This window comes from Symphalangus syndactylus, chromosome 19 (genome assembly GCF_028878055.3).
Source record: "Symphalangus syndactylus isolate Jambi chromosome 19, NHGRI_mSymSyn1-v2.1_pri, whole genome shotgun sequence".
Lineage (NCBI taxonomy): Eukaryota > Metazoa > Chordata > Mammalia > Primates > Hylobatidae > Symphalangus > Symphalangus syndactylus.
Genome location: NC_072434.2, coordinates 56,133,947 through 56,278,125, shown reverse-complemented (window position 1 = coordinate 56,278,125; position 144,179 = coordinate 56,133,947). Strand labels below are relative to the sequence as shown.

The following is a 144,179-nucleotide window of genomic DNA, read 5'->3' as shown; positions in this document are numbered from 1 at the left end:
AGCACATTCAATACTACCCCTCATTTTGAAAACAAAGAAAATGAGGCCCAGGGAGAAGAAGTGAGTGACTTGCCCGGGTCAGTGACAGAGCCTGGAATATAGCCCCTGACTCCCAGGCCAGTGCTCATCTCATCTCCTGACACTGCACTTCCCCAGGACTCTCTCCCCAAACTCTGCATGTCCTTGGCTGCAAACAGGCTGAGTTTCTCACTAACAGCTCAATTATACTGGAGTGAGCACTCCCCTCCAGGAAGCCAGTTTACGGGACATTAAAATCTCTTACTAATGACCTATACTCCTCACATCCAAACTGGAGCCTGGCCATGTACTCCAAGCAACTCCTTGCAGGAGTCACAAAGCTTTTGGCTGGGGAATAACCAAAGCCAAGTATTTCCAGAGGCAGGAAAACCCCTAGGGTCCCATTCCTCAGCAGCTCCTCAGCCCACAAGGAGGTTGTTCTAATGTCAATGGAAGATACTTTCTTTTTTCTCTGAAACCTTCAGAGATGATAACCTGGTGAGCCTGGGGCCACTATCACCTCCTCATCACCCCACCCCATATTTATTCTACAGATGAAAAACTTTAGGATGGGAAATGTCTCTGTTCAAACCCCTTGTTGAACCAATAGGGAAACTGAGGCCAGCAAGAAGACTGGGCCATGCTCCAAGGCACACAGTAGGGCCAGCAATCGTCAGAGGCAGGGCTGGAACCCAGATCTGTCCACTCTGAATTCTAATCATTTCTACCACCCCTCACAGGGCCCTCCCAGCACCTTGTTTGTCTAGAGTACATAGTTCTTTTAAAAGTGTTTTGTATAATTCTTAAAATCCTGAAGAGTTGTAGACAGGCTTTGTAGAAATACAGAAAAACAGTTTGGGGAATAATTTGTCTCTTTCTTCCCTGCTTAATTTTTTGATCTCAGGATGACAAGGCCAGTGACCAATCTGTCCTCTTTCTTTCCCCCTGGGAGCTCAAAGGAGGTAAATCTAGGGCATATCAGTGAGTTCGGTGAACTGATGTTTGTGAAGTGCTTCAGCTGACACAGTGTTTTCATGTGACATTTTCAACAGCCCTGTGAGGTAAACACATGCCTGTTGCAAGGGAGGCCATGTGGCCTGCCGCGTGGCCACTAGACATTGGAGTGAGGTCAACCTGCAGCTGGATCCCAGCCTCAACACACACAAGCTGTGTGAGCTCAAAGTTACTCATCTTCTCTACTTTCCTCATTTATAAAATGGGCATTATACACACCTTGCAGAGACATTAGGCAGACTGAATAAGAGGTGAGGCATCTGGGACTTTGCAGCACTCAGTAAATGTTAGCAGACATTATCTCTGTACTGTCCTCTACCAGGGAGTGCATTACAAAAATAGTAGTTAACTCCTGGGGTTTGTTATCCCAATACAGGCAGAAAGTATAAATTAGCATCAGAAAGGCTGTGATAGACTCCAGATAACAAAGCCATAGTGGGAGCTAGTATGCTCAGGACTGGCTCGGTACTCTGGTTAATCTAATCAGAGTGAAGCCAGGTCTTGTGTGGAAGCTAAAGGGAAGATGCAGTATTTTTTTCCTCTAGATATAAACCTGGAGAATGCAGGCCTGGAGCTGCTGGCCCATCCTGGTGCTATGTGGAAACTGAGACTGAAGCCAACATGGAAGAAAGGAGTCCTGAGAGAGGAAGAGATCATGTGAGATCCCTCCAGCCAGTCCCAGCCCAGGATCTTGAAACTGTATGAACTGACACATTCTTTTGCAGAGCAGGGGTGTGCCTTGTCTATCACTTGCTTGTGAAAGAGTTCCACTCGCTTCAAGGGTTGGTGAAGGAGCCAAAGAGATACTAGCCTGCTGGTTGATGAGGGTTGGTGAGCAGTGAGAATGAGGTGCACAGGACTTTTCAGAAGGGCTGTGGAAATGTTCTATTTCTTCAACTGGATAGTGGGCATACCAAATTTCTTTTTTTTTTTTTTTTTTTTTTTTTTTTTTTGAGACGGAGTCTCACTCTGTCGCCCAGGCTGGAGTGCAGTGGTGCCATCTCACCTCACTGCAAGCTCCGCCTCCCGGGTTCACGCCATTCGAAACCAGCCTCAGCACCCTCCCCGAGTAGCTGGGACTACAGGCACCCACCACCACGCCCAGCTAATTTTTTGTATTTTTAGTAGAGACAGGGTTTCACCGTGTTAGCCAGGATGGTCTCGATCTCCTGACCTCGTGATCTGCCCGCCTCAGCCTCCCAAAGTACTGGGATTACAGGTGTGAGCTACTGCACCCGGCCTTAAGGCATACCACATTTCTTATGCTATTCTTCATGCTTTGAATGTATAACACATATATATGTAATTACATAAATATGTAATTCTACCTAAGAAGTATAGCTTGGAACAACTTTTCTAGAGACAATTTGGCAATACCTATCCATTTAAAATGCACAAATCTTTTAGCCTTAAAATTCCTCTTCTTATCCTAAGAGAATATTAAATTGTGCACAAAGATTTCTATACCACAGTATTTATAATTTCCAAATAAATTTTGAGTTTTGTCAATAAAGAATTGAGTAAATTTTGATAAATCCTTGCAATGGACTATTATGAATATTATGTTATTAAAAAGAATACGGTAGTTTTTTATGCATTGACAGTGGAAAATATCTATATTACAAATTTAATTTAAGAGGGATGGAGGACTGTGTATCATTTAGAGATTGTATCCAAGTACTGCAGTGACATAAAATCACAGAGGATTATTCTCCAGTGATAAGGAAGGCCTGAGGAAGGGCAATCAGGGCCAGCATGGCTATTCCATTAAGTTATCATGATTCATGTGCCTTTCCCTGGGTGTCCAGTGTGTGGTTCCCTCCTCAGGGTCACTTCATGGCTTAAGACGATTGCTTCAGGCTGGGTGCAGTGGCTCAGCCTATAATCCCAGCATTTTGGGAGGCCGAGGTGGGCAGATCACCTAAGTTCGGGAGTTCGAGACCAGCCTGACCAACATGGAGAAACCCCATCTCTACTAAAAACACAAAATTAGTCGGGTGTGGTGGTGCATGCCTGTAATCACAGCTAGTCGGGAGGCTGAGGCAGGAGAATCACTTGAACCTGGGGGGCGTAGGTTGCAGTGAGCCGAGATTGCGCTACTGTACTCCAGCTTGGATAAGAGCAAAACTCCATCAGAAAAAAAGAAAAAGATGAGTGCTTCACATCTGTTCTGTAGTCCAGAAGAAAGAGGGCAGAAAAAAGCATAAAAAGACACACCTCTCATCCAAGTCAATGACTCTTAAGCTACCTCTATGGTGCCCCACGAGATGTCTTCTGTTCTGTCAATGGCCAGAAATTCACCACATGGACACATCTAGCTGGAGGGGAGGCTAGGACATGTTGTCTTTATTTTAGGCGGCAATGTATTCAGCTAAAAGTCAAGACCGCACTAAGTGTGTGTGTGTGTGTGTGTCGAATACAATGCAACATATATGCTTATATGAGTATAGAATAAAATCTAAAAGCATATACACATAAAAGATGGTTATATCTAGGAAGTCAAATTAGAGGGTATTCTTTCACTTTCTACTTCATAGCACAGTGAGTTCATAAATTATTTTTGGCCAGGCACAGTAGCTTATGCCTGTAATCCCAGCACTCTGGGAGGCTGAGGCAGGGGGATCACTTGAGGTGAGGAGTTCGAGACCAGCCTGGCCAATATAGTGAAACCCCGTCTCTATGAAAAATACAAAAATTGGCCAAGGGTGTCTGTACACCTGTAATCCCAGCTCCTCAGGAGGCTGAGGCAGGGGAATCACTTGAACCCAGGAGGCAGAAGTTGCAGTAAGCTGAGATTGCGCTACTGCACTCCAGTCTGGACTACAGAGCAAGACTCTGACTAAAAAAAAAAAAAAATTCAACCAACTTTTATTATTTTTAGAACCAGGAAAAAAAAGTAAAGCTATCTCAATTTTGAAGAAAAAAGAGATTATGGTGTTAAAAAAAAAAAAAAAAAAAAAACCAAAAGTCCTATAATGTAAGCCAGAGTGCATTATGTAATTAGCAATAATATTTTATGCCAGGGTTTGAGTATATAAATACAGAATCATTCAATTATTAAATATGCTTCAAGTCTTCAGAGTGTGGTAGACATTAAATAAGGAAAAGACCAAATGCAACCAACATGAAAACCTCTTTTCTAATCTAAAGAAATTAGAGTCCATTGGCAATACTCTTATCATGATTCACTGAGGACTTTTTTTAATAAACATGTGGTCTCTCCATGAAGATTCATTCAATGACATTAATTGAGTATCCATCTGGCCAAGTAATTTATTAGGCCCTTTCTATATTTTCTCATTTAACTCTGGAAAAAAAAAAAACGCTATTGGGCAGATACTATCGCCCCATATTATAGATGAGGAAACCAAGGTTCAGAGTGGAGAAATTAGTCACTCAGCCAAGTTCAGCTCGACCCTAGATGTATCTGACTTCAAAGCCCACAGGGGATGCTTTTCAACTGAATCAGCCCCAGCCCCTCCTCTGGAAGCCAAGGCTGATAAATGATAAATAATCCTCACCCGAGTTTCCATGTCTCATACCTTAGGAGCCTCAGAGTCTGAGTCTTTCTAAAATTAGGTCAATCGCTTCCTTCCTTACCTCGAGCCAGTTTTAAATTTAGGCTCTCGTATCCATCTTCCCTGCTCTGCACTCCATGTTTCCTCTGCACTCCACGGTCCATCAGATCCCGTAGTATTTTTCCTATTGCCTTTTAAACTTCCTTTGGGTGTCTGATTTGTTACTCATTTTGGACCCACTATACTGGGAACGTGTTCATGGTTCTCCATCCCTGTCAGCTCTGACGCAAGTCAGGAAAAGCCTCCCAGGTTTTAGTCATCCCTGCTCTGGGATGTCATGCAGCCCCTAGAAGGTGACCTCTAGTTAATTTCCTGGAGGCAGCAGGTATGATGGAGTGAGGCTGGGCTTTGGACTCAAACAGATTTGGATTTGAATCTTAGCTGTGTCATATTTCTGAGTCTTAGTGTCCTTGTTTCTAAAATGCAGGTGAGAATACATCTTTTCCAGGCCAAACATGAGCACTATTGAGATAATCTAAATATATTTATAACCCGGAACCTGAGAATTATTTAATAACTTTTAATCGCTTTTATTATTTAGCTTCTTTCTGGTTTTCTTGACTGGAAAAGCCCCAAATGTTTACCTTGTGGCTAGTGAACATTCACGTCAATTATAATCATGCCTACAACTACCTAGCATGATAGTTAAACGCACAAGCTCTTAGCATAGACTGCCTGAGTTGGAATCTCAGCTCCACCACTTAGTAACCATGTGATTTTAGGCTTTTACTTAAACCCTCCAAACTTGTTTTGTCAACTGCAAAAGGAGTTTTATGATGCGCCGACCTCATGGGTGAGCAATCGGAATAATGCCTTGCCCATTATAATCACTCCATTGGTGTGAGCTATTATTATGACTGCTACCATGCATTGAGCTCTTTTAAATGCCAGGCCCTATGTTAAATTCTCATGCATTCTCCCATTTTCACAATGGGTTATATTATTCCCACCTTTGAGCAGGGGAAACTGATTCACAGTGGGAAGGTGACTCGCCTCAAATCCCACAGCTAATAGGAGGAAGAGGCTGGACTCATGTCAGGCTGTGTCAACACCAGAGCCCCTTTTTCACTCCACCATTAGGTTATCTCTCCCGACTTCCAGCTCATTCTCCGAGGAGCCCCCTTGGCTCCTTCACAACTTCCTATCCTGATATCCAGGGACATTTCCACATTAATCTTGGTTTCCTTTGCTATTTTTGTTGTTACCTTGCCCATGCTGTATCACAAGGGTTGATTAGTCAGAAATTGTGTGTCAGTGGTTATGACCCTAAAGGAAACATTCCAGAACTCCCACCAACCCTTTCCTGATCTCAGCTCATGAATAATAGACTCTTTATCAGCGGGCAGAATACAACTTATTGTTGGAGTATAAAGGAACAGCGACCAGGTTAGAAGGCCTCTGTACAAGATGTGTGCCTCAAGGACCTGCTGAGTAAGCTGGTGAACACGTGGCTTTTGGAAAACAGGATGATGCCAGCCCAAATTGCTGACAGGTCAGTCCCGCTTGCTGTGAACTGAGTCTTCTAGGAGCAGGGATGCATTGCCCCAGAGAGAGTCATGCATTCGCCTAACAACGAGTAAAAATGAAAATTGTAGCAGCTACCATCTGAGTGCTTCCCATGTGCTAAGGAGGCACTACATACACCTCCAGGTGTCAGCCCTCACTACTCCCTGTCTTGCTCTTTATGAGCCAGGAATCCCAAACAACCCAGAGCCCTCTACAGGCTCCATGCCTTGCCTCCGTGCCTTTGTCCATTCATTCCTCCATTCAACAGACATATTTACTGTGTGTCACTTATGGGTTGAATTGTGTCCCTCCAGCATTCATAAGCTGGAGTCTTAACACCTGATATCTCAGAGTGTGATCTTATTTGGAAATACAGCCATTGCAGGTGTAATAAAATGTAATATGCTGGGCCCCTAATTCCATATGAATTGTGACTTTATAAGAAGGGAATATTTGAACATAGACACACACTCACAGGTGGAATGTCAATGTGAAGATGAAGGCAGAGAGTGGAGTAATGTGACTATAAGCCAAGGAACACTGAAGGAACCACTAGAAGCTAGGAGGGAGGCAAGGAACAGAGTCTCCCTCATGGCCCCTAGAAGAAACCAGCCCTGCCCACACCTTGATCTTGGACTTCTAGTTTCCAGAACCGTGACAGTTAATATTGAGTGTCAACTTGATGGAACTGAAGGATGCAAAGTATTGTTCCTGGGTGTGTCTGTTAGGGTGATGCCAAAGGAGATTAACATTTGAGTCAGTGGACTGGGAGAGGCAGACCCACCCTCAGTCTGGGTGGGCACCATCTAATCAGCTACCAGCAAGGCTAAAATAAAGCAGGCAGAAGAATGTGGAATGGGCAGACTCGCTGAGTCTCCCAGGCTTCATCTTTCTCCCATGCTGAATGCTTTCTGCCCTTGAACATCAGACTCCAAGTTCTTCAGCTTTTAGACTCTTGGACCTACACCAGTGGTTTGCCAGGGGCTCTTGGACCTTTGGCCACAGACTGAAGACTGCACAGTAGGCTTCCCTACTTTGAAGTTTTGGGACTCGGACTGGCTTCTTTGCTCCTCAGCTTGCAGATGGCCTGTTGTGGGACTTCAACTTGTGATCTTGTGAGTCAATTCTCCTTAATGAACTCCCTTTCGCATATACATCTATCCTATTAGTTCTGTCCCACTAGAGAACCCTGACTAATACAAGAACTATGAAACAACAAATTTCTGCTGTTTAAGCCACACAGTCTATAGCACCTTATTACGTCAGCCCTAACAAACCAATACACTGTCAGATCCTAAGTGACAGGGATATCGCACTAAACAAGACAGATAAGGTCCCTGTCCACATAGAGCTTACGTTTCAACAGGGAAGACAGACTATAAGTACACAAAGTGTATATAGTATGATTTCAGTGATAAAAAGGACACTAAAGCAAAGTAAAAGGATGGAGTGTGACAAGGGTGCAAAGAGAAAATGCCTATAAGGAGATGACATTTTGAGCAGAGGCCTGAAAGAAGTCAGAGGCAAGCCATGTGAAGTTATGGAAGAAGAACATTCTATGCCAGCCCTTTTCCTGAACAGTGGTTCACCTTTCCTATGTCCTGCCAAGCCCCACACCTGGCCGACTCATCCTTCAGGTCTCAGCTCAGTAGCTACCAAAAAAAAAAAAAAAGAAAAAGAAAGAATGAATAAGACCTACTATTTGATAGCACAATAGGGTGACTATAGTCAATAATAACTTAATTATACACTTTTAAATAACTTAAGAGTGTAATTGGATTGTTTGTAACTCAAAGGATAAATGCTTGAGGGGATGGATACCCCATTCTCCATGGTGTTCTTATTTCACATTGCATGTGTGTATCAGAACATCTAGTATACCCCATAAATATACACACCTCCTACATACCCACAAAAATTTTAAATTATAATTAAAAAGTCTCAGCTCAGGTGCCATCTCCTGTAAGGAGCCTTTGACGACATCCCCCAGGCCCCCAGGCTAATCTAAATGCTACTCTCCCTTGGGATCTCCCATACCTCCAATGGAGGTGTTTCCCTGAATTCTCATGTTCTTTTATAACTTTTTGGTTGGTTTTGTATCTCCGTGCCTGGATTGTGCTTTCCTAGAGGACAGGATCATGTCTTAATTTTGTATCCCCAGAACTCAGCATAGAAACAAGGGTAAAGAACAAGGTTCAACACAAATCTATGGGTGGATGGATAGATAGATAGATAGATAGATAGATAGATAGATAGACAGACAGACAGATAGATAAGACTGACAGATGGACAGATGGATGGAAGAAGAGGCAGGTGGAATTATGTTATTTATTACTCACTACAGCCTTATAGGATAGTTACTATTAGACTCATGGTACAGATGAGGAGATCTAGGTCCCCATGAAGATGGGTCCTGGTTAATTACAAACTGCCCAAGTTCTAGGCCTCTAGGCACAGTTCAACTGCCAAAAACTGGTGAAGCAGATGTCTGGGTAAAGTCACCAGTTAGGTGCAAGTTCCTTGGAAGTACATAGCTTTTTACAGGTTAAACCTTGACATTTCCATTTGATCGTCACAACAGCCTACAATGTATACACACAGGATAATTGTCCTCATTTGAAAAATCAGAAAATCTAGATTTAGAGAGGCAAAATGAATTTCCCAGGGTCTCAAAGCAGTCACATAGAGCAAGAACTCCTGACCTACTGCTTTTTCCATTCATGGTGGTGCCTTCTCAACTAACTGACCCCTAGAACTGTGTCTTAGATGCTCAGGACCGAGAGGACCTTCAACTCCATCTAGTCTGACCTCCACAGACCAGGAAGAGGTGTCTCAGGATTTCAATAGCTCCAAAGAAATACCAGAGATGCTGTTCTGCCCCAAAACACCAGAAAACACCTGCCCTTTAAAACAAAATAAAGAGGCAAAAAGAGAAAGAAAAGGAAACCAATATCTAGACATAGCCCTAAAATCCATTTTTCCCTGATAGCTGCACTTTATTCTTCAAAGCCCCTTTTCCTTTAAGAACATAAGCTCTTCTGGAGGATTGAGTTGGAGGAGGACAGAGTGATGATAAATCTACCAACAACCCCAGCCCCTTCTATCAGTCGTTTAATGAGAAACACGTGGAAGTGGAGGGGAATGAAGGCATCAATGGGCAGAGTTGAAGACGTTCCTCCGCCTTCTGGTGTAGAGGGGGATTTGTTGTGTAACCCAAACATCCCAGCATTCCTAGCGGCAAGAGGCAGAGAGCAGGAGGCCCAGCACAGCCGGCCTGCAAAGTTACCAAAGGCTCCTCTCAGTCTGACAGTCCCTGTGACTTCGATCCTGGCTGTCCTCATTGCTTAATAGTCTATGGTCCGCTGTAGCTTTTGTGCCCACTTCAAGGGTATGGACTCAACCCCCAGAGGACAAGGTCAGATCCAGGAGCTGCAGTCAGCCCCATTCCCTGTGTGAAAAATATCTTTCAAGCTTACAAAGCATTTTGGGGTATAATATCTCAAAACTGGTTTAAACCACACTGATTCTCACCTGTCATTCAGCTAGAAAAAAACCTCACTATCTTTATTCTACCTCTGTGTCATTCCTACATTCAAATGATGAGCAAAGGCAGCTGACTCTACTTGAGAAATGTCTTCCCAGTATCACTCGCCAATATCACACCCTGTAATCTCCCTGGAGCACCTGCCCTAGTTCAGGCCTATCCTTGCTCTCTGGGCCTTCTAATTGCAGCCAGCCCTGCTCCCCTTGCCAACCTTCCTTACGTGTTATCTTGATCTTCCTGCAACAATTAACCTGGTCAAATCAGTCCCTGCTCAAATTGTTGGATCACTATTTCCAGTGGGATACATCCAAACTCTTTATCAGGGAACACGAGGCCCTACATCATTCAATCTCCTCTCCTCATCCCCAGCCACTTATGTGTTTCATTTTTCTCTCCTGCAGCTCTGACTTGCTTGTAATTAAAAGCAAGTCAGAGCTGCAGGAGAGAAACAATTTATCACCCCCATTCATTGCCTCATGTTATTCCCTTTCCCTGGAATGCCTCCCTTTCCTCACCATCTCACCCTCCCTGTTGCCCTGCCAAACTTCTACTCATCCTTTGAGGATCAGCACAGGCATCACCTCCTAGGGAAAGCTTTGCTCGACCTCTGTCACCCCACCCCACCCACCATGGTTGGTGTAGGTGTCTTTTCCCATGGTCCTCTTATTGCTGCACTGTGCACCGAGAGTGACAGCCACCTGTTCATGTGCATTTGTTCCCATTTGACTGTGAGCTCCTCAAGGGTCAAGACTCTGTTTCACTCATCTCTATATCACCTGCTGCTAGCCACAGCCCTGGCAAAAGAAAGAATTAAATAAATATTGAATAAGCGAGTGAATAAATGGTTGATAGACTTGGTGTAACGTATGAGGCAAAGTGTAGAGTCTAGGATAACTCGAGGTTTGAGGATACAGTGAATAGCTGGATATATGAGTGCTTTTCCTTCTTTCTTTCTTCTTCTTCTTCTTCTTTTTTTTTTTTTTTTTTTTTTTGAGATGGAGTCCCGCTTTGTTGCCCAGGCTGGAGTACAATGGCATGATCTCACTCTCTGCAACCTCCGTCTTCCGGGTTCCACTGATTCTCCTGCCTCGGCCTCCTGAGTAGCTGGGATTGCAGGCACCTGCCACCACGCTAAGCTAATTTATTTGTATTTTTATTTTTAGTAGAGACGAGGTTTCACCATGTTGGCCAGAGTGGTCTCAAACTCCTGACCGCAGGTGATCCACCCGCTTCGGCCTCCCAATGTGCTGGGATTACAGGCATGAGCCACCGTGCCCAGCCATGAATACTTTCCATAAGCATGGGAAGTAGAGAATGCATGAACGTTTAGGGAGCAGATGGCCACTACTATCAGGTAGAGATGTCCACTAGCTGGATCCATGTACACATCTGGAGTTCAGGATAGAGCTCACCTGGATGAGATATGTTATTTGGGGTATCGCTGCAGTGGAAAAATTCCTAAAGAGGAGTCTAGAGTGAGAAAAACCATGGCGGGAACCCTGAGGAACACCGGTATTAAAGAGTGGGCAGAGAAAGACAATCTCGTACAAACAACAGAGGGGGAGCACGGAGAGAGGTAGGAGCTGCTCCATTGAGGGGAGTGCACTCCAAACCAAGGGAGGAGTGCATTCCAAGAAGTGACCAGTGTTTCCAAATGCAGCAGTCATGGCCACCCTTCTTCAGTGATGGGCAAGACCTCATCCTCTCACACTGTGGGTTCCAGCCTGTCTGCATGGTTTAGGGTTCCCTGAACAGGCCACACCATTCACCCTCCCATACCTTTGCTTAGTCATTCCCTCTGACAGTAAGTTCCACACCCACACACCCCCAAACTGCCATCATCCATCAAATACCATTTGAGCTTTTCCTCTAGGAAATCCTTCCTAACCTGCCCCTGCCCAGTGGTGAGTTGACCACCCCCTCCTCTAGACCTCCACTTTTCTATGAACTTGGCTCTTACGCATCACCTGTAATAATAGAGCTTTGTTTTCATGCCTATTTTCTCCACAAATTTGAGTTCTCTGGGGGCACAGCTTACCTTATTTGTCTAGACAATGCCAAGACCAGACACAGGGTCTGCCATAAAGTCAGAAGTCTATATATTTTACTGAGAGAGAAAGAAAGAATAAAAGACTCTGCATATCAACCTCGCTCAGAGAACAAATCAATAGAAGTGTGCAACTGAAAATCGGATTAATTGCCCATCTCCTCTGTTGGTTTTTGGTTGACTGAGGTTCCTTGGAAATGCCTGGGTTAATATTATACAAGATGCGTTAAGTGGCTTTTGCCCTGGCCTCTATGAGTTCCTGAATGTAGTTGCAAATGAACTCATCTGGGTGGGAGGGAGCACCTTTGGGGGTTATATAGAAACATCCGCTTGTGTTGAAGCTGCCAAACTGCCTTTCCCTTGCCCCCACTGCAGCAAGCATGTCTCATAAATGTTAAATAATCATAATGACCATGCTCAAGGGGGTGTCAGTGGTCATAAAAGCTAGTTTTTATGGACGCTTCCCTGCGTCTCCTGGTGGGTGGTTAGAAATTGAGCAGGACTGATGGCCAGAGGTCTCCATACAGGCTGCATCTGAGAGACCTATAAGCTTGGGTGGCAAGAAGGAGCTCCAATCACAGGCTAGGACACTCAACTATTGATTGATAGAGGAAGGCCACCCACACCGTGCCTTCTGGAATCCATTGGTGAGTCACCGGCCAAGGGATTATGTGTTCAATATGGGCCATTGGGCCTGATACCAAGGCATTTCCTGCTTACAGCTTAGGGGAGATGTCCTTAATGAGGGTGATGACCTGTAGGTCCAAGAAATAACCAGATGAGAGGGAAACCCTAGTCTTATTTACACCTCATGGGATGTGGCTTCCTAGGCCTTTTCTGTTTGATTCTATATTTTCCAGGACCTCACTTTATATTCATTCCATCACTTATCTGTTGTGTCTATTAATTCCCAGGCCATTAATTAAGCACCTGGACAGGATGCCAGAAGTAAAAAGATAGATAAGACCTGGTTAACATCTTTATTGGGTCAACGTCAGAGAGATAAAAAACCAATTCCTTTGTGATATTTAAGTATATACAGCCATAGAGGTATGTACCAAAGGAAGAAAGAGCTATCATGGAGGTAATATTTGAACTGAGTTTTGAAGGATCAATAGAATTTCACCAGGAAGGTACAAAGGAGGAAGGAGGATGCCCAGGTACCCAGTGGGTGGAGGAGGCACTTTACACAATTAGACACATAGAGTGAGAGGAGTGCTAAAATGAGGGTCAACAGCAGGGCCTCCACCTTACCCAACTCCAGGGGAGCACCAGTCACATGGGAGTGTATGGAGTCATGCAGGGCATAACCTGGTGGCCAGGTACCCCAAGTGGCCCTAGTCAGGAGACCTGGGTTTGATTCCTGGCTCTGATATTAACTAGCTGTATGACCTTGGATGATGCTTTTCACATTTCTCAGTCTGTTTTTTTTTTCTTTTTTTTTTTTTTTTTTTTTTGTTTTTTGGAGACAGAGTTTCGCTCCTCTTGCCCATGCTGGAGTGCAATGGCAGTCTCTTTAAGTGTGGAATAAAGAGGCTGGACTGGATGGTTTCCAAATATCCTCTCCTCTCTAGTGTCCTCTATGAGTCTATGCGTCCAGACTGAGATAAAATGGGACTTGGAGTTAAAGCTTGTCATTTCAGGAATGAATTAGACATTGTCTTTGGAAATGAAACCTTAATCTTCCCCTGACTCTTAATCTCTGTACAGTTTTTATAAAAGTTAGTTAAACATTGGCACATGGACTATTAACACTAAAAGGGAAACTAAAGATCATTTAACCCAAGTGGTTCATTTTTGAGAAGATGAGACTGAGGCCAGACAGTAAATGATTCACCCAAAAGCATATGGCAAGTTGGGTCAAGACTCAGGTCAAGACAGAAGTGTTCTTTGCCTCAAGCCAAGTAGTTCCCAAGTTTGACCTCAACTCTCTCCAAGATATTATAACCTCTTTCACCCAAGTTTTGGGTTTGTTGAAAAAAAAAAAAAAAAGTAGGAGGCAAAACCAGCATCATATTAAGAAGTGTAATGTTGCTAGGAAAGCTGCCAGTAGATCTTCTCCCACACCTCCTGGCCATCCTGTTTCTACTTTGCTGGCTCCCAAACAGCAGACCATGCTGTTGACCTGCAGATCTAGGACAATAGCACACCTCCACCTGATAGTTCTTTGACACATGAGAAATCCAAGCTCTTGTCCTAACATAAGTAAATGAATTCCACGAATATATTTAAATCATTTTAGACATAGGTCAGAATATTCCAAGCACTATCCACCCCAGGTACCCAAACGAGGAACCCATGTGTCATTCTAGCTCTTCCCCTTCTCTTTCCCTTACTCTCATTCCAGTTCCAAAACATATCCCTATCTCTATCCCCACTGACCTACTTCAGGGCCACACACTTTCTCACCTGAGCTCTTACATTAGTCACTTAATTAATCTCCCTCTTCTCACCCAGACCCCTTCTGCCACCATGAGGATTCTGACTCTCCCTCTGCTTAAAGGCAAATCAGGTGTACCCCACACCTATCAGATAAATCCCAAATTCTTCAGCCTGGCATGCCATGCCTTTTGTGACTTTTCCCTGCCCGCTTATCATCACTCATCTTTCAGCCATTCCTGCTCTGCCTTCATCCTCCACAAAAATACACTATTATTATTTATGGTTCCACAAATATATTATGTTCTCTCAAGTCTCCCTACCTTTGCTGGGGCTATTTTCCCTGCCAGAATTGCTTCCCCCATCCTCAAATCCATCTGATTTGTATCACTCTGCTTGGGCTGCCAAAACAAAATACCACAAACTGAGTAGTTTAAACAACAGAAATGGATTCCTTCACAGTTCTGGAGGCTAGAAGTTCATGATCATGGTGCCAGCAAATTCAGTTCCTGCTAAGGGCTCTCTTCCTGGCTAGCAGACAGCCACCTCCTCCCTATGTCCTCACAGGGACTTCCTTCTTTGTGCAAGTGTCTTTGGTGTCTCTTCCTTTTAAGAGCACTATTAAATTAGGATTATAATTAAAGTTAAATGTGACCTCATTTAACCTTAACTATCTCTGTAACAGCCTTATCTCCAGAAGCAGTCACATTAAGAGTTAGGGTTTCAACATATGAAGTAGGGCAAGGGAATAATTAAGCCTGTAACACTTCTATTATAGCTTTTATGTATTAAGATTATTTGTTTTCAGCCAGGCTCGGTGGCTCATGCTTGTAATCCCAGCACTTTGGGAGGCCGAGGCAGGCGGATCACCTGAGATCAGGAGTTGGAGACCAGACTGGCCAGCATGACGAAACCACGTCTCTACTAAAAATACAAAAATTAGCCAGGCACAGTGGTGGGCACCTGTAATCCCAGCTGCTCAGGAGGCTGAGGCACGAGAATCACTTGAACCTGGGAAGTGGAGGCTGCAGTGAGCCGAGATCGTGCCATTGCACTCCAGCCTGGGTGACAAAGCAAGACTCCATCTCACAAAAAAAAAAAAAGAAAAGAAAAAAGATTATTTGTTTTCACATCTGTCTCTTCCACTGGCTTCTGAGGGAACCTGGAATGCCTTTGAATCTGTAGCTCAGTGAGGGTCCATCTAGATTTTTTGAGACCCAACCTCCCTGCCCCAGGCTTACAAAATGCGAGGCTCTCATTGGGAAAAAGATTAACAATTAGGTATAAAGTGAATTTAGGAAGGTCCCATGCAAGTGAAGCGCCCTGGACTTCAAGCCTTAGAGCTTCATACTTCATCTGTCTCTGGGCTCAGTAAAGATGTATCACAATAAAAAGCCTCAACAGCCTCAATATGTACTAGAAAGACTGGATTTAAATCCAATTTCTCATCTCCCTTTGGGCAGGTAAGTTCATTATCTGCACATTGGTATTTCTGCATATGTAAAAATGAATTTATAATACCTGCCGTGTTAAGGTTGTTTTGCACTGAACATGTATGTAGGTAACCTGAAAATATACCAAATATTTGTTTACTTGTTTATTGTCTGTGTTCCCCACCACAGTCTAAACCCCATGAAAAAAGAGACTTTGCCTTGGTCATTGCTGAATGCCTCTTGTCTAGAATAATGTCTAGAAATTGTTGGGGGTTCAATGAATGTTTATTGATTGAAACAATATAGTACCTCCTCATATCTGAAACAATGGTGCCTGGTATCCATTGATAGGTTAAGTTCTCCCAATTCTAACTCTTACTATTATTAATAAATCTTAGTTAAATGAATAATAAGGAGAAAGAAAATACAAATATCAGAAGAGATAAAAACCACTCATAGACTCTGGAGAGCAAAGTAAATCAAAATTTCGTATGATGCTAAATGTTTTCAAACCTAGAATTAAAAAAAAAAAAATCTTTAAAAAAAAAGAAAGATGGGAGGCCGAGGCGGGCAGATCATGAGGTCAGGAGATCGAGACCACCTTGGCTAACACGGTGAAACCCCGTCTCTACTAAAAAATACAAAAAATTGGCCCGGCGTGGTGGCGGGCACCTGTAGTCCCAGCTATGCAAGAGGCTGAGGCAGGAGAATGGCATGAACCTGGGGGACAGAGCTTGCAGTGAGCTGAGATCGCGCCACTGCACTCCAGCCTGGGTGACAGAGCGAGACTCCATCTCAAAAAAAAAGAAAGAAAGAAAGGAAGGAAGGAAGGGAGGGAGGGAGGGAAGGAAGGGAGGGAGGGAGGGAGGGAGGGAGGGAAGGGAGGGAGGGAGGGAGGGAAGGGAGGGAGGGAGGGAAGGAAGGAAGGAAGGAAGGAAGGAAGGAAGGAAGGAAGGAAGGAAGGGAAGGAAAAAAGAAAGAGAAAGAAAGAAAGAAAGAAAGAAAGAAAGAAAGAAAGAAAGAAAGAAAGAAAGAAAGAAAGAAAAGCAAACAAAGGAACAATGCACACATATACACACAAGGAACACCAAAAATCCTTCAGGCAGTAAGTTGAGTAAAAGATAGGAAAGCCCCAGAAATTTGACATCGCTTCACTGGTGACCAAGACAGCATATTTATTCATTGTTCAGCAGCTCCCTTCTTAATTCTCCAGGGAGTGGAAAGTGTTGCTGGGTTCTGGACGAAAGCCTCTCCCATCAGCTGTTTAAGAGCATTGCTGTCATCAGACAACCTCAAATCATGTCAAGCCCCAGTCTCTGCCAGCACCGAGCTGAAAAGCCAATCCTCCAACTTAGCTCTGAACTCTTCACCCCAATCAATTAAGAGCGATCCCATCAAAACCCCAAATAAGTTTGCTTGGCCTGACCTTGACGATTCTAGTTAAAGAGACATCGCTCCTCCTGGAAGAATCTATCATTTTTAAATGGCTCACATGATGGCTGAGGAATTCAGGGAGAGTTAGACGGAATCCCAGCACCCGAGAGCTGAGAGGGACCTTGGCACTCAGAATCCATTTTTCACTACAGAAGAGGAAACTGAGGCTCAGAGACAGCGACTACATTTCTTGAGGTCATATAACTTGGCGATTATTGTTGTTAAAAGGTATTCCTTACACCAGTCAGAATGGTTATGATTAAAAAGTCAAAAAACAACAGATGTTGGTGTGGATGTGGAAAAAAGGGAATGCTTATACACTGTTGGTGGGGAAGAAATTAGTAAACTAGTATAACATCTAGGAAAAACAGTATGGAGATTTCTCAAAGAACTAAAAATAAAACTACCATTTGACCCAACAACCCCACTACTGGGTATCTACCCAGTACTTGTACCTGTACTTGTATGTTTATTGCAGCATTATTCTCAACAGCAAAGTCATGGAATCAACCTAGGTGTCCATCAGCAGCTGAACTGATAAAGAAAACATGGCTGGGTGCAGTGGCTCACACCTATAATCCCAGCACTTTGAGAGGCTGATGTGGGTGGATCACTTGAGGCCAGGAGTTTGAGACCAGCCTGGCCAACATGGTGAAATCCCATCTCTACTAAAAATATAAAAATTAACCAGGCCTGGTAGTGCACACCTGTAATCCCAGCTACTCGGGAGGCTGAGGCAGGAGAATCACTTGAACTCGGGTGGTGGAGGCTGTAGTGAGCTAGCTGAGTTCATGCCACTGCACTCTACCCTGGGTGACAGAGCAAGACTCTGTCTCAAAAATATATGTATATGGTACATATACACCATGGAATACTACACCACCAATTAAAAAGAATGAAATTATGTCTTTTGCAGCAACATGGATGGAGCTAGAGGCAATTATCTTAAAAGAAATAACTCAGAAATAGAAAACCAAATACTGCATGTTTTCACTTACAAGTGGGAGCTAAAGAATCGGTACACATGAACATCTAGAGAGGAATAACAGAACTAAGGGCTCCAAAAGGGGGAAGCGTCAGAGGGAGAGAGGGTTGAAAAATTACCTGTTGGGTACAATGTTCACTGTTTGGGTGACAGCTACACTAAAAGTCCAAACCCTACCACTACACAATATATCCATATAACAAACCTGCACATGTATCCCTGAATCTATAAAATAAAACTTTTTTTTAAAAAAAAAGGATTATTTAGCTTTCTATTCAGTTCATTAATCATCACACTTGACCATGCCAGTGACTGACTCATGATTCAAGAAGAGCTTGCTTCCACTTCCCAGACCTTGTTCCACTTTCTCATTCTGCTTCCTATGCACTGTGTGAACTTGCACAAGTGACTTCACCTCCTGAACCTCAATTTCATCCTTCAAAAGATGCGATAATAACATTTATTTCACATGTGTGTTATCAAGAGGAAATGAAACAGCATTTAATTAAAACTGTTACTTTTAATGCTTAATAATTGTTAGTTTCCCAGCTTTTTCCTTTCTTCCTTCCTCTCTCTTTCTATTCCTTCTTTTCTTTTTCCTTGCTTCCACACTTTCTTCCTCTGTTCTTAACAAGTACTGTAACGAATATAAAGAAGTTTAACAGAGGACCCTTGCTCAAAGGAAGTTAATCTCCAGGTGGCTTCAGTTTCCTCATCTATAAAATGTGAAGGTGGGAATGGATAACTTCTCCATATATGTCATCCCCTGACCAATTTCTCTGCAGTAACATGTGTACATACGTAGTCAGCAGAGATTACCAAGCACCTCTTCTCAGCCAGATCCTGAGCTAAGCTACACAGATAGACAGATTTACATTCCCTGTCCTCCACAAGCTCACAGAAAAATTGTAACTGAAGACAAGGGGGGAAAACCTACAATAGGCATGCAATTTATATAACTATTTTAAAGAGTTCAGAAGTCAAGTAGAGAAAGGGGGAAATAGCCACGTCAGAGTCTAGTGATGAGATAATCAGAGGGGGAAACACACAAAGTACTGTAGCTCTTGTCTGATTAAAAAATACACACAAGTGTTAAAAGGAAGTAAAAGTTCACCACTCAGGGCAAATTATTTACAGGCACCAAATATTCTGAAGGAAATCGAAGGCATACCAACTACTAAATGTTTTCAGTCTTCTAGGTTCTATGGTTTACACCTCTATGTACTCAGTTCCATACCAGGCCCCTTCACTGATATTATTCCATGAATGAAAGAAAAGGAGAGAGGAAAGAAGGAGAAGAGAGGTGTGGGGTGGGGACAGGGAGGATGGAGAGGAGGGAAGAAGGAGGGACAGGAGGAGTGAAGGAAGGGAAGAAGGGAAGTGAAGAGAAGGTAGAAAAAGAAATGGAAGAAACCTGCAAGATGGATATTAGCTTCCTTTTAAATGTGAGAAAACTAAAGCCAACAGATGAAATGCCTCATACAGGCCACACGGATAAGAAGAAGCAGAACCAGGATTCAAAGCCAGCTATGTCTGATTTCAAAGCTTGTGCTCCTTTCACAATATCCTAATCACCAGGGCAGAGTCCAGTGTATCCCCCAAATGATGGTATAATTGTAAAGTATAGTCCAAAAAGCAGTAGCTAGGACCTCATGAGAATGGGAATAAAAGAAACAGAAATAAGAGCCCTTCCAGGTGCCCAAAGAATTCCACCACTCCTGTGATTAGCTACAGAAGATTCACCTCTCCCTTTGCTATTTATTGACTGAGTTAACCCTAGGCAAGTCACTGCACCTCTCTGGACCCCCAGTTATCTGCAAAATAGGTCTGTAATATCTTCACCATTTGATGAAAGAGACTGCATTCACTAACCTCTTGAGATCCCCTTCAGCTTTAAGCCCTTGATTCTACTCACATCACAGAATTTCATGCCTGGAAAGGACTACAGGAATAAGTGTTTCTCAAGCTTGAGAAGTAGACAGACCTTGGAGGAGAGATTTCTATTTGCCCCCTTTATCTCTTCTCTTATTTTACATAGTGATAGAATTTTTAGTTGGTCGCAAGACTTTGCAGCCAAAGAGATTTCTTGGAGCTAGGTGTAGCCATATGACCAAATTATAGGATGTGAAAAGAAGTGATTTGGGCAACTTCTATCCTTGAAAGAAAACAGTAGGCTCTCCCTCTTTCTTCCTTCCTGCTGGATGGAATGCAGACTTGATGGCAGGAGCTGGAGCTGCAGTCTTGGATCACAAGGTGGAAGTCAAGTGTTGAGCACTACAGAGCAACATGAGGGCAAGAGCAGGGGTCTTGATGATTGTGGAGCCATCGTTCTAGCTCTGGATCACCTACCTCGACTTTTAATTTGAGAGAGAAATAAATTCCTATCTTGTTTACGCCATTGTCTCCTAACAAATTCATTCCTTTTAAAGAAAAAAAACTCTCTAATTTCCCAATTCGGGAAACACACCACACGGAAAGTTATATGCTAATACTCCAGATGTTTTCACATCTGGTGCTGCTAGAGCCATAAATACAAATTCAAATGGGACTGCTGAAACCCCATGTCTATAAATGGAAATCGAGGGGAAGTGTCCGCTAAATAATTCCGATTGTTTTATCTTGAATGAGAAGAGGTTTGGGTAATCATTTCAACGTAAACACAAATTTATACAAATTACTGCAGAACTTTTAAATTGCCCTCACCCCTACCCTGAGCCTGGAGGCCCAAGGAACTCAATTAGAGAGAAAAAAACTGATCTAATCCAATCATTTTAAAAGAAATTTCTCAGTGACTCCAGGGCAATATCTGGAGACAGAAGTCCTGAGAGCAGGAGGCAGGACAAGGTGGAGGCGGAAGAAGGAGAACGTTGGGTCCCTATCCTTGCCTCAACCACAGCACCACTGCTTTAATCTAGTTTATATACTAGGGTTTTATAGGAGAGTTCAAAAGGCTCTGTTGTTAAAGTTCAAATATGTCCAACCTGCTGGTTAATAGAGGAAGGAGCTAGAGTCCAGAAAGGGGAAGTGGTTTGCCCGAAGTTTCACAGTAAGGGGGAGGCCAAGTTCCCCATGCCTAGAAACCAGCCTTTCACCTGAATCAGACCTACTGATCAAGCCAGACCCAGTGCCTAACCTGGAAACAACCCGACAAGGCTTCTTGAAGTCCCTCAACACACTTTTACCCCATAGGGAGAGCTTCCCTTTTACTCACAATTTTTCAATGACTGTCTTATCTCCATCTGTATTTCACTCAGAAGAGAAAGAGCCTTTAGCCACTGCAGGTACCACACCCTGAGGATGCACTGGTAAATTCCTAAACAGGCCAGGGAAGTCAGGGGCCAGCCAGCCATCTCAGCTGACCCAGACAGTTCCTGTAGCATCATGACCAAAGATATCTTCTTCCCAGAAGGAAGGGTCAGGTAGGTGCCTGGTGTCAAAAACAGGCTTCCAAATTCTTAGGCATTAGTGTTGGTCACTCAGATTAAAGTTAAAAGTGATTATTCATAAGAGTAATCCAGATGTTCCCAGTTCTCAGAGGGCTTTTACACGCATTGTCTAATTTGGGGACTCATACAATGTTAGAAGGAACACTGGGCAGAAATTAATATGCCCTTGTATAGCTGGAGGCCCATCAGGATCTCACCAGAATGCGAAACTTTCAAGGGCAGAAGATTTTGTCTATTTTGTTCACTGTTATTTCCCTAGTGTTTACAACACTCAACTTGGAATGATGTTCAATACCTATTTGTTTAATGAATGAGTAATAAATGGCCCTTGCCAATCTTCCTAATCTCATCTCTCTTCACTTTTCCCATATGCCACTGACTGTGATCACACTGAACTGCATCCAGGTGCCCAAATGTGAGAAACTCCTCCCCAAGCCTGCAGTTTTTGCATGTGTTTTTTTCCTCAGCCTGAAGTGGGCTCCTCCAACTTAGCCTCTATTGGACCTTTATGTCTCAATCTTGACATTCTGGGCTACAGATGCCTCACCAGGCAAGAGCAACCAGCCTAGGGGACAACTAAGGGTGAAAAATCTCCGCTTGTGCTCTGCTTGCCAAGCTGGGCATCCTGCCATGGAACTACAGTCACCCACAAAAAGGGGTGCCTTTTCAAATTTTCACAAAGGCTCCAACAGAGCAAACTGTAGTCCTGTTGACAAGTTCCTCTGGGGGTTTTTGTTCACATCCCAGAATAGTTTGGAGTCCACTCACGATCTCTGGACTTGTCTGTTTCCCTCTCAAGGCGGTGAGTTCTTCCACGGCAGGGGCTGTCTGGTTAGAAGTTCTCAGGTATCAGTACCATGCCAGGCCCACAGGAGGGGTTCAAGAAATGTTTATGGAATGACAGAGTAAATGAGTGAATGATGAGTGAGGCCTAGAGAGGTGAACTGACTTTTCCATAGTCAAACAGCCAGTAAATGGCACAGCTGGCTTGAGCCCCCTAAACCTCCTGAAATCTAGTCTAGAGCTTTCTTCCATAGTGGAAATCTTCCTTCCAAATATTCCTTCTGGAAGTCAAGTCCTCAGAGACACCTTAACTAGTGGTGAAGACAAGTCAGACGAACTTAATTAATTTTGAACACTCTCATGCATCGTATTTGCCGGGTCAGTGAGGGCATACAGAAATATTTAGGGAGACTCATTTTTCTACCTCAATTCTTATTTCTGTTTGCTCGGCACTCTTCACCCAGAATTAAGACATGCTGGGCCGGGAGCGGTGGCTCACACCTGTAATCCCAGCACTTTGGGAGGCCGAGGAGGGTGGATCATGAGGTCAGGAGTTCGAGACCAGCATGGCCAACATGGTGAAACCCTGTCTTTACTAAAAATACAAAAATTAGCTGGGCATGGTAGGGGGCACCTGTAATCCCAGCTACTTGGGACGCTGAGGCAGGAGAATTGTTTGAACCCGGGAGGCCGAGGTTGAAGTGTGCCAAGATCGGGCCATTGCACTCCAGCCTGGGTGACAATGCAAGACTACGTCTCAAAAAAAAAAAAAACAAAACAAAACACAACCACAGCAACAAAAAAGACATGCTAACTAAGTTCAAGCAGGTCCCATGCCTCCAATGCAGGCTGTCCTGACCCAGCTTTGCCCCTTCAGTTCTTATGCTGCAAACCTAAAAAGCTGCTACACCAAGTGGCTTCTCTAAAAGACCCCAAGAGCCGAAAGCGACTCACATTTTGGTCTCTTGGGGATAATGTGATCCAGATTCCCTTATGCAATGCTGGACACAGAAAAGCAAAGAGTATAGAAAATCACTACATTGGCAGCAGGGAGGCCGGGGTTCTGATCCCTGCCCAGCTATTCACACAGTGAGTCATTTACACAGGTAATTTCTCATCCAAGAGGCGAAGGAGATTTGAACATGCAACTGGACCAGGACTAGGGCTATCTGTAAAAGATTTGAAAGATACCAAGAGAAGGGGAGCTTTGATTGCTTCTCCATCCAAGGTGGGGGCTGAGCTAGACACAGTAGAAAGAACTCAGGTATAGTCTCCAATGCTAGGCCCACCACTTTCTCACTGTGTTCTTGGGCAAGTCACTGGACATCTCCGAGTCTCCGTTTCCTCATCTGAATACAGGGGTCAAAATTTCTACATTGAAATGGTTTTTCCTCACTTGCCTGTTTTATGATCTTAAAATTGTTAACTGCCTTCTCTGGGCCTCCCTTCTTTCCTTACCTACTTATCAGCGCTGTGCAGGGTAGGAAAGGGCATGGGTTCTGGGGCATGATTTGCAGTGTGATCTTGAGTCAGTTGCTTCTCTGTGTCTCAGTTTTCTCCTTTGTAAAACAGTGGCTACCTCATGAATTTGTTACAAGGACTAAAAGAGAGGAAAGTATATCAAGTACTTGGCCCATTGGTAAGTGCTACACAAGTGTGAACTCGCTTACATTGTATGTGTGACTACTAAGTTAAGAAATACCACAGATTAAAGGGTAGAGCACCTGGGTTCCAGTTCCAGTTTTGTCACTCGCTTGCTTTGTGATCTCAAATAATTACTTACCCTCTCTGGGTCTCCTTTTATGTCTTCAGTAAAATGAAAGAGTGGGAGCTTCCTCAGGGCCTTCTAGTTCTTGCATTCTGTGTACCAGAATTGCGTACAGAGATTCTGGTACAGAATCCGTCTTTGAACCTGCTGCTCCCTGGACCTGATATGTCTAGCAGTGCTTGTGGAAAACCTACTCCCTTCTCATCCTCTGGCCAGGTTAAGTTTAACTTCCTATGGGAATATTTCCCTGAGTGACTCAAAAACAAGCAAACAAACAAGCAGGCTGGGCGCGGTGGCTCACGACTGTAATCTCAGCACTTTGGGAGGCCGAGGGGGGCGGATCACCTGAGGTCAGGAGTTCAAGACCAGCTTGCCAACATTGTGAAACCCTGTCTATACTAAAAATACAAAAATTAGCTGGCTGTGGTGGCACACGCCTGTAATCCCAGCTACTTGGGAGGCTGAGGTAGGAAAATCACTTGAACCTGTAAGGTGGAGGTTGCAGTGAACCGAGATCTTGCCACTGCACTCCAGCCTAGAAGACAGAGCAAGACTTCATCTCAAAACAATCAAACAGGCTTGGTGCAGGTGGCTCACATCTGTAATCCTAGCACTTTGGGAGGCAGGTGGATCGCCTGAGGTCAGGAGTTCAAGACCAGCCTGGACAACATGGTGAAACCCCATCTCTACTAAAAATATAAAAATTAGCCAGGCATGGTGGCACGTGCCTGTAATCCTAGCTACTCAAGAGGTTGAGGCAGGAGAATCATCTGAACCCGGGAGGCGGAGGTTGCAGTGAGCCAAGATCGCACCACTGCACTCCAGCCTGAGCGAGACTCCTTCTCAAAAACAAACACACTCCATTGGCTTCTTCCTGTGCTTCGAGCATTTACCTGGATACCACTCTTCTGAATATGACTTATCATTATTAGTTTCCCTCATTCTCTCCCTGCCTACCAAGCTGGGTACCCCTCGAGGGCCTGGTCGGCCTGGAGTAACAAAGTGCCTGGGCTTTGAAGGCAGATCCTAGCCTCAAGAAAGCTCTGTCCCATACTATCTGGATGATGTTCTAACTCTCAACTGCCTCATCTATAAAATGGAGACAGTAATATCTACAACACAGGGTCGTGAGGAAGAAGTGCCCAAATATCCACTGCTGGCAGAGGACACTTAGATGCAGTCACGTGAAAGGGCTGGACGTCACCTTTCTCTTTGGAAATGTCCCCAGGGTGTGGCACAAAGGAAGCAAGAAATACAATGTTAGTGGACTGCATGTTCTGGGGTGAGCAGCTTGGAAACCCCCAACTCCCCATCCGCCAGGCCACAAGGAGTTAATGTTCAACACCCTTCTGACCCGGTTCCTTTCCAAACCAGGCCTGCAGAAGCCGAGGGCTGCTCACATTGGGCCCATGCCTGCCCCACCTTCCCACCGGGGAGGTCTTCTGCGCCCAGCGCTCCTCCAGCTTCTTTTGCTCTCCCCAGAAGAATTTAAAATGCCAAACAAAACCCTTTTGCTGTGATCTCATCCCAAACAAACGCACGGCTCCCAGACAAATGCACAGCTACAAAAGCAGCCTGTATTTGCATTCTAAACCATCCCGGCCTGGGACGAAAAGCAGAAAATGAAGTCAAAGCGGCTGGCAGAACAATGAGCCCCTCCCGGCAGCCGCCGCCCCAGCCGCCCCCACCTCACAGGCTGAATCCCAGGACGCGGGGCGTCTGGAGCAGCCCCCGCCGCAGAGGAACGGCCGAATGCACCCACCTCCGGGGCCCTCCGAGCCTCGTCGGGCTCGGTGGACAGTGTTAGGTAACATGGGGTACCTTAAAATGGTGCCGTACCTTAAGATGGGGCCGGTTCGGGGTTCTTCTCCCCTCCTTGACTGGGCACTGTCTGAACCCGCCAAAGGAGGGCCAATCAGGAAGAAGCATCTCCCGCCTTTCCTTGGGCCCACCCCAGCCCAATCCACGTAGGCCCAAGGGATATAAAACCCAGCACACCAGCAGCCCTCTCTCTCTTCCCTTCCTTCTCCTTGCGTGGTGCCGCTCGATACCTCCAATAAAGATCTCTTGACTGTGACCGGTGTAGTTTGGTCTCCGCCTGGCCCCTTTCATTGGTGCCGTGACTCGGATCGGGACTCCCCACCCCCCTCGGTGGGACCCCGATCCCTTTCGGGCTCAGTCCAGACCCCGGCTGGTATTCTCTCATCCTCCTGTTCGCCAAGCTGTTCGCCCAACACTGGCCTCGTCTCAGTAAGTCTTCCCTTCCGGGGTCTACCTCTCTAGGCAGGCAAGAGACCCCACGAAGCGCCTCGCCTCAAGCCCCTAAGGCCACTGTAGACCCCAAATAGCAAACTGGCCCACATATCCCCTAGACAACCAAAGCAAATGGCCCACTTATGGGTCTCTCGATCCTAACATTCTCCAGAATCTCTACAATTATTGCGAGCGAACAGGAAAATGGGTAGAGATCCCATATATCCACGGCTTCTTTCTCCTATGGGACAGACCTAACCTTTGTCTCCCTTGCAAACCGCAGCAGCTCCTTGCCGGTCTTAAACTGCCAACCTCTCCCTCTGCCCCTGACTTCAACCCAGCCAACGAACACCCCCCCCATACCACCACCCTCCGCCGCACCCTCTGGCCGCCACCAAACCAGAAGTCGCCCAACCTCCCGCTGCCCCCCCACGCCCTCAACCGCCTATCCCGTCAGCCCCAGCCTTTAGCCCCCCCACCACTCGCTCAAAGTCACACCCCCCCTCCTTGCCCCCCTTAGAAAGGTGGCAGGAGCTGAAGGTATTGTCCAAGTCCACGTCCCCTTTTCTATGGCTGACTTATCACAAATAGAAAAACGCCTAGGCTCCTACACTTCCAATTCTGCTTTATATATCAAAGAATTCCAATACCTCATCCAAGCTTATAGCCTTACCTTCCGTGACATCTATATGATTCTCTCTAACACCCTCCTCCCCGAGGAACATAGGCAAGTCTAGGAACAAGCTCGAACTTATGCAGATGAGGTTCATCAAACAACCCCAGCCCTACCACTAGGAGCGCAGGCAGTACCTGAGCATGAGCCCAATTGGGATTGTAACACCCAAAATGGAATATCAGCCAGAGACCATTTCGCTACTTGCATCATAGCCAGTCTACGGAGGGCAGCTCAAAAGGCAGTTAACTTTGAAAAACTTCATGAAGTCATACAGGATAAAAATGAAAACCCGTCCACTTTTCTAGACCGCCTTACACAGGCACTCCAACAATACACCAACATAGATCCCGAAACCCCAGACGGTAGGCAACTCCTCATGTCCCATTTTTTTGCTCAGAGTTTTCCTGATAGCAAAGGTAAACTAAAAAAACTGGACAAAGGCCCCCTCACCCCTCAAACCGAGATCTTAGCGATGGCATTTAAGATGTATCACAATCGAGATGAGAAGGCAAAGAGGCAAAAGTACCAGTTACTGGCACAAGCCCTTCAAGCCTCCCCTCAATCACACGGCCATAAGTTGTCATCTGCCCATCCATCCCAACATCAGCCCCCAGGGCCCTGTTTCAAATGCGGAAAGGAAGGGCACTGGGTCCGAGAGTGCCCAAATCCCAGGCCCCCCAACTGGCCATGTCCTAAATGCCACCAATCTGGCCACTGGGGCGTAGACTGCCCCGGCTCCCGAAGGGGGGCCGGGCCGGCCACCATCCCACCTCCTGATCTTCTAGGATTGGCCATTCAAGACTGACGGGGCCTTGGGACTTCCTTCCCGACACAAATCATCACCACACAGGAGCCCAGGGTCTCTTTAACAGTGGATGGATGTCCCATCACCTTTCTCCTAGACACCAGAGCTACTTTCTCGGTTTTAGGGGAATTTTGGGGCACCACTTCCCTCTTTGGATCTCCCATAGTCGGGGTCGAAGGCCAAACCATACGTCCAAGAGCCACTCCTCCCCTCTCCTGCACTTTCTCCGGCCACATCTTTTCCCATCAATTCCTAGTCATGCCACAATGCCCACTCCCTTTGTTAAGAAGAGACATTCTCTCTAAATTTAAAACCTCCATCACCTTCAACCCAATCACCCTCCCACAATCCACCTCATTCATTGCCTTGGTGGCGAGTTCCATAGATCAAACTCCTGCTCCTACTCTGCCTTCGCTCCCAGCCAGCATCAACTCCACAGTGTGGGACACCACCACCCCCTCATTAGCACTCTGTCCTCCCGTACAAATATTCCTTAAGAACCCACACCATTTACCCAGCCAACCCCAATATCCTCTCCCTGTCTCCAGCCTGAAAGGATTACAACCAATTATTTTAGACCTCTTAAGAAAAGGGTTCCTCAGGCCAACCCATTCTCCATTTAACACCCCTAAAAAAACCCAATAGTACGTTCCGCCTCGTCCAAGACCTCAGCTCTTATCCTCTATTCCTCCTAGTGCCACACATTTCTCAGTCATAGATCTTAAAGATGCCTTTTTCACCATTCCCCTCTCCCCTCAGTCACAAGACCTGTTCGCCTTCACTTGGACTGACCCAGACACTAAACAGTCACAACAGCTCACGTGGACAGTGCTTCCCCAAGGGTTCAGAGATAGCCCCCATATCATTGGTCAAACTCTTGCCTCAGACCTACAAAAATTACACTTTCCCCAGTCCACCCTCCTACAATACATTAATGACCTCCTCCTATGCAGTCCCTCTCTAACTGTCTCACAAACTGACACCACCTCTCTTTTCAACTTCCTTGCTGACCGAGGCTACCGAGTATCCCCCCAAAAGGTCCAGCTCTCCCTCACTCAAGTCACCTATCTAGGAGTCCTCCTTGCCCATGACTCAAAGGCCATCACCCTAGACCTAAAGTGCTTCATTAGAAGTCTTCCCATCCCAAAAACCAAACAAGAGATATTCTCCTTCTTAGGACTAGCAGGCTACTTTAGAACTTGGATCCCCAACTACTCTTTCAGAATGGCTTGGCTCTTGGAGTCCTAGGTCAGATGCATGGACCCACCTTTGTGGCAGTTGCATACCTATCCAAACAATTCTGAGAGCGAACTCGGCCCACAGGGAACTGAGTTTTCTCCTTTCCCTCCTCACTCGTCCGGCCTGGGTTTCCTCCCTTCTCTCACTCAAAAAATCCTGGTACCAGGTAACCCACGGCCCTCGGCCTTACAGAGGCCCATCAGTTCTTTCATTTCGGTGACGACCGGCTAGAAGGTTCTGACTCACAACACGGCCATCGGCTAATAGGGGACACCCTGTTCAGCCAGCCACCGTATACATATACTCCTTCCTCTCTCACCATGGGAGGCTCTGCATCCCTGCCGGACGACTAGACCCCATCGTGCGAGGGTGGGCCCCCTGCCTTTGGGCCCTGGCTGCAGCCTACCTACTACTTCAAGAGTCAAAGAAATTAACGTTTAGGGCAGCTGTTGTCATTACCTCCCCCCATCAACTCAAGGAGCTCCTGACCTACAAAAGTCTACAAACCCTTCCCCCTTGCCACGTACTGTCTCTCCTAGTTTCCTTCCTGCACGATTCTGCTGTAACTTTCCAAACGTGCACCCCTCAATCCCGCCACCCTCCTGCCTGTCTCTCCTTAAACACGAACCCACAAACCCCTCTAAAGCCAGGCACGCCCGTACCCCACAACCCTCTCAAAGTTCACATTTCTAAAACGCCTTCCCTTCCTCCTATTCCTAAGGCGTAAGCTGCCACCCTCATGCCTGCTCCGAGCCTGCTCTTCTGGCTCTCTGCCTCTTACATCTTCTTCTACGGACCCTCCTCCGCCAACAGGCCCCCTTCACAACCCTACTACCTGTTCACCCTCAAAGAAACCTACAATGCTAACCAGAGGTCACACACCAATGTAATCAGTTACAACCGATGCTACATGGATGCATCCTCAGTAAAACTTCCCCTCCCTAAACTCACCATAATAAATAGCGGTTAGGACCCTTATTTCCACATGTTCCACTTTGCCATTTGCTTTCCACACCAACAATCCCGCAGTGCCTGTAAAACTGAATGGCCCCAAAACTATGGGTGTCCCTGGACCAGCTGTGTTATGAGTTAAATCACCAAAAAAACCAGACAGACAGACCCCATTCATATATTATGTCACCAAAAAATGCCTCATCTCGAGCAATTCACATCACCGACCCAGATTACTACTATTAAACACCTCTCAGGTCCCTACTTCCGATTGTTTCTTCACAAACATCAACAAACCCCCTCTTGCTGTGGTTCCACTATCTAGCTCCATAAACACAAGCAGCTCCTCCCCACGACCACCGGCTTTGTAATCTCCCACGTCCCCCTCCTTGCCAACCTCAGACAACACCTACCACCCCCCATCGAATCTCTCTAACAACCTCTCTCATAGGTACAGGACTAGGAGCCACCTCTTTAAGATACAGCGTATCCCAATTTTCAGATTTCCAAACCCAGATGCAGACGGCCATTGAGGAAACGGCTCAGTCTCTAGCCGCCCTCCAACGACAAATCACATCTCTAGCTGGTGTCACCCTTCAAAACCGCTGCACCATCGACCTACTCACAGCCGAAAAAGGCGGTACTTGCATCTTCTTACAGGAGAACTGTTGTTATTACATTAATGAGTCCCAAGTAATCAAAACTAGCATTAAAACCTACATCAGATAAAACGTAAACTAATGAATGCTAGCACTACTCCCTCCCTTTAGGAAACCCTCAAAACCCCCCTCTTAGCTTGGCTCCTTCCCTTTTTAGGCCCCCTAATGGGTATCCTCACTTTCTGCGCACTACTCCCCTGCCTCATTAAGTTTCTCTTCCATATCTAACCAAACATTTAACCAGCTTCTCCTCAGAAACTACCAACTTTTAGCCACCAGCAAGATGGGACAGATTCCACAGACGGGCTCACAACCTGCTAACCCAAGCCAGTCATGATAACCGCCAACCAATTCCACAAATTTCTCAATGATCTCCACGCCGACAGCTGGCTCATTGCCAACCCATCCCTGCCCCTCAACTGGCTCACGGCACTGGAGGATCTATACCTACAAGGAACATTATTCCATGCACAACCCTGACAGTTCTCCCTGTGCCCCCTCCCCACAGCGCCCCCACTCAGCAGGAAGCAGCCAGATGAACAACGACGCCCATTTTCCCCCATTTAAGAAAACAAAAAGAGAGGAATGTTAGGTAACATGGGGTACCTTAAAATGGTGCCGTACCTTAAGATGGGGCCGGTTCCGGGTTCTTCTCCCCTCCTTGACCGGGCACTGTCTGAACCCGCCAAAGGAGGGCCAATCAGAAAGAAGCATCTCCCGCCTTCCCTTGGGCCCGCCCCTAGCCCAATCCACGTAGGCCCAAGGGATATAAAACCCAGCACACCAGCAGCCCTCTCTCTCTTCTCTTCCTTCTCCTTGCGTGGTGCCGCTCGATACCTCCAATAAAGATCTCTTGACCGCGACCTGTGTAGTTTGGTCTCCGCCCGGCCCCTTTCAGACAGGCCCCGCCCGAGCGCACGAGCTTCCTATCTCTGCTTTCTCTCCTCCAGGGTGAAAGGACTGCCCCGCCCCGCAGACCCGGCGGAGACCAGGCGGGAGGGCCCCAGGCCAAAACTAGGAGGAAACTGACCGAGTGGGCTGTGGCAGCCGGGAAAGAAACTACGTGCGCTGATGTCCTCAGAAACGCAGGGAGATTTCCACCCACGGAAACCATTTGGGGGCTGCTAAAGAAGGGGGTCAGGGGTCAGAAAGGGCTCTTGGAGGGGAGGGGAAATATATATGAAATTTAAAATATGTGTATATATTTTTATATATCCATGCATATCTGTGTGTATACATACATATGTGTATATACATATTTTATATGTGTAGTATATATGAGACCAGGTTAAGTTTAACTTCCTCTGGGAATATGTGTGTATATATGCAGACAATATATAACATATAATAACATAACATATGTAATATATAATTTCAGTGTATATGCATATATGCTGAAATCTACAAAATAAAAGCCAACACTCCAGCCGCAGCATTCAACAGCCCATAGGGACATAACAATCCGTTGATCCTACCCGCCTTTTCACTGCCCCCACCCATCCCTATGCCATCGGTTTCTCTGCTTCCTCGGCATAAAGTCCGTGCTCCGTCATTTTAATTATTCGGTCTAAACTCCCTTGCCACTCGAACCCATAAGTGTATGCACCTGCTAAACCCCAAGCGGGTTAAATTCAACTCTTGTCCACCCTCACCTGCGTCTGCTGGGCAAGGCACACCACCTTGCTGACTATTCCCAATAAATTCTTTACGCTAACCCCAAATGGGTGGTTAATGCTGACTTACATCCCTACTACATTTTCCCAGTGGATTCTCTTCCACTATTCTAAACAAATATTTTACATTTTCTCTTTTCTCAGCTCCCCGCTCTGCTTCCCCATCCTTCCTCACTGCTGCTAACCTTGTTGCTATTTTATTGAGGAAACAGAGGCAATCAGGCCAGAACTTCTGCAAGCTTTCCCCAGGCACCCACCTAATTTGTAGCGTGACATGCCCAGTGGCCATCCTGTTCTGCCCTCCGACCTGTGATTTCACATGAAAGCAGTCTTGCCCTGCCATAGGCCAAACCTCCACCTGCATTCAATGCCCAAGCCCTTCACAGCTCTGAAAACGCTCCCAGAGCTCTTTTCTTCTGCACCATCACTTTTCCTTTGTCTGGATCATTCTCCTTAGCGTACAGACACTAACATTTCTACCATCTTAAAAACAAAAGCAAACCAAAAACAAGAGTCTCTTTTGGCTCCCTATCTTCCTCCAGCTACTTAACCCATTTCTCAGCTTCCATTTACAGGCCAGCTCTTCAAAAATTGTCTGTGCTAAGGGGCTTCAAACTTGTATGGTTCACCTGCCTGCAGAAGAGAATTTTGAAAAATTGTGTACTCTGGCTGGGCGCGGTGGCTCACGCCTGTAATCCCAGCACTATGGGAGGCCAAGAAGGGCGGATCACGAGGTCAGGAGTTCGAGGCTAACCTGGCCAACATGGTGAAACCCCATCTCTACTAAAAATACAAAAATAATCTGGGCGTGGTGGCAGGCACCTGTAATCCCAGCTACTTGGGAGGCCGAGGCTAGGAGAATAGCTTGGACCCGGGAGGCGAAGGCTGCAGTGAGCCAAGATTGCGTCACTGCATTCCTGCCTGGGTGACAGAGCAAGACTCTGCCTTGCAGGGGAAAAAGAAAATAAAAAAGAAAAATTGTGTACTCTAACACACATTTGTAAGTTGTATCTAAAACTGCTCAATATAAATTTACATATAAGATCCAGGTGCAGCTAAATAATCAGCCACACACTCTGAATTTCATTATTTTTATTATTATTATTATTGTTATTATTATTATTATTAAGCTTAGTAAAATACCCACAACGTAAAAATTTACCATCTTAACCATTTTTAAGTGTACAGTTGGGTAGTGTTAAGCATAGTCACATTGTTGTGCAACCAATCTCTGGGATTTTTTATCTTGCAAAATTCAAACCCTGATCCCATTAAACAACAACTTTCCATTCCCTCTTTTCCCCAGCCCTTGGCAGCAACCATTCTACTTTCTGTTTATATGAGTTTGACTGTTCTGGATATCTCATATAAGGAAAATCATGTAGTATTTGTCTTTGGTGACCGGCTTACTTTACTAAACATAATGTCGTCAAAGTTCATCCATGGAGTAACATGTGTCAAAATGTATATCCTTTTTGTGGCTGAATGATACTCCATTACATGTATACACCAAGTCTGAATTTTATTTCACTCTGAAATGAGGTTGTTTATTCAACAAATATTTACTGAGTACCTACTATGTTTGTGTATATACATCTCTGGATGGACAATGTGAACCAGAAAGATAAAAAGCTCAAAATCTAGCAAAGATTTAAAAGACTCACTCTCCTGTCCCATCTTTTAATTCATCACTCGAGCCTGTGGATCAGAATATCAAGTTTGCACCTTAATCCCAAATCCCAGTGTTCCAATTTAGAACCCAAGACTATCTAGTTCCAGACTCCATGAATACAAACACATCTTGAGATCCTTCCCCATCCCAACTCACTCTCTCCTAAGGGCTCCCTTATAAGGGCTGCATATGTGGCTGTATCTCTCATGAGATGTAAAGCTCTTTGCAAATAAGAAACAACTGTGACTTTGTTCTATATCATCAGTCTTTAACAAGGTGCTTGGCACCTAGAAATGCTCAATTTCTCAATGTTTACTCCTAAAGCTGGTCTTATTTGTTTAAAATTATTCAAATAATTCAAAATTCAAATTTAAAAGAATCCCAAAATTATTTCTTGCTTACTATGTGTCAGGCCTTGTTCCAGGAGTCAGAACTAAAACAAAAAACAAAACAAGCTTGATCCATACTCTTATCACACATTCTAGTTGGGAGTTAGAAGAACCAATAATAAGTAAAAATAATAAGAGAAATATCAGAAAGAGAAATGATTAGAATAGGGTGCTAGAGTCATAGGGGCTTGGGTTCATCCTGCTTTATACAGGGAAGATCAGGAAAGTCTTCTCCGCAGAAGTGTTCGTTGAGCAGAGATATGAATGACAAGAAGGAATGACGGAGGGGCAGGTCACAGGGAAGAGCATGCTAGGCAGAAGACACAGAGCGTGCAGAGGGCCTGCGGCAGGAAGATCATATCAAGGCAGGTAAAAGTTATTGTTTTCTTAGTTTAGAGGTGTGGCAACCAAGTCTAGCAGACAGACAGTGATTTGTTCACCTCTCACAGAAGGGGTAGCTAGGTTGGGAATTGAGTATAATCAGAAAGTAGTTATCATAGTTAAGGGGATAGCAGATATTTAACAAAGCAGTTCAATCCTCTGAGCTATAGAAAAGAAATAGCCTGTCTGAACTTGATCCAAACTAAACCCATTCTTCTCATTTTACATGCCCCCCACGCTGGGCCGTCTGTTTCATTCACCTCTCAAGGCTTATCTCCCCCTACCATCTCTGAGTTGTTGACTCCTAAAAGCCTATCTCCGATCCCAGATGTCTACTGTGAGCTGGAAGTTCCAGCTCCAAGCTGGAATGCAAGATTATTCTCTTTTGTACATTGCTGTGTGTCCAAACTCAACTCTGAATTTGTATTTGTCTGGCATATAGTAGATGCTCAATAAATATATTTGAATAAATACATGAATAATGAACTTCAGACCTATTTATCCAACTCTTTACCAGATTTGTCCACCTTAAGATCCCACAAACACCTCAAGTTCAACATATCCAAAACAGTAATGATCTCTACCACTTTCTCCTCCAAATTACCCTTTCCCTGTTTTCCGTCTCTCTCTGAGATCAGTACAAACTCCACCAAGTCTAGGAGAGAAACAAGACAGAAACATGGGCAACATGTTTGATTTGTTCTTTTTCCACCTGTATCCAATAGTCTTCTCAATTCTAACTCTTTATATTTCTAGAATCCATATCTAGTTCTCCATACCTTCTGGGTATGCCTTGGCTAAAAATCTCATCGCTTCTCCCCTGAATTATTACAATAGTCATTTAATTGTTCATTCCTTTCTGTCTCTCCTATGTAAACCATTTTTCAAGTATTCTGTATAATACCTACCAGGGTGATCACTTTAAAAAATATTTTATTAATTTGTAAAAGCTACACATTAATTCTAATATGGAAAATGCAGAAAATTTTGAAAAAATAATAGAAACCACCAATAATCTCACTATACAGAAGTAACTACAGGTTTAAAAAATTTTTTGTACTGCTACTTCTAATAGTTTGGCTATGCATATAGATATTTCTTTTTCTTTCTTTCTCTCTTTTAAACCCAAACTGGGTCATTGTATTGAAGCTTTGAAATTTTTGTTGACATTTTATTATGAATGCTTTTCTATACCCTTAAATATTGTTGAATACATTTGAACTCTTTAAAATATTACATCAATTGACTATACCATAATTCATTTAATCATTTCCCAATTATTTAACACGTAGATCGTTTACGATTTCGTTATTATAAAACGTTTCAATTCTTGTACATAATTTTTTTTCTTAATCTCTGATCATTTCCTTATAAATTCCTAGACATAAAATTATTAGATCAAAGGTTCTTGGTAAGTTTGCCAAGTTGCCTCAAAGTAACTTTTAAAAAATGCAAATCTAAACATGTTATTCTCTTTTTAAAATCTCTAAATATAGATTTCAGAAAATAATTCAGACTTCTTAGGCAGATATCCTGCGTGATTTGTCCTCTATTTACTCTGACTTCAGCTTCTACCACTTCTGCACATGAGCCCTTTACCTCAACCACCTCCAACTGCATAACATGACCTTTGGACGATGTTGTGTTCTTTGTCTAGAACACCATGCTTCATTTTCTTCATCTAGCCAATCTCTACTTGTTGCTTCAAAATTTAACATTAAGCACCATCTATATCAAATATATAATAAAATATCTTCCATTATAATACTTGCAGTGAGTTAATTTCTATGCTAAAAAGTTCACTTTATTTAATCATCACCACCATTCTGCATAGGTATTATGTCCAATGTCCAACTGAAGAAATGGATGCTCAGTTAGTGAGTGGCTTATGTAGTTAAGTGGTAGAGAGGAGATTTAAAATCAAGTTTATCTCACTCTAAGCCCGTGCACTTTATCAGTGCAGTTTGCTTCCTCTCTGATCTTCCTGTATTTTAGATTCATCTTATCTGGGTTTTTCATAGCATCCTAGGCTTACCTTTGTTTTTCTTTTTGTCCATCGGTCAATCTTGCTGGTTAGACTGCAAATTTCTTAAGAGAAGGAACTATGCCTAATTCTTAATGTAGGACCCAGTGAACTTTTATTGAATGAATGATGAATGAATAAACAAACACTGATTGTACTCTTATAACTCTGACCTTGGTTTTCCTTAATTTCCTTTGCCGTCACTGATGATGACTTCATGAGCTTGTCTTCTTGGAGGATCAGCACTCATTTCCTCTGATGTCTTGATTCATGTTGGGGTCTTCCAACTGAGCAGACATAACATCATGGTCATGAAACTCCTCTGCTAATACAGGTGGACCCCAGACAGCATCCCATGAATCAAACTGAAAGAGAGAGTACCAGCAGTAAGTTTCTGTTTGCCCACACATGCCAGAGAATGAGAGGAAAAACCCCACAAAAGTAGAATGCAGAGACTTAATGGATTAGAAAGAGACCCCTGTGTGCAGCAGGAACTGGCCTCAAAGGATTAAAGAGAAAATGAAAAGTGAAAACTGGGCACACAAATTTTAATTGGATTTGAAGAGATCAGATCTATGGGAACCATTGTCCACCAAGGCTGTCCATTTGTGTCAAAACTCACTCCACCCTGTCCTCCCAACACCCTGAACCCAAAAGCAGTGTGGTGTTTACATAGATACAAATAATTCTGGACCCCCTACCTCCATAACAGACACCTTCCATAGCAAGAGTTTCTGAATGAAAGCTGCTTGGACCACATATTCCATGGTTTGGCCACTAAAGTGGCAATTATCCTTTATTTCCCTTCTCCACTTTCACCACAAACATTGCATGCAGCATCTCCACAAATGCCACCTAATAGTTTGTGTCACCCACTCAGGAGAAGCAGAGTGAACATACACATACACATGTATACTTAGACACACACACACACAGACACACGAAGTTGTGTGGATTTCCAATCATAATATATTTACAAGTGCGTATACGTATTTGCACATATAATAACATAACACACACATACACTTCTGCATATAAGCTAAAGGGGAGACTCTTCAGTCACCTATTCAATCAAAAAGTATTTAACAAGAACCTACTCTGCGCCAGCTACTATGTTCTAGCCTAAGGAAAAAACGAAGGATAAGACATTGTCATTGACCAGAAATAAAGCCTCACACTTACAGCCATCTGATCAACAAAGTTGACAAAAATAAGCAATGGAGAAAAGACTCCTTATTCAACAAATGGTGCTGGGATAGCTGGTTAGCCATATGTAGAAGATTGAAACTGGACCCCTACCTTTCACCACACTGAAGATGCATTAAAGACTTAAATGTAAGAACCCAAACTATAAGAATTGTGGAAGAAAATCTAGGAAGCGCCTTCTGGACATTGGCCTTGGGAAAGAACTGATGACTAAGTCTTCAAAAGCAATCATAACAAAAACAAAAATTGACAAGTGGGACCTAATTAAACTATAGAATTGCTGCACAACAAAAAGAAATGATCAACAGAGTAAACAGACAATCCACAGAATAGGAGAAAATATTCACCAATTATGCATCTGACAAAGGCCTAATATCCAGAATCTATAAGGAACTTAAACAACTCAACAAACAAAAAAACAAATAACCCCATTAAAAAATGGACAAAAGACATAAACAGACACTTCTCAAAAGAAGACACACAAGTGACCAACAAATATATGAGAAAACGTTCAACATCACTAATCATCAGAGAAATGTAAGTCAAAACCACAATGAGATAACCATCTCGTACCAGTCAGAATGGCTATTACTAAAAAGTAAAAAAAAAATAATAATAACAGATGTTGGCAATGCTGTGGAGAAAAGGGAACACTTATACACTGTGGGTAGGAATGTAAATTAGTTCAGCCACTGTGGAAAGCAGTCTGGAGGTTTTTCGAAGAACTTAAAACAGAACTACTATTCAACCCAGCCATCCCAATACTAAGTATATATCCAAAAGAAAACAAATCTTTCTACCAAAAAGACACATGTGTTCACATGTTCATTTTCTTTGCTATTCACAATAGCAAAGACATGGAATGAACCCAGATGCCCATCAATGGTGAACTGGATAAAGAAAATGTGATACATATACACCATGTAATAGTATGCAGCCATTAAAAAAATGGAATCATGTTCTTTGCAGCAATGTGAATGCAGCTGGAGGTCATTATCCTAAGTTACTAATGCACGAACAGAAAACTAAATACCATATCTTCTCACTTATATGTGGGAGCTAAACATTAAGTACTTGTGAACATAAGGATGGCAACAGTAGACACTGAGGACAACTAGAGCAGGCAGGGTCAGAAGAGGGCAAGATTTGAAAAACAAACTATTGGGTACTCTGCTTATACCTGAGCAATGGGATCATTTGCACCCCAGACCTCAGCATCATGCAATATACCCAGGTAGCAAACCTTCACGGGTACCCCCTGAATTTAAAATAAAAGTTAGGAGGCCGGGCGTGATGGCTCATTCCTGTAATCACAGCACTTTGGGAGGCTGAGGTGGGCGGATCACGAGGTCAGGAGTTCGAGACCAGCCTGGCCAACATGGTGAAACCCGTCTCTACTAAAAATACAAAAATTAGCTGGGCATGGTGGCACGCACCTGTAATCCCAGCTACTCAGGAGGCTGAGGCAGGAGAATCGCTTAAACCCGGGAGGCAGAGGTTGCAGTGAGCCGAGATCACGCCACTGCACTCCAACCTGGGCGATGAAGCGAGACTCCGAGACTCCCTCTCAAAATAAATAAATAAATAAATAAATAAATAAGTAAAAGTTGGGGGGAAAAAAAGACTTTGTCATTGCCCTCAAGTTCACAGTCAATAGATGAGATAGATAGATAGATAGCAAGATAGATAGGTAGATACATAGATAGTCAATTACAGAGCAAGAAAGAAGTAGAAGGCCAGCAAAGCCATCCAATCTAACCTCAGGGCTCAGTTTTCCTGGTGAAGATGGAGGTGGATCTGATCCTTGAAGAGGACTAGGAAGAAGTAAATACAGATGCCAAAGCAAAGTGGTATGAGTTTGGGAAAACTGCAAGTAGTTCAGAATGGCTGGATTTTAGGGGACAAAAGGAAAGGAGGATGTTTTGAAAGAAATAGTGGTAGAGAGATAGGCAAGTTCTAAATCATGAAAGGAATCTCATGCTGAAATTCCAAATCTTTTTATTTGAGACAGTCTTGCTGTGTTGTCCAGGATGGAGTACCATGACACAATCTCCACTCACTGCAACCACTGCCTCCGGGGTCCAAGCGATTCTCCTGCCTCAGCCTCCTGAGTAGCTGGGATTACAGGCATGTGCCATACATGGCTAATTGTTGTACTTTTAGGACAAATGGGGTTTTACCATATTGGCCAGACTGGTCTTGAACTCCTGACCTCTGGTGATCCTTCTGCCTCTGCCTCCCAAAGTGCTGGGATCATAGGCATGAGCCACAGCGCCTGACCTGAAATTCCAAATCTAATAACATGGCAGACTTAGCTAACCCAGAACTACCTTCTCCAGGAAAAAAAAAAAAAAAAAACATAGAAAAACGACTTTCTCTTCCCATTAATATATGACCAGATTCAAAGAAGTTTCATACATCAGAAAGAAAAGAGGAGTATAAAAGCAAAGTAAGGCCAAGTGCAGTGACTCATGCCTTGGGGGCAGATCACTTGAGGCTGAGAGTTCCAGACCAGCCTGTCCAACATGGTAAAACCCCATTTCTACTAAAAATACAAAAATCAGCCAGTCATGGTGGAACGTACCTGTAATCCCAGCTACTCAGGAGGCTGAGGCACAAGAATCCATGAACCTGGTAGGCAGAGGTTGCAGTGAGCCCAGGGCACACCACTGCACTCCAGCCTGGGCAACAGATCAAGATTCTTTCTCAAAACAACAACAACAACAACAACAACAGCAACAACAACAACCTAAGTAATACCTTCAGGCTGAAGTTGAAGTTAGAGAAGTAGAGGCCAAATCATTCAGTGTTATGTATCTATCTAAGCAGTTTGAAATATTTTTTGTAAGTTTTCTGTAAAGAGTTTTGAAAGAGAATGGCATGATTAGATTTGCCTACCCCAGGGCCAAAGAAAACCCCTGTGTCTCCTTCCTCACAGGAACAAACACAAAACTGCTTTCTAGAGATCGGGCCATATGAGACTGGCAGAGAAAACACAAGCCCTGCTATAGAAAAGCTCACAATAAAAAATTATAAACCATACAAGTGCAACCTATTTAGTGTTGAAAATGAAAATTAAAACCCAAAAAGATTTTTCTTATTCATCCTTATCAGACTGGTAATATTTAAAAGTATAACAATAACTTTGTCATACTTTCAAATAGTTGAGAATGGAAGTCAATTGTCAATCTCAGATGCTGCTGCTAAAAGTATAAATTTGATAAAACTGTTTTGAAGAGCACTTTGGCAGTATTTATTAAAGTCGAGATGTATATACTTTACCATGCAGTGATTGCATTGCTAAATCCATTGAAACTAAAACTCTCTCTTACTTGGATAAGGAGAAAACATAGGGTCTCTGTTACTTCATTGTTTGTAACAGTGAAAAACTGGAAACAAATGTCCATCAATATTATAATGAATAAGTTATGGTTTATTCATATATAATGACACCACAGAGTGGCTAAAATAAACCACACCAGGTCTGTGTGCCATCACGTATACAGTGCAAAATACGACATGGAATGATCAGAATATATCGTAAAAATACATACTACTTTAATAATATTTACATGTATATGCATTTAAAACTCACAACTGGTTCTTTATATGGCAGGTGGATGCATACATATTTTGGAGCAAGTAAAAAAACCTGAATTTAAAAGACACATACCAAAATTCAGGATAATGGTTACCTTGGGGAGGGACTGTGTGGAATGGAGTGACTGGGCTTAAATGATATCTCCACGGTTTATTTCCTAACAACAACATTTGATCCAGAAAAATAGGGCCCGGTGCTAATTTGTTATAGCTGAGTGCTAGGCACAGGGGTCTCATGTTATTCTCTGTATTATAGTATATTTTCAAAATAAAACAAAATTTACAAATAAGAATAAATTCCATGTAAGCATTTTATTCCCTAAGCAAGTGAGTGACATGGTTTAGATTTGTGCTTTGGAAAGCTCCCCCAACCTCTGAGTGGAAGAGGTCTTAGCAGAGGGTAAATGGAGGCAGGAAGACCCGGTAAGAAGGCTGTTTGCAATAGGCTAAGAAAGAGTTAATGAGGTCTGGCACAGGTTAGTGGTCAGGGATGGATTTGAAAGCTATTTAAGAGGTAATATTGCCAATATACTACCAGTCTCCTTTTTCTTTTGGTGTTTAAAAATTTTGTTTATACAAGCTTCCCTCATTTCTCCTTTTCAATGAAGTATGACCTACAAATAGACAAGTGCATAAATCATAAGTATGCAGCTTAACACATTTTCACACAGTGACCACCACCCAGATCGAGTCTTCTCCCAGTCAATGTACAGCCTCAAAGGTAACCACAAATCAGAGTTCTATCACCATAAATTAGTTTTGCCTGTTTTAAACTTTATAAAAATGAGCCCATATCGCACGTATTGTTTTGTGCCTGGTTTCATTCATTCAATATTCTTTTTGTGCAATTCACTCATATTGTTGTATGTCTAAGAGTTTGTTGGTTTTTATTGCTAAATAGTATTCTTCAAGTGAATATTTAATTCCATTATTTAATTGGCGCTCAGTTGCGAATGGGGACTTGGGTTTGTTCCAGTTTGGGACAGTGTTGTCATGAGCACTCATGTACATGTCTTGTTGCGCACACATATTTCCTTCTGTTGGATATGTATCTTAGGAGTGAAATTTCTGGAGGATAGGGTATGTGTATTATTGACTTTAGTAGACACTGGAAAGGTTTTCCGAAGTGATAGTACAAGTGTACATGCCCCGCAGCAGTGAATGAAAGTTCCAGTTGTTTCACATCCACACCAACACTTGGTACTACTTGCTGTTTTTTTGTTTTCTGTTTTTTGACTTTAGACAAGAATATCATAGATATGCAATGATATTTCATTATAATTTTAATTTGCATTTTCCCATGACTAAAAAGTTGAGCATGCTTTTATATGTTTATCTCCCACTTGTATATCCTGTTATGAAGTTTTAAAAATAGGTTGTCTCTCTTTTTATTATTTACACAGTTTGGGAATCAAAAGAATACCACCAGCCGGGCGCGGTGGCTCACGCTTGTAATCCCAGCACTTTGGGAGGCCGAGGTGGGCGGATCACGAGGTCAGGAGATCCAGACCACGGTGAAACCCCGTCTCTACTAAAAAAGTACAAAAAAATTAGCCGGGCGTGGTGGCGGGCGCCTGTAGTCCCAGCTACTCGGAGAGGCTGAGGCAAGAGAATGGCGTGAACCCGGGAGGCGGAGCTTGCAGTGAGCCGAGATTGCGCCACTGCACTCCAGCCTGGGCGACAGAGCGAGACTCCGTCTCAAAAAAAAACAAAAGAATACCACCAAAGCCTCCCTGATACTAATATTTACCTCTGATAATTCACTCATTTGTTATCTTCTTTTAGAAGACGTGGAGAGGCTGAGGTGGGTGGATCATCTGAGGTCAGGAGTTCGAGACCAGCCTGGCCAACATGGTGAACTCCTGTCTGTATTAAAATACAAAAAATTAGCTGGGCGTGGTGGCGCTTGCCTGTAATCCCAGCTACTAGGGAGGCTGAGGCAGGAGAATTGCTTGAACCTGGGAGGTGGAAGTGGCAGTGAGATGCGATTGCACCACTGTACTCCAGCTGGGGCTACACAGCAAGAATCTGTCTCAAAAAAATAAAAAAGCGGCAGGCCCGGATCAGCGGCACCCCACTCTACTGGTGCCAATTTACTGTGTTAGCCCATTTTCATGCTGCTGATAAAGACCTACCTGAGACGGGATAATTTACAAAAGAAAGAGGTTTATGTGACTTACAGTTCCAAATGTCTGGGGAGGCCTCACAATCGTGGCAAAAGGTGAAATGAACATCTCACACGGCAGCAGACAAGAGAAGAGGGCTTGTACAAGGAAACTCCCCTTTTTAAAACCATCTGATCTCGTGAGACGTATTCACTATCACGAGAACAGTGCAGGAAAGACCCGCCCCTATAATGCAATCACTTCCCACCGGCTTCCTCCCACAACACGTGGGAATTCAAGATGAGATTTCAGTGGGGACACAGCCAAACCATATCAGAGGGGTTTATGTAAAAACAAACACACCTGACATTTCTTGTCAGAGTCAGATGTTCTAGAAGGGATGCTTACACAGTGTAGGGAGCAGATCCAGGTCTCTTTTTTTTTTTTTTTTGAGACAGTATCTTGCTCTGTCGCCCAGGCTGGAGTGCAGTGGTGCGATCTCGGCTCACTGCAAGCTCCGCCTCCCAGGTTCAAGCAATTCTCCTGCCTCAGCCTCCCGAGTAGCTGGGACTACAGGTGCCTGCCACCAGGCCCGGCTAATTTTTTGTATTTTTAGTAGAGACGGGGTTTCACCGTGTTAGCCAGGATGGTCTCGATCTCCTGACCTCGTGTTCCGCCCTCCTGGGCCTCCCAAAGTGCTGGGATTACAGGCGTGAGCCACCGCGCCCGGCCAGATCCAGGTCTTTCTGATTCCTTCCATGTCACAGCACTTCATAAAGGCCCCTCCTCCCCATCACACTACTGGGATTATTTACTCATTATTTACTAGACCTACATTCTAGGCTCTCGGCTCCTGAAAGGCCGGGCTCTTTTCATTCATTTTGTTGAGTCAGTGCCATAACCAGACTTTAGCCCTAGGTGGGTCTCAGGGAAGCCCTCCTCAATAGCAGGTCCTCCTGCTGAGAGCTGTCATAGCTCCTCCTGCATTCTTTCTTCAGAACACCCATCCCGGTTCTTAATTACATATTTGTAACTTGACTGTTTGTATTCCCCTTTAGACTATAAGCTCCTTGAAGCTGGCATCCCATTTTATCTACTGTTTTACTTCTGGTGTTTACCAGTGCCTGGTACACAGGAAGTGATTAATAAATATTAGTCAATGGATAATTGAAGTCATTTAGATCAGAATCGCAGATCTATCCCATATTAGATGTGTGAACTAAAACAAGATTCTTAACAGCTTCAGTTTCTCACTCAGTAAAATGAGACTGTTCATAGCTACATTTTTTATTTTGTATTTTTTTATTGATATATCATAGTTGTACAAACATTTGGAGTACATGTGATACTTTGATACATGCATGTGATATACAATGATCAAATCAGGGTACTGGGAATATCCATCATCTAAAACAATTATCTTTTCTTTATGTTGGGAGCATTGCAATTCTTCTCTTCTAGTTATTTTGAAATATACAATAAATTATTGTTAACTATAATTTCTCTAATATACTATCCAATATTAGAACTTACTCCTTTTATCAATTGTATTTTTTTACCTATCCACCAACTTCTCTTCATTTTCCCCCAATCCTATCTACTTTAACAGCTGTTTTTGAAGATTTCAATGAAGCAGACTGCATGAAAGTACCTGCGTCAGGATTTTGCACATAAACTTCTTTGGAAATACTTTGGAATCAACGAATGAATGTACGAATTTATTCTAACTGGCAGGAATCTTATGCAGATTTCTAGCTGTTAAAGTTTTTTGTTTTTTTCCTTCTATCTCTACCTCAGAGAAAATTTAAGTCCTCATTAATTCCTAAGGACAGGGTCAATGTTTTGCAATTCTCTATGTCCCTGCGGCCTGTTTAATTGGATAGTTACCAAGAATCGTGTGACTTTTTGACCCGGATGATGATTAATTGGTTGAAAATTGCCGGGAACTATTCAGTGCCAGGCAGACATGCAGGATTTGCAGAGGATAAGACTTGCTTCTGCCCCTGAGAATCTGATAGTCTTGATACAGACCTTTATGCATGCAATTTTGGTACATTAAGCTGAGAGGTTACTGATGTCTGCACTCAGCATGCTCCGAGCCAAGCCCCGGAGGAGTGTGGCTTGGGGGAAGCACACCTGAACAGAGTCTGCAGGTTTAATGAACAAAGAGTGGGAGTATTTCTCAAACTTTATTGTGCATATGAATCACCTAGGGATCTTACCCAAAGGAAGATTCTGATTCTGTAGGTTGGGGTGGGGCAGGGGTCTCCTAGGTCTATATTTCTACCAAGCTCCCCATGTTGTTAGTCCGTGAACCACTTTTAAAGAAGCAAGTGAAGGCTCACAGAATGCCACGAGCAAAGAGGTATAAAAACCGATCTTGTAAATCTCATCTTTAATGAGCAATAATAACCCAAGGCTCTGAGAGGTTAAGAAACGTGTCCAAAGTCACATCACATAGCCAGTAAGTGTCAGAGCCAAGACTGCAACCTGGGTCTGAGTCCCCAGGTCCTTGTTTCCTTCTCCACATCATGCTGCTCTTCACAATACCATGCAGCTCCATTGTTTCCTTAAGTCCACATGAAATGGGGCTACTTCTCAAGTTTGGTTTGTCAAGTACTGTTGGAAGGTAAAACGGAAAGACTGGGGTACTAGGATCAGGAGGCTTGGGCTCTGGTCTCACCAGTCCCTCCACTCCCTGGGTGCCCTCCCTCTCCTACCCCCACCAACAGGAGTTGTTCTGCCCCTCTGGACATTGGATCTTCGGATTTGAAGTGAAACTTTGGCCTCTGGCCTTAAGGATCTTCCTAGCTACATTTTGGGGCTCAAAGGGACATCACCACTTACAGAAAAATGCTGTGAAATTGCTGAACTGTTCCAGGGGCTGGAGGGGGCTGCATTGTCTAGCAGCAAAGAGCAGGCTGACCTTGGTGGCAAGAAACGAGACACGAGCCACTTGGGTCTATTTCCAGGACTTGAAGCCAAATGGAGCATCCCTGGCTGGATTTTTCTTTTCTTTTTTTTTTAGACAGTCTCACTCCACTGTCCAGGCTGGAGTGCAGTGGTACAACCTCGGCTCACTGCAACCTCTGCCTCCTGGGTTCAAGTGATTCTCTTGCCTCAGCCTCCAGAGTAGCTGGGATTACAGGCATGTGCCACCACGACCAGCTAATCTTTTGTATTTTTGGTAGACGAGATTTCACCATGTTGGCCAGGCTGGTCTTGAACTCCTGCCCTCAAGTGATCTGCCTGCCTCAGCCTCCCAAAGTGCTGGGATTACAGGCGTGAGTGAGCCATCATGCCTGGTCCGTGGCTGGATTTTGAGGTTGCTTGGGATTGATGACTTCTTTTTTCCATCTATTTCTCTCTCTTTTTTTTTTTTGAGACAGTCTCACTCTGTCACCCAGGCTGGAGTGCAGTGGCGCGATCTCGGCTCACTGCAAGCTCCGCCTCCCAGGTTCAGGCCATTCTCCTGCCTCAGCCTCCCAAGTAGCTGGGACTACAGGCGCCTGCCACCACGCCTGGCTAATTTTTTTGTTATTTTTAGTAGAGATGGGGTTTCACCGTGTTAGCCAGGATGATCTCAATCTCCTGACCTCGTGGTCCGCCCGCCTCGGCCTCCCAAAGTGCTGGGATTACAGGAGTGAGACACCACGCCTGGCTTCTCTCCCTTTTTAAATAGGAATGTCTATAACTGTTATTCTATGCCTGTCCCACCACTGAATTTAGGGAGCAGAAAACTTGTTTCTTAAGTTTCACAGGTTCATAGAAAGCAATGTATTCCAGGGTGGATTAAACTTGGAGCCTCCTTTTTACCTAATTTGAATGGGTTAGTTTAGATGATGAGATTTGGGGTGTTTAAGTTCTTAAGATTTAGGATTTTGACTTGATACTGCCATATCCTAGGTCTTTAGGGGATGTGGGGATAGGGTGATCTGTTTTGCATGTGGGATGGATGTGAATCTTTTGAGGGCCAGAGGGTGAACTCTGGTACTCTGAATAATGGTCCCTGAAATATGGCCATGTCTTAGATCCCTGGCATCTGTGAATATATGTTCCAGGCAAAGAGGAATTACAGCAGCAGATTGAATTAAGTTTGCCAGTGAACTGACTTTAATAGAGGTGATTATCCTAGATGATGAGCAGGCCTGTGTAATCACCAAGGCGGGCCCTTACATGTGAAAGGGGTGGCAGAAGAGGAGAACCAAAGAGATGGCAGGGTGAGGACTCGACCCAATGTTGCTTCTTCCATGTGAACATGAAGAGGGCCACAAGCCAGGGAAAGTGAGTGGCCTCTAAAGATGAAAAAGGCAAGGAAACAGCTTCTTGCCTGGAGCCGCCAAGATTGTAAGACAATACATCTATGTTGTTTTACGTTTGTGGTAATTCGTTACAGCCGCCATAGCAAATTAATATAAGACCTGTCCTACAATTTAATGCTCTAGGATCTTAGACTAATCATTTCATCTTTGCATTCTTTAGTATTCCTTCTTTCCCAAAATAACTGCTGTGAAGATCAGACAGAACAAACAGGCAGAAATCCCTGGCACACAGGTGCTGGATAAATGTGAATTTCTAGCTTCCCCTTTTCTTCCAGGTTGGAGAAACACAAGGAAGGGAAGCAGGAGCCATAGGCCATTCTCAGCCTTCCTTTGATGCGGGCTGTGTACAGGATTCCCTCAGTAAGCTCCCCCAGCATACCTTATCTAGAGTGAAGGCTGCTTATCTGCCCTTGGGGTTCCTACAGCTCCTACCTCTCTGATGGAGAAATCCTCTTTAGAATACAAAAGCTCTTTAGAAGAGCCTGAGATGAGGGTAGAGCCAGGGCCTCATTCTGCAAACAGGCTTTCAGAGATGAAAGAGCAGGGAAGACGTCAGTATCTATCCTATGACCACCACATTTCCCACTGAAAAAAATCAGGAGTTGGTGCCCCGAGATGAGGCAAGCCCACTCAAAGAAGGAAGCCCGCGATGCTTCCTTCTCCTACCCACACACCTGAGACAAACATCTCTCAAACACTCCAGGCTTGCAAGTCCTTAATTAGTTGTGTTACGAGCTTTTATTTAAAAAGCACATTTAATACAAGTATAGTTTCGCAGATACAAGTTTTCACTTTGTATGCTACAAAAGTCTTTGAATATTATTCTCTTTACAAAATGGAACCTTACAAAAATACTGACAATTTAATGTTTTTATACAGTTGTCTCTAGTTGCAGTTATTTTTTTCATTATAAAACAATGTCTACCACAGAACTATGATATTTTAGCTGATATTTAAAAAAATTAACTCAATGCTTTTTTAAGCAGCTAATGTAAATAACACAGGTCGAGACACGGTTTATAATCATAGTGGATATAGCTAAAATTGTTTCAGAAATAATATCTTACATAGTTAACTTTTAATGTTTTATACATTATTTATATAATATTTATATATAAAAATCATAGCTTGCTATAAGTTGAAATGAAAGGACGGATTCTGTAGTAAGGATGTGCATGTGGTTGATCCATATGGTTACATTTAACCCTTTGAAAGGTCTGCATCCAAGATCTAAACGCATTTCTTCCTTCCTCCTTTCCTCAAAGGTTCAGTAGAAGGGGTCCCTGTCTATCACCTAGAGTGGGACCCTTGCATGGAAGGACACCTATGGATAGAGGATGAGGAAAACTCTCTACCGAGATTTAACCCATATGTTCTGCCCAGCAGAACCTACCAAGAACTGCCCTAGGGGTCAACCCCAAGACAATAGTGCTTTACACAGCAAGAGCAACTCCTCCAAAGACCCTCAGCTCTGTCATCCTGAAGGGTAACCTCTCAGGCATGATACTGCCTGCTTCTCTGGCTCCTTCTAATTTGCAACGGCTAAAAGGTTGGTTCAATTTTCATTCTGCCCCCTTCACCCTACCATCTGTTGTACAGAAGGCTGCTTTCCATCAGCTGGTGGCAGACCATGCCTTGCTCATCCCTGGGCCCTCACAGAAAATCCTGGTGCGCACACAGCAAGGATTTCAAGGGAGAAGACAGTAACCGAAGTCGAACTGTTTCTAAGAGTGTGCAAGTGCCCGGTGATTGACGTGCACAACATCAGCATCCTGCAATTGACATTTCAACATCACAGGATGACGCGTCAAAAGAAGAAAAGTGAGGGCCTGTGCCCTCGATTTCTTCTGAAATTGTGCTATTTGTGAAATTCACTCGTCCACAAAGAGTCTGCTAACCACTAATGTGAGGAACTATGGTTGTTGGCCTATGGGCAGGGAGGTGATAAGGCCTTAGGACTGGGAATCTGGATTCCGGATCTGTTCACTTGACTGAGCAAACTTGCTCTTTCCTTCTATTTAAAACACAAAACAAAACTTCCTGAACTAAAGTCACAGTACAGAATAGAATGGGATGGACAGAAAGACTCAAGAGGGCAGCTCCGCAATGGCTATTTTCTTGATTCAGTGCTATTTCTGGCATCGTGTGCTACAATGTGAATTTTTGCTTTTGTCACAGGCCTGGGATTCCTCAGGTCACAAAAGGTGACCAGCAGCCTCTACTCAAATCATTTTAGTGTTTGTTCCTGAACAAGCCGTGTTCACTAGAACATGAACACTTAAACCAATTGCACATCCAGGACTCTGGCACTTGGTGTTAGTTTGCTGTTGTTTCCACATAGGCGAACACTACCTATTTTGGAAGGCCACAAAGTAAAACATTTTTTTTTTCCTTTTTAAAAATCAGTCGGGCAAAAGTTTTTCCCTACATTCTACTGTCTGATGAGATTGGAGAGCAGCAAGAACTTGCTGTCAGCAGTCATTTTACAAAAACAGCTCAGGAGGTGGGCGGCACCTACACCATGTTGTGGTGATTGTTCCTGTCAATAATGTCCACAGGTGAAAGGATTTCCTTCCGGATAGCAGGGGCAGGCAGGGAGAGCGTCGTCTTAGTCTTGAAGAGGTCAGACACGAAGAAAACCTAGAAGCACAAATCAGAGATTGAAGTCAGTAACTGACATCGGGGGTCTGGGTACAGAGGGAAAAGGAAGGTCAGAGGAGCGCAGACTTCAGGAAAAGGGGCCCCAAATTATAACTCTTTGAATAGGGAAGGACAACAGAGATCATATCGTCAAGGCTTATAGTACAGATAGGGAAACTGAGACCCGGGAAAAGGCAGTGACATGTCCCAGGTTGCACAACACTGGTTCAGTAGAATACACTTCTAAGGACTCTCAGTCCAGTGCCCATATCTGCAACCCATACTTCCTTATTTCTCAAGGCAAACGAATAGCAATGAAAGATAAGTTCCTAAACAAAGGAAGCAGGTCATAATTAGTTATAGTCATTAATTGACACTACTTTCCCTTTCCTCACAAAGGAATCCAGGGTGTAACAGAAAAAGATCAGCCAACATGAACTCCTATCAGCAAGAGCTGAAGTCAGGCAGTGGTGACTACTTTTTCCTGAAAACTTAGTGATATCAACCATTTGATGGGGGTCAAGGAACCAGGTTCTCATTGCTGAGAAAGTTGGCAACTAACGTGGAGGAACGGTTAATGACAAATCTCCTATCACTTATTCCCAGCGTCCTTTTTCCTCCTGGGGATGTGACCTCACTGAGTCTGAACAATACTTGAGAAACATTTATTGAATGCCACTTGCAAAGGTGTGAGGATGGCACAGGCATAGTTCCTGCCTCAATGAGCTTATGATGAAAGATTCAAGGGCTTGATGAGCTACTGGAGTAAGAAAAATTTATGCTTTGTATTAGATGGCAAAATAAACACACAGACATCCATTTGAGCCCTTTAGCAACAGGAGTTTTTACTAAGTAACCATAAGTGGCAGCTATCAGTCATGTAATTTAATAGGAAACACTTGGCTGGGTTTCAAAATAGTGACTAAAACACTATCAAAGTTCCTATATCCAACAGCTTTCTGCATTGATGAGTCTTTGTCCTGCAGATGGTAACGTGCTCACTACTAATGACAGCACTGTGGCTTCACTCTGGCCACACTATAGGCAAGAAAATGAAGTTCCTAATAAGATTTTACCAAAACTAAGGCTCTAGCGATCCAGGGCCTGGCCACAGTAGGGACTTGAATTATTTGTTAAATTCATTTTCACAATGTCCCTTCTGTAGCAACACAGCAATCAAGAAAGTGCTATAAAAATCACAGCAAGAAATTGGTGATGCTGGTTACCTCAAGAGAAGGGAACTGGGTGGCTAGAAGGCAAAGGTGAAACAGACGTTTACTGGTCACTGTAAAACCTGTTGTACCTTTTGAATTTTGTACCCATTATGTATATTACCAACCAAAACATATAATAAGTATTATTTTGTTGTTAAAAAAAATAAAGCTAGGCTATTTCTATGCTACTACAAGAAAATGAAATATTAGCCAAGAAGTATAACATCTTAATACATTCACAGTTTGAGTGCTATTGGATGTACCGCTTTGCAAGAGAAAATATTAAGTCTTTTCTCCCTTTCTTTTGTCAGGAGGTTTGAACAGTGAAAACCACGGTACCAAAAGATTTGTCTCCTAGTCAGAGTCAAACTTGAGGATCAGGAAAGAAAAGATCTGTGCACAACCTGCCAGTAGGCTCTAGGCTCCCCTGCCAGAAAATTCTTTGTAGTTGGTTTGGGAAACTGTTTTCAAGTGTCCCCAGTATAAGGAAACAGACTCAATTAGAGTTCAATGTGAAGATAATTAAACTTTTCAACTCTTCTCCACCCCAGCCCCAGCCCCACATTTTCCCTTATCTCCCCCAGTGGCCTTACTTCTTTTTGTACTAAAATGATGTTATCATCTGAGAGGTGCAGACAACAATGTCCTCATCTGTAGCTCAAAATTATCCTCCCCTTTATCCTTCACTTTGTCTCAAAGGAAAAGGTTTTGATCAATGCCTCCCCATCACTACTTTTTTTTTTTTTTTAAAACAGAGTCTCACTCTGTCACCCAGGCTGGAGTGCAGTGGCACGATCTCAGCTCACTGCAACCTCTGCCACCCAGGTTCAAGCGATTCTCCTGCCTCAGCCTCCTGAGTAGCTGGGATTACAGGCACGTGCCACTATGCCTGGCTAATTTTTATATTTTTAGTAGAGACGGGGTTTCACCATGCTGACCAGGCTGGTCTCGAACTCCGGACCTTGTGATCCGCCTGCCTCAGCCTTCCAAAGAACTGGGATTACAGGCGTGAGCCACCATGCCTGGCCCATCACTACTTTTAACTTCAATTAGTCCAGCTTAGCAGCTAGATTCATGAAAATAAGTCGTACAGGCCTAATTTCTTAGAGCTTTCTCCCAGAATCCATCCCATTTGCCAAGGGCAAATATAGCTGGGGACAGCTCCCCTGTCCCCCTCGAACACCTTCCCCTTCAAGATCTTGAACAATCTACCACCTCAATCTACTGGCTTATCTCCCAATCTAATTTTCTGAGCTCATAGTCACTACATCTTAGGGTTTCCATTTCCTAACTGCAGGTTAGGAATCATATGAAGACTAAAAGCAATAATAATTTGAAAAGATCTAAATGGGTGACTGTTACATAGTTCAATAGAAGGCGTTCCGTTCTCTAATGATCTGGATACCAAAGTAATTACTGGACCCAGAGAAAGCCATACTCTCCCATGTGTCCAAAACTATGCTTATCGACCTTCCTTCCTAGATGGGAGGCTTCTTGAAGATGGAATCTTATCCCTAATCACCCTGAATCACCCAAAGCACTTAGCTTTGAGCCCTGTACACAACGAGGGCTTAATAAATATTTGTCATTGAATTTCAGAAATTCTCTCTACTTACTAGAAAGCAAGCACTCTGGCCTTGGACTTTATTGACAATACAACTCCTACAGCCTTGAGGGGGAACCACATACTCGAATACTGCCTGCACGGAGCCAAGCGGTGATGTGAAAAGTTGAGTCAGGTCCAGCAGAATCCCACTTTAAGCTGTATTTCACTTTCAGCATAACTTGAGGTTACACAAACACTTTTTTTTGGGATCATGAAACATCATACTGTCAAGACTGAAACAAAGTTCAGTCTTCCTAATAGGTGAACAGCAGAACACAAAAAGATCTAGTAAAAGTAAAAGCTTCTTGGCTTGGAGAAGTTCCATTTCCTACAGAAGATGATCTCCACCCAGAAAGAAAACCCAGGGGCCCAGGCTGGGAAGGGTCTATACAAATTAAGCAGCTGTCTTAGGTCTATGGGATAAACCCACTCCCAGCCCACAATCCTACTCCACAGATCTCTGCTGTGCGAAAGGACACATTGGGCAATAAATACACTTCCAGCAAACAGGAAGAACTATATCCTAAGCACCAAGAAGAGATCTAAGTTACAATGTGCAGAACATTCTGTTTCTCCAATTCTTTGAATTTTATAAATTACTCTTTTTTTGGAAAATGAATGAATGCAATCAATACTTATTGGATTCCTGCTATGTGTTAAACTCCAAAAATATGAAGATGAATATACATAAGACAGTCTTTTACCCTCCAGGAGTTTATAGGCCAATGAGTTAGAGAAGATGGACCACAATACAGCATATTAAGGATTATGATGAAGGGAAGCAAGGGTGTTGAGGAAGCACAGAGAATGTGGCATTTAACCCAGACTGAAGGGGAGTGGGAAGCAGGCCTTAGAAGGCTTCTCTTAAAGGTTGTCTATTTGATCTTAGCTTTGAAGGATAAGGAGGAGTTAACCAGGCAGTGAATGCTAGGATGTTATAGGCAAAGGGAGTAGTATGTGCAAAGGCATAGGAGAAAGAGAGTACAGCACATCCGGGAGCTGCAGGAAGCTCAGTACATCCAAGGCGGAGCAGTCAAAGAGGCTGGAGAGGAGAGGACTAGATATTGAAAAGCCTCTTGGGAATGTTAAAAGTTCAGATCTCATTCTTTTGGCTCTAGGAATCATTGTCAAGGTGAAAGCGGGGAAGCAACACGTTGGAAAGACCTGCATTAAGATCATGTTGGAGGTCAGGTGCAGTGGCTCACGCCTAAAATCCCAGCACTTTGGGAGGCCGAGGCAGGTGGATCATCTGAGGTCAGGAGTTCGAGACCAGCCTGGCCAACATGGTGAAACCCCCTCTCTACAAAAGTACAAAAATTAGGTGGGCATGATGGTGGGTGCCTATAATCCCAGCTACTCAGGAGGCTGAGGCGGAAGAATCACTTGAACCTGGGAGGCGGAGGTTTCAGTGAGCCAAGATGGTGCCATTGCACTCCAGCCTGGGCAAGACAGCGAGACTGTATCTCAGACAAAAAAAAAAAAAAAAAGAAAAAAATCATGTTGGTAACTAAAATGGAGATGGAGTCAAAAAGCATGCAGTGAGCCTGGAGGCAGGGATTATAGAGTCTAGGAGAGGATGAGTCCTGAAGAACACCTATACAGTAAAGACAAAGAAGAAGAGATGGATTTTGAAATGTTGAGGACAGGACTGCAGCTGATAGAGGTGATATGTTTGGGGTGGGTATGTGTGCGAGGGAGGCAATGTTTTTCTTTCTAGTTCTGTTTTCAACTCTAGAAATCTTTGCACTTATTCCCATAAAAACTCTTAAAATTTCGGTAACTAGGCTAGGAAAGAAATATGTATATAACTCTGCTTTCCTCTGCCTGTGACATTGTCTTGGGGGAGTGATTGCCCCCCACTCCAGTGGCATGTAGTACTGTATAGTGTTGTACCACCATCACTTTTATCTAATTCCAAGACATTTCATTACCCCAAAATAAAACTCCATAAACTTTAAGCAGTCATGTCCCATTCCCTTCTCTCCCCAGCTCCTGGTAACCATCAATCTGCTTTCTGTTTCTATGGATTTATCTATGGGGAAGTGATTCTGATCTCCTCCTGAGTCAAAAGGAGTAAACTGTTCTGTGATCCTAGGGTGGAATATGATCTAATTTACCCAAGCACTGTGGACAATGTAGCCCCTTCCTTCAAGAGCAAGAGTACACACAAACAAGACAACTCTAAACTGGAAGAACCCCATTCACTGTGATGAAGAGACTAAAAAAAAAAAAAAAACTAGAAAAAGAAAAAAAGAGAGGGGGGACAAAAAAGAGTGGTTGAGACCATGAATGAACATGTGAAATCTGACACATTCTAGCTGGATGTAGAGGCAATATGCTGATGGGAGTTTTCTATAGGACAAACAGAATCTGCTCTCAAAGTTCTTACAATTTCTAGGGCTATCTTTGGCCAAGAGTTGGCACACTCAAAGAGGAAGATGCTTCCAGTGTCTTACTGCCAGCATTCACACTCCGGAAATGTCAACCTCCCAGGGAGCACACACAGTCCAGCTCTGCTGGGGTGCTGCCTGCCTAGAGGTCACCAAGAACCAAGTACACCAGAAATAAGAAGTCTGGTAGGTAGCCAGGTTCCTCCTTTCATGGCTAGGAATGGCTGAACCAGCAAATTTTAAGGTTCATTTTGTTAACTTTGTTAAGGGCAGATTATGACAATAAAATTATCCTTTAAATGTTCCTAGAGCCCCTGAGTGTAAGTGAACTCCTTGAAAATAGGAATCCCATCCTTACATAACACATTGAGCTAAAATGCTAGCAAAGGGTAGATAACTACAAAAGCAAAAGAATTTTAGAATATTAGAACCTCAAGAAAACTGAGCATCATCTATTCTGGTATTTCTTAAAGTGTTGTCCTCAAACCATCTGTTTCAGAATCACCTGGGAGCTTCCTGAAATAGCAGATTCCTGGGCCCATCTAAAACCTACTGAGAATCTGGAATCTGCATTTTATCAAACACTACAGTTATTTGTTATGTTGTTGTTTGGAATCTGCATTTAAGAGTACAGTTAAAAGAGCCATTAGTGGACAATCTGTGGAGATGAACAGATGGGCTAAAATCCTAGATCTGCCACTGCATGGCTGTGTGTCTTAGACAATCTACACTGGGCACAACATTACCTTTCTTGAACCACCCTTCTCTTCTCTCTTTAGTACCCATATTGAACTTTTAATAACCTTCCATATTAGCGTTAGGCCATAGGCTTTGATACGTGACGCTTTAAATGCTGTGTCATATTTCCCCTTCTAGACTGAGCTACTCAAGGGCATGGACTGTGTTGAGTCATCCCTGTTCTCAGAATTCAAAAATCGTAGCTCTTAATAGAGCTCCACCGTGTGAGCGTAAAGACCATGACTGTTGCTCCTTTTGCATGCATTCCCATGTGCTTTGGCCCTAGGATTTCCTTTTAGCTTTCTGGTCTACCACACTGAACAATCTCATGGATTAAGGAAGGAATAACTCTCTTTGGAGGAGAAAGCCTTGGGACCTGGCTCACCCTCATGCCCTAAGTACAGTAAGTGCTATCTAAAGAAAAGCCATCTTTGGCAGCCTTGTTTTTTAACTAGATGGGATTATCTAACCGCAATCATTATTTTTTGACCTCAGTAAAGGGCTTTCAGCGGCTTTGGGCACTAGGAATTTGTGAGCATTTCTGTTGAGTGACTTCCTAGTATATCTGTGAGGGAAAATGATGAGGTGGAAAAGAGTGTGACACTGGAAATCAGACAGCAGAATATAGTCCCAAAATTTCTACTGGTGTGTGATCCAAACTGTCACACTTGTCTTGAATTTATACAAGATTAAAAGGTTTTATAGTTGTAGATGATGGGTCTGCCCTGTATTTGTGTGCAAATGTTATTTTTAAAATCCACCAGCTGGGCGCGGCGGCTCACACCTGTAATCCCAGAACTTCAGGAGGCCAAGGTGGGCAGATCACTTGAGGTGGGGAGTTCGAGACCAGCCTGACCAACACGGAGAAACCCCGTCTCTACTAAAAATACAAAAATTAGCTGGGCGTGATTGCATGCGCCTGTAATCCCAGCTACTTGGGAGGCTGAGGCAGGAGAATCACTTGAACCTGGGAGATGGAGGTTGTGGTGAGCTGAGATTGTGCCACTGCACTCCAGCCTGGGCAACAAGAGTGAAACTCCATCTCAAAAAATAAATAAAAATAAAAAAAATTCCACCTACCTGTGGTTCCTGTAAGGCTTACATGGAATATATGTGAAAACACTTTGTAGCTATGAAGAACTACTCATTCATTCATTTATTTTGAGACAGAGTCTCGCTCTGTCGCTCAGGCTGGAGTGCAGTGCATGATCTCCACTCACTGCAGCCTCCACCTCCCCAGTCCAAGCATTCTTGTGCCTCAGCCTCTGAGTAGCTGGGATTATAGGTGTGCACCACCACACCTGGCCAATTTTTGTATTTTTTTAGTAGAGACAGGATGTTGGCCGGCCTGGTCTTGAACTTCTGAAGTCAAGTGATCCGCCCACCTTGGCCTCCTAAAGCGCTGGGATTACAGGTGTAAGCCACTATGCATCCAGCCTTATGAAGGACTATTCAAATCATCACTGCTATTGAGGAATGTGAAGGAAATTAGTCCCACAAAACGAACAAAGAGCATTTAGAGGAGCAAAGAAAGTTGAAAGCAATTTTGAGGAGCATGCTGCTGTGTGCCTATGGTCTCAGCTAGTCAGGAAGTTGAAGTGGGAGGACGGCTTGAGCCCAAGAGTTTAAGGCCAGCCTGGGCAACAGAGCAAGACCCGCCCCTGCCCTTTAAAGAAAGTTGTGGGCAATACTGATGGAGAATAGGAACCTTCCAGGAAAATATTCATAGGCTATTAGGGAGGGTGTCTGGTAAGGAGTACCCAGGGGACTGATAGCTCTGTCTATGGGGTGCTAAATGCAGTAGGAGCTGGAACTTGGGAACACAGTACCCAAAGATGACCAAGGCTCAACAAAGTCAGGGGACCCCATTCCTAGAAACCATCCAATTTTGAAGCTGAAAGGGAGAAGGAGGCTACTATTCACTGAGGTCACCTCTCCCCATTATCCCACAAGTTTCGTTGTTCTGCATTTCTAGGGTCACAAAACATATCATGTTCTCACCCATCTCCATGTCTTTGTGCTATTCCTTCTGAATGGAATTCCCTTCCTTATCTTTTGTATCTTACAGCAAATGACTATTCATTTTTAAAGAATTACCTACTCTAAAAATTCTTTCTAGTCTTCCAACACCCTCAAGAAGAATTAATCACCCCTTCTCTTGTGACCCCACTGTCCTCAGTAGCGTATCCCATCCCAGCAGCTGTGCCCTTCTATCATACTTGTCTGTTTACATGTCTATTCCTACTAGATAATTCTCAAGCCATTAGCAAGCTACAAAATCAACTAACTAGGTGGTCACCACCAGCATTTTTGAAGGTTAATAGAAAATATTAGAATTTCTCACACAGTAAAGGCAAGTCTTATTTTGTGAAATATTTGTTTTAGTTATGTGTGGGTGCCTCTATTGGGTTATGATATAAAGTGTATTTCTTATTATAGATGGTGGTCAAGTCTTGGAAAGCTACTGCACTAGTTAAGCTCTTTAAGGACCAACTCCTTTTAGCTCTGAATCTTTAAACAAAGCATAGTACTTAATGACAATTCACAATCAATATGTTGCATGTGCCAAGCATGATGCATCTTTAATTCTCTGAATCCTCAATCCAGAAATCATGTTAGGTATTATCATCTCAACCTCACAGGATTGGAAAAGGTGGCTGACAGGTGAAGTGACTTGCCCTGACAGCCTACCTAGCAAGTGGCAGGAATATAACTTCCCTCTCTGAGCCTCTGCTTCATCAGCTCATCCATCTTAGCAGGGGAACAAGAAAGTTTTAGAAGTACAGTTGATTCTTGAATAACATGAGCTTGAACTGCATGGGTCCACTTATACACAAATTTTCTTCTGCTTCTGCCAACCCTGAGACAGCAAGACCAACCCCTCCTCTTCTTCCTCGTGAGCCTACTCAACATGGAAACAACCAGCATGAAGACTTTTATGGTGATCACTTCCACCTAATGTATAGTAAATATATTTCCTCTTCCTTATAATTTTCTTGATAACATTTTCTTTTCTCTAGCTTACTTTATTGTAAGAATACTGTATATAATACATAAAACATACAAAATATGTGTTAATTGACTGTTTATGTTATCAGTAAGGCTTCCAGTCAACAGTAGGCTGTTAGTAGTTTTAAGTTTTGAGGGAATCAAAAGTTCTATTTGGACTTTTTATTGTGCTGGAGGTCAGAACCTCTAGTCCCCATGTTGTTCAAGGTCAACTGTATTTTGAACAGTTGTAGAGCACTACAAAGATACTGTCATTATCTATTAGCGGCCAAAGTTTATTTCTTTGCTTCCTTCTCTCTCCTACATCCACGTTTCTGCCTGCCTAAGAGTGGGGGCCAGCAGTGGCAAGATCACATTACCTCAAGGTCGCATTACTGGGCAAAGAGCTCGACTTTTGCAGGGCCAGAAGAGGTTTGGGAGCTCATTTCATCCACTGCCCTGTGCCCAGGCAGCACTGGAGTAAATCAGAAGGGAATAGATGGGACTCTCTCCTGTTAGAGAAGGAAGAGGCCTTGCAAATTCATGGCCAAGCATGCTTAGAATTTACTGTTTAGCCCTTTAGATGGAATCAAGAAACTGGGGATTTGGTTCCTACTCTGCTACTATGTGTCCTTGGGTGTGTCCTGGCCTCTCCCTGCACTGCAGTTTCCTTTTGCAGGTGTTGTCATCACTGAACTCTTCTTCACACCGGCATTCTTGCTGGTGTCTTTTCCCAAGGTCACCTCACTGGGGCAGAGACAAAGAATGCCCTCGCCCTTCCCTACATCTGGAGGAAGATAGCAGCACACAAAAGAGCAACGGCAAGCGGAGCCACACCCCCGGGAAGAGGAAAACCAGGAAAGACTCTGCTGTGTATTTATGAAATCCATGAGCAGCTGCTTCCTCTGCTGAACCCACAGCAATGGCAGCCGGGCCCTCCCCTGACCCCTCCCAGGGGCCCCTAATTTGCCATCTGTTGGAGGGTCAGGGAGGAGGTGACCAGATATGCAAGTTGTCACCAGACAGGAAATGAACTGATGTCTGTTCCTTCGTCCTAGTCCCTGGGTGAGTCCAACTGTAAAGTTCACATCTTTGGTAGGGGTGACTTAGTGAGTGTGTAGGCAGGAGGGGGCTGGGAGAGTCAATATGAGCCTGTGTTGTTTTTTTTTTATTCATCTGTCTGTTTATGTGTGTCTGCGGTTCTGAGTATGATTGGGTCTGCCCATGCACCTCATGGTCTATCTGGGCTGTGGCTCTCTCCTTTGTCCTGTGTATCTCTGTCCAGATCTCTGAAGGTGTGCAGGTAGGCCTATCTGACCCTAAGTGCTTGTGTCTTTGTGTTGAGTTCATGTCACTGTATAGGTTTTCTGTCTGTGCTGGCTTCCATTGTCTTCCCTTTCTGGAAAGCATTCAATTAGTAAGCAATGGAGGAGGAAACCAGACTTCCATTTGACATGTGATTTTTGTCTAGACAAGGCTGCCTGCTGTGACAGGATCTACCCTCAACAGACCCAGGTAAAAGTTCTCGGCTGTCATGCCTGTTGCCCAAGGCTCTGCAGTTATGGAACCAGCATTCTAGGGTTAATGCACTGTACCTCAGTCAGTTACTACAAAGTCAGTTGTGCCATAGAATGTCTGTGCACAAAGGTCATGGAGCTATAAGGCCTCCAGCTTCAATTCACAGGTGAGGAAACTAGGCCCAGAAGGGAAGTGTCTGGCCTGAAGCCACAAGCTAATTCATCATTCACCATTTACCCAACGCTGATGAAGCACCTATTGTGTCAGCTACTGTACTATGCACGGAGAATAAATAATCAGAAGGTTAAGCCATGGATTCTGCTATTAAGGCACCCACAATCTAGCTGAAGAGACAGACATATGAGCAGGCCGTGAGTAGATGAGGCCTAAAGCCATGGCTGGAAGAAAGTGCAAAAGGCCACGGGGGACTGGAAGGAAGTGAGACAATACTGTCTCTAGGACTGGGGAAGTTGTGGAAAGCTGAACAATGTCCCCCAAAGACGCCCACATCCTAAGTCCCAGAAGCAATGAATGATGCTACATGATAAAATGAGATTAAGTTAAGATCTTGAGAAGGAGAGATCATCCTGGGTTATCAAGGTGGTCTCAGCATCTGTAAAAGAGGGAGGCAAAAGGACAAAAGTAACAGAAGAAGGTTTGACAATGGATGCAAAGGCCAGAGAAAGTGTATGTGTGTGTGAGAGAGAGAGGGAGAAGTGAAGATTCTATGCGCTAGCTTTGAAAGTGGAGAATGGGGCCATGAGCCAACGAACTCAAGTAGCTCCAGAAAGCTAGAAAAAGCAAGAAAACAGATCTCCCCTTAGATCCTCTAGATGGAATGTGTTCCACCTTGATTTTAGCTCAGTGAGACCCTTTTCCAACTCCTAACTTCCAGAACCGTACGAAAATAAACTTGCATTCTTTTAAGCCACTAAATTTGTGGTAATTGGTTACAGCAGCAAGAGGCAACTAATACAGAAGTTTTCATCAGAGATGAGGTGGAACTGGAACTGTGTTCCATCAAAGGGGACAGCTATCTAATATAGAAACTCAGGTGTTGGAAAATATTGAAATGTTTGACATGCCAGGAGGTGAAGGGGTGGAGAGATGAGAGGAGGGCTGCCAAAGCCTGGGTCTTGGAGTGCCAGCTCTGTGTCAGGCTGTCTGGGGTCAACTCCAGCTTTGCTACCTTCTCTCTGAGTGCTTGGGCTCTCAGCAAATGTCAGTGAAGATTACATCTCAATTAACAGGGAGTCCGTAGAGGCTTGGCTCAGGAGGTTATCTGGCAGACTGGAAAATGGATTCTGTGTTTCTTGGCACCTCAAGTGGTGGCCTTTGTGCCATACGTGCTGCTTTTTTATCGATCCTCTTAACCTCAGGTGATGTCTCTGTGTTTCAAAAACCATTCAATACAGCCATAGTCGTGAGTAAGAAGAGAACTTGGTCCTTCCTGGGATTCCCTGGGACAGTGGCCCTGATTCGTGGGTAAAAGTTCTGTCATGTGGCACAATCAGAGCAGAGGCCACAGACTCCTGCCTGGCACGTGACAGCTACATTGCATAACCCTGATAAAGCTGCAAGACCCATGAGGCAGATGCCCGTCATTCTCCTCACAGTTCCCTCTCCCGGGCACCTGGTGTCTTCATCACATGGTCTCCGGTTCCCCACACCTCCTCACAGATCTACCCATCTCTGCTCAATCCAGGGTCCTGAGCTTTGCTTCTGTCTCCCTCATAATCAAACCCAGGACAACAGAATCCTGGGAGCTTATGACTGGAAAAGACACTACCTTCTTTCCTCCCAGCTGAACATTTCCACACTTTTATTCTGAGTAGCCACAGCTTCCAGGCACTTCCCTGTCCTGGCCTCTCAGATGGCTTCAATGAAATGAATCTCTCAGTGCTGCGATTCCAAGCCATTCTGGACCATGAGGTCCCACTGAGCACAAGGCTGGGTGTCAGGCATTTGGAGAAAAATGATAAGTAAGATTGAGTTCCTGTTCTTGCATGTTCACAGGTGAGTGAGTGAAAGGCAGGGAAAGAGATTTATCACCCCTTTCCAAACCATCTTTACATTGTAAATCAGGCTTTCAAACTCAAAGCAATAATTGGATCCACCCAAAGGGTTAAGAAGGACTCTGTGACACAATTAAACGATACTCTTTAAGCAGCTAATTATGGAGCTTCTGTTTCGGGTTAACTGCAGGGCCTTCAGCTTCAGGGACCCCCTCTCCTTGCAGAGTGCAGAGGGCATAGCTTTGAGTCCATGAGAATCGTGGTGCAGCTGTCTATTAGCTCTCTAACCCTGGATGACTTAAGTTACCTCTCTGAGCCTAGTTACTTCTGTAAAATGGCTGTAGTAGAATGGCTTAATGTGGCTAAAAGAAGACAGTGGGCAGCTGGGCACAGTGGCACACACCTGTAAACCCAGCACTTTGGGAGGCTGAGGCGGGCAGATCACCTGAGGTCAGGAGTTCAAGACCAGCCTGGCCAACACGGTGAAACCCCATCTCTACAAAAATACAAAAATTAGCCAGGCATGATGGTGGGTGCCTGTAATCCCAGCTACTTGGGAGGCTGAGGCGGAAGAACCTAGGAGGCAGAGGTTGCAGTGAGCCGAGATCGTGCCATTACACTCCAGCCTGGGTGACAGAGCGAGACTCTCAAAAAAAAAAGGAAGACAATGGGTAAAGTATCAGAATGATACTACCAGCAGAGAGTAGGTGCTTTGTAAACGCTAGGATCAAATTCCTATACTGTGCTACAGTCAGCGAGAGCCAAACAGGACACAAGTCAGAACCCTCATTTCACTTCTTGGAAATAAGCCATAGTCCTCCCGAACACTCTGTCTAATTGCTTATAGCCCATGTTTTAGGATATAAAAGAGAGGAAGGCTAGTAAGGATCCCTCAACCTTTTAATTTTTTTAATTGGGGGTGCAGGGGACTCCAATTAGGGCAGTGGCGCCAAGAAGGAACCACAACAGCAGACCCCTGCGGGCTGTCCTCCTGCTGAGAGCAAAGCTCAGAAGGGCACAGTCAGCAAAGGGTTACCCTTCAGTGCAAACACCCATCCCCCACTGTCACCTCACATTAAAAGGCCAGGCACCAGAGAACAAGCGGGTCAGTGACAGCTGCTCTCATTAACGGTTTGCTCCCCCAGTTTCTCTCCCTTCTGGTCTTTACTTAGAAAAAAGAAAAATAAAGCAAGGGAGAAAGCCATTAAAACAGCCAGTCCAGTAGGCTGGGATTCCCATATCAAAGGCTGCAAGCAGTTCACACACTGCTTTCTTTGTGGCGCCCACTCTGATTGCTGCAACTCCTTCTGCCTCTTCTTGACCCCTGCACATGGAGTCAGGTGCTTCCCTGCCTGCTGAAACCCCCTATACATGGAATTATGACAGCCCCCATGGCACTGAGCTCCTGTGCTTGGCCTGGCTGTGAGAGGAGCAAGAATGGAATTTCCTTGGGAGGGCTGAGCCTTATTTATTCCTATACCTTCAAGAAATACTCCCTACAGTGTTCTCAAGAAAGGTTTTTTTTTTTGAGACGGAGTCTCGCTCTGTTGCCCAGGCTGGAGTGCAGTGGCGCAATCTCGGCTCACTGCAAGCTCCGCCTCCCGGGTTCACGCCATTCTCCTGCCTCAGCTTCTCCGAGTAGCTGGGACTACAGGCGCCCGCCACCACGCCCGGCTAATTGTTTGTATTTTTAGTAGAGACGGGGTTTTACCGTGGTCTCGATCTCCTGACCTCGTGATCCGCCCGCCTCGGCCTCCCAAAGTGCTGGGATTACCAGCGTGAGCCACCGCGCCCGGCCTCAAGAAAGGTTAGATCAACTCATTGATTGTGGCTTTTTGCTTGTTAGGCACACAACATTTGCTTATTCTGAGCTAGAATCCCCAAGAGGCCTTGATAAGACAGGAAGAGTAACATATATGTTACACATGGTCCCTGCCCCCAAGAACGTACAGCCTAAAGGAAGACACCCATCGACAATTTCAATCCAGAGTGTTAAGTGCTATTACAGAGGAGCTGGGGAGAGGCTGCATAGGGAGACATGAGCCTGCAACCAGGCTCAGAAACCAGGAAAGGATAAGAAGCTGGTTTAGATCTCTCTATTGTTCATAATTCTTACTGTGAATGAGCAAGGATAATACTAACAACAATACAACCTACATGTGTGGTGCTTCAATATCCAGCCGTTATTGTATTCTGGGATTCCTGCTGGGCTGGGGTGAGCTCCCCTCAGTAGGGCCCAGGAAGTCACAATTTCAAAGTAAGTGCTCAGTCATGTTTGCTGAATAAGCCCCTCAAAGCTCTTAGCAGGCAGGAAAAGCAGCGCCTACAGATGGAGGCTCAGAGAAGTGCAATGCCTTCTCCCACCTTCACCGGGAGTCAGAGATGAAGTATGTGAAAAGGTAACCCGTTCATTTGGGGCAAATCAGTATGTGGTCCATCCCCAGTTATCCCTAGGAAGTCTGTGACTCAATGTGCAAGGCCCTCAGGCTGAGAGAGGGCTCAGCCTTCAGATAACCTCCTCTTCTCCAATGAACTCTGAGTTTAGGGTCTGTCTGAGTCACTCCCAAGGTCACAGAGGGAAAAGGAGGCATTTTCCAAGAAGCCAAGAAGTCCCATTGCGTACTGTGTCCACCAAAAAGCATGTGAGCACTCGAGTCAGGAGACTTAGATCTTGCTACTAGGTCAACAGACTTAGCATGACACTAAGCATGACCTGCTGACACATGACCTTGGGTAAGTTTCTTCCCTAAATTTCCTCATCTGTAACATGAGCAAGTTGGACAATATCTCAGCTCCCTTCCAATTGCAAAATTCTACAAGCCCAAACCCTCTGTATTTACAGAGAAGATTTACAGACCCTATCAGATCAAAACTCACAGGCTGGGAAGAAGCAGGAATTATTCTCATTTTATTGAAGGAGTCCTAAGGCCTAAGGCCAGGTGACTCTTCAGACACCAAGCAGAGAACAGGAACAAGGGCTCTCTAGCTTTAGTCACTGAGCTGGAAACATTTAATAAGCAACAGTCCAGGGCTCCACTTGCATACTGAGGACAAGATGCTACTTACTATGCAGCAGGCCACCAAGGCTCCTTGAGCAAATCCTGCCAGCACATCACTGGGATGGTGCTTGTGGTCTGATACGCGGGACAGTCCCGTGTAGAAGGCCATCATGATCAAGGTGAACTGCAGGAGGGGCCGGAGCAGGCGGGCTCCTCGCCAAGTGAAGCGGGCCTGCAGGTATAGCTGGAGAAAGGAGACAAAAGGAACAGACATTAGGTGACTCCCTACTCACATGCACTATAACCTACTCACATACTCACATAACTATAACTATAAGGTGACACACACTACATTTCTACGAACAGGGACCATCTGGACCTTGGGTGGCATGTTGTAGATAGAGCAATTTGAACATGACCTCAAGCCAGTTATTTAAATGCTGAGCCTGGCTAGGCGTGGTGGCTCACGCCTGTAATCCCAGCACTTTGTGGGGCTGAGGTGGGCAGATCACCTGAGGTCAGGAGTTTGAGACTAGTCTGGCCAACATAGTGAAACCTCATCTGTAATGAAAATACAAAAATTATCCAGGTGTGGTTGCGTGTGCCTATAGTCCCAGCTACTCAGGAGGCTGAGGCAGGAAAATCACTTGAACCCAGGAGGAGGAGGCTGCAGTGAGCCGAGATCGCACCACTGCACTTCGGTCTGGGCAACAGAGTGAAACTCTGCCTCAAAAAAATAAATAAATAAGTAAGTAAATAAATAAACAAATGCTGAGTCTTGGTTCTCACACTAAAAAATAGGAAAAATAGAGTTTAGGGAGATAAACCAGGGAAAGCTGAGCAATGTAATATATGTAAATGGCCTTAGCACACTGCCGCATAGTAGGAACGTAATAAATGATAGTTTCCTTTTATCTTCCTCTTGACTGAAACTAATAATTAAAGAGCAGTAACCAGGGCTTGTAAAGGTTTCTTTTTTTACAATTGATGACAACTTACTTAACACATTTGTGTATTTCCCTGGGGATTATGACTATATAATCCCTACACTACCTGGTGTCAGCATGGAAACTAAATATGCAATGATAAGAGGAAGTTATTATATCCCCAATGAGATGCTTCTGCTTCAGAAGAAAGCAACTCTATCAAGGACACATTTCTAAGTCACCACTTGGAACTATGGATATTGAATGAGAATATAAGGAAACAATAAACCAACGAGACAATGCCAGGGAATTTTCAAAAAGAAGTTGACAGACACTAGACAGGGTGGAGTAGAAGAGTAACCTGAAGAAAAATGGAAGATTAAAAAGAAAACCACCTCTAGCTGAAGCAAAGTAGTTGAAATGACGTCAACTGGGCATTGTCCCCTCAGAGTTATCTTGCTGCAGTTTCCGTTCTAACCTCTGGGCACAACCTATTCCCAGGTTCCTGTGGGAACTTGGGAAAGGAGGGGGAAGAGGCAAGTGGACAAGAGGAACTTCCGACTACAAATCAAAGCATTTGGAGAGGCAAGAGAAGGGAAGAGAGTGGAGGGGAGGAGGCTGACGGCCTAAAGATAGACCTGCGGTAGTGCGGAAGACATGAGTTTGTCCTTCCTGGGACAGATGGACACCTTCCTTCGGTGGCAAGAAAAGAGCAAGCCAGTGGCCAGTCTTGATGAGACAGAAGAGTGGAAGATCCCAGAATCATTCTTAGCCATAAGTGTCTAGGACTGAATCCTCAACTACGTGGAATGCTATTTCAAATAAGCAGACATGGAAGACAGCAGACTACTTTATAATCATTTTGAAATTATATAAATGTATTATTGGAAAAACTTCAGAGGAAAAAATAAGAATACTGACAAAAAAGATCGCACTGAGGCTGTTGCCTGCTAAACAAGGGATAAAAACAATGGTTTTCTCATATATATAAATAATAACCAGTTAAAAATGTAAAAGAAGATAGCATAGAGCCTTTATGGAATAAAGGAGGTAAAGGACAATTCGAAGAGACAGAGAGTGAGAATTTTACTTAGAACACTCAACTTCTAAATTCAGAAGTGAAGTTGATATGTAAATACTATTAGATTGCCATGGACATCCTAAAAAGATCTGGAGAAAAAATTATTCTAAAGATAATCTAAAAGACCAAATCTGTGGTACTAGGTAAAATAAATAAATAAATACGTTAAATTAAATTTTAAAAAAAGAAGCTAGGCACTATGAAAAGTGCTAAAGACAAAGAAAAATGAGGATTTATAAATTCTGACATATAGAGCAGACAGTTGAGGGATACAAGAAAATAAATAAGCGTACTAATGTGTTTTATAGGATCTATGAAAGAAGTTAGAGGCTGGGGTCAATTACTATTTGGAAGGGATACTTGGCCTGAATCCTAAAGGTGAATGAGTATTTGCTGGGTTTAAGGGGGCAGGAGTGGGGGATATATATTCCAGGCAGAGGGGTGGCTCAGAGGCCTGCCATAGAAGTTCCCCAAAACTTCAAATAGTTCAGTATAGCTGGAGAAGAGGGTGTTGGGGAAGGAGGGTGAGCAGTGGTGAGAAATAGGTCTGCAGGGACAAGGAGGGCCTAGTTCACGAAGGGCTTTCAGTGTCAGACTAAGCAACCCAGACCTTATTTTGGAGGCCGGTCTTTCCCAAACCATATTCCACTGAATGTTAAGGGTTTCTTCAAAAAAGATAGGTGAATGTTCTATACTAAATCCTTATTTTTGTCAATTATCATGCTTATAAGATTACTAAAGGCTCCAAGAAGTCCTGCAGGAAAGAATACTTATTTGAGCTTTAATCACTGTTTCCAGAGAACATCTACCTATTTGAGTCACAGTTGGAAAATCATACTGTAAGCAATGGTGAAAAATTAAATGATTTCATGCAAAGCACTGAGTACCACACTCTTAGTGCTTTTCAAGAGCTCTAGGCAAGACTGGGTCACTATGGGCAATACCAAAGTCAGTGAATTGGAGCTATAGGCCAAAGACTACTCCCTTAATGACCTACCAGTGGATGAAAAGATGCTTCCTTTTGGAAATGGGGATGAAGATGGTGTTAGTCTAGCTCCAACTCAACACAAGTCTTCAGGACAATGGCATATTCAAGGAACAAGGAATCAGCCACTTGCAGTGTACTCACTATGTTTGGCCTTCCCTCAGCCATTCTTGGCAGTGGACAAGGGTGGGGTGCATAACAGACAGAGCACAGATTTTAATCAGGAAAACCTCCCTGAGCCTCCATTTTCTCACATATAAAATAAGTGTAGCAACCACTCTCTTAGAGGCTGTGGTCCAGGTTGGTTGATAATGTAGATCAAGAGGATGGCATGAAATACTACTCAATAAATAGGTGATTTTATTCTTTAATCACATTTCTTAATTTGGAGCGGCAAGATTTTCTAACTTCCCTTGCTGAAAAATCTGTAGGTCCTCGGAAAATGATTGTTACGAGTCCTTCAACCATTGCCCCTGCCCCTGCATGCAGGCTTAGATCACAGGCCTTGGAAACCAAGGGTGGGGCAGAGGAAGGGCCTGTTTCCCAACCGGACAAAGCCCACATCTCCCCTTCCCCTGATTCAGATACTTAAGGTTGGAGCTTAATACAAGAAAAAAATAAATACACCAGAAGAATTTGAGAAGAGAGGAAGAGACCAGTCATCAGAATAGCTCCAGAAAGGAAGGGAGTGCTTATGAATGAGAAAGGAGTAGGGAGTCAAGGGAAAAGAACGCCTTTGGGAAGCAGTCAGTCAGACATCATAGTAAGCAGATGAGAGCTTGTTCCCTGATATCCATCAGTAACTAACACATTTATGGAGGAAGGCCTCAAGGTCAGCACTGATCCTGGTGTCTGCAGCAGGGGATTTTGGGGAAAGCAGTGCAATAGTAAAGTGTATTTTGGGGTACAATAGCCCTGATTCCAGTCCTGGCTCTGTCACTTACTAAGTGGGTGGTCAGTTTACTTCTATAAGCCTCAGTCTCCTTATCTGTAAAATAGGTAGAACAGTAGTATCTCCTTCTCTGGGTTGCCAGGATCAAAGGAGATGACATGAAAAGGAGCCTGTCCGGCACAGGACAGGCACTCAGGATACTTTTCAGAAATCCAGGTTACCTTTCTGCCCTGGTGAATGACATTTACTCAATGACCCTGGCAATTTCACCAAAACAAGTAAGTTCTGGTGAAAATTAAAGAAGAGTCGAGAATGAGATTGCACAATGACTTTCCATCCAGTGGCTACATCTGATATGAGAAATAAGCTGGTAGCAACAGGCTTTGAGATTGATGAAAGTATACAACAACCTTCTCCATCCCACTCCAATTTCACTGCTGCTAAATGGATTGGATTTTGCCAGTGTAGAACCCAGTTCACACGAGCCACTGCAGGCCACAGGTTTGGGCCTCACTAGGATCAGTGAGTACATTCTGGAGCCTGGGGACAAGTAACTCTGGAGGCTCCATTTATTTCCACTCCACAGGAGACAGGTACAAGTTATTCAAGAAAGGAAGTCAAACCCTGCTGATAGATGATGTCATCCCCCTATTCTGGACCAAAACACACTTTCCCAGATCAGAATACCCATAGGGGCTTTAGTAAAGTCCTAGGTGCCCTGAAAGGGTAAGTAGAGCTGGACAAAACCTGAAAGCCTAATCATCTTGACCTCTTCTAGTCTACTGCTGACATTCTGGCTTATCTGCATTCACTTCCCCATCTGCATGAAGGCCTCTGGGCTAGAGAATCAGCCCTCTGAAACTACTTCCCAAGCACCACAATGACACTGCAGAAAGAGATTTGCAGCCACAGCAACTAGATCGGAACCTTTTCTCTGCTACATACAGCTTGTATATAATCTTAAAGGCCTTTTCTTGTATTAAGATTTCGCTTTCCATTGCTAAAAAAAAAATGCTGATTGTGGATATGAGAAAAAGAAAGGTGTATGTCTGTTTCCCATATCCCAAAATGATGTATGTAAGGCCCTGGCATGTAGAACTCACTCTGTCAGTGGAGTTCTCTTCTCCTTCCTTGTCCTACCTTCAGAACTGGGGTCTTGTGGAATTCCAACAAAACCTCCTTAGAAAGGTCCGACTGAACTTGAGGCTGTTCCTCTGGTCTGAACCAGCAGAGTCAGATGAGTGAGTGAGTCACATTCGTTCTTGCTAAGTCATTTGTGTTTCATTACATGATTTGCATACTGGTGGAACAGGTCTGTACTGTCCTCTCACTTCATTTCCATTGCTCTTGGGACAGCTCTGCTAAGAGTGAAAAGGAGGCTTTTGTCCTTCCTTAGGTCCCTGCCTACCCTCTTCCTGGAAGCCAGTCCAGACCACTGACACCCAGTGAGAAACTTTCTCCCTTCTCTAATTTCCTCTATGGCTTTCACTGGGCTCTGGTTCATGTGCCTGGTGGGTAGCTTGCAAACATATTGTAGAATCTCTCTGGAATGTTCTTTACTTTCAGGACAAAAGAATTTTCGACTGACTTTTCCTTTAGAAGAAAATCCAATCTTATCTTCTGTCCCTATCAGAGGGAAGAAAGAAAACTACCATTTTGCTGAGCACTGGTGTAGCCCCTGGGCCAGGTGCTTTAAATTACATTACCTGCAATTGTCACAATAATCCTGTTAGGTGGATACCACTGTGCCCATTCTACAGATGAAGAAATCAAGGCTAAAAGAGGCCACACAGTACTTGCTCAAGGTAACCAAGAGACATGATGTACATTGAGTATATTTGTCTCTTTCTGAGTCTGTGCTCTAAGCACAGAACCACCTGGCTTCCTTAGGGAATTACTGCTTCACATAAAGTCTTAGTCTTTTTATACTGGACCTCTGTCTTTGGAGAAAAGAGGCAGTTGGAGGGCACTACACCAAAGGACAACCTCCAGGGGACATTTGGAACTTCTGACTCCTCTAATTCACCTGCACACACTTCCATCAACCTCCACATTTGAAACACAAGTATACAGCTTTTGTAAGAGTTACAGTGGAATAATCTCTGACCTGATCTGAAGCTGAAGGGAGTCTAAGAGCTGACTCATTATACCTCATAGCAGAGGTGAGGGCCACTTCCATCCCCTCAGTCCACCCCTAAGCAGAGAATGCATCCATTGACCACTATTTACTTCTCTGGTTTTCCACACAAAATTATGAGCTCTTTTGGTGTCCTCAGGCACTCACACAGGGTCTGTCACAGAATAGGTACTCAGAAACAGATGGATGTGTGGTGGGGTGAGTGAATGATAAAGGGAGAAAAAAGAGGAAAAACATCTGGTACAGTGATTTATTCCCCTTGGAAACAACAATCTTGCTCCCCGAAGGAGTTTCTACAGCCACTCCCAGGATCTGTGGGTACACCTCGTGGGCATACCAGACCCCAGGCTCCAGGGCGCCATACATGCTGAACAAAACCTCAATGACTAACAAGCACAGCCCAGAGAAAGGGCTGTCAGAGCACAGCCACTTCCGTTTCCTTGGCACCCAACAAACCCTCTGACACACAAACAGTTCTCATGGGACAGCACTGTAAAGGGTCAATAGGGAGAGAGCTCAGCAAAGAGGCAGCAAAGACTTTCCCTACATTACACAGGCCCTTAGCAATCTATCAAGTCCGTGATGAGGAGACAAAAAATGTTCTGATTGGAATGGAAAGACAGATGGCCCGAGAGAGTCAGAAGACCTGAAATTCATTCATTCATTCATTCATTCATCAAATATTTATTGCACACTTACTAGGTAACAGGCATTGTTTTGGGAAGTGGGATATAGTAGTGAACGAAGAGACCAAAAAATCTCTCCCCCGGGGAATTTACAATCTTTTTAAATCATTTTATATATATATAGACAGGGTCTCACTATGTTGCCCAGGCTGATCCTGAACTCCTGGGCTCAAGCAATTCTCTTGCCTTGGCCTCCCAAAGTGCTGTGATTCCAGGCATGAACCACTGCACCCAGCCAGAATTTGTAATTTAGTTAGAAGAAACAAACAAGCAAGTAAGTATGTAGTATGTCAGATGGTGAGACGTAAGGCTGCAAAGGTGCATAGGGAGAACAGTATCAGAGGAGGTGGTTGTCATTTTAAACAGGGTAGTCAGGAAAGGCTTCTAAAAAAGGTGAGGGGGCAAGGTGTAGATTTTGGGGTGGGGTGTGGGGAGAACAGCAGCTAAGGAAAGGCCTTGACACAAAGTGGCTGCTTAATGCACCTGCAAAATGAGGAGCTGGGACTGATCCCAAAGGTATTTTCCACTCTCAAGCGTGCCCTCCATTCCCTGGTTCCTAGTAGCCATCCAAGCTGTACTGAACTGAATACCTGCAGTTCTCCAAATCACCTCCTCCTTTTCACCTTCACACATGTAGTTCTTCCAGTCTCCTCTATCTTCATGTGACGAACTACCTCTACTGCCACTCTCTGCTCCAGGTTAGCCTAGAGGTCATAATTCTGAGAGTCTATAATATAACCCACATATCCCCTTGCCCCTGAGGGACAATATATCAGACTATTATCATTGTGTACTGTTTCTCTAGACTAAATTATGCAAGGGCTGTAACCATCTCCCCATTCCCACTGCTAGCCTGGTGCTTGGTGCATCATAGTCCCTCACTAAGCATATACCAAATGCTGAATGTTGGATGCACAGGTGAGTTCCTTAAGGGCAGGGCTCAGCACAACAGAGCAGACACCAGGTGTGCTGCATGAATTGGTGTCTGCCCTGGTGTTGACATTTTATCCAGATAGCATGTCATCCTCAGTCTCTGACCATGGAGGTGCAGGGTCAATCCAGACGTGGTCCTCTGGGGTTCAGGCCAGAGCTCAGAGGTATAAAGCATAAAGTATGCTTATATATGCTGTGGGTTTGTGTTTTGTTTTTTTTTTTTAATTAGAACTTGTATTAATCTCTAACAAGCCTTAACCTCACCCTTAAGCTTCTGTGTGCAGGATAATTTGGTGTTTGGGACATGGTTTTTCCAAGCTCATCATTTGGCAAAATTTATTCATTGACCTAACATGAAGTGCCCTTAAAGTTATGGAGGCTCTAGAAGTGGCTGCTGCTGAAAGGCCTGGAGTGGAGCTGGCTGGTGCTTCCAGTCTGCCGTTCTCTGAACTCGATGGTAATGTAGGCATAAGTTTGTCTTGATGGCTCCCCATCTTCCTTTTTAGCACTTGGGGCAGTTCAAACTTTTTTCAAATAGAGCCATAGTGATCGAGAGATAAATAGACAGGCCATCTCATCCCACTCTTTCATCTGACAGTTGGGGAAAGTGGGGTCCAGAGAGGAAAAGTGGCAACAACTCTGCAAAATAGACATGATCACTTCCACTTTACAGATGAGTATGCTGAGGCTCTAAAGCTATGTAACCCACTCATGGCTTCAGAGCTGGTCATGGATACAGCCAGATTTGATTCCACATATGCTTGATTCTAAAGACAAAACTGTCAATGCTGAACCTGGTTGACCCAAATGTGATTCTCCCCAACACCCCAGGGAAGCTGTGAATCACAGGCTGCATGAACAAAAAAACAGCACTGGGTGCACCGGGGAGGCCAGTCTATTTGCCCAACTCCAGAACTTCCTGAAGCCCAACATAAAAGCCCTGGGGGAGGGTCTAAGGGCTTCTCGGACTGACTGCAGAGTTTCCCACCTCCTCTGGTGGGCCGAAATGGTGTCCTTCCAATTTTCTTTAGAAAGTTTTGCAAATCAGCCGAGACTAGTGACTCACGCCTGTAATCCCAACAATTTGGGAGGCTGAGGTGGGTGGATCACCTGAGGTCAGGAGTTCAAGACCAGCCTGGCCAACATGGTGAAACCCTGTCTTTATTAAAAATACAAAAATTTGCTAGGTGTGGTGCCACGTGCCTGTAATACCAGCTACTTGGGAGTCTAAGGCAGGAGAATTGCTTGAATCTGGGAGGCGGAGGTTGTAGTGAGCCGAGATTACACCACTGCACTCCAGCCTGGGCAACAGAGCGAGACTCCATCTCAAAAAAAAAAAAAAAAAAAAAAAAAGAAAGTTTTGCAAATCGGCCTAGCACGGAGGCTCACATCTGTAGTCCCAGCACTTTGGGAGGCCAAGGTGGTTGGATTGCTTGAGCCCGGGAGTTCAAAACCAGCCTGGCCAACATGGCAAAGCCTCGTCTCTGCAAAAAAATACAAAAGTTAGCTGGGTGTGGTGGCATGTGCCTGTGGTCCCAGCTACTCAGGTGGCTGAGGTGGAAGGATCACCTGAGTCCAGGAGGTAGAGGTTGCAGTGAGCCAAGACGGTGCCACTGTGCTCCATCCTGGGTGACAGAATGAGACTTTGTCCCCCCCCAAAAAAAAAAAAAAAAGGAGAAGAAGAAGAAGAACAAAGAAAGTTTTGCAGATCAGATGTTACAAGAGCTGGGATTTCTCTGTAATATCACATAAACACATGTCCTGGCAAAGAGTGCTGTCCTCACTTTTTGACCCTTATCTTCACAGATTGTTTTAGGGCAAGATAACCTTAGAGCTAAAAATAGAGCTGTGTATATATACGTTGTATATGTGAGTTGTGAGTGTTGAATGTGTGTTTGTACAAGAGTTCTGAAGAGTATATGTGCACAGTGGGGTGGGAGGTGGGGGATATAATAATATGCTGAGGAGAGGATGGATTAAGGAGGCTGTCCTTCTTCTTTTATTTTTTTAAAGAGACAGGGTCTCCCTATGCTGTCCAGACTTGTCTTGAACTGCTGGCCTCAAGGGATCCTCTTATCTGGGCCTCTTAAAGTGCTGAGATTACAGGTATAAGCCACCATGCCCAGCCAAAGGAGGCTCTCCTCCCTCCCTCTCTCTTCCTTTCCTCTCTCCCTTTTCTCCTCCTTCCCTCTTTCTCTTCCTTCCTTCCAGCAATATGGAAGCACTACAACTTTTTCCTCCCTCTGAGGGATGCAAATAAACCTTCAATCAAAATATACCTCTCACCCATCATCCCCACAGAGATCTCTAGCTGGTAAGGAGGTAAATGGAGTTGGGGACGGGAGGAAGGGGACATCTCAACCATCAAAGCAAAAGGAGACAGGTCTCCTTCAGGCAAAATTTAAGTTAGGGTTAAGAGGTAATATTCCTTGAGTTCAACCTGAAGAGGTCTGGTTTTTGTTTGTTTTGAGTTTTGTAGCACAGTACAATGAAAAGAACATACAACAATGCTAGAGTCTGGCCTGCAAATACCTTTTCTGCCTCTTACTGATGGTAGAACTTTTGTTACTGAACTTCTTAGATTCAAATTGGATAGGATAATCAAAATGCACCTCATCAGGTCACTGAGAAGCAAATGTCACAGAGTAAGTAGATATGGTGCCTGGCACACAGAAGGCATCCAAAGTGTGTCAGCATCTTCACCTGCTGCGCAGCTGTGAAGGCTACAGTGCACAGTGCTGGCTTCAAAACAATCCAGTATTTTTCTTTTGGAATAAAATGAAGGGATATGAAAAAAATGAACACATACCCAGTTCCTCTAAGCACTTTTATAAAACACCGAAATTACATTTTTAAAATTGTTTCCAGCCCTGGGTAAAATACACACAGGGAGCAGGAACCTAAATATCTTTGCTAAATTTTCCTTTCTAAGAGCAAAACAAAAACAAAAAGATGAAGAATGGAGGGAAGTGCTGCTATTCATGAACACATAAAATCCATGTTTAATGTTGTCATAGGTTGGGGCTCATCTTTCAGCTCTGCATCCTCGGTAATGGGAAGCCAATGTTGGCTTAGTTTAGAGGCCTCTAAACTTAGAAAGGATTGGGGGGAAAAATAAATAAATAAAACAAACTTTCTGCTGTTTTTCCCAATTCCTAATTATGCTTTTTCAATAAGTTGAAATCAAAATGTTCTTTTTTCAAACAGCTTGTGCTCCTCTGAGCTACATCTGACCTCTCAGCACCTTCTCGCTCTGAATTCTATCAAAGCGGCTGAAAGCAGGAAGTGCCTTGGCACACACGGTCCTCATTCAAGGGGAAAGGAAAGGCAGGGAAACCGACATATAACTGACAAAGAAAAACAGACCAGCCCTCTGTCTGTCCAGCAGCTGGAGGCAAGCAGGACACTTCACCTGCATTGCCCAACCATCTCCAGGAAATCAGAGCAGACACGGCCATGAGAAGAGCAACATGGGAATCAAATCATGGTTCCACTACTGGTTGAAGGAACTCAAACATGTTGCTTATCCTCTCTGGGCCTTGGTCTGTGGATTTGAGAAATGGGGCATGGATTTTATACTTCACAGCGTTGTTATGAAGTCATGTGTCCTCATGGAGCAGAAGTATTTTGCAAAACTCAAAATTATTCTAAATACTTAGGTAATGATAATCCTTAAAGCCCTTCCATCCATAGAATACGGAGGACTGACATGGTGAACGTTGCAAAAAAATTTATCAGAAGGCTTGGGCTTGAGCAACAGTCCTGCTGTTTATGTACATTTTGGCAGTTCACTTTAATTCTCTGAGCCTTACTTAGCAATCTTTTCCCGCCATAGATTTTCAGAAAACAGGGCTTGTACCCTAAAATGTTATATTTAGGCTGGTGCAAGAGTAATTGGTTTTTGCCATTTAAGTAATGTAGTCCAGGGGTTTTTGTAATGGCAAAAACCTCAATTACTCTTGCACCAACCTAATACAAGTGTCTTTACCACTTTAAAATTCCAAAATGTGTCCACAATGCTTATCAAGCAGCTATGGCAAATACTATTTTTATTTGAAAAACGCGGGGAAAAAACTAGAAAGTAGAATAACTTCTGCTAAGGCAGTGGCAGCGCTCAGAATTAAACCTAACTTTTCTAGCTAACCTCTTTTTCATGGATTTCACAGTGATGTCGTGCCCCTAAACTATTTTGAGTGCTATCATATCAGAAGGGATCAAAGCTAGAACTGAGCACTGCTCAAATCAAAGGGTGGGTACTTACCACCAAATACAGCATAGTGTACATGGAGAAGGAGGCATGGCCAGAGAAGAAGGACTTCCTGCAAGAGCAAGAGAGGGCCATGAAAGGGCCATATTCACATCCCTGATACACACTTGTCTGTCTGTCTTCCCTCCCTAGACTGTAACCTTGAGAGCAGGCACTATGCCCTGTTCATTTTTGCATTCTTGGTAGTGCTCTGGACCCATGCCTGGAACATAGCAGGCACCCATGAATTCATGAATAAACAAAAGAATGAATGAATGAATGTACTTACCAATGCTATATCGGAAGTATTGATTTACATATCTGTCTCGAACATCTGACTGCGACTTCCTCAAGAATAGGAACTATGCCTTATTCACCCATCTAAACCAGGGCCCAGCTAGTAAGTGCTCACTGAACTGCACTGTATCAAAGGGGTCCAGGCTCTGGCCATGGGGAGGTGGTGTCTCACCTGGCTTCCTGGACTTTGCTGTCATCACCTCTGCATCTGTAGTTCTGAATGTAGCCTTCAGAGCAGTTGATCTGGCTGAAATCAGGGTTGCAGACACTCAAGAAGTGAGGACGCAGGCGCCCTATGGACACTTTGGCAATGTCTGTGAAAGACTGGCTGATGGCACAGCCAAAGAGGAAGCAGCCCACTTGCTTATAGAGTGCTGCCACGTAGGGGTTCTGAATCGTCGACCGCGACTTCTTCAGGTAATAGATCCGGTAGAATTCTCCCGTGATGATCTAAAAGGAATCCAATAGGGGAATTAGGCAGTATCAAGATTCATCATCAACATTGATGCCGTAAAGGATATTCAACAACACAGCAGAATATTCAGCATTTGCAAAGGAGTGTCCTAATTTTCTATTTATGAAATATACAGACACAAATATGCACAGAAGAAAAGATCAAAGCGCTAATATAGTTGGGTGTTTTAAGCCCCTTTGTAACAACAAAAATATACAACCAAATATATTTATATGTATATATGTATGTGTGTGTGTGTGTGTGTGTGTGTATATGTATTTTTAAGGGAGAGACAAGAACTTAACTATAGAAAAGAAATGCTAAATGAAGAATCAAGGACAAAGTAAAGGGTAGCTATGATGTCACAGGGTCTGAGCAAATCTCGAGATTCTGAGATTTGGAGTAAAGGATCACCAACAATGACCTGACTCTAGTAAGGACCTCAGCCTTGTGCTGACATTGGTCATGGTGAGAGTTTCTGTGTGAAGAGGTGGACACACCACGGTTAAGTCCTGGGGAATTCAGACTCTGCCACCAATCTGGTATCCTTCAGCAATAATCTACATCCTCCAAGCTTCGGCCTCCCACTCCATAAAAGGAGGCTGCTCACCTTTGCAGTTGTTGGTTCAAATAGGATAACATGAATGGGAAATGACCTGGATCATAGAAAGTGATGCTTTTACTTTTTAGAAGCAGAGTGTGATGAATAGAATACTAGTCTAACACCTAAGAAACTTGTAGTACGATGCCCTTCAGTGTTTGTGAATTTCCTCCAGTCAGCCTGTGCTGTCTTCTCTGAGCCTGAAGATCCTTCTCAAATCCTTCTTGATTTTCATCCTGTATCTACGATATGATGCTTAGAGGAGATTTATCACTACTGAAAACAATCTACCAATTACTGATTACCTATTATATACCAGACATTGCTTTTATATTCTTTATGTCATGAAATCCTGATGCTCAAGATAGATATAGTGACATCATTTACATTAAGGATAGGGGACAGCTGATGTTCTGTAAGGTAAATGCCTATGATGTGCACAACCACACACCCTGCTGCCTTTGTCTTAACTCCACGGCCCAGCCATGGCCACTTCCTGCTTGTAACCACAGCCCAGAGACAGTGATGGTCAACTCATCACTCACCACAAAAGTCCCTTCACACTTCCTCCCAGGGCAGGATGATGAGTTACACTTGCCCTTTCAGAGGGAAGAGAGCATGTGCACAACCACAAGGGAAGCAATAGTCTGGCATATCCGGACACTCCTTTGCAAAGGCTCCCAATATTCTTTTACAGTGGAGGAAAGCATCAAGGCATGAGGTCTGATCAAGGTCCTCAAGGCTCCAAAGTCTGGGGGAGGAAGACCATGTAGGAAGGAAACACCAGCTGGGCCCAGGGACAAACAGGTGCAGCAGTGAGAACAACTACTATCACTGCCAACATCGACACAGTGACTCTGTGTTCATAAATGCTTTATATATAAGAGCTACATTTTGTTCTCCCAGAACATATTGAGTACAATTCTGTATTAGAGGAACATAGGCAAAGGCCACTCTAGCCAGCATCTTGGCATAGCCATTTCCTGAGAGAGCAAAACTAGTATGGGACCCTGCATAGATGCTCAAAGACTATCAGTTGAAGAAACAAATGAATGAAAGGGAGCAGGACGGTAGTCCTCAGAGTTGCCTTATTACAAAATTGGAAGTGTCCCCTCAACATTACCAAGAACGCTTTGATAACACGTTGCAGAGATTAAACGCCAGGAAGCATGGCAAGTCATTAATGAAAGGGACCATTATATTTAGAAGAAACTTAGGTCCAAATTAGCTCCCATCTAAAGATTAAACCCAGGTGCACTGACTCCCTGCCCAGCATTCTTTCCTACCATTCATGATCTAATTCCCCTTTTGAACCTGTTTATACATTTACCCTATGTAACCTCACAGGCAAACAAGTTCCAGATGTTTATTACCACAATCATGATCTCTTAATCTTTTTTATTCTTCCTTATTTATAAGTTATATGAGATTTTTTATGCAGGAGGAAGAGCACTGAACTAGGAGTCAAGTAGTCAAGGTTCAAGTCCCTACTTGTTTAGTGAATTTGGGATAAATTGGTTTCTGCATTTGCAAAACGAGGGTGCTAGACTCTGATTTATGACTTCATAACTGCAATGACATTTATTCTCAACTCTCCTGGGCTACGTCCACTATCCACCACTAGCCTGCCAACCAAGCACAGGTAATAAGCAATGACAGAGGAAAGTTACTTGCTCAGAGATGACACCAGAAACAGGGAGCAGAACCAAGGCCTCAGATAAAATCCCTGACCTCAGATTGCTCTCTGGTTCCCTGAACCAGCCACTGCTACAGATTAAGGAACTGTTTCTAAGCAGGTGTGGCCTGAGGATCAGTCAGCATGATTTCCTGTTTGATGCTGAGAAAGAACATGTGAGTTTCCAATGCAAATTAGCATCTCTTGCATGAATTTACTGATTAATCTCAGATGAGTCACCTTTCTGCTCCAGTTACTTTAGGGAGACGGGGTTTGATTACAATTCAGGGATTCTTTTCAGCTCTAATGTCCCATCTCTAAAACTTCCATTTTTAGTGCCACAGTCTTAAGATAGTAAATTGCAAAGTAAAATGTTTCCTTCACTCATGGGAAAACAAGGAGATGAAAACAACATTTTGCAGTACCTCAAATTCTTAATAACAATGTTAACAGCAGCCATCTCTTACATTTATTTTGTACTGTAGTTTCATTTAATCTTCTCTGTGAAGAAGATATTCCATTCTACAGATGGAGATACTAAGGCTCTAGGAGACAGTGACTTTTCTGAAGGATTTGAGGCCAGTAAGTGACAGAGTTAAGAATAGAGCCCAGGCATTCTGACTCTTAAGCTCAAAGACCCACAGCAGACTACACTGGGATAATTTTATTATTTCTATTGTTATTAAAACCAATTTCCACTGTAGAAGAGCAACTGCAGATTTTTAAGGAGAGGGCCAGGCTGAAGCCATTTAGCAGACACATGACTCCAGGGCCACATGGCTTCTGGGGCAGCCTTGACAGATTTTAGAGTGAATGAGAAACAAATTATGTATTTTCTCTATCCCCTTGTACAGAAGGGTCGGGGAGTTGACAACACAGCCATAAATCATCATTATGAACCAGCCGGACTTGGCTTCTTGTAATCCTAACCCTTAAAAGTCTATTTAATGAAATTTGGGCTGTGAAAGGCAGCCTGAATACCTCACCCCTACAGGCGAGGCGAAGGCTTAAATTGTTCTCCGACACATTACACACCTAACTCTGGAGTCCCAGATTTACTGCTTTCGGACTTTATTCATTACTCACAATGTTTTTATTCCTGGGTAATAAAATAAGCTCTTCCCTCCCCCTCCCCCTACAAAGACTCTGTCCCCACTCCCAGACTCCTGCCCCTAGAGCCCTCATTTCTGCCTCAGTCAGCAAGGTTCTGATATGTAAATTTCACTGCTGAGAAAAATGCCTTCAATGTTGATCCCTTTCTGAAACAGCAAGCAACAGATTCTGGGGGTGATGGCAGGCTGCCAGGCAAGCAGAGAATTCTCCCCTACCTGCCTTTTAAAGCACTTGGCACAGAATCTGGAAACTAATAAAATGGGAAAGCATTGCAATTAAGCTACAAGGGGACAGAAAGGGATCAGTCCTTGCCTGAGAAGCGCTGCAGTTTGGAGAGAAGTTGGCTCCAACTGCAAGACAGCTCCTCTTCCTGTCTTTTCTGGTGAAAAAGAGCTCAACTGCCCACATATTTACAAATATTTCACTGTTATGGAGAGGAAATATGAAGAAAAATTAGGATAGACTTTTGGGAAAAGATAGAGCAAGAGGTGGTGAAAGAAGCAGCAACGTTGTAGCCAGAAAAACCTGTCTGAATCTTGTCTATTACCTTAGGCATCTGACTCTACCTCTGGGCTTAGATGTCCTCATCTATAAAATAAGGTTAATAATATCCACGTGGCAGGATTGCCAGGGAATTAGATAAGGTGGTATGTCAATCGCCTGGCACCTAGCAGGAGAGCCCTCCAAAAGTTAACTTTTTTCTTCCCCCCTTGGAGAAGAGGAAAACAAACAAACAAATAAAAAACATGCTTTGTAGAGAATATCTCTTCCAAGAGCTCCTTGGATGATACCATACCTAACTGAAGAGTCTGGAAATACCGCCCCTCCAGGGGAGGACCAGAAAGTGTGTGTATGGATGACATTGCTTTTGATCATTTTAGCTAGTATGTCTTTTTCAGCAGATCAAGACAGAAGCAAAGTCTAAACTCAAAGCAGAAAGGACAACCCTACTCTACTGTTTTGTGTTATTTTTAACATTCCACTCTATTTATAAATTATCCCAAGAAAGGTAATATTTTTGCACAGCAGCCTAACAATCTCTCTTTCAGAGACTGAGAACTCATCTTCCACCGCTGAGTCTGAAGGACAAACTTTCCTATACTCTGATCTGCTTTAATAATATTGACTTAGTACTTTACAGCTTTCAAAGCACTTTCACATCCACTATACTGTTTGCTTCTCACAACACCATATGAATTACTAAATTATTACCAACACTTATATAATTGAGTATGACGAAGGCCAGAGAGGGCAGTGAATCACTCTTGATAAAAATGAGACAGCAAGAAGACCATCACTGAAGCTGGGGCTTCCTCGTTCTAATTCCTGTGCTGTTCCCAATGGCATCGAGCTGGCTTTCCCTTAGAAGTCCTACTAGGCAGTAGTATGTATGTCTCCAGCTAGACAGATGTTCACAGAATGCCTAGTAAGGGCCTGCCGTCTTGAAAGGCACCTGCACCTCTAAGTTCCTGCTAGCCACAGAGGGTCAAGTTGTTCTTTTACATCTCGGTTACATGAATTGATGAACTTCTTTTGCCCAGAAAAGATTAATTTAACAAACTGTTGATGATGGAGAATCGTGAAGGGAGAACCACATTTCTCACTTTAGTTCTCAGTCCCAAAGGAAAGGAAAAATATAATGTATCTGGGTCCTGTTTCTAAGGATGGAGACAGATGTATGACTGTATTTTCTCTGGTGCTGATTACTCCATCTACTGCAATAAAGTGCAGCATCTTTAGTAACCAGAAATAGTTGATTGGAAATTTATTCTCTGATTCTTCTGTCACTTGGTTATCATCTTCAGCCTTTTTCAGGAGATCAGTGCCTCACCGTCTGGGAAAGGTAATGAAAACACAGATCTGTCCAAAGACACCAGTATAATTTCTGGGCTTTATGGGTAAGTCAGAACTCCAATATCTAGAATAAAGACAGCAAAGAGGCCAGAGAGGGGCTACGGAAGCTATTTATGATTGAAATTAGCAGTGGCTGCCCTGTGCCCACAAGTCTCACGAAGAAGAGAGTCTGAGGCATAAAGCATCATTATTTTCCCAAAAGTCAGGGACTCAAGAGTCGTGGGCCTCCTGAATGCCCAACTCTGCCAGTCCATGCAAGAATCTCCTGGCTGTTCCTTCTGCAGCATTGCCTACTGCAACCTCTTACTCTTTTTTTTTTTTTTTTTTTTTACCTTGAATTTCCTAGGCTTCCTTAATATCACACCACCATGCTTTTGTTACTATTTCTAAATGTACGTCTGCTTCTTCTAGTGGTTCCACATCTGACTTCTACCCAATAAATGTGGGTCTTCCCTAGGATTGTGTTCTTGGCTTTCTGCTGTGATTTCAGCTGCTTCAATAGCTTCAATTGTTACCTCTGTGAAGATGACCTTCAAAAGGGCATCTCTCTGTCTCTCTCTAGCTTCAGCCTACTGCTTTCCCCTAATTGGCCCAATTCCAATCTTCTGCTAACTCTCCCAACTGGAGATGTTATTAGCATTTCAAATTAACCAAGTCTAAGGTCACACCCATTCCCACTCCTGTCCCAAACTTCACTTCTCTTCCCTCTATTTCTGCTCAAGATGCCACCAAGCATATGACTGACAAAGATGTGCAATCTTAGACTCCTTCCTCTCCCTTATCCCATTGTCCATCCGGCTTTTGCAAGGTCTCTTGCATCCATCTTTTTCTCTCTACTTCCCTTGCATTGCCACCACTGTGGTTCAGGCCTCATCTTTACCTTGATTAGAAAATTGACCAAGCTCACTTAAAATACTCTCATCAACCTCTAGCCAATTAGCTGGAGTAAAAATTCCTCAGCATTCAAGGGTCTTCACAATCTTGCCACAATCTTCTTTTTCTACTGTAACCTTGTCTACTCCCTTATATTCCATTCATTCACCCAAACAGGTCTGCTCTACATTCCCTGAAAACACTTCATTGTTTTGAAGTCTCTAAAATTGCTGAAGCAACTCCTTCTGCCTAGGTCAGGTTCTCTGATGAAAATCCCACTTATGCCTTAAAGTAGAGCTCAAGTGCCAACTAGTGTCCTGGGTTAGAGTTTGGCTCTTTGACTTACGAGTCTTGTACAACTGAGCTCTCTAAGTCTCAGTTTCCTCATCTCTAAAAATGAAGATGATGACAGTATCAAAAGCAGGGTTGTGGTGAAAATTATATGGGACGAGTGCTCAGTGAATAATGATGATGATGAAGCCTTGGCATAATAAGCCTTAGCCTTAAGTGCTCTTCCTCTGAACTCCCATAGCACTTTATTTAGACCTCAGACAATCTGCAGCATTTGATATGTTTCGTCCTTGAAGCTCTCCCCTCCCTAGCAACCACCACCATGCACTGCCCTGACTCTCCTCTTATTCTCAGACTAATTATTTCCTTTCCTTGAGGGTCTAATCCTATAGTCAGATTTGTACTTGTCTTGAATTCCCTTTAAACTGTAAGATCCAAAGGCAAGATTTGTATTTTACACATCAGCTTATAGGCCAAGGTGCCTATCACAGAGCCTGCTTGTTATAAGGGAGGTATCACCCTGCACCTACCTACACACAGCAGGTGATCACCATCTCTACAAACCATTGATGCACACTGTCAATCTTAGGCAGTCATCTGCCCAGTGGTCTAGATGTTTTATCTTCCTCCATACATTTAACTCTCCAAGCCCAGTAACTAAAAGCTTTTATAGCTAACTAAATAAAGAGCACTCTACATAGCACCGACCAGAGTGGGCCTTCATTAGCATCTGTTAAAGCACTTAGGCTTGAAAGCCAAACAGACCTAGGTTTTAATTCATGTTCCTCCATTCACTAAGCAGAGTAACCTCGGACTAGTCACTTCACCCTTATAAGCCTCAGTGTCCTCCCTCATTTGTCAAATGTGGTAAATAATAGCAACCTCACATAGCTGTTGAAGAGGATTTAAGATAAGACATGAGTTTCTGGTCCATTAAATAGCTCATAAATGTTATCTGATTCTCCACCCCATCCCCAACACACACTGCCCCTCACAGAAAGTATTTCTCAGCCTCCTAAGCATTATGACTTCAAATGGAGCATATCATCACCTTCGTATTGATACGTTTTTCAAATAGTCATGAATCCCTAAGAGCTGTACCTAACTAAGGAAGAATTGCTGCTGTTCTCACTTCTTCCAGGACATGAGAGTGAGTGCGGGTGGTGGAGAAAGGGAACAGATGAAAATTTAGTGCAATCTCCATGCCTGTGTTGTTAAATCACAAATAGATGCCCCCTCCCACTGTTCCCCCAGGGATAAGAAGGTCTCAGAAGAACTCTGTAGCCATCTGATCAGGGGACAACACAGTTGAAGGATTAATGTGGCCTCTCTCTGTTGGTGGTCTTGGTAATTGCAGATGTAGTGGATTGTAAACTGGGGGACTGGGTCTCCCACTAACGCACCACTGGGCCAGCACAACTGCACATTTTTCAGAGTTGAAAACTCGACTAGCCTTTAATGAGGAGGCAATGTTGGGGAACCTTGTTTTCTTGGCAGGGCTCTTGTAGATAAAGGGAGATGGAGGGGTGGGGAGGAACTAATGAAGTCCAGATGTGGGCAAAGTGAAGTATGATACTGAGCTTAGTCTTGCAGGTACTAAGCTCTTCTTCTTGTCTCTCCAGCAAGAAATTTGCATGTGGTACAGAGTGTGTTCCTGTGTGCCTCCTGGAGCATAGCTGAGATTTTAAGGAAGAAAACAGGACATTTTCCCCTGCTCTGTGAATCCTCCGATATCCTTTGACCTAATGCTTTTGATTTTCTGCCCCCAGTTTATGGCCTCTTCAGGGATTTTTCACAAACATATATTGAGCAGCAAGGTCTATGTCTCACACTAGCAATACCAAATCATATCAGATCTGTCTCTCCCCTGTGCAGCTAACAGGGTAGCCAAGAAATATACAAGTAAACAGACATGACAATCAGCACAGTGACTACAGCCACAGAGGTGGGCCCAGGGTTCTCTGTGACCTTTGGAAGGTGGGGGAGGAGACAGCTACGGAATGCTTCCTGGAGAAATGTCTGCCTGGTGTTTATTAAGTACCTACCATGTGCCCAGAGGAAAAGACTTGGCCCCTGTCTTCCAGCAACCTATTATGTAGCATTTTTTTTTTTTTATATGGAGTCTCGTCCTGTCACCCAGGCTGGAGTGCAGTGGCATGATCTTGGCTCACTGCAACATCCACCTCCTGGATTCAAGCGATTCTCCTGCCTCAGCCTCCCAAGTAGCTGGAATTACAGGCACGTGCCACCAAGCCCAGCTAATTTTTTTTTTTTTTTAATTATACTTTAGGGTTTTAGGGTACATGTGCACAATGTGCAGGTTTGTTACATATGTATCCATGTGCCATGTTGATTTCCTGCACCCATTAACTCGTCATTTAGCATTAGGTGTATCTCCTAATGCTGTCCCTCCCCCCTCCCCCCACCCCACAACAGTCCCCGGAGTGTGATGGTCCCCTTCCTGTGTCCATGAGTTCTCATTATTCAATTCCCACCTATGAGTGAGAACATGCGGTGTTTGGTTTTTTGTCCTTGCGATAGTTTACTGAGAATGATGTTGCCCAGCTAATTTTTATACTTTTAGTAGAGACGGGTTTTCACCATGTTGACCAGGCTGGTCTCGGACTCCTGACCTCAAGTGATTCACCTGCCTTGGCCTCCCAGAGTGCTGGGATTACAGGCGTGAGCCACTGCGCCTGGGGTATGACAGTTTGTATTAAGGTGTTATTAGCCTGCTTGAGATGGGGTAGCTGCTAAGTTTCATGACAAGAGACAATATGTAGCTAGTTGTGCTGAGGTTCACTACTGTGTAGTGAACACCTGACACATCATAGGCACTTGATAAGTAATTGTGGAAGGAGGGTAGGCTGCAGAAGACAGCAGTAGGAATCAGAGGACTCCTGGTCTGGCCATGCCACTACTTAGTTATGAGAGAGTCACTTAATATCCTTGAGCCCTAGTTGAGTTAGCTGTAAGAATCAACCTCCCAGGATTACTACCAGGTGCAAAGAACAGCATGCATATAAAAGCCACACTGTAAACTGTACAACACTACAGAAATATGAAGGATGATTCTCACTTATCACACACATAATATCACATGATTTAACAACCAAAACAAGCCTATAGCATTGGTGAACCATTGTGACCAATTTATAGAAAAGCAAAGTATAGCTCCAAGGGGTCCAATGGCTCTCCCGAGGTTGAAGGACAAGTCACAGAATGAGTAAGCACGCAAGTTGGGACATGTACCTAAGTCAGATGATGCCTAAGTTTGACTTTTTCTCTAGTTAGGAATATTATTACAGAAGTCAGATTCAAGTGGGGTAGCATTTTTATGGCTAGGGAGAGAAGGGGATTCATCCATGACTCAACCATGCATCAATTCCTAGATATTAAGAATCTGTATAAACCCCTTTTAGGTTCTGAGCGAGGCAAGCACTGAGCCCAAGTATATTTAAAATGAATACTTAGCATTGCTTCCCATTTTAAATCTTTGCCCGTGATACTCTTCGTAATACAGTGCAAGACAAAACTGAGATAGGAGATGATATTTTACTGTTTGCTAGAGTCATTAAGCCTTTGCAAGGCAGGGATAGGAACCATTGCTTTGTGGATTTGGAAGGAATTCCTATTATGCTATAATTCCAGAATCTGAGATACATCTGAAAAAGGGGACAACATGACTAGGTTTTTCCATATCTCCTGCCATTGAAAGGTGTCTGCTTTCTCCATAATGCCTGATGATTTGCATCTCTAAACCACACTGGTCTCCTCCACTGCCATTCCATTCCTTTGTTGTGGGGACCATCCAAATGGGAGCAGGGGCATCCAAATCAGTCAAGGCCTCTCTTGCTGTTTTAAACAAACCTGACATTCAGCAGGAGAAGGCTCAGGATGGCAAGCAGCAGGATGATCGTTCGATTTCCAGCTCTGGGCCCCTCCACCCTCCACGACTGTCACTCCTGCCCTCTAATCAGAACCAGGTTCTGGATGGGGCCAGCTGGGAAAGTGGGAAATGTGTCACCGTCATTGTTGCTGTTTTTGTTAAATTTAAACTCTATAGCTTTTCCAGAACTGAGAATGCAAAAGTGAATTATCCCCTCCGCCTCTGAGGTCTTTGCTTTTACCTTTTTCTGTGAGTACCCTTGATAGTTATGACAGGTAAACAGGCTAGTAGGCTTCATTAGAAGCCCCCAATTCACGTGTCTCCAGCAGAAATGCAACAGCAGTTGGACCAAGAGGTAAGAAAGTCCTATTGCAAAGTGGAGTGAGAATCAAGAGAACTGGGTTCTAATTAAATAACTATAAGAGTGGGGGGTGTAGCTAAGGCTGGGGTTCCTTTCCTTACTATATTTTTGCCAGATATAACATCTGGCTGTCACTTCACCATTTTTTGACTCTGTTTACTCATTTAGAATAAAAATAGTTAACATTTACTGGGCATACCATATGTGCCAAGCACTGAGTTACTTTATATATATTAGCTCATTTAATTCTCAAAACCTTAGTAAGTAGACATAGTATCTCCATCTAACAGATGTATTTCCGGAGGCGCCATAAGGTTAATTTGCCACATGGTCCACAGCAGAGGGGTTCAGGTCTGAACCAGGGCATGTGCTTTTAACCCTGTGCTAAACTGAAAACCCTAAGAATATCTAGCTCTTGGGGTTTCTTCAAGGGTGAAATGCATCCACACGTGTATCTCCCATACACGGCATACGCAGTAGCACTGGACAAGAGATAACAATTATTGCAGTAATTTCTTGGCTTATGTTTCTCCGGAACTATAGGAAAGCACTATCTAATCCATTTTGCTGCCATTGTATGGGTTGGGGAAGCAATGCTGTTGCTCATTGTATAACGAGGCCACAGCACATGACTGCTTCAAGAAAACCTGGGAGGTCAGGAAGCATTGTAATTAAAATATCAACATAACACAAGGAAAGGGGCAAGCCACAATGAAGCTCTCAATAGCACATTTTTTCTAAGAAATGCTGACATCCCTTAAGGAGAAAGGGATTGGCCTTGGCAAGCAGCAAGTGAAGAGCTGCTGACCTGAAGCTCTGCTTGGGGAAGGAAGGATGGGAAGAAACACATGAACTCTGAAGAAGCTACTTTAGCATTTTCCTTTGCCCATCCTGGGGCCAGGTCAGAAAACCAGAACCATTCCGAACTAAAAGACTCTGAACGTTCCAGTGAGCCCACTGCTGCAAAGTGCAATTCCAGGCACTATGGCATTCATTTGATTCTTTTTTTTTTTTTTTTTTGAGACGGAGTCTTGCTCTGTCGCCCAGGCTGGAGTGCAGTGGCACGATCTCGGCTCACTGCAAGCTCCGCCTCCCGGGTTCACGCCATTCTCCTGCCTCAGCCTCTTCGAGTAGCTGGGACTACAGGCGCATTTGATTCTTACAGCGATCCCCTTGAGGGAATCCAAACAGCAATCTCATTTTACAGATGAGGAAATTGAGGGTTAAAGAGATCAATGATCCACCTAATTCACACAGCTACGAGAGGCTCTGAAGAGTGTCTCTTTCCACTGCCCTGTGTCTGGGAGCAGCCCACGAGGCAAGCTGGGAATAATGCCACAGAGAGTGATGAGCATGTGACACTCCTGTCCCTGTGCTTTTCTTATCTCACCACACTCTTGGGTATAGTGGGCTCCTTTGAAGTGTTCAATTAACTGATCCTCCAACTTTCAAAAACACCTGTTCAAACCTCAGTACATGATACTGTGCAATTATTTGCCTTCCACGACAAATACCTTTTTCAGGGAAAGCCATTCTTCCTAGAAACTCAAACCCATAACTGTCAATTTGGAGCACACGGGAAAACTAGACCTTTCATTTTTCAGTTTTCAAACACAAAGATCCTTAGTCCACCTTTAAGAAACTACTGCAGTTGCCAAACGGACTGTTTTTCTTTTAAAGGTTGGAAAGAATTCTACTAGCCTCCCTTCCCCCTCCCCAAATTCAAGCTGTTGATTGTGTGCCTGGTTTACGATGTTATTAAAATACAAAAAGGGGTCTCAAAGTTTACAACCAACCTCCAGAGTGGGCAAGTCAAAAGAAAACTACATGAAATGTGGTACATGTAACAACAGCAGCTTACATTTGATCCAGAGTAGGCAAGATAAACTAACTGCCTATCCCCTTGAGCAGTTCATTTGGACAGGTTAGCCTTCCTGAACTGTGAGTCTGCGAGACAGAAAGGGGGCTTTGAAATCAGCCAGGCACAGGCTGAACCTGAATTTTTTTGTAGCTGTAGACTTTGAGTACGTCATTTAACTCTCCCATCTGTATAATGGGGGTGGGTGATAGCACTTACTTCACATTTAGTGTTCTTAGGATTAACTACCTTCCTTCTTGGCTAAATACAAGCCAGAGAAAGTTGGCTTCTACTTGGTATAAGTCTCTGTTCGCTCAGACATTCTATAATATGACAATACAGGAAGAAGTCAGACAGGATCCACCATAGCAGAATCTGGACACTTACCGCGAGGATGGCAATGACGATCCCCACGGCGCAGAGCACAGCGTCATTTATTGTCTCACCAGTTTTCAGTGGGTACTTGATGCTCTCATCATTGCAGTAAAACCCTCGGTGGTAAGGCTTGATGGTGCTTGTCTCGATGATGAGGAAGGGGAGGCCCGCTGGTCCAAGTGGAACCATGGCATATACCAGAAAAAAAAAAAAAAAAAAAAGGAAGGGGAAAACATCAGTGCCAAAGAGGAACCTCAAGCAAAGACCATCCCAAATATCACTGAGAGTGATAATCATTCCTTCCATTTGTAGAGATCTACTGCCTAGAGAGAGCTTTCGCTATGCACATCCCCATTCCTCCTTTCCACACCCCTATGAGGAGAGAGGCATTATCCTCCTCTTCCCCAAGAGCTCGGAGGTAGGCAGTGAAAGAGCCAGAGCAGGGGTTTTCCCACTGTTCTACAATACCCTGCTAAAAATTAAAGCCCAAATCACAACATTTACTAATATAGCCCCAAATCTCATGATTTATGCTTCCAAGGGCATTCATTTCTTAGCTCTTAACCATTTCCCCTTTGACAAGTTCACTAAGGCTGTGCTGCCTTAGTAGTGAAGGTCTTGGAGTAAAAAAATCTGGATGCGAACCCCAGGTCCACCACTTCCTCTGGTTCCCACTCCATTTCCCTGAGCCCCAGTTTTTTCCCACAGTAAAATGAGTTGTGGTGATGACTAAAGGAGATCAATGCACACACAATCTCTAGCACAGTGCCTGGCACATAGTAGCTGCTTCATGAATGCCATTTTCCAGGCTTTTCTTTCACTGTTCAAAGAACTACCAATAAGAGTGAGCAGAGCTGAGCTTGGCCCTGCTGCCTGCAGACCTGGATAGAGGGCCCAGGGCACCCAGGAGCACCAAGTGGCTCTTACAGCTGCTGCTGGTTATCAGTGGCCAGCTCAGATACTATTCTCTCAAAGGTCATGGCAAATGGATTCCATCATCTGCCAAGAAAAGTCCCTCAAAACCCTGACTTAAAAAGCAAAGGCCCATGATAACTCTTGTTTGGATGCTACAAGAGCCTCCTAATCAGGCTCATGGCCCCCATTCCCTTCTACAGATAGCCACCAGTTTGTTTCCTGAAGGGCTTGGACCGTGAGCGTGTCAAGGCCTTGCTAAAGCCTCTTCAATGGCTCCCCATGACACAGGGTGAAATGAAGTCTCTAAGTATGACTTTAGGAGTTCCCATGACCTGGACATCTCTCCAGCTTCATGCTCTGCTGCTCCTCTTCAGTAAGCCTCCAAGAAACCAGTACACAGAGACTGTGGATTCATGCTATTCTCTTAGACCAAAATACCTCTTCCTCCCAAACTACCCAACTGCAATACCAAGCTCCAATGACACTTCGCAAAGTAAAAGGACCAGCTCTTTTACAAATCTTGGAACTAGGGAAGACCACCAAAAACACAGCGGCCTTTCAGCTGGAACTGCCATCTTCCAGTAATTCACCAAAATGACGAACACAAAGGGAAAGAGAAGAGGCACCCGATAGATGTTCTCTAGGCCTTTTAGAAAACATGGAGTTGTTTATTTGGCCATGTATATGAGAACCTATGAGAAAGGTGATGTTGTAGACATCTAAGGGAATGGGTACTGTTCTAAAAAGTATGCCCCACAAGTGTTACCATGGCTAAACTGGAAGAGTCTGCAGTGTTCCCCAGCATGCTGTTGGTATTGTTGTAAACAAAAAAGTTAAGGGGAAGATTCTTGCCAAGAGAATTAATGTGCGTACTGAGCACATTAAGTGCTCCAAGAGCTGAGACAGCTTCCTAAAAAACATGAAGGAAAATGATCAGAAAAAGAAAGCCAAGAGTTCAACTGAAGCACCAGCATGCTCTACTGAGAGAAGCGCAACTTTGTGAGAACCAATGGGAAGGAGCCTGCTGCTGGAACGTATTCCCTATGAACTCATGGCATAGTAGATGTTAAAAAAAATAATAAAATAAATACAAGACTTCTGGACTGTAAACACACACACACACACACACACACACACAGTGGATAATACAGCCACTATTGAATGCACACTCACAATGTGTTGGGTTCTTTATATCCATTTTTGCATTGAAGTATTATTTAAGCACTACCACCCATCTTCAAGCGGAGGGAACAGAGACTCAAGAGAGAATACTGAGCTCATTCAGGGTCTCTTAGTCCACCTCCAAATGCTTAAATCCCTAATTTAACTTTGCAAATTGATTTCATTCAAATGGGAATTTCATTAGCTGAAAAATCCCAAGATAAACAGTTGTTTAAAAGATAAAATTCCACTTTTCATGTTTTTCAAAAAGAATTAAATTCACGTCATGTTGCTTGAAGTCCCAGACCACCTCTAAAAAAAAGGTACCATGAACTGCACAATTTTTCAATTACTTTGGTCCAGACCGGCAGTGATAAAAATGCTCACTTTCTAAAAAGTGTATTTATGTATCACTGTGCATACACACATGGATTTATTTGGTTTTATTCTTTGGATTTATTTGAATTCTATGGCTATTTATTTTGTGACCCCTAACTGCTTCCTGCTAGAACAACAATTTACTTTATCAAATTCATACTGGTGCTTTGAAAGGAAAGAACAGCAACACACCACAGTATTGTGCCTGACCTTCTCAAAGTAAACACAGAGGGGCCCTGACAGGCAATAGCCATTAGGTTTTAAAACTTTGTCTCTGCAATGGAGGAGAGGGGGCAGGGAAAGGCAGTGGATAAACGTTCTGGCTTAGAAATGATCTTTAGGGGTTAGGGGCCTGGGAGAGAAATCATATGGTCCCGAACCATCTTCATGCCACTGCCTAAACATTTTGAAATGCAACCAAGTTGGCTATGAAAAGTAGCTGAGAAGCCAGCAGTATGATATTATTAATAGTCTGCTTTTAAAGTTCCACATATTGAGATTTAAAAGTTGAGCTGCAGTTGCTCTGGTGCCTAGGAGCCAAAGTGTTGCTAATAAACTCAGGAAGGGAACAGACCCCAAGTTCCTTACATTTGTACTCCACTCTTAGGCCTCCAGCTTCTATTTTTAATAGTGCTCACATGATAGGCCTGTAAAACATATGTTTCTATGGACAATAAAACACATATAAAAGAGTTTTAGAGTTACACAGAACTGGGTTAATGATCTTGACTCTGCTCCCTACTACTTAAGTAAGTTATTTCACATCTCCAAAACTCCCTTTCTCATCTGTTTAATGGGAAGAATGAAATCTAACTTTAGGATGGTTGGGATTATATAAAAATTAAAGCATTCATTCAACAAATATTTATTGAGTCTTAACTATATATATTAAGTTACAAGGAATACAAAGATGACCCAGACCCTGCCCTCAAGAAGCTTACAATCCAGTAGGGGAAGACACATATCATCAAAATCAGTTGAGAAGAAAGTCAAGGCAAAATAGCACTGAGTAATGTCAGCATAGAGTCCGGGGCACACTGTGGACACTCAATGAATGTTAAAAAGAGAAGGGAAAAAAGCCTCATAGAGAAGGCAAAGGAAGAAAATCTGGTCAGTCCTTTGCCCACTTTTAAACTGAGAACAGTCCAAATCCTTTTTCCTCTTTCTTTGCCTATGGCTTGGGGAGGGTTTCCGGTCCTGATTATGTGGATGAAGACCACAAACAGACAAGAAATTGGAGCCGAATATGTTCTGTTTATTTTCTTGAAAGGCATGCAGATGGCATTTACAAAACCCAATGGCTTTTTCTTGTCTCCCCTATAAACTTGTGGTATTATTGAGGGTGATGCCAGTCAAATCTTGATTTTGATCCAGGAAGAGTAATCACAGATTTCCTTCAGTTGAGGGGAAAAGCATAAACATCCCCCCAACTAGGCAGCTAGTCCTTAAGAGATATAACACTATGCCTTGCCCTGCCAGGACACAGAGAAGAGGCTGTTCTTCTCCAACAAACTTTAGTTCCAATACCGTCACCATTTTCATTACCAATTACTATAGTCCTTTATCGCTTCATTTGGAGAAATTTCCCAGTGCTAGACACTGGAATCCTGGAAGTGAATACATCATAGTACCTGCCCAGGAGGAGTTCACAGTGTTGTAAGATAGTCAAAAAAGCGAGAACACTGAATTATTTCTAGTGTGATGACTGACATATGCATAGAGTATACCAAGGACACAAAGACTATTCTACTAGAGTCTTTCAAGGTGTCCAACAGAGGGTGGGAGAATTCAGTTAACCCTTATATAAGTAGGAGGGGTTTCTAGAGTCCACGGGCTAAGTACATTCATAAAAAAATCAGTGCAGTTTAGGGATTTCGATATTGCCAGTCACAGAACTGATGGCTATTAAACGAATACAATTTTAAAGTTTGCTATAGAGCTAGAGGAGATGAAGGGAATGTAGGAAAGAAAGGTGAAAATAGCACAAAGCATAAATAATAGGTAACATTTACTAAACAGTATGTGCCCAAACTGTCTTGAGGGTCCCCACATAAACTATTGTAGACTGACAAACCTGGCTGCCTACCATGGTCTAGGCATTGACTGGGCCACTGAAATGAAAGCGGCCACGTTCCAACCTTCAAGTGGCCCAAAGGCTAATAGGATAAACAGTCATAAAAACTAATACATTAAGCCGCCCTAAGGTTCAAAGAGATTAAAGTGACTTACCAGTCACTCTGCAAGTAAGTTATGGAGCTGAACAGGTTTCAAATGATCTGACTCTTGATTTTGGGTGCTTTCTATAAACTAAGTGAGTCACTCTTCAGAGAAGGAAGCACCTATAAGTATTAGTAAATTAACTGAAGCTCAGCAAACCTCATGGCCTCTGATGAAAAAGGCACTGTTCAGAACAATCAAGGGAACGGCACTGGCTCAAGTTCACTGAACTTTCACTGTGTATCATACATGTGCTAGGTAACTAATTACATCAAACTCTAAGGCAATAGCCCGGAGTTTACATTTATTCATAATAAAAGGTGCATTACAAAATTTTTGCAAAGCATGAGCAAAAATAAAATAATAAAAAAAAAATCTAGTGAGTGCAGACCGAGACCCAGACTCAAGCATTTCTCCTTCCTTTAATCAATGATCAATTAACTTCCTATACCTCTGGGGATTTCTTGGGATGTGTAGGTTGCAGAGGAGGCGAAATACGAACTCACTGACAAACACTTAATGGGCATAAAATCAAAGCATGAAGAAAGGCCCCTGTGTTGGGTTCAGGCCTTTGAAACTTCTCTGGCTTTGAAAAACTAACACTGAGGCAGATTGGGTGGTTTGGGGGTGGAGTGTAAAAAACACAGACTAAGTTTTTGTGGCCCACCCGTTGATAAACTCATGTGGGAAGTGTTACCCAAGTGACCTGGCCCCAAAGCCCTGCTCCCTGCAGCCACAGTTCACCTTTGCACAAAATTAAACACAGCCTCCTTCTCACAAAGTGCTTTTTAGAAAGCCCTTGGTGAGGCTAAGAAGAGAATGAAGGGAAGGGTGAAGAAGGAATCTTTGCATTTTTTGACCAAAATCAGAGCACCAGGAGGGGACTTTTACGTCTCCTACACACCAGGTCCTTCATGTCCTTTCCCAGAGTTGTTCAATTTTCCACTCAAAACAATCTATAGTCATTACAAAATACGTGAAGTCCAGGATCTGCGAGAATAATAATTAAACTAACATCTGCAGAAAGCCTACACATCTATCCACAAAATAATACTGGTTGCACAAAAGTAGGCATCTGGTATAGCATAATTACTCAAATTGGGCAGCTATTAGAACCCTGTGACAAAGCCAGCTGCGGTGGCTCATTTCTGTAGTCCTAGCCATTTGGGAGGCTGAGGCAGTTGCATTGCTTGAGCTCATAAGTTTGAGACCAGCCTTGGCAACATGATGAAACTCCGTCTCTACCAAAAATACAAAAATTAGCCGAGTGTGGTGGTGCATGCCTGTAGTCCCAGCTACTCAGGAGGTGAGAGGATAACTTGAGCCCAGAAGGCAGAGGTTGCAGTAAGCCAAGATTGCGCCACTGCACTCCAGTCTGGGTGATAGAGCCAGACTTTGTCTCGAAAAAAAAAGAACTCTGTGATAAAAAGTAAAAAGTTTATACATCTTACCTACAGTATAGAGTTATGAGTAGGTACTGTTCTACCCATCTTACAAATGGAAAAACTGAGGATCAAAAATGTTCATCAGTTCACCTAAAATGCAGAGCTAGCAATGGTCCCAATTTGGACCACCTATTCAAAATATAGACTGAAGACCCTGGACCTTGAAGGAGTTTAGAGTTTAGGAATTAATTAATTTAATCTCCACGATAGCTATGAAACGTTGTGGGTTATTATTTTCATGTATACCCAACAGAAAACTGCGGCCAGAAGTTTTATAACTGGTACAAGGTCCCCAAGTGAGTAAATTGGTCACTGGGTTTTGAACCCACATCTGTCTGTCTTTTGGCTTATATTTTCTTACTCTATGACCTGACCCTCCCTTTCTTTATAAACATATTCCCTGTTAAAATATCACTCACTGATTTTTTTAAATCACTTAAGGCCAGAATGGTCAACACAACTATTACTTAGAGGTTCAAAATACAAATATTTGTGTTGCTTGTAAGTGACAGGGCTTCTATTTAAAGTAATTAATTGCTACTGGTTTTAGAAGTGTGCAAACTTTCTTTGGTTTATGATATTTGTCCAGATTTTTAGACTGGACACAATCCAGATGAGACAAAACTAAGTTTACTATGAAGGCATTTTTCTACCTTTGAAACAGGCTGCCATGAAAAACACTTGCTGTTGGCTGGTGTGAACATGCAATATTCTGGGTCTAGAGGTCTTCCTTGGCAATTGCTCATTCTTCAGTACTGGAAAGTTCAGGCCCTTTCTCCACAAAAAGAAGACTGTTGGAACCAAAAGCAAGTACGGGGTAGAAATGAAGAAACCAGTGGCAGATCTAGTCCTAGTGCTTGGGTTTCCTGACTCCAAATCAAGGTCTTTAGTCCAACTCAACAAACAAGTATGGCTCTTTCCTAAGTACTGAGTACCACGTTAGGTGCTGGGGAAAACAAAGGTGAGTAAAATACTGCAGTGCTTTTGGGTTACCTGCCTTCTAAAAGTCTCAGTTTCCATGACAAAGAGAAACCTGTTTTAGTTTAACCATGGGTGTTAAAAAGAACTTTGGATGTCCTTTCTTATTTGAAAGTGCTTACAGTGAAAACATTTTATTTTTAAAATAATTAACATCAGCCTCCTTAAAATCCCCAGCTCTAGCTGTTTCCGCCCTTTCAGTTGGATTTTTAAAGGGTTGCCACATTCATCTGCAAATAAAACAAATTGACCAACAACTCATGGTTCATATCTTTAATTGAAAGAACTCCAAACCTCTTTTGTCATCATTATATATTTCGCAAATGAGGTGTTTTATTTCTAGTGAAACACAACTACCAGAGCCAACAGGACTCATAATCCTTCCATCCCAGGTAAAGCTGAGTCACCTCCCAAGACCTCCTTCCTTTTGAATCCTCTTTAAATAAGGGAGAGTAAGTATACATTTATTGGGCACCCACTATGTGCCAGGAGCTTTGGATACATCAATTGATTTAATTCTCAAAACAATTTTCTAAATTAATTATTAGGATATAGACAAAAGACCAAGGGTCAGAGAAGTTGTAATTTGTTTCAGTATCCACTCTGAGGATAAGAGTCATAAACAAGATATGTAATAGAACTGTCTGACTCTAGAATTCATTCAGAGATGGGACCAGTTAGCCTTTATTGCTAAGTACACATGAACTATGTCTATGCACATATTAGCAACCTAGAAAGTCAGCTATGAAACTCTTGAAAGTGGACAAGGGCAGAAACCAAGGCTTCTCTTTAGATGTTAAGGTGGAACCATACAGATCCAGCCACGTTCTCTCTGCCTCATAAGTCTCCCTCATGACCCAAAGGCATTCATTTGCAACATGGCTGCCCAGAGTTAAGACACAGCAATAGTCCCATCCATGCAAAATATTTCTGAGCTCTTACATACGTCATCACATTTGATCTTCCTCACAACTCCATGAAGTAATGTCTTTAACATCTGAATTAAAACTCCTATTTATCCTTCAAGACTTAAATATCCTTCAAGACTTAAATCTCTCCAACAAAGGATTTACTTAGCCATGTAACCCACTCTAACAGGATTAATTGCTTCTTTATTTTTTCCAATTTAATCATGATCCTTGGAGTTAGGCAGACAAGATTTCATATTCCACTCCTATCAACTGTCATTCTTGCTGTATGACCTTAACTCTCTGAACTTTATTCTTATCACTGTACAATAAGAGTTGGCACATTAATTCCCAATGTATAGAGTTGATTAGGAGGACTAAGATGTAGTTTATAAAATAAGTTATTTCTTGCTCTTATATGTGACAGGGAGCCACCAAAAGCTTTTATGTGGGGGTAAGATGCGACCAGATTTCTGGCCAAAGCTCATGCAAGTAGCCATGGGCCCACCAGCCACTTCCCATACGCAATCTAATCTCCAGGGAAAAGCATGCTCATAAAGTCCTATAATTCCAGGAACTTCTTGGGATTGGGTAGACAAACGGGGCTTTGACAGTGGTTAGCAAGACCCGGAACCCCGACATAGGGAAGAAATATCATAGTGGGAACCCTGCCATATATTCTCAAAAGATCACATGACGCTGTATGGGAGGCAAGTCTATAATAAGGTTGAGAAAAATACATTTATTTTTATTTTTCCAACAGTTAAACATTCATTCGTCAGCATGTGCACTCCCATCCAAGCCATGCTACCCAGGTGTACACAAAACACCCCGTCCACGTGGCAGAATAAACAACATGTGGACTGGCAGGACATCAGACACCAGGGACGGCCAAAGTTCGAGATAGTCAAAAGGCAAGACTGGAGCTAGATGCAGTGCCAAAAGCGAAGAGGTGAGCATCATGGGAGGCCCTGCAAGAACAAAGTCATCCTGGTGAGCAATCCAAGGGCACTCCAGGTACGCCACTGAGCTACATGGCCCCTGATCTAGGTCAAAGGTCACAAGCTGGCAGCCCATGGCCAAATCTGGCCTGTAGAGATGTTTGGCCCACCCAGGGTTTAAAATGTTTTAAATTAGTTGTTAACATTTAATAACAGGCAGATAACATCCAGATTCCCAGCTTCTTAAACCAGCTCTAAAGTGTGTGGCAATGCAGGCAGTAATAACAGCGGCTGCTTTCCTGCAGGCAGCACATACACATTCTCCAGGAGCCACCTACTCCCCACTATCTCCCTGACACGAAGGCTGCCTGTGGGTTGCCATTCTCATTGAGCTTGCACTGTCAATTTTCTTATACCTGGTCCACTTTAGTCATTTATGTTAATTGCCTGGCTTTGTAAACATTTGACTTTATCCTTGCTGTAGAGAGTAAGAGTCTTTGGTTAATGACTCTTGGATAAACCTATGAAAATAGAAATAACTCTTGATTCCATAATGTCTCCCATAGTAAGTAATGGCCACATTAGACATGTATATATATGTGTATATTGTTATGTGTGTGTATGGATTTATGTGTATGTCTTAATCTTAACCCAAGACTGAGCCTCCTATCTATGTTTTCAATTATAAACCCAAAGATCACGTCAAGTCACCAGGGCAAGGTAGTTCATTTTTGCATTTTAGTTATGGGGAAACTGAGGCTTAGAAGCTAAGTAACTTGCCAAAGGTCACACAGTAAAATGAATAGGGATTTGAAACAAAGCCTTGCTGAACTAGAAAGCCCTTACCAAGTTGATTCCATGAGGCTGGTGGTTAGGTCAAAATGAACACCTACCTTACTGGCCAGGTAAACAGCTTATCTTAATAAATTGCATGGTTATGCTTCAGAAGATACAGTGGACCCAACTTATAGCTCTCTAGGTGATACTAAATGGGAATATCAGAGAGTTCTATTTTTAAAAGCAATAGCTATCTAAAATCAAAGCAAAAACAATCTTCTGACAGAAGCCCACTAATTCTAAAGAATAAAAAATAAAAGCAAGGTGAGAAGGGAGTTAAAAATTAAAGTCTATCAGATATTTGTTGGCATCATAAATCTTACTCAGAATGGAGTTAGGCACATATCAGTAATATCCTGATGAAAGTTTAGAACTGTAAGAGATCTTAATGTCATTTGTTTTCATTTAATAGGTGGGAAGGTTGAGGGCCCCCACTGTCTAACATTGTAATTATTCCTTTCCCATAAATCTGCACTAGCTAAGATCCTCAGAAAGGGGTTCATGTTATTTATCTGTGTGTCCCTGATACAAGGAAGGACTCCTGGCACATAGTGGGAGTTCAACAAATGTGTACTGAATAAATGCATAGGAAACAAACCAAAATCTGGAAGACCTGGCTCCCTACAAAATACACTCTAGGACTTGTGGATCGTTTTCTCCCCACTTTCTAAATTTTAACCTAATCTCTCCTACATCCCAAATCCTGTTTTTTAATGCAATCCCCCAAAACAGCACAACATCCCATACCCTAATAAAGAGCAGACAATTCCTGATGGAATTGTTTACAGGGATCTTAACCAGCTTCAAGTCTCAGATGGGTGGTTAGGCCGGATGGCTAAGAATAAGACACTTATCTTCGGTTTCCAGCCTTTTCCACATAGTGATACTATTAGAAAATACTCTATAGGGCACTCCTAGGCAAGCTGAGGAGACTGCTGCTCAGTGATTCAGCTGCCATGCCCCACCCTGCCCAGCTGCCCAAGGGCTAAGGGATCCATTTCAGCACACCTCTAACCCATTTGCTGGGATCCTCTTGGGAACTTCTGCCCTAAAGAAAGCTCCAAGTAAGAGGAAGAGCACACATCTCAAGAAAGCAACTCAGACTTGGGTTTGAAAACCAGTTTTGCCACTGACACTCTATGTGATCTTCAGCAAGTTGCCTAATTTCTCTGAGCCTCAACTATAAAAAGAGGATGCCAATATCCACTTTGAAAAGCTGTGAGGATGAAATATCAGAAGGCAGGTATTTAACAAAGATTAGTTCTCTTCCTTCCCAGTCCTGAAAATCTACTATCAAGCTGTTTACATGATGCCAATCAACTGGCTTGACTGGTTTCCTCACCAAGGTGGTTGGAGTAACCTGGACAGGGCTGTGTCAGCTCAGACAAGGACTGTCACTTGCATTGAGCAAGACTGGAGCCATTCCACGGTGCTGTGGATGGGACAACCCTCACCCTGGGAGCACACTCCCCATTCCCAGTCCTGTCAATGTTCCTTTTGTAAAACACAGAAACTTTCTTCAAATCTGACAGCTGCCACCTGCACAAATAATTCAGGGATGTAATTTTGTAACTGAATACAAACCTTGAAAGCTGAAAAGTTTGAAGTCCAAACTAATCCCTTTGACCTTCTGCCTAAACACTCACTAATCACTTTTTAATTTGTAGTTGATTTCCTCTCTTTGTGCTGTCCTTACAGGCTACATTTTCATTTTAGAAGTACCCAGGGAGTAAATGGCATTACAAAATACCCAATTGAAGTACAACTCAAACTTCTTTTCCCAGAGATCTAAGGCTTCTCCATGGCCCACTGAGTTTTCCAAATGGCAATGGGTGGCAAGAAAATGAGGGAGAAAATTCCTCCTTTGAACGGGGAAACTCCTCACTGGGAGAATTATGAGCTACAGAAGTTAATAAGATGTGGTCTCTGCCCCCCTAAAAATGCATACTCTGGGAACAACCACCCATCAACAATGTGACAAGAACTTCCACAGGGGCATTACTAAAGTAAGAGCACTGCAGACACCCTCAGCACATGACCTGGCAGCCAGCTGGCATGCAATACCTATTTACTGACTAATCCAGTAAATGAATTTGAAATACTCTTTGCTGTCATTTGAATGCCATGTCATTTGAATGCCAATTGGTATAGCCAATTTAAGGCTACACCAAAAAAAAATCCAGAACTAAAAAGATTTTCTTCCCAAGAAGTTAACAAAACTGCTGCTTTGTTCAACTCTTATTATCTCCCAACCTTTAATGCTAAGGAAAAAAATTAGAAAAGTACTTTGAGGGAGCCTGTCTAGTTCCTAAAACAATAGATGCTGAAAAGATGCTTGCTAAAAAGGAAGCGAACTGGCAGTGAAAGATGTTAATGTTGTTAAATCCAGAAGAATTTTCTTACTTGGGAAAAAAGGTTTCTACTTTAGTCATCACTAGGATTATTGTAAAATGAAATAAATTGAAATCCACTGGAGTCATTCTACTCTGTGTGGCCATTCTTTTTGCCTACTGGGTAATGGAAGCCTCAGGTGGTCCAAGCTGGATCAGCTCCATCAATATCCTCGCAGGGAAAGTAAGTCAACACTAGTTATTGGTTCAATGAAGAAATGTCTGATATCAGTAAGACTGCACAAGCAAGTTTGGGAGTTAAGTAATAACTTTATGTTATTATTACCATCAATCAGTCTTAGCTGTGCCACCAACTACCAGTGTGATCACAGGATCACACTTCCTCATCTGCTCTCTGGGGTTCATTTTCTTCATGTGCAAAATGAAAGGGGTGGTTTTCTCAGGTGTCTTGTGGACCTTTCTAATTTTAAGAGTTTTCATCTTTATCCAAGGAGTGCAGAGTATTTTGTAAGCAAGGTTTCATTTCCATAGCATCTTTACATGATAGAGGGGCTTCACCACCTACCTTTACCCCAGCTGGGGTAACTGAGGAGCACAAAACTTTCTTTTAGGTTTGTGAAGGCAGACTGGCTGAGCAGAGACCTCTGGACTTCAAAGATGCTCATTTATAAAGAACAGCTCCAGAAAACACCCCAAAATCTGCAGGCCTTCAGATAAAAACTGAACGAATGTTTGGCAGCTCTTGGCTCTGTTGAAGTAGTAGGCATCAGCAAAAATGGGTGGTGGGTTGGAGGGAGGTGGGAATTAACATTAGCTACCGCTAAACACTTTCCTGGTCACTTTATTGCTGCACCTCCCTTATCCTGCCCAATAATCCTTTCCGGGTAAGGAGTATGAGCTTGATTTTACAAAGACTGGAAATGAAGAATAGTGATAAGACCACAGAGAAGTAGGCCAGAAAAGGACGATGGGTCTGGCTGACTTTCCATGGAACTGTGAAGCCACCAGATATTCTATCTTTAGGTGCTTTTAATTGGAGCTAAGGAGGAAAGCCACTCACAAACTGGGCAGCTGCTTCCTGTAGTCAGAAATCCAGGTACTCTGGGACCATCCTCAGTTGCTCCTGCAGCGCTGCCCCTTCCCCCACCAGAATGGGAATAACAAAATGTAAGGCATTCGGATACACTGGGAGAACTGGCTACAGTAAACAACTCCTAGGTGGTTTGCTATAGGAACCCTATTGTTCCAGAGGGAGGCTCTTTTGCCAGAACTCTCCAGGAAGCCACTGCTGGGTAATGCATTTTTCAGCTGTTGAGAGAAAAGGGTAGTTCCTGGGATGTTTCTTCAATGGTTCGGGAAGCCAGGCTCTTAATCCTTGCAAAGCAGCAAGGAGCCAGCTTCTCTCAGAGGGACAGAATGTCTAGAGTCCCTCTTCCAAATCAAAACATAAAAACTCCCCAGCTTCCCCTTTACAACCTCTCAAAATGTGTGAATCAGGTAGAGGGGAGGAAGAGGGTTGCGAAGCCCAAGGGGGGTTCAGGCCTTCTCTATGCCCCTCCTCCCCTTGTAACCCAGCCCACCTGACCCCTCCATTGCAGTAAATTACAAAGCCCCCACTGTTCTCTCTGCCCATCCGCCTCCTCCCACCCACCCCCACACATACACTTTTTTAAAGGGCGAAATGCCAAATAACATTATTCCCCTTCACCATGGTATTGCCATGAGAGCTGCCTGGTATGTTTGCCTGAGAAATGGAAGGTTTTCATGGAAATATCAGCTTCCACGACAGCTCCCCCTTTGTGGAAGTGGCCTTGAAAAGAAGTGGGAGAATCCCCAACTGGAATCTAATTGGAATGACAAGAGGGGAGAGCAAGGCCCCCGGAATTGTTCAAAGGCCTGAGGAATACTTGACTGTGGCTTTGGGAACCCATAGGCCTTTGCGCGCTCTGGCAAAGCCCGCTCTCCACCCTCCCTCCCTGTCCTACTGCACAATGTTGTACTCTGTCGTGGGTAGCCTCACCTCAGAATGGAAACTCTATAATACAATGTGAGGGGGAGGGAAGCACTTACAGTATATATGTATTATCCACAGATGTACACAGGTATCCTTGCACATGATGTGAACTGCAGAAAACCATTTCACAGCCCACGTTAATCAAGCGAATACCAGAGAAATCAAAAATGGCTTTCCGGGTTTGGTTTGGTTTGGTTTGGTGGTGGTGTGCAATTAGCAGACCTAGATACAAGTCCCTCCCCTTCCACCTCTGCCAAGTCATGACAGTGTGACAGTTGATTAGTGAATTCTCAGGACCTTAGTTTGCTCATCTTCAAGACAGGTTCTGCAGTCTAGAAGGGCTGACATGAGGATGGCAGAAGAGATGACGTGGTAAGCAGCCTGCCTCGGAACAGGTGCACACACACATTTCCTCCTCCCCTCCCCACTCAAAGCACGAAGGGGAAGGAGAAGATGCCGGGGAAGGAGAAGATGCCTGGGAATGGGACAGGATCCGTGAGAAACAATCTCTCCTATCATACACCAAGTACTTCTGAGAGCAAACGGCATATGTGAGCTCCTACTTGTCCATCAAGATGACAGAATGGGTCTTGGGGAATTAATTATTCAACAAACTTGCCCTTCACAAATCCCATCCAAAGAAATGGTTTGATGCCTTTCAGTGCACTGACTATACAAAATACTGAAAAGACCAGTGCACTTCAAAAGGCTCACAAAACCCAGGCCGGGGTTTGGCAGGAGTTCCTCAGCCACTGGGTTTTTCTGTGTGTGGTTTATAATAACATGCAAACCTGATGCCAAGTCCTAATCTATTAAGGGACTGCCAATTAGCAGAAGGCTTAGAGCTGCAGGTTTGAGAACTGGGGAGCAGGTCTAATTAGGCTTGCAAATCATTTCTCTCCATAGCCCCTTGCATCTGACACAAGGTATTACTGGCTGACTGTTCCGGATATGTTCTTTCTATATTCCTATTGCACACTGGTTTTTGTTTGTTTGTTTTAAGGTTCCAGACCTGAAAGCTAAGGCATATTTTCATGTCTGCCTCTTAAATGTAAAATTGGGGATTATCCTCTGGACAGTGATTTTCAGATTTAGCCATTCACCATCAGAGGCACTTATGAAAAAGAAAGAAAGAAAGAAAGAAAGAAAGAAAGAAAGAAAGAAAGATTGATTCCATGCCCTGCCCAGACCTACTTGACCAGAATTTCAGGGGAAGGGCATGAGAATTCTAATTTTTAATAAGACCTCCAAGTGATTTTATCCCAAGGTGATTTGAGAATCACTACTCTAAAACTTAAAAATTTCATTTTTAAATAAAAGGGCTTAAAAAAATTGACATATAATTTACATAGCATGCAATTTACATATGCATACACCAAGTTAACACAATTTTGAGCCACACTGAATATACAATATTTACTGAGAACCTTATTGTGTGCCAGGAGTGGGAAATACTGAGATGAGTAAAACAGGGTTTCTGCCCTCAGAGAGCTCCTGGTTCTAATAGAAAAACGGATCTTTCCCCTACAGGGACTCTGTGAGGACTCAAACCTGCAGTTCTTCTCTCCCTTTCTCATCGGCCTAGTTGGGAACTTAGCTTTCCAGTATCTTTCCCATGACAACTTTAAGAAAGAAACAGGATGATTTCAGATGCTAAACATCAGCAGCCTATCTTAGAAGAGGAGAAAAGCCTGAGAAACATATGGCTTCAAGATACAGGAGAAAATATGTGCCTCAGGACTGCCTAAAGACAAAAACTGAAAGAGGGGAGTAAAATGCAGAGACCCTCTGTGCAGCAGAAAAAGTCCTGGGCTCAAGTCCAGGAGCTCAAGGTTGGATTCTTCTGTGAATGAAGAAAGTCCCTTTTCTTCGCTGAGCCCGTATTAAAGAGAAGAGGCTGGACTAGCTGGTCATGTCCCAAAGCAAATTCAACATAGACATTTCATCCTAGGGCCTTCATCAGAGTTTATTGCTAAGTTTCACCTGGGAGATGTGCAACCCAGAAGAACTTGGGTTCCTCAGAGCATTCTCTAAGAATTGCTGGCCTAAATAACCTCTAATCAGCCCTAAAAATATGATTCATGTGTGTGGCTTTCAAACAAGACTGATTTCCTAGCTGCAGGGCCAATGTTTAATATTTATCCTCTCCACAGTCCTGGATATCCCAGCAGGGACTCAAAATACGACTATGTCTGGGGAAGGGAGTGGCACGGCAAGGCTGTGTTTTAGAAAGTACACCCTGCTAGCCAGACATGTTGAAGATAAACTGGGGTATGAGAGCTTTAGTTAGCTGGCTCCTGCTAACCCAGGTGTGACCAACCACGTTCCCAAGGAAAAGCCTTCTGGACTTTGAGACACATCCCATCCACCCTGAATGAGGTGCATTAAGGCCTCTCACAGCCATGACACCACACCAGGTCCTGGACAGCACAGCTCAAATAAACACTGCCTGCTCTCCAAGAGCATCTGGGGCTGGTTGCCTCTTTCCTTCAAACACCTCTCTGAAACTCATTGCTGGAGTTTCCCTACATAGACTCCCTCAGGTTATCTTAACACGTATATTCAGGACCATACCTAAGACTAAATTTGAACTAAATAGCAAGAGAAGGGCAGTCTATCTGCTGGCAACTGTACAATGGCAAACAGTAGCACGTATACAGCTGTGTATGTGGATTTTGGAGTCAGATACACTTGGGTCCTAATTTTAACCTAAAACAAGCCAACTAACCTCTCACAGTGATGTGGGAGGAATAAAATAGTGTGAAGAAGGTTCATACAATGCCTGGCACACAGAAAATGCTCAGTAAATGTTACTCTTATGAATATGGAATGATGTGCCTTCTGTAAGAAGGAAAGAGACAAGTGTTGTCTTGGCCCATAAAGAGATCCATTATTTATTTCACATACTGACCACGTATTATGAAAGTCATCAAGCCTTTGGCTTTTTCCCCCCACTTTGGCTTTTTTTTCATGAGACTTGAGTGGGTGATTGAGAATGTGGATAGCAGAAAAAGCACAGGTTTTGGGGTCACATAGATTTGTGTTTAAAGCTTAAAGCTTAGATCTACCTTTTTTTTAGTCCTGTGACATTAAGCAGGCTGCTAACCTCTCTAGGGCATCCGTAAAACGGGCTAGAACCAATCTTGATGGGTTACTGTGAAGTTTAGAAATACAGTGCCATGGCCGGGCGCAGTGGCTGACGCCTGTAATCCCAGCACTTTGGGAGGCCGAGGTGGGTGGATTATGAGGTCAGGAGATAGAGACCATCCTGGCTAACACGGGGAAACCCCGACTCTACTAAAAATACAAAAAATGAGCCGGGCGTGGTGGCGGGCGCCTGTAGTCTCAGCTACTTGGGAGGCTGAGGCAGGAGAATGGCGTGAACCTGGGGGGCGGAGCTTGCAATGAGCTGAGATCACGCCACTGCACTCCAGCCTGGGCGACAGAGCAAGACTCCATCTCAAAAAAAAAAAAAAAAAAGAAATACAGTGTCATATATAAAGTATACTCAATCCATGGAAAGTATTGTTATTATTCATGGTCTTCTCTATAAAATACATTAGAATAAAGAAAGATGACTAGGGTAGCTCTTTATCTCTGTGTGCGAGTATTTCCCTCCCTTTAAAGCAGGCAAGGGAAACAGTCTATGTAGAGTTTTAAAGATACCAATGTCTTTTCAATGTTCCATTATTTCCAGCTAAAGGAAAATAACTGGGGATTTTCTTAGCATTCCACATTGGTTTAAATAAAATGTGTCTTGGAACTTCCCAAGTTCACTTCACACTCATAGTCAATCCCTATCTCTGTTCCACAGTATTTTTCACTCTCCCTTCATTCATTTTTTTCCCAATAAATATTTATGAAGCACCTACAATGAACAGAGTACAGACTTAGGAGCAATGGGGTATATGTGGCGATCACAGTTCAAATGCTGTTTTGTATTCATGTGAGGAAATTAAGAAAAGGAGTTGTAATTTGCCAAATGATACTTAGTGGAAAGGGACAGAGGTGGCCATGCCCTGCACGACTCTGAGGACTGAACTCAGTTAGGGCTGAAACCAATGCTGTTGCCATTTCCACTCCTCCATCATGGAAGCAGCTGAACCGGCCCCATCCAATCCCTCCTGCTTGGTGACTTCCCTGGGAGCTTTTGTCTGTCCCGTGCACATGCACATCATAAGGACCATGCGCTGGCTGGTTACATTAGCTCGTTATTGTTATACTGGTTCTGGCCTTCCCTAGTGCCTGTTGGGGTGTGTGTGTGCAATTTGCCATAATCACTTATGCAGGAGAAGGAAGGCCAAACACTAAAAACAAACAAACAAACAAAAAAAAAAACACCAAAACCAAACAAACAAAAACACCCAAAAACCCAAGATGAAGAAACAAGAGAAAAATCAATGATAAGTATCCAACACTGGCTACTTTTACTATGGAATGTGGTCCAATTACCAGGGAATTATTGGCATGCCACTTAGCCTCTAGGTCACTGTGTCCCTGAATGGAACAATTTGTGAAACATGCTTAACAAGGGCCATCATGCTTGACTAATTTTTTAACTTTTTGTAGAAACAAGGTCTCGCTATGTTGCCAAGGCTGATCTTGAACTCCTAAGCTCAAGCAATCCTCCTGCCTCAGCCTCCCACATCACTGGGGATTACAGGTGTGAGCCACATACTTTAAATACAATAAAAAGTTTTAGGTAAGTCTAGTGTGGGTGCTTAACCTGCTTTTTAAATAACATGATGATGCAGGCTTCAACTGGCCAAACTTAGTTAAATTTAGCAGTTAATAACCATCAAACAGTCTCACACTAATCAAATTCAGATCAAGGAAGACATTTTTTTTTCTCCCTGGTTCACAGTATTTTCTATTCATGAGTAGGAAACAGGATGTGATGAAAATGTACCATTTTAGAGTCAGGCCTAAATTCAAATCAAACTACTTGGCTTGGGCCTCAATTTCCTCACACATAATTTGAGGGGTAGAGAGAAGAGATTTAAAGGTAAATTGTGCCCTCTCCCACCAAATTCATGCTGAAGTGTTCACCCCCAGCACCTTAGAGTATGAACTTATTTGGAGATAGGGTCTTTATAGAGGTAATCAAGTTAAAGTGAAGCCATTAGGGTGGGCTGTAACCCCATATGACTGGTGTCCCTATAAAATGGGGGAATTTGGTCACAGAGATATATATAGAGGTGAGATTACACAAAGATACAGGAATACTTAATTATGAATGATGTTAAAGGGTCATTGATCAAGTAATGATAAAATAATTTTAATTATGAAGACTATTAGAACATAGAAAATCATATGTATATATACCTAATAACTGAAAGAAAATCAACATGAGTAAAAAGAAATATGCCAAAATGGCAATAGTATTTGTGGTAGATTATGAGTGATGTTCCCTGTCTTTTCCAAATCTTAGGTGGTATAGTTTAAAGCATCAATAATGATAAATCAATTTACTTTTAGAAAAAAAGCAACATTTTTATGCTAGTGTCAAAAATGACTTGGGTTTTTGAGACCCTGTCTCAAAAGAAAAAAAAAAGTTTCACTTCAAGAAAGGTCGAATTTGAAAACTGGTCTGGGTGGTTCAGGGAGGGTCAGCATAGGTGAATGTAGTGTGAAGTATTTATCAAGAAAGACTGTCCCTGGGCAGGCAGGTGCAGTAGCTCACGCTTGTAATCCCAGCACTTTGGGAGGCTGAGGTGGATAGATTGCTTGAGGTCAAGAGTTTGAGGCCAGACTGGCCAACACAGTGAGAGAAGAAAAAGAGGGGAGGGGAGGGGAGAGAGAAAGAGGGTGGGGGGGAGAGAGAGAGAGAGAGAAAGAGAGAGAAAGACAGACAGAGAAGAAAGAAAGAAAAGAAAGAGAAAGAAAGAAAGAAAGAAAGGGAAAGAAAGAAAAGAAAGAAAGAAAGAAAGAAAGAAAGAAAGAAAGAAAGAAAGAAAGAAAGAAAGAAGGAAGGAAGGAAGGAAGGAAGGAAGGAAGGAAGGAAGGAAGGAAGGAAAGAAAGAAAGAAAGAAAGAAAGAAAGAAAGAAAGAAAGAAAGAAAGAAAGAAAAGGAGAGAGAGAGAAAGAGGCTGGGCGCTGTGGCTCATGCCTGTAATCCCAACGCTTTGGGAGGCTGAGGCGGGTGGATCACGAGGTCAAAATATCAAGACCATCCTGGCCAACATGGTGAAACCCCATCTCTACTAAAAATACAAAAATTAGCTGGGCGTGGTGGTAGGCACCTGTAACCCCAGCTACTCAGGAGGCTGAGGCAGGAGAATCGCTTGAACCTGGGAGGCAGAGGTTGCAGTGAGCCAAGGTCGCGCCACTGCACTCCAGCCTGGTGACAAAGCGAGACTCCTTCTCAAAAGAAAAAGAAAAAGGAAAGGAAAGGAAGAGAAAGAAAGATTGTCTCCTTTACTTCAATCCTCCAATTTTGATCAACTAGATTTTGAGTTCTTTGAGCTGAATCAGAATTGATAGAATCGTATCTTTTAACTTCATAGCTACATCAACCTGGCATATAGTAGGCAATTGATACATGTATAATTAAGTGGGTGAATGAATGCACTAATGAATGCAGTTGCTTTGGGTCTTGTAAGAAAACCACTGGCTTTCAAGTCAGACATCTTTACTAGAATGGTTATGTGTATGTACCTCCATGGATCATTTCCCTTTTCTGCTCAAAGACATATAACGTTGTCAAGTCCACATTTTATAGACATGCTGGTGAAGCTGACAGAGGAAAGATAGCTTCTGAAACCAACTTTCTAGGGTTTTGAAATCTAAACCCTCACTGTATGGAGAAACCTTATACTTCCTCCATCGATCTCATAGTCCTTCTTCTCTGCAAGTCCCCGGGGCGCTTTCCAACCCCATATTGCTCTGTGCTGCAGCCAAAGCCCAGTTTCCTGCCTCAAAAGGCCCTTTGTTTGGGCTCTCTTTCCAAATCAGCGTATCCTGAGCTTGAACCCCCTTGCTTTTGAGAACTCCGATGCCTTGGCAGCAGAAGGCTTTGCCAGCAGGTTTGTGGTCCTTAACAGCTTTCAGAAACCTCAATATGAGGGCATGTGTATAGCTAAGAAACTCTTTTCATGGGAGGGAGGAGAGGGAGTATTATTTTAAGAGTTGCAAAAACAACTTCAAATTGACTCTTTGGTCTTTCATTGCTTCCAGAAGACTGAGAACTTCTTGTTCTCTGGTGTTTAATTAAGATGATAGTTTTAATCAACTTGAAATGATATTGGTTAATAAGCTCTGCTCAATCTCTCAGGTAGGTTTCATCTCCCAACACTGGAATGCATTAAAGACAAATTTCCAGCAACTTCCTTCCCAATTGGAAAACACATGCTTTATTTAGTAAGCACAAATGGAAAGGTAGCTCCATCTGTGCAGCTGCCATATGATTCTCTGGCAGGACTCCAAGGTAACTTTTCAAAGATCAGATAAACTATGGCTAATCCATACTTTGTACTTACACATTTTATAAATCCAGGTAGCACTCTCTTATGCATTTATTTGTTCCAAAGCTTGCCAATTACTTATGACAGGTAACAGTTTCTAAATACTTTAGGGTCAGGGTATATTCATGTCAAAGAGCCCACTGTCTGTGAGGTATTTTTTTCTCTCCGGACACCTGTAAAGCAGAAATTATTGTCTCCATTTTACAGGTGAGGAAACTGAAGTTTACTACAACACTTGACCCAGGTTATAAGCTACCAAGTGATGGGGCCAGGATCGGAACCCAGAACTGTCTGGCCCTAAGACATATCCTCTTTCCGCTGTGTTCCACTGTCTCCTAAACTTCAAAACTTTGATTCTGGGTTAAAATTGTGGTAACCCGTGGTGGTGAATCTCTTCATTTTTCCTCCTATTTGCACCTTGTGACAGGGTTAATTCAACACAGTCAAGACCTCCAACGATCAGGCACTGTCCTAGAGTCTTTTATACTTGATGCCCTCTGCAGTTCTGAAAGACCATTTAATTCAACTGCCTCATTATTTAGGGAAGAAAATTTAAACCAAGAGAGTGTAAGTGACTTGTTTAAGGTCACTAACTAGTGCCAGAGCTGGAATGGCTTGAGATTAGGAGGTGAAATTACCTCAGGTTGGAGTAGTGAGGGGGTAGGGTGAGCAGAACCCAGCTTAAAGAATGGATACTCTTCGTATAGGCAAAGAAGAAGGAGTGGGTGCGTTAGCAGAGGAAAGAGCATAAACAAAGGCTGGAATACAGATTTCTGTGTGTTGCTTCCAGGAAGCAAGGAGACTAATATGGATAAAGGTAGTTATCAATGAGAATACCTGTACATTCAAAATAAGGATAGCAGAACCAAAAACTGTTAACAGTAGATGCCTCTGGGGAGTGGAATTTAGAGGAACAGTAAGCAAGGGGCTATTCCTTTTAAACATAATCATATGGTTAATTTTTTTTTTTTAAGAGACTAGGTCTCACTATGTTGCCCAGGCTGGTCTTGAACTGCTGAGCTCAAGCAATCCTCCCACCTCAGCCTCCCAAAATGCTGGGATTACAGGTGTGAGCCACCACACCCAGCCTTGAATTTTTTTTTTTTTTTACACTAAGAATATATTACTGTGCTTTGGCATTTTATGTTTTATGGTACAATCTACAAATGACTGTAGATTACTGACACATGGGGCTAATATCTGATTTGCAAAATAACCAAATCCATTGTGTAAAGGGATGCTTTAAACTATGGTATTTACTGGATTTGAACTTGAACCTGCACAAGGTAAGAGTTTTGTTTTCTCTATATTTTACCCATTTTCCAAAACAGTTAATTTCTCTGAGCCTAGTTTCCCCATCTGGAAAATGGTGATGAGGAAGGAAGAACTTTTGATGCTTGGCCCCTTCATCTCCTGTATTCTAAGATTATTCTAAAGGACGGTCACTGGTACTGGGCAGAGCTGAGGCAAAGAAACCATTCTGCTAAAGGGAATTCTTCAGTGCAGTCCCTTCCTTGACAATGGTGCCCAAAAGCATTCTAATTTGCCTGCCCAAACAACTGTGATGTTACCACTTTCAGAAGCCTTCCCCCAGAGCCCCTCAAACATGGTGTTAATAATCCCTTCAACTCGGCTACCTCTATACGGAGTATACATTGTATTTCTAGAACTGCACCCGCCCAACATCTACTCCAGAAGATTCAAGGACTGAAACCTCTCCCGATTCATCATTAGACCTCCACACCCAGCAAAGTACCTGGGGCATCAAAGGTGCTCAATGCATATTTGTTGAAATGACTCATCGCCATCATTTATTCAGGTGCTTTTAATTATAAAATTGATAGATATTATTATTAATGCTACTGATTACCAAAACTGTACCAAACATAGCTGATGCTGGGTTAAAATTATGGGAAGGTTGATTTTATATCAACATAACCTTTTGAACAATTAGAAGTGCCTCCATGGAATAAACTCAGCATCACTGAAAGTATGTGCCAGTAGATTCAGTGTCTGGCGAGGGCTTGCTTTCTATTTCGAAGATGGCCCCTTCTAGCTGTGTTCTCACGTGATGGAGGGGCAGAGGGGCTAAAAAGCTCCCTCAGGCCTGTTTTACAAGGGCAGTAATCCCATTCACCAGCACTCTGTCCTCATGACCTAATTACCTCTTAAAGCCCCCCCACCTTCCATCACCTTGGTAATTAGGTTTCAGGATATGAATTTTGGAGGAACACAGACATTCAGACCATAGCACTTAGTAACAAAGTTAAGATCGAAACTCAGATTTCTTGTCTCCCATTTTGGCTATGTTTTCCCTTCAGGGGGGTTTCCTCTCCCCATTCAGAGCCCTTTTTTTTTTTTTTTTTTTTGAGACGCAGTCCTCTTCTGTCGCCCAGGCTGGAGTGCAGTGGCCTGATCTTGGCCCACTGCAAGCTCCGCCTCCTGGGTTCACACCATTCTCCTGCCTCAGTCTCCAGAGTAGCTGGGATTACAGGCGCCTGCCGCCATGCCTGGGTAATTTTTTTTTTTTTTTTTTTTTGTATTTTTAGTAGATATGGGGTTTCACCATGTTAGCCAGGATGGTCTTGATCTCCTGACCTTGTGATCTGCCCACCTCAGCCTCCTAAAGTGCTGGGATTACAGGCATGAGCCACTGCACCCGGCCCAGAGCCCTCTTTAAGGCAAGAGAGGAGGATGAAAAAAGTAATACCTTCTAAATACAGCCCTAGCTTTTAGGGTAGGTTAGAATTTTTTTTTTTTTTTAATAGAAGCTATCATGGTTAGCACAAATTTTGTTGGTTAAACAAGTTCAAAATACTACATGAATGCAAAACTGAATGTAAAATACCTAGCTGTTCTTAAGTTAGTTACATATTCTCAATTCTCTGAGGTTAGTTAATACTTTATTATTGACTGCTGCAAACTCTAGCAAGTAAAGGGTTTTTCCATTTCATCACACTGACTTACAGGAAGCAGGCCTTAAGCACCCAGTGTTTACCTTTATAATTATACTTAATAATAATTCAGCTATTTATAGAAAAGATAAACTGTACCAGTGGCTACCTCAGGATTGTGGTATTATAGGCAACAAAATTTTTATTTTTCTTTTTACTTCTTGTTTATATTTTCTAAAATATCTTCATATACTTTTTTTTCAATGAAAATTTTTCAGCACCTATTATGTATAAAGAGTTCAAAATCTATTTAGAAGAGATTTCAGAGAGGAGGCAGGCAGGATTTGAAGTGACTATCAAGAGGTAAGTAGCTTCTTTTTTGGCCAAGCACGGTGGCTCACGCCTGTAATCCCAGAACTCTGGGAGGTCGAGGCGGGTGAATTACCTGAAGTCAGGGGTTCAAGACCAGCCTGGGCAACACAGTGAAACCCTGCCCCTACTAAAAATAAAAAAATTAGCCAGGCGTGGTGGCTCATGCCTGTAATCCCAGCTACTCGGGAGGCTGAGGCAGGAGAATCACTTGAACCTGGGAGGCAGAGGTTGCAGTGAGCCAAGATCGTACCATTGTACTCCAGCCTAGGTGACAGAGCGAGACTCTGTCTCAAAAAAAAACAAAAAACAAAAAAAAAAACCCAAAAAAACAAAAAAAATGAAGTACGTAGCACATACCAAGCAAAGAGAAAAAATGGCATGGTAGAAAAGGACCTGGAATGGCCCCAGAGTGGAGATGTCTGGGAGAAGGGTGTGAAGGGGTGGGGGGAGAGTGGGGTAGAGGGGATGAGAAGCAAGAAATTGAAAGGTTTGGTTAGGGTTAGATTCTGAAGAGTCTCAAATATGCTGAGAAATGGATTCTGTAGTCAACATGGGGTCAGCAAGTCCTGTTCTGAAGAGACAGGCCTATGTGATCGGGATTGTAGTTATAACAAATGACCCTGTAGACTCACTGCATAAAGAATACATGGGAGAGGAGAGACTATCAACCTAGAAATAAAATCTGTAAAGACATTTTTTCAGATCTGGGTAAATGATAGCATGTGCCTAAAATGGAGTCGAAAAAGGAAGAATGGAGAAGAGAGAGCAAATTCAGAAACAACAACAAAAAAATATTCATTGTACAAACAAGAGTTTGCAGTTGCAGAACATTTTTCTATACCTGTGGGATACTATACCATTTGGTCTCAAAAGCTCTGTGAGGTAGGCAGGGAACAAATCATCATCCCTATTTTATCATTTGTAAAGTAGAAAACATTTGCCCAAGGTCACTCAGCTAATACAGCAAAGCTGAGACTGGAGGCAAGATCAGCATCAAGCTATCTCTTAGACTCTATATTTTTAAAATTTAATTTAATTATCAGCTCACGACACCTGGCCATGTTTTTTTCCATCTGTGTGTCCATCTTCTCATCTTGTCACCTTCTTCCTTAGGGCAGGTTCCACCTCTTATATTTCTTAGACTTTCCCTCAGCACTTTGTATTTATCTCCACAAATACTGGGAGAGAGATACGATAGGCAGTGGATTCACAGGCATGTGCTTATCTGTCATTTTCTGATAATAGAGAAAATGATCAACAGCCCAGGATATACTTTCCCATTGGTCTTGTGGGTGTTTCCTATTCATCCTTGGTCCACAGTGGAGGAAGAGCCCTTGCTATGATTCCTATGGTTTGAGGGGCCTCTTGCCAGCTGCTTTCCTGCTCTGCATTCTAAGTGTGAAGGATCTGTACAAAATGGACCTACTCTAAGTCCTATTTAACTTTTCCATGGGTCTGTGTTTGTCAAAGCTTCATGCCAACTCTGTCAGAAAAAGAAATGCCACAAAACTTCTTTTAGGAAAGGGAGAAAAGACCTACTTTATCCACTTGCTTTCATGCTAATCACACCACCATTCAAATCCCAACTGAATAGGGGCCCTACAATAGCCTGGGAAATACACGGAGCGTTTTCCAAAGTGCAGGCTCCTTCACTCAAAATGTTTCATTTCCCTGGCTTTTTAACTCCTTTGGAGAAGACTGATAAGAAGAATTAACAATACAATCTGATATTGCTATCTCTCTGCAGAAAAGATATTCCATTTCTGTAGAAAATTGGCCAAGTATTCTCCTACCATGGCTCCTGACCTTTTCTTCTAAGGCTCTACAGAACTGGAACTGAGATTCTTTCTGATATATTTTCAGTAAAAGTGGATACATGGCCCAAGTGACCAGCTCAAAGCAGATTCTAGCAGAGCGTTTTCCCTGAAATGTTAGTAAATGACCTCTGCTACTGATTAGCTGAATTATTAACAGTGTGTCACCAACCCATCAATGAGGATTGCTATAGACAATGCTGACCAAGTTCTGAGAAAAACGGAATGAACTTCAACCTCCACCTTCATAGTGTTGTTGTGAAATCCAAGTGAGTTAATAATGTATGAAAAGCCCCTAGCTCACTGCCTGCCACATATTAAGTATTCAGTAAAGTTCATGACTCTCCCTTCCAGTGTAAAAGTTTGGAGTTCACTTCTATCCTCTAGGGATTTACAAAGAAACAGGAAATACTGAAATGGACAAAAGACTTTAAACTTCAAGTCAAATCTGAACACTTTACAAGGCGTGATAATTTCATTTTTAAATTTTCTGACTTGCTTTCTTCGTATGCTCATTATTGAAACTAATAGTGAAAATTCAAATTGCAATCTTAATTCCTGGAGGAAAGAGCATAGGTGTTGGTTGGTTCATAGCCTACAAGCTCCACCATTTTCTAGTCCCAAGATCCTGAGTAAGCCCCTCAATCTCTCTGCACAACGACTGTCTCATCTATAAAATCAGTTAGAGGAATACCTCCCCTTCAGGCTTGTATGATTTGATGAGATTCGTGGATGTGTCTGACTATACTGTCAGTGCTCAAAAAGGTTAGTTTCCCAGCTTTGTTCCAACTGACATGTGAACAATGACATTTTGCATGTGGTGGTACTGATGTTTTTTTTGCTTTGAGGGGCTAAGTAACTGGAGATCTACAATGAGAAAACTTAATTGAGGCAAGAAAGAATATATAAATTCAAACTCTCAGATGCAAACGTTCTCATCTGGTAGAATTGTTCAGTAAAAGGGACTAGTAATTAATAATAAATCCTTGGATTTCACAGCTAGGGCAAGCACAACTGCAAACAACAAATTTATGGCAAAATCATAAGTAAAGGTCCCTCAACTCCATTAACAGCCTTAGGAAAATTAAACCTAAAATCAAGGCAGCTTATTATTCCCCTCAAATTGAAAGCCCTGTATTTTGAATGCTTTGACTCAGGAAGTATATTTTAATTTCCCAGCCAGTCCCTAGGAATTCTGCTTTTATATAACATCTATAGAGCTGAACTTTCAAAGCAATCAGTCACAAAGGTGAGTGCAGCCCACCATCCCTCCTGCGGTGTCACTGGAGCTGCTACTCTCTAGACAGATTTAAATGACAAACCCAATAAACAAAAGATTCTCCAGTAAGTTGGTAACAACTTTGGAAATATTTTTAAAATCTCAGCTTGCTGGAAGTTCCTCTCTCTGATCATATGTGCACTTGCTTCCAAGGAAGACACTGTGCTTCTAATCAAAACATCCATTAAGGCTAAGATGACAGCAAGACAAATGTAACGATGAGAAATAATGGATTAGGCCATTCTTCTCTAAAAACCTACAGAGGCCAAATTGACCCAAACAGCTACTTTTGGAGAGTGTCTAATGAAATCTGCTGTGTGGCTGAGATGCATTCTGCCACTTCCTGTCAGTGGTTGCTAACTTTATAACAATGTGGGTCATTTGTGGGGAAGAGGCTACTGGTAGAAGTTCCATGTACTGCATTTAATGAAGGAGCTGCATCCGCAGTCACTAACCAGAGAAGCTCAAAATCTTTCAATGTGACTTAAAGGTTACACCAAACCACAAGGACAGTAGCTCGAGCCTAAGGTACAAAAAGGGTCACAAACAGAGTGACCCATTACCACTGCCTGATGTGAATGACAAAAGGCCTAAAGTCCCTTCTTTCTTTTCTTTTTTTTTTTTTTTTTTTTTAATGATACGGAGTCTCCCTCTGTTGCCCAGACTGGAGTGCAGTGGCACAGTCTCGGCTCACTGCAACCTCTGCCTCCCAGGCTCAAGCGATTCTCCTGCCTCAGCCTCCCGAGTAGCTGGGATTACAGGCACCCGCAACTGCACCTGGCTAGTTTTTGTATTTTTATTAGAGACAGGGTTTCACCATGTTGGCCAGGTTAGTCTCGAACTCCTGACCTCAGGTGATCCGCTCGCCTCAGCCTCCCAAAGTGCTGGGATTATAGGCATGAGCCACTGCGCCTGGCCTAAAGCCCCTCCTTTCTTTAGAAAGCCTTCTATAGGATCCAGGACCCAGTGGTCTTCCTTACCTCAAAATTCAGAGCTGATGGTCCATTCTAGGGTGTCCAGCCTTTTCACCAACAAAAATCCCTCATAGTTAATTCTTGCCCCTCTATGACACATCTAGAAGATTTCTGTACTTACCAAGTAAACTATATTTCACATCATTTATTTATTTTTGCTAATCAAAGCACAAAAAGGGTCAGTCTCATCTCATAATTAGCAGAAATAAACAAGACCAGAGTGAACTGACAGCAGTCATTCACATCACAAACACGGCATGCTGATACTTTGACTAGTCTAGGCAGAGGCTGATGCTGTGAGTTAGGCTTGATGAATTAATCACTGGTGAAAGTTCAGTATGCCTAGATATTTCTGAAGTACTGAAAATAGCAGAGGATGCCCCATGATTGACCTAACAGACCTTCACAGGTCCAGAGAACCACTAGTCCAACTCATTTTGGACGATGCTTCAGGGGTTGCCAATGCGAAAGCCAGCATGGAGTAGTGGAGAAAAGCATGGGATTCAGAAACACGTGGAGAATATAGGCAGTAGGGCCTAGTAGTTAAGAATGACCTCACCAGGCAGACATCTGACCCCACCTCTCAAACTCACTCACTGCACCACCTTTGGTAAGTTATTTTTAACCTCTCTTAACCTCAGTTCTGTAAAATGGAGACAATAGTAACAAGTACTTTATAGGCTCATTGGGAGGGTTAAATAAGAGAATGTACACACGCTACTTAACCTGGTGAGGGGTACCTAGCTGGCACTCAATAAATGTCAGCAATGGTCATTATTTAGTCAAGCCTGAGTCCAAATTCCAGTCCCGATAGATATCAGCTCTAAGAACTTGGGCAAATCATTTACCCTCTCTGAGCTGCAAAACCAGGTTTTAAACATTTCCCTTATTCTGTTATTAAAAAGGTTAAGTGAGATATCATGTGAAGCACCTAACAATAAATGGGGATCCCTTTTCCTCACCCTTTTGTAATATTTGAGGTTTAATTTTCACATACTTACAACTTGATTTTTTAGTGCATTTATAGCTCAACTCATTATTCAGGATTTGTATTTGTGTCTTATATTCTTTAATATTTCTTGGCATCCAGCACGAGTCTAAAAGATATATGGTAATTTTACTTCCTAAGATGACAACTATAGATACACAGCCATATATCCAGAGTGGGGTGAAAAATCAGCCTAATCAGGAACTGAATAGATGGGTTTCTATTTCATGCCTTTAAAATATTGTAAAGCAGATCCTAGGGATATATAGGTTTTACTATTTGCATGTTTAACTGTTGTCAAAGTATTCTGAAGATCCATTCTTTGTTCTGCTGAGACAAGAGTCTGTACGTCACAGTCACAGCCTGCTTTGTAGAAGTGCTACTCAGTGGGTGAGCGGGTCTAGCTGACCACCCAGCATCGATTTCCCAGTCAGCTTATTGTTCTCTGCTCACTCATCTTAAACCCAGTGGCACCACTAAACTGATTCAAAACGTGTTTCTTTGTGAAAAATCCCTCTAAAAACAGTGACACTTTAGTGGTTTTATGAATATGTTAATTCCAAATCTTCAGGAAAATTCTGGCATTGTTTCCCTTACATATTTGTATTAATCTTAAAGTATTTCTTTTTCTTTTTTTGAGACGAAGTCTTGCTTTGTCACCCAGGCTGGAGTGCAGTGGCACGATCTCAGCTCACTGCAAGCTCTGCCTCCCAGGTTCACGCCATTCTCCTGCCTCAGCCTCCCAAGTAGCTGGGACTACAGGCACCTGCCACCACGCCCGGCTAATTTTTTGTATTTTTAGTAGAGACGGGGTTTCACTGTGTTAGCCAGGATGGTCTCAATCTCCTGACCTCGTGATCTACCCGCCTCGGCCTCCCAAAACGCTGGGATTACAGATGTGAGCCACAGCACCCGGCCCAATCTTAAGGTATTTCTAAAATGATGCAGCCGCAACGGAAAACAGTTTGGCAGTTCCTCAAAAAGGTAAACATGGAGTTACTATATGATCCAGGAATTCCACTCCTAAGTATATAGTCCCAAGAGAACTGAAAGCATTTATATGGATATTTATGCAGCACTATTCATAATGGCCAAAAAGTGGAAATCACCCAAATGTTCATCAAGTGGTGAAGGTAAAAATGAAATGTGGTATATCTACATAATGGAATATTATTTGACAATAAAAAGAAATGAAGGATACATGCTGCAATATGAATGAACCTTAAAAACAGTATGCCAAGCGGAAGAAGCCAGTCACAAAAGACCACATATTATATGATTATACTTATACGAAATATTCAGAACAGGCAAATCTATGGAGAAAGAAATTGGATTCGTGGTTGCCGTAAGATGTGGGAAAGTGGAGGAAAAATGGGGAGTGATTGGTAGTGGGTATCGTTTCTTTTTGCAGTGATGAAATGTTCTAAAATTGGTTGTGGTGATAGTTACCTAACCGTGAAGATACTAAAAACCAAAAAAAAAAAAAAAAAAAAAAAAAGATACTAAAAACCAATGAATCATGTGCTTTAAAGAAATGAATTGCATAGTACGTGAATATCTCAATAAAGCTCTTTGAAAAAAATACCATTGCAACGCAGGAAAAACCCTTTCTATAAGCTAAGAGGATTTTTAGCCTACTTATTTTAAGGGGCATTTGAGAAACTTAAGAAGTCCAGAACAACAACAAAAGAATATAACTCATAGCCTCATCTTCATAATAAGGCTATGCACATAAAGAAGCATTTACTAATAGACTTCATAAATCTCCTATAAATCCTGCATTTAAAGTGTTTCTGGAAGGAGTGGCCTCACCATAGTTCAGAGGCTCGCAACCTGGAGTTCAGGAAGTATCTGTCATGTCTTTCTTTCTTTTTTTTGGTTTTTGAGACGAGTCTCGCTCTGTCGCCCAGGCTGGAGTGCAGTGGCGCGATCTCGGCTTACTGCAACCTCCACCTCCCGGGTTCAAGCAATTCTCTGCCTCAGCCTCCCGAGTGGCTGGGATTACAGGCACCCACCACCACACCCCGCTAATTTTTTTGTATTTTCAGTAGAGACGGGGTTTCACCATCTTGGCCTGGCTGGTCTTGAACTCCTGACCTTGTGATCCACCCGACTTGGCCTCCCGAAGTGCTGGGATTACAAGCATGAGCCACCGCGCCCGGCACTGTCATGTCTTTCTTATCCAGCCCTCTCTGCTCCCACCACAGTACCCTCGGTTCAGCTTGTACTTGCCACCCCACTGGTCTTTTGCTCCTCTGCCTCCCATTTACCTACCCTCAAATCCAGTCATCTCTCCCAAACCCAAATAAGATTAGCTTAATTCCCTCCTCCAATCTTTTCATGAATATGTTCATTCCAAAGGTCTTTTATAAAACTATTGTATTTTTCTTATATATTGTAACTAGCCTTTAGTTTTTGTTTTTTTTGTTTGTTTGTTTTTTGTTTTGAGATGTAGTCTCGCACTGTCACCCGGGCTGGAGTGCAATGGCTCTCTCAGCTCACTGCAACCTCTGCCTCCCAGGTTCAAGTGATTCTCCTGCCTCAGCCTCCTGATTAGCTGGGATTACAGGTGCCTGCCACCACACCTGGTTAATTTTTGTATTTTTGTTAGAGACGGGGTTTCACTATGTTGGCCAGGCTGGTCTCAAACTCCTGACCTCGTGATCTGCCCGCCTCGTCCTCCCAAAGTGCTGGGATTACAGGTGTGAGCCACTGCCCCCAGCCACCTTTAGATATTTCTAAAATGGTGCGGCCACTATGAAAAACAGTTTGGCATTTCCTCAAAAAGGTAAATGTGGAGTTACCATAGGACCTAGCACTTTCACTCCTAGGTAGTAGGTTTCTCTATGAAATCTTCCAAGATAAAAATAAAAAGAAAACTCCATTTGCTCTCCTGGTTCACAAAAATAAAGCTCAAATTCCTTAGCTGCCCGCCATACCCAGTGCCCTTTCATAATCTAGCTCTAACCTATCTCTCCAGCCTCATCTCCAATGTCCTCCTTTCTTCCCCCTCACAGTGCAAACACACAATACTGACATTCCAGCCTCCAGCTACTCTCTCTTCCCAAATAGGTCCCTGCTTCCAAGTCTCAGCACCTGTGCTTCACTCTGCTGCAATACCTTCTCCCCCTTGCTGGCTCATGAGCTATTATTTATATGGCAAGACCCAGCTCCACACCCTCAGGCAAGCTTCATCACTCTTCACTGTGCTGCTAGAGTAGGCCCTCCCTTAAGGCTCCAAAGTCATCACTTACATAGTGTTTGTCATTAGGCAAAAGCCTGTTTCCCTTTCACCAGCCTGGGAATTCCTTAAGGCCATGGAAATCCTGGGGCCTGGCATATAGTAGGTGCTCAAGAATCATCTGCAGAAGACAAGCCTTATTATACCTGAAAGACAGGTACAAACACAGGCTTAATAGGCTCTCTAGAAATTATACTGATTGATACCACAAACTAATTGGGGGCCAGATATAAAGAAACCATCAGTGACAATGGCTTCCTTCGTGTCAATGTAATCATGTGTATTATGTGTTTTAGGGATACATAAACAGGAACCAAAGCACACTACTTATTATGACAAGGCGCTTACAATGATTTGCATTTCTCTGCAAAACTCTTTAGGCATATAATTTTGTTAATTTGTGACAAACCTCAAAAACACACTTACCACCAATACCCTGATTGCAATATATACTTTCAAAGCACACAGAAATCAAGTTCCTTTCAAAGGTTTCCAAGAGTCTGATGTGCGTTGTTTTGTTTGGTTTGTTTTAAATTTGGGAATTTAAATGCAGATCATAATTTATAATTTAACCCAGACTTAAGGGAAGAATAGTTTCACAAGGATGTTCAAGAACCTGACCTAGCCTTCTTTTGAATGTCGGCACTGACAATTAATGCATGACCTTGAGAAGTCTGTTTAATCTGAGACTGTTTCATACTCAGTCACATGAGAATAAGGAGAGTTTGTTGAGAGGCTTCTAAAAAGCAAAAATAAATAAATAAATAAATAAATAAATAAATAACATAAAAAGCAAAAACTTCGAAAACATGGATTCTCTTTTTTCTCCTCTGAGATACATCATTTGAAAAAGGTGGCACCTGTTCCAGCTCAAATCATTCAGCAGTGATCTTGGTAATAAGCACTTTCCTGAAAAAATACCAGTTTGAAGAAAAGTAATATATCAAAACACTGCCTAGTCCTTCACGTTTGCCCCATGTATCTTTGGCTTCACTCAGCTAACATCCACTGACATGGATTAAAAGTTAAACCTGTTTGTCTTGTTCCTTTTTCTACTGACGCAGGCAAGAGAGAGAGCTCTCCGGGGAACTCTACCTCGTGAATAATATCAAATTTCAAACCAACAAGTACACATCCGAAAAGCAGAATGGTAGAAAGGCAAGACCTTGGTTCTAGGTCCTGCTCTTTCACTATCACTGGACAATTACTAACCAACCAAGACCTCTAGTTCCCGTTTGTGAACCAAGGGCATTGACTAGGACGTGGTGACGATAATGACAGCAGCAACTACCTCTTGAGTGTCTCTATGCACCAGGCACTGTACTAGGCATGTCCCCACCACGTCACAGTGCACACAGAATCTCATTTCGTAAATGAGGATTTATGAAGCATCACAGAGATCAAGTAAACTTGCTTAAGCTTCTATGGCTAATAATAGTGAGCAAACTGCAATCTGACTCCAAAACCCGTGCTATTCCCCTCATACCTCTCTCCCTTCCCCAGCTCAAAAAGGCCTATTTTTCTAACTGACATTAAAAAATGACCTTGGTGTCGTTGATAATAAAATATCCAAGGTACTTCCAAATTCTAAAGATTCCGTGAATCTAGGCAATGAGGAATTGCTCCAACGGTATTCTCTTTATTATGTCTACAGAGAAGCTTATTCATCAAGCTTTAAGCTGTTTTGCAATTATTTACATATTACTCTGTCTACTCCACTGCCCAATATCCTTGAGTTAAGACCGAAATAAAATGGAAAGAAATGAAAAAGACTGCTTTGATTGCATTAATTGCAATCAATTAATTGCAAATTGAAAAGTGGGGCAGCAAGGTAAACTGACAAGAGCTCTGGAAAAGTTGGTGACTGCTTTCTAGCTGGGTACCCTTGTGCAAGTTACTTAACATCTCTGAGCTACAGTTCCCTCATCTATAAAAGGGATCGTCTCTATATTACAGGCACACGCCACCATGCCTGGCTAATTTTTGTATTTTTAGTAGAGACGGGGTTTCACCATGTTGACCACGCTAGTCTCGAAATCCTGACCTCAGGTGATCCACCCGCCTCAGCCTCCCAATGTGCTAGGATTACATGCGTGAGCCACCAGGCCTGGCCTTGCTGTTCTTTTAGTTCAGTTTTCCTCTGGGCTGTTGAATGACATGAATGACACAAGTGAGAGTTGACCCTAAAACAGACCATGTGTCTAAATTCTCTCCCACCCTTCCTAAGGCATATCTGTCTTTCTCTCAAGATAATATGGCCTTCTCCCTTTCAAAGGGGAAGAATGCAACCACCAAAGCCTATTGAGGTTCCTGCACTTTGACTTTCCCAGAAAGGGTCAGGAAACCTGCCACTGCTTTTCTTTAGCTAATGGAAAACATTTGTGTCCACCCTGCTTGGTGTTTTCTTGGGATTCTTCTCAGAATCTTTTTCCTTAATATAGTTCAGGCAACTTTGCTGCCAAGAAATAAAAGAGGATTATAGAACCATTGAGGAGTAAGAAAACTGGGAAGAAAATGAAAATTCGACTCTATGAAGAACCATAGCAACTTAATTCCTACCTGATAATGATAACGTGATTTTGAACTTTTCAAAATGCTTTCAGATTCATTATCTCACCTGGGTTTCACAACAAACAAGTATTACCAGGTTTGCTTATTTTACAGATGAGGAAACTGAAGCCCGGAGGAGGTTAAATAATTTTTGCCCAAATTATATGCTGGCAAAAGGTGGCTGTTAGCTTTATGTCAGGATTCAAACACAGATTTGGGGAAATCCAAAGCTTGTATTGTTTCTACACCACTTTGCCAAGCTTATTTTATCTTCTAAAGGCTCTATTTAGGAATCTAATTTATTCCTGCTTCACCTTGCATTCATGCACAAACTTCAATATCTCAAAAGAAAATATTTAAAATTAACACCTCATTTATCCAAAGGGGTCACATGGCTGGCAACTTCAATTACATAGAGTTCGGTTTACAACCAGAAAATACATAAAGATTTTAGCCTCAGCATTAGAAACAACACCAAGTCTTTGCACTGAAAGACACAGGACACCTTCAGGTCTGCACCCAGGGGTAATTTTCCATTCAGAAGAATTCTTGCAAACTTGATTATCTTTACTGAAAAAGACAGGTGCACTGGTCACAAACAAACAAACAAACAAAAAAGTACAGACAACCTAACAATGCAGAAAATGCCAGAACATTCAGTGCAGGGACAAAAAGCCCACTACATAATTAAATTGCCCTTAAGATATCAGCTGTTAAACAACATAGTGATTCTAAAATTGGCCTGATAAGAATCACCGGCAGCGTCTAAAAAATACAGAATCCCAGGTCCTGGCTCAAAGCCAGCTGAATCTGAATATCCTGGAGAAGAGTCCAAGAATCTGTATTTCATACCAGATAGGCCCCATGTTAGGTGAGTTTATGAAATACTGGTGTAACAGGCAACCCCAAAACAAAGTATTACTCCTCAAATAATGTGTACTGGATTGAACTGACACACAGGACAGGGTTTCTCCATAAATATCACTGCCTACACAGGGAAGAAGCCCTTGACTATGGTCTCGTTAGCATCATGCTGTGACCAACTGGGCTTCCTAGCTCAAACAACTGCACAGGAAAGGATAAAGGAAGAATCTAAAATTGACAGGTAATCAAAAGGGTTAAAAGCAGAAAAGGGGCCTGGCACGGTGGCTCACACCTGTAATCCCAGCACTTGGGGAGGCTGAAGCGGGCAGGTCACAAAGTTAGGAGATTGAGACCATCTTGGCTAACATGGTGAAACCCTGTCTCTACTAAAAATACAAAAAATTAGCTAAGCATGGTGGCACGTGCCTGTAGTCCCAGCTACTCAGGAGTCTGAGGCAGGAGAATCGCTTAAACCTGGGAGGCAGAGGTTGCAGTGAGCCAAGATCACGCCATTGCACTCCAGCCTGGGTGACAGAGCAAGACTGTCTCAAAAAAAAACAAAAAACAAAAAAACAAAAAACAAAAAAAACCCTAACCATTTTGGACAGTGAAGAAAAAGTTTTTAACCATACTAGAAAAGTCAACAGGGCTTACCTACTAAATGATCCTAGGCTGGAGTGCAGTGACACAATCATGGCTCACTGCAGCCTCCAACTCCTAGTCTCAAGGTATCCTCCTACCTCAGCCTCCTAAGAAGCTGGGCTACAGCTACAGGCTTGCACCACCACACCTGGTTAATTTTTGATTTTTTTGTAGAGACAAGGTTTCACTATATTGCCCAAGCTGATCTCAAACTCCTTAGCTCAAGTAATCCTCCTGCCTCTGCCTCCCAAAGTGCTGGGATTACAGGAGTAAGCCACAGCACCCAGCGAGGCTCTTTTCTTTATTTTAATCTACGAAGGATGGTTGGCTAGGCAGTTTACCAGCTGATTAATGAAAATATGTAAATTTCAGGAAGCAGGTGAAAGGACACATCCGGCCTAGGAAAAATCTAGTCAGTTTCTCAATGTATTGCCTTAACCTTAGTAAAAGCAGTGCTTACCTCCCCTCCAGAATCAACACCAACTTAAGCTAATTTTCAACATTAATTCTTTGGTCATACATATGTAACAATTCAATTAATGACAAATGGTCCAAGAGGGGCAGTGGGTAGGTTTCTATATCACAATATCTACCAGCCTAGACTTATAAAATTGTTAGAGCTAGAAGGACACTGAAAGATGGTCTAGTTCCTTCCCTTTTTCTCAATGGTAAAGAAACTGAGACTCAGAAAATTTAAATGAATTTTTCCAAAGCTGTACAGTGCAGTGGCAGTACAAGACTATAATGCCTGTCTCTAGTTCGTGATGATTCACAGAGCTAATATATAATGAAGAGCTCAGCAGAGTAGATGCATAAGGTAGACATTCAGCATATGTCAAGTCTCTAATGTCAAGCCTCTACTAGAAATTGGTCACCGCACGTTTAATGGCAATAGACATAATCCCAGTCATTTTGCAGATGGAAAAAAACTGAGACACACAGAAAACCAACTCATCCACACAATGCAACTCGACAGTGGCACTGGCCAACCTGGAACCTGAAGCTTCTGACTCTAAGTGTCTTTTTTTCACTGTACCATGCTGCCCCTCTCTCATTATTAAAAGTAAATAATAATAAATGATGACTCTATGTATCCCATATATAAAACCAGTTCTAGAATTTTAGCTCAACCATTTAGTTGGAAATCAAAAAACATCCAAAAACGTGGTGGAGCAACCAAATTAAATAGCACGGTTGCTGACCACCCAAATTCTGTATCACTGACCGGAAGACTGGGACCAACTTTATTTTTCTGCTTTGGTGCAAATGGGTAACTGGGAAATCGGGAGAGGCAGAACTTTCTGCAAACTGAGCTTCAGAATTTTCTGATGAGAACCTGAATTTCAAGATTCTTCAGGTGGGGAAAGGACTCCACTCATGCTAAACTGAGAATTGGGGATCAATTCAAATAGACTTCAGTGTTAGTCTATCCTTCCCTTTTCTGAGACATGGTTTCTGGTTTATAAAATGGGAGATAATTTATTCATAGGGGTTGCATTAAAGCGTGCATATATGAATTTATATAAAAAAGAGACTAACAGAGCTTAGAAAGACAATAATTGTTCCTCCCTTCTTACCTGGGAATTGTCTGTCGCTCTCCTGTAACCCCACACACCACAATGTACAAAAACCACGAGGTGATAAATATTACTCAGTTAAAAGGAAAACAAAATCAATTTCAGAAAAACTATCACGCAAAGATTCATAACTGTATTTAAAAGCAATTAATCAGTAAAGATAGCTGTCCGATGAAAGGTAAACTCCCACTGGTGTTATTTGACACCAGATTGTCTTGGCTTTAAACAAGAGTGGACTTCTGCTTTTTCACCAAGAATTTAACGTTCTAAAAAGGTATGTGAAACAAGTTAAACTACTTGCATATTTCCACTTACATAACACTGACATAGCACATCAGCTTTTATTTTTTCCAGATACCAGATGAAGCTTGGTATATATTCCTGTGAGAGAATAAACAGAAAACTGTCTCTCTTCTTAATATATTAGTGCCCTGTAATCCAGACCATATGATCAATAAACTATATAAAAATTAAATAATACTGACGGTCTTAGGCAAAAAGTGGAAACAATTTTTTTAAGACTGTGGTGTGCGGAATATTAAAATCACATGTTGTGCTATTAATTTTTCTTTTGGAAGCCAGATAGAGTTCTCCTGCATAAATATCTCACCTAAATATTTCTCTTACAAAGAATTTTTCCTATTAAAGGTGTTTGAGAGACATTTAATTAGTGATATTGTAATTGGCCTGTGCTAAGGGGAAACACTGATCAATAAGTCACTTTGAAAATGTTGCCATGGTTTTAATGGCAAAGCACCCCTTCAAGTAGCTATGTGCCTCTGTAATAAAATACATGGTCCTGACACCTTATTGCTTTTTGGAGATAAAATCATTTTGTTCAAAATAAGACTAACAGTGAATAAATATAATAAACAGGTTGGAATATTAGCTTTGGGGTGACGGGGGATAGGTGGGGCCAATGACGAACTGAAACGTGCATGTGCACACACATGCATGCATGCACACACACCTTTTTTACACCTTCAATGTACAACAGAGTAGCTTGGGTTTTTACATCCCTGGCTAAACTACAGCTGATGGTTGTGCCTTTTTGCAAATTCCTTTACATCTCTTTCCTTTTCACTTTCATAAGACACCATCTCTTGGGACTGCCTTCTAAAATCACAAGGGTGGAAAGGAAATTGTACAAAGGCTGTCAAGCATGTTCTAGCTCTGCTTTCTTAATCACAAAGTAGGAGGTAGGAGGGTATCCTGCACAGGTACTCTAGGAAGAGCTTACCCTGCCACCAACAAAACACACTGAGTACACACAGGGAGTTCCAGGCAAGTTTACAGCAAACAGCTTCCATGTGTTTAGTGCTTCCTTGTACTCCCCTGGGACCAGGGAGGGTCTTTTAAAAATTCAACAGCTTGATTACAAGAGTTTAAGTAGTAATCTGTCCCACTGTGCATGATAATAAGCCAGCTGCCTTCAGGAAGGTAGGCCCCCCAGTGACAATTCCTTTACATAGCATCTTAATGTTGAATTAATATTGAGAGATGTGGAAATGGGATGTGCCACCTGAGCTACAGTGACTTTTCTTCCCTTCCACCCTTCCACCCTTCCACAGAGCACAATTATACCTTCAGCTGTCTGTCCTTACCTGAAGGCGGCCGTTCTTGTTTTTAAACTCTAAGAATCCTATCTTTCTTTACTATGGACCATCAGGAGGACACTGCACAGTAAGGACAGTGCTACAGAAAGAGTCATGAACACCAGGGAGGTGTAACTCCTGCCTAAGAAGTCTCTGGTCTGCAAAATCTGCATGGACAAATCCATTTCAAAGGGGACTTAAGTCTCCGTGCAGGAGTTCTATTTTAAGGGAACTGAATTGGGAACACAGATGTTTCTTCAGTTAGCAGAGTTGGCAGAACAGCTTCTGGACCAAATCCGAGTTCTTAATGCAGGAAGGGGCCTTGGAGAGCATCTACTTCAACCCACTCATTCAACTGCTGAGGAAACTGAGGCCCATGAGGCAGTTAGGTGGCACACCCAGCAAGTGGCAAGAGTGGCAGTGTTCTGATGACAAGTACTGTGCGTTTTCCATTACACCATGATTCGCTTTAAAAAAAAAATCCTAGGCTGACTTCAACCTTGGAAGTCCTGTTCATTCGTGTGAAGCGCTTTCTCCCTCCCCTACCGAGTTCATAAATCCTCCTCACCCTCCCACTCCAATTCCTTTAACTCCCACCGCTCTTCCAGCTGTGGCTTCCAACGACTTTGGAAAACAGAAGTGGACCATCGCCTCAACTTTCTGGGAGTGCAATTAAATTTGTGGTCCCCAAACAAGATCGCAGGTTGCTTTCCCAGTGCCTTAATGTGCCCATCAGGGAAATGGGGCTTATCACCCCTGCTGCACGGAGTCAGAGAGTGGGCGAGCTAAAACTGATGCCCGTGAAGCCGCCTACCACCTGGCACACAGTAGGCACTCAAGTGGTTGCTGAAGCCGTGCCCAGCATCAAGCCCGGGGAAAGCACCTACAGGAGAGAAGTGAAAAGGCCGGCTAGCCAGTCTGGCGAGCCTGGGCAGCAAAGGCGGAAGGGTTGGATGTTTACGTACAGCCGCCGGGAAGGCAGCTCCGCTCCAGGCAGGAGCCCGACTCTCGGGGCGATCCATTTCACTCGGATGGAGGGCGACCAGCTAGCTATACGCTGGCTCTAGAGCACCGCTCAACCAGCTTCCCCTACGCTAAAAGGACGAACCCACACCTTCCGCGGGAATCCTCCCGGGCTTCCAACGTGGAGACGACTTTTACTGAGCTGGTTTAACAGTTGCCCACGAACGCTTAAGCACGCCCAGACCCACTCAAGTACAGGCCAAGAAGTCGGTGGGATCGGGGAGGGCGGGGGCTTCGGGCCCAGGCGGCGCGAAGGCTCCCTAGGAAGGCTGCGGGGGCCCCCGGGAGCTGTCAGCGCGACGCGGCGCTGCGCGGCCCCGGGCTGGGCTGGGACGCGCGCCGAGGGCCGAGGGGCCGAGGGACAGCGGGGCTGGGCTCACCCATGAAGAGGCAGAAGAGGTCGAGGCAGATGAGCAGCACCCGCTTGCTGCCGCTCCTCCTCGGGTTGTTGTTGAGCGCCGGGCTGCCGCCGTTCTTGCTCTCCGGGACGATCGCTTTGTCGTACTTGTAGTTTTGCATGGCGCTGGCTGCGGCGAGAGCCTCCCGCCTCGCGAAGACGTCCCGCAACAGCAGCCCACACACCCAGGCGCCCGGGTCGCCTCCTGGCCGAGGCTGCTGCGGAGAGTGGCGGGTCGGCCCCGGCTCCCGGCGCGGCGGCGAGAGTGCAGCCGGGGCTGCCTGCCTCCAACTGCAGAAGGTGGTGTTTTCTGCTCCTCCTGCGCGCCTCTGCTTTGCTCTCTCAACCCTAAATCGTTCGAAAGTCCAGGGGGAGGAGAGCCAGATCCCGAGCAGAAACTTTTGCAGAGCTGCGCAGCTTGGGGCGCGCTGTTCTGGCGTGCGTCTGAGTGCGCGAGCGAGCGAGTGGGCAGCGCGGGCGCTTGGCCACTTTCCTCTGCAGCTGGTTCCTTAATGAATGGGAGCTGCGCTGAGCCCAGCAACTCCGGAGCGCCAGCCCCAACTCCGACTTTGCCTCCTCCTCCTCCTCCTCCTCCCGCTCCTCCTGCTCCTCCTGCTGTTGGTCCTGCTGCCGCGGCGGCTGCTGCTGTGATCGCCTGGGTTTGTTTTCTGCACTTTTATTTCACGAGGTCCTTTAAAAAGAGAAGACGTGGGGGGAGAGAGAGAGAGGGACCTCCTTACTTGGCTCGGATGGGATTCCGAAAGCACAGCCCCTTCCTTAAGCTGCCTAAGACGTAGGATAATTAAGGCCACATTTTTCCCCACCCCCTTCAAAAAAAAAAAAAAAGCCCTAAAAGGAAAAGTTACTCTCAAACCAGAGAAACCGGGAGCCCCTAGCGTTCAGAAACACCGAATTGTCACCAAAGAAAAAAAATATATAAATAAAAAGAAACATTTTCTTGCTGGCCTTGGGTCAAGTAAAAGTTAGGGCTGTACAGCTAAAATGCATTTTTCTTCACCTACAAACGTGAGGCTTTCAGGTCTTTATTGTGACTTGAATTGTATTACCCTGAAAATAAAATTTTTAAGGAAAACGAGTTGTTTGTTTGTTTAAGATCTTAACATCCAGCACCGGGTACTGTGCTAGATTTTGAGAATACTAAAATGAAAAAGACTGCACGACTGTGGAACCACATCTCCTGTATTTCAATCCCGTGACTCTGTGCCTCAGTTTCCCCATATGTAACTAGAGATAACTGTTCCTTTTCATATAGGGTGGTTGTGAAGACTTAATTTGTTAATCCGTGTAAGCTCCTAGAACAGTGCCCAGTACATAGGAAGTGCTCTATGAGGGTTAGCAATTACCTTTTTTCTGGGTGAAGGAGTCTCAGGCCATCCAACCCCTCTCCTGGCCCCAAGAGTAATTGTACTACTATGGGGAATTCCAGGGCAGCCAAAATGCTCCCTGTTTGAGTTTCAGACAATCTAACATTTTTCCTTAGAGGCTGGCATCTTATGTTTAATTATCTTATGTGAGTTAATCTTTTTTCCAAATAGAGAATAAACATTTCCAGGGCAAGGGCCTTCCCTTGTATCTTCTGTAGTGCCTAGCATGGAGCTGGGCACAGTGGACAATAAATGGATGTTTTTTTCCAGGTGGCTCTTTGTGTGCATTCAGAAATGGAAATATCTGTAGCTTTTTGATACATTATATGAATCATGTTCTTTCTTACACTGACTTGTTTTGGGTTTTGATAAGTTTATATGCAGCCACCATCAACCCTTTCTGGTACAAATGCCCTTTCTGGTACAATCCTTTCACACTCCACACCCTTGCTCTCCTACATGCTCTGCCTATAACGCATACCCTTTCCTCCTGTAGTTAGGGAAATGCTTCTCTTGCTTTAGTATCCTCTGAAATGTCACCTTCTCTCTGAGTACTTTCTTCACTCCTGCACAGAATTAACTTCACTGTCAACTCTTTGCTTATAACTATTTTTTTTCCCCAAGATGGCGTCTCACTCTGTCGCCCAGGCTGGAGTGCAGTGCCGCAATCTTGGCTCACTGCAATCTCCGCCTCCCGGATTCAAGGGATTCTCCTGCCTCAGCCTCCTGAGTAGCTGAGATTACAGCCGCGTGCCACCACACACGGCTAATTTTTGTATTTTTAGTAGAGATGGGGCTTCACCATGTTGGTCAGGTTGGTCTCAAATTCCGGACTTCGTGATCGCCTGCTTCGGCCTCCCAAAGTGCTAGGATTACAGGCATGAGCCTATTTCAGCCTGATTTGGTGTTACAGATGGTAAAGACTAGCAAACTGTGTAGGTTATCAGCGCCGTGGCATCTCTCTAGTACCTAGCACAGGATTTGCTGTGTACTGAATTAAGCTCAAGTTAGGACCGGTTACTAAGTGGGGCTTGCAAAGAAAGATAACATTGCTATCTTCTGGAAGCAAGAAGATCTGACTCTCCCAAGAAGTTTTGGAGCTGAAGCATCCAACTGCAAATCAGACACAGCACTCTCAATTCAAATAGCACAGGTAAAAGCCAGGGTAGTTCAGAAGACAGATTCTTGAGATAGCTTTTTCTTGAGAAACACCTTCTCTTGAAATGCTAAAAGAGTGGAAACAAAACAAGGCCAGGTTCATAATTATTGACATTCTAAGAGGAATTCAGGATTCCAGGGTCTTTGCCCACTCAAATGTCTTTGTAATTATAGTCATCTTTGAAATTCTTAGTCACCAAATCATGCTTTTGGAATTCCAATCTAAAAGCGAGCTTTCTTGAAACTACAGGCCTCTTTGATCTTTCCCTCCTTTGAGCTCTAAAAGACCTTGAGTAGACTAACTCAAGGTCTTATTCCACTGGACACGGCCCTATCTGATTACTTCACTTTGCAAATCATGAAATTACTTGCAAAGTGAAATAATAAGACAGGGTCATGTGCAGTGGAATATAGTGGCTTGTCTTACTTGCAAGTGGTCATAATTTGTCCCTCAAAGATTGTTAGCTCCATGAGGCGAGAGCCTTGACCTTGATACTGCAATAAATAATGGTGAAATCCTAAGCCAAAGAAAGAAATAGTGACTACATGAATTTTATAGGTACCTCCCTGTATATTTCCTGTCTGCTTTTCCTTATCTGTGAAATGACTTTTATTAATTTAAGAACACACATATTTTTAAAAGTCAGACTGGCTGGGTGCAGTGGCTCACGCCTATAATCGTAGCTCTTTGGGAGGCCAAGACAGGCAGATGGCTTGAGGCCAGGACTCCAAGATCAGCCTGGCCAACATGGTGAAACCCCATCTCTACTAAAAATACTGGTGTGGTGGTACAGACCCATAGTCCCAGCTACTCCCTGAGGCTGAGACATGAGAATCGCTTGAACTGGGGAGGTGGATGTTGCGGTAAGCCCAGATCACGCCAATGCACTCCAGTCTGAGCAACAGAGGGAGACTCTGTCTCAAAAAGTCTGTTATTCCAAAAGCAGATAAAAGGGATAATAAATGGATGTTTAAATAAGAGTTTTATATTTCCATTTATAAGGCTCTGTGGGCTATTTTTCCATAACTAAAAGATCACAGTGTTAATTGATGTATGTAGTTCTGTGCAAACAGGTATTATATCTGGGTAACTCTTCAAGGGACTGCTACAAATACTTGCTATTATAAAACTGATTTGAACAAGTAATAAAATATAGTGTCAATATATTTCTTTAGATAATGGGAAATAAAGCAGCTAACCAGACATATAAATTTGAAGGCCTCTTTGTCTTAATCCCTAAGGTTGAATAATCTTACCAGCAAATAAATTGCAACAAAACAGACTTGATAATTTAGAATGGTGTTATTTCAAGGTAATTAAGTAATTAGAATTTCTGGCAAACAAACTTACCAAAATTCACACATTAAAATGACATCCAGTTCATTAAATTGGTCTGTATAAAAACTATAACATCAGCAGGGATAAATGCCTTTTTAAGATTGACTTATTATGTATGACAACAACAGCACATCATTCTTACATAACTGATACCTCCCAACAGATTTAAATGGCCTTCATTTCTAAGATCTCTCGTTACCTCATAATTTTCTTTCTCTCTCTTTTTGACTTCTAATATTTAATAATTAATTATTTTTAGTTTTGAAAAGGTATGAATTGGTTCTAGAAATATTGAAGAGGAAAGTAGCTGAGTCCCTTTATATAAAATTGTATGGTCAAAAGGTAAGAGCCTAAGTTTCTTAAGCCATTGAAATTAACTTAAGAAGACATAGACGTTTTGACTAAGAAGTGTCTATTTATCCAGATTCTTCCAAACTGTTATATTCATATTCCACCTCTGGTTTTTAATAAACAAAAGTTGCTAGCTTGCTGCTATAAGTGTTGGATTTGATATCACAAATGCTTCCAGAGGACTGAATGGAAACATCTACAGTAACACTTCTGATAAAAGGCAAGAAGGGGCAGGGGATTAGCAGAAGGGGTTCTGCTGTTTGACCTGAGGCAAGCTGAATAACCTCCCTGAACCTCAGTTTCCTCAACTTTTAAATGGGGCTGACATTTTTCTGTAGTTGTGAGGAGGGTTTAAAAGTATAAAATGAAATGATACATTTGAAAATGCTTGGTACACAATAGGCAATCAATAAATATTAGTTGAATGTTAATTTTGTTTTTTCTTTGAGATAGAGTCTTGCTCTGTCACCCGGGCTGGAGTGCAGTGGTGCGATCTCAGCTTACTGCAGCCCTCCTGAGTTCAAGCGATTCTCGTGCCACAGCTGGGATTACAGGCATGGCCACCAAGCCTGGCTAATTTTTGTATTTTTAGTACAGACGGAGTTTCGCCATGTTGGCCAGGCTAGTCTTGAACTCCTGGCCTCAAGTGGTCTGCCTGCCTTGGCCTCCCAAAGTGCTGGGATTATAGGCGTGAACCACTGCATCTGGCAAGTTGAATGTTAATATTTTCAATGAACACTTTATTTCTACAAAATACCTCATTTAAATACAGCTATTTAAAAAGCATTTATCAAGTACCACCTTGAATATAACCATTTAATTGTAGTCATCCTTCCCTAAATAAAATAACATCTTCAGCCTCTCAACTCCTGTCTTTTTAAAATATGCAATTTCTTGAGGTTTCAGAAAGTAATAATTCAAAATACTTATTTTCTTGAACGATTTACTTATATATTGTTTTCTTCAGGATTGTTTGTGAAATCCAAGAAAAGCCATTTGCTTAAGCTAATAATCTTGTGAGAGTACAAGTGAAAGTGCTTTCATTTTAAAAGCACTTTCGAATCTATTATCTTATTTTATCTTTACAACTCACTGAAGTAGGTGGAGTTGCTATCATTAGTCCCATTTTACAGATGAGAAAACTGAGGCAAGCTCACTTAACTGGATAGAACTGGTTTTCCTCATAGGTAAAATGAAAATGATTCTAACATTAGCTCATGCAGGGTGAAGTGTATAATGCTTTACAGTTCATAATATTTATAATACAGTTATACCCCTTACAGTTTATAATGCTATTTACATTCACTGATCTTGTTTCCGAATAGGTAAGGTGGAGATTATTATCCTTGTTTTAGCAATAAGGAAATTGAATCTTGGAAAGATAGGAGATTTGATTAAAGTTGGAGGTGAGGAGATTCCTGAAGAGCCACTAGAATCCAGGTCTCTTAATTTCTAAACTAAAGTTTTTTTCTTTATCCCACAAGGTCTTACACTCGAAGGTGCTCAGAAATTTCTGCTGTTCAACAGTGAATTCACAGAGTAACTTAGAGGGACTGAAGAATTAGCTTCATGTCTTTAGTAAAGAGACAGAGGGGAAGTTGTATTTTGTTTGTAATTTCTTACAGGCTTGGAAGGGAACAACATGTGTCTCTGAAACACATTTGGCTTCATAATTTGTCAAGCAGTTTTTTTGTTACAAAAAGGGAGCTTTAAGAACACAAAATCCTAGTGGTACTGGAAAGCAGTCTTGGATTCATGTCAACATTTTTACCTTTTTACATGTAGTAATCTTTTCTTAGATAGAAATTAGAGCAGTTAAGAGCTAATCTTATGGTAATTCAAACAGTTAATGTTGTTCATTAAAAAAAAAAAACAAACTAGAATGGATGGAGGAACTTGGAAATAAAGATGCTTCAGAGAATTTCCAAAACTGGTCCAACTAGAGCTTGGCTGATAACTTAAAAGGAGAGTGATGCTGCCATCTTGTGTCATTATAGGAAAGTGCCATGGCTCCCAAAGTGAAAATGGCAGTAATTGGGGGATGGGGAATGATTGAAATGGGAATTAAGAAATTTTATAGCATACATAAAATAATAGCCAACAGCTATTCGATTTTGACTATCAAAATATTGGTTATTCATTCAATAGAAATTTATTGAGCATCTGCTATGTACCAAACACTCTTCTATAAGCTAGGGATATGGCAATGAATAAAACAAAAATTCCTGTCCTCATTGAACCTTTAGGCTTTAATTATTTGATATGTGTTAACTCCTTTAACATTCCAAGCATCCCTGTAAGGAAGGTTTTTTCATTTTACAGATGAGGCTACTGGGGCACAGGAAAGTTAAGTAACTTTAACTGCTAGGTGATAGAGCCTGGATTTGAACCCAGGCAGTCTGAGATAGGAGCCATCAAGTCTTTATTACTATTATTTTTAAATGATTATTTTTCTGGTGGATATTTAGAATTAGCCAGCTGGACTCAGCTTAGATGATCCCAGTTTTGTTGGCAACATCCGAAACGTAAATCAGGAGGCAATTGAACATATGTGTTCTCTCCACCGGGCCTGATCAGGGTGTTGAGCTTGGCCACATCAGGGTCATAGAGCTCCTTCATAGCCTGTTTGATCTGGTGCTTGTTTGTTGGCTTTGATATCCACAATGAACCCAAGTGTATCATTGTTTCCTTTTTTTGTTTTTGCACGTTACTTCCTTTATAGTTTATTATGAAGACTTTCAAATGTACATAAAATTTGAAAATAATTTACCATGAGCATTCATATGCCCACTCCCTAGAATCACCATTAATACTTTTTTTTTTTTTTTTTTGAGACGGAGTCTTGCTCTGTCGCCCAGGCTGGAGTGCAGTGGCTCAATCTCGGCTCACTGCAAGCTCCACCTCCTGGGTTCACACCATTCTCCTGCCTCAGCCTCTCCGAGTAGCTGGGACTACAGGCACCCGCCACCACGCCCGGCTAATTTTTTTGTATTTTTAGTAGAGACGGGTTTTCACTGTGGTCTCGATCTCCTGACCTCATGATCCACCCGCCTCGGCCTCCCAAAGTGCTGGGATTACAAGCGTGAGCCACCGCGCCTGGCCCACCATTAATACTTTATTCTACTTGTTTTATCACGTATCTATCATTCTGTTATCCATCAATCCATCTCGATTGTCATGTTGTTTTCTATCTTCTTCAAAGCAGACTCAGTGGTCAGTGGAACTGATGAGGCAGAGTGAGTAAGCTTGTTTCTCCTGGGGGCGCTCATCCAAGGATATTTGGGCTGCTTCCAGAACCACAGTGCCTTGGGCCACGAGAAAGAGGGTGACATATGGATCTTTTTTTTTCCTTTGTGGCCAAAGCCTTTGCTTTGGCATCAGCTTCGGAGGGGGCAGGAGCTTCCTTCTTCATCTTCGGCGTCATCTTGTGAAAAGGCTAAGACGTTAATAATTAATCTATAATGAATAAACTTTGTCTGTGTAAGGCAGCAGCCCCCAACCTTTTTGGCACCAGGGACTGGTTTTTTGGAAGGTAATTTTTCTGTGGACCGGGGAGGGGAGTGGGGGGGATGGTTTCAGGATAATTCAAGCACATTACATATATTGTGCACTTTATTTCTATTATTATTACATTGTAATATATAATGAAATAATTATACAGCTCACCATAATGTAGAATCAGTGAGAGCCCTGAGTTTGTTTTCCTGTGACTAGATGGTCCCATTTGGGAGTGATGGGAGACAGTAACAGATCATCAGGCATTAGATTCTCCTCCTCGCAAGCACAGTTCACAGTAGGGTTTGTGCTCTTATGAGGATCTGATGCCATCAATGATCTGACAGGAGGCAGAGCTCAAGCAGTAATGTGAGCCATGGGGAGCAGCCGTAAATACAGATGAAGCTTTGTTGGCTGGTGGCTCACCTCCTGCTATGCAGCCCAGTTCCTAACAGGCCATGCACCACTACTGATCTGTGGCCTGGGGTTTGGGGACTTCTGGTCTAAGGCATACAGGAGAAAGATTAGTGGTTTCTGAAGTGGTACTTTAATTTTGTGCATCTGGGAGGAAAGCGCAGAAGGTTGTTTCTGTGCATGATGTGCACATATATATATAAACATTTATGTATTCACTGAATTCAAATATATGTGTATATATATATATACACTCATTGTATACATATGTGTATATTTATTCAATGTATATGTGTATTTACTTGCTCACTTAATCATTCATTAAATTTCATGATCACCTTGTCTATGCTAGGATTTATGCTAGGTGCTAGAGATAATTAAATTAATGCTTACGGCTTCTTTCCTAAATGACTAATTTTTAGAAAAACGTGTGAACAGGGCCAGGCGCGGTGGCTCACGCCTATAATCCCAGCACTTTGGGAGGTCAAAGCGGGTGGGCAAATCATGAGGTCAGGAGTTTGAGACCAGTTTGGCTAACATGGTGAAACCCTGTCTCTACTAAAAATACAAAAAATTAGTTGGGTGTGGTGGCAGGCGCCTGTAATCCCAGCTACTTGAGAGGCTGAGGCAGGAGAATCGCTTGAACCCAGGAGGTGGAGGCTGCAGCGAGCTGAGATCACGCCATTGCACTCCAGCCTAGGGATAGTGCAAGACTCCATCTCAAAAAAAAAAAAAGAAAAACATGTGAACAAATACTTGCAATATTATCATATTTCATTGTAAAGTTTAAATTGTTTTCTTCAAAAAACTGTAATTTTCTTCATGAAATTTGATGAAATCATGAAATTTGATGAATGATTAAATGAGCAAGTAAATACACATGTCTTCAGACACAAACCACACCATGTGCCTAACATGGTACATAATAATAAGGCTTCAAAAAGCAGTTGTTGAAAGAATGACTAGAGGAAAGTTACAAGCACAAGGTAAGGGCATCAGGGAAAGCTTCAATGAACAGATAAGTCATAGTTGCATAATAAAATTGAAAAAGATGTATAATAACTTAAGTACATAGAAGCAAATGTGTGAAACCTGTATTTTACATCATTCGTAAAACTTAATCCCAGATGGATCATAGACATAAACATGAATAATAAAATGAAACTTCTAGAATAAGATGAAGGATAATATATTCATGATTTTTAGATAGGCAAATATTTCTTAAATAGTAATAAAAAAGCATTGATGACAAAAGAAGAAACTGATAAACTGAAATTCATTAAAATTCATAATTTGTATTTATAAAATACACCAGAGCTGCCAAACTATGGACTGTGTATTAGTCTGTTCTCCCGCTGCTATAAGGATATACCCAAGACTGAGTAATTTATAAAGGAAAGAGATTTAATTGACTCACAGTTCCACAGGGCTGGGGAGGCCTCAGGAAACTTACAATCATGGCTTAAGGTGAAGCAAACACATCCGTCTTCACATGGTGGCAGCAAGGAGAAGTGCAGAGCAAGTGGGGGGTGAAGCTCCTTATAAAACTATCAGATCTTGTGAGAACTAACTCACTATCACCAGAACAGGATGGAGGAAACCACTTCCACAATTCAGTTATCTCCACCTGGTACCTCCCATGACACATGGGGGTTATGGGAATTACAATTCAAAATAAGATTTAGGTGGGGACATAGCCCCACCATATCAGATTATAAACTTAATCCAGCCTGTCAAGTGTTTTTGTACAATATGTGAGCTAAGAATAATTATTAAATTTTTATATGGCTGAAAAACAATCAAAAGAAGAATGATAAAGTTTTTGCTTATTCATTAAACGTATTGTGTGTAGCTGCTTTTGCACTAAATGGCATAGCTGAGTAGTTGCAAAAGAGACCACGTGACCTACAAAACCTAAAATATTTATTATTTGGCTCTTTATGAAAAAAGTTTGACCCCTAAAACATAAAATTAAGAAAATGAAAAGGTAAGCCACAGATTGGAACAATACATGGCCAAAAAGGATATTCACTAAAAGGATGTATATTCAGAGTATATAAAGAACTCCTACAAACTGATAAGAAAAAGACAGACAAACAAAAATCTGGTCTTTTTTTTTTTCAAAAAGGGGGGGCAAAATTCTTGAATAGGCAGTTAACAAAAGAGGATATACAAGTGACCAATACACATATGACAAAGTGCTCAACATCATTAGTCATTAGGGAAATGCAAATTAAAACCACAATGAAACACCACTCCACACCACTATATACCCATCAGAATGGCTAAAATTTGGAAGCTTGACAATATCAAATGGTGAGCATATGGACCAACTGGAGAGATAATTGGTATATCTACTTTGGAAAACTCTTGGGTAAAATCTACTAAAACTAAACCTATGTCTATTCGATGGCCCAATAATTCCACTTCTAGGGATATGCCCATCAAAAATGATGACATATGTCTACCAAAATACTTGTACAATAAGGTTCATAGCAGCTTTATTCATGATAACTCACAAATAGAAACAACACAAATTAGAATAAATATATATCATACAGTGATACAGAGTGAAATACTATGCAGTACTGAAAAAAGTAAACCACAGCTACACAAAAGGGCTTGGATGCATCTTTCAGACATATGTCAAAAAAAAAAAAGAAATTTACACAGGAGTGCATACTATATCACTTTA

At 43.0% G+C, this 144,179-nt stretch overlaps 1 protein-coding gene across 1 annotated transcript; it reads right to left on the bottom strand.

Annotated features, from left to right (window-relative positions):
- Positions 1–48,608: 48,608 nt before the first annotated feature.
- PLPP3 (phospholipid phosphatase 3) lies at positions 48,609–134,110 on the bottom strand. The gene is made up of 6 exons (XM_055233894.2): positions 133,326–134,110; positions 91,537–91,694; positions 78,353–78,630; positions 77,899–77,956; positions 66,065–66,241; positions 48,609–50,529 (listed from the first exon to the last, which is right to left on the bottom strand). Exons 1-6 carry the CDS (start codon positions 133,462–133,464, stop codon positions 50,404–50,406), a joined length of 936 nt encoding a protein of 311 aa, XP_055089869.1. The 5' UTR covers positions 133,465–134,110; the 3' UTR covers positions 48,609–50,403.
- Positions 134,111–144,179: the final 10,069 nt, after the last annotated feature.

Bases quoted from the DNA above. Each gene is read 5' to 3' on its own strand.
- PLPP3 (XM_055233894.2), bottom strand. From the start codon at position 133,464: ATGCAAAACTACAAGTACGACAAAGCGATCGTCCCGGAGAGCAAGAAC. The intron at 91,695-133,325 runs GTGAGCCCAGCC...CACTTGGACCAG, and splicing joins CCTCTTCTGCCTCTTCATGG to CGGGCCTCCCCTTCCTCATC. The intron at 50,530-66,064 runs GTAAGTAGCATC...TTGTGCTTCTAG, and splicing joins CCTTGGTGGCCTGCTGCATA to GTTTTCTTCGTGTCTGACCT.